This window comes from Strix aluco, chromosome 18, assembly GCF_031877795.1.
Source record: "Strix aluco isolate bStrAlu1 chromosome 18, bStrAlu1.hap1, whole genome shotgun sequence".
Classification (NCBI taxonomy): Eukaryota; Metazoa; Chordata; class Aves; order Strigiformes; family Strigidae; genus Strix; species Strix aluco.
The window spans coordinates 9,696,945-9,818,840 of NC_133948.1; the positions used below are offsets into that span (position 1 = coordinate 9,696,945).

The window sequence follows — 121,896 nt, forward strand, 5'->3', positions numbered from 1 at the left end:
CACATCACATCCTAATTCACTGTAGAGACAGTTTCACAGAAGGATAGAAAACAAGGTCCTGACTTCTAACCCACTGCTGTAGTCCACTTTCTCTTCCCAGTGTTTTGCTCTGACACTTTGGTCCTGATTCACCTCTCAGTTACTGTAGTCCAATAACACTAATTTCACCCAAGGGTGAAAACTACTTTTCAGCTGTGACGAGCATCACTCAGCTTTCAGGGCACTCACCGTAGGATACTGTTATTGCAGTTTGTTTATTTAAACCGAGGTGAGCTTGGCCTGTTACCAGCTTTAAATTCACCATTTTGGGGACTCATTGAAAAATCCCTTCAGCTGTACATGCTGGTGTGAGAAAGAGGAAGGACACAGACTTGCACCATCCCAGGGGACCACTGAGACTGTTCCTCCCCCACGCACACGCTTCCTGCTCTTCTCTGCTCACTTCCCCCCTACGGGTTTCCATCAGCAGGTCCCTAAAGAGAGAGGAGTTTATTTAATTCCCTACTGATGTCAGATCCTGTTGGTGCCAGAGTGATTGATGGGCAAGCCCCATGACTGACAGGAAGATGCGCTTTCAATTAGCTGTGTGGGCTGTTTCCCTCTCTCTGCCCTCACTCCCCACAGTCCCTCTGGGGCAGTGCCCTCATTGCAGGGTTTCTCTTTGTACCAGCGTTCTGTATTCCCTACCCTCTCTTGTATCAGCAGCACCATTTTAAACAAACATGGCTTATTTTAAACTAGGCAAAGCTGAACATGGAACTCTCTGTCTTGGGCATAAAACAACCCCAAACCCCATCAACCCTGAGCCACCAGAGGAGGCATTTCTCCCAAGGTTCACAGCATTTGATTCAAAATCCTCCTGAAACCCACAGTCTGTGGCACCTGGCAGATCAAAGCTCCAGGGAGCCACAGAATCAGGAGAAAAAGCATAATCCTTACACGGTTTTGACTCCTATTTTGCAATAACCACTCTAAGACTGGACTACACACACAAACTGGGATTACTCCTAAGAAACACTACCAAGTGTGAAGGAGATGAAAATTCATCCTTTTTGGTTTCTTGTTTCTGCAGAACATGTAATATCTTAGCTCTTGTTCTCATTCCTGTGTAGCAAATCCAACCCCTGGCACAGCCACTTGTGCAAACAGGGTGGCATGAGAACATCAAAAGAGCATTTTCATTACCTCCCCTTGGAATTAACTTGAGCCTGCCAAACTAAAACACCTAAACCAAAAAACTTTTGTAACTGTAATAAAATCAAGACAACCTTCAGCATTTAAAATGATGATGGTTAAACAAAAGCATCCTCTGACTTCTCTACGTGGTCTTGCGTTAAACTGTGATTTAAATAATTCACTCACAGAATCCCGATGTAGAGTGTTAAACCATGTATTGCTGAATCCATGAAGTCTCTTCCACAGCAAGTGTCCAAAGGGCAATCTGCTTTGACAGCATCATGCCGTGGGAAGGATTTACCTTGTAAAAGGCACTTTCTATAACAGAATCCAACTCGCACTTAGGAGTGAAACACATTTTTCACAAAGGTAATATACTAGTGTTTCTTTCCAGGTTGCACTAGAAGTAATACAGTTTCCTGGAAATATTTTCCATGAAGAAGGAATGGTACAATCTAAACATTGACTCCAGCCCAGAGGACTGAAACCACTTTCCTGTGTCAGAGTTTCAGCAATAGCCAGATGTGGATGAACAGCAGGTGCCAACAGAAAACATCAGCTCTGAGCTCACATGCTCTTCACCGGCCAAATCCAAAGCATGAAGCTAGGTTATTATTTAACTTTCCACAGTTCAGGCAGTCTAGTCAGTGACAACTGTATGGAGATGAAAGAAATCAGGGCAGTAATGAAGAACTGTACTATTCTGGGACAATCGACTCCAGAAACAAAACCAGCAAGCTAAGAGTTGAAAAGAGGTATAGACAGACTTTGCTGGTGAGGTACTGAAGATATGAATATGTAAGATCTGTTATCTTGATCAAAAAAAGCTGTTTTGAGGAACTTATATGAAATTAAATCATGGCCAGAGAAACTTACCTTAACCTAAGTCACCTGTGATTGGTTTCCTGTGCCCTGTCCCTCCATCCGCAAACACATTCCTGGTTTGATCCAGATCCAGTAGATCTATACAGACCACATTACAAAGCTCAATACTCCCAACCCACTGGCTCTATATATTTCCAGAAGCACTATTGTCTTCTGGAGTTACAGAAGCATCTCTAATTCAATTCTGGAAAAGCACATCTAGAGATGCCCAGCACTGATATATAATCAACAAATTTGAGATAAACCCTTCTGTACTGGCTGGTACAAAGATTCCTTACTTACACAAATTATTAGTGTGCCAGTATCAATAGAGGTTAAATACAGTTACAAATTCATCTGTCATTTCCAACACTGAGCCAAATCTTCCTTGTTTTAGTCAGCCAGCATAACTCAAAGTCAGTTACATTATGCTTGTACGGTTTGAGGAAGAGCACTCCAGAAGACTGGAAAGAAATAGCCTCTAATAGAGAACCTTTCCCACATTTCCATGTGGAAAAAGAAACCTTGAAGGAATGGCTCTATTGTAGCCTTCCAGCCTCTGTTGCTTTTTTAGTTCAAGCTAGAAAATGCCACAGAATGTAAAAATGAACGAAAAAGAAATCAAGCACCTGACAGATTTGGTTTGGGATTTAGGTGACATGTATGAGCAGATGCGTGAGACTTTCCTCTATGACTCATTGCTCATCCTTGATCAACTACAATTAGGAAAGCAACAGATGGAATTAAAATGGGACAGAAAACCACGAAGGAACAAAAGCTGAGACATCAGTCAGCCTGACCCTAACCTCAGTTATAGCACGTGAACCTGGAATAAGTCTGCTAAAATCAGTGCCATTCTTCCAGACTTACATACATGAAACAGAGATTAGAAGGTAGTTCTGACAATAAATCAGAAGGCGTGCAATATCATCACTAGTTTCACTGCAGCTGGTGTACTGAAACACATGCCTCTCTGACAGGGAGATGCTATAAACAACTGAAGCCTGACAGTCAGAACTGGTTTGGACTCCAAAGGTTGGACTGCTTCATTTGGATTATGCACTGAAGGGTGGCAAGGTTGTCTACACATTGCCTGCTGAACAGGTTGAAATGAAAAGGGAATCTGGCTTCACTCTCCACTGTTCGTCTTGAAGTGAGAAATCGCACGTCAGTCTGTTGAGAAAATAATTTGCATTTAAAAAAAAATTATTTCATTTTAGCTTTCTATTAGCTTCCCCTGCAGTAACATGTTTTAGATCTAGTGCAAAGAAGGGACCAGGGAAAAGGGAAATAGGGTTGTCTTTGCAGAAGCAGCTTAATTATGTGTAATGTGGGGCCAGATCCTACATTTAAAAAAGGCCATGCAACAAGGAGTTCAGCAGGCCATGAGGTAAGTAAGAATTTGAGATGTAACAAAACCAAGGAAAAACTAATGTCTTTTTAGATACCATATGCTTTTAAAACCAGGGCAAGAGGGCTATAAGGAATGTCATTAGTGCCAGTCAGTGCAGCATGTCTGGCTTCAAAGCTGCCCTTGCAGCACTGCATGTGTTTTTTCATTTGTGTCTGTAGAAAAGAACAGTAAATAGCTCTAGCAGAGCTGTGATGGTCAGATTTGGGATGGAGTTTGAAAAAGCCAAGTGAAGTTTAAGTAGGAAGTGCTCATACAGCCAGTGCTCTTAAATTGCCTGTTTCTTAATCTAACGGAAATTCACCCAGGGAAATACAGAAGAGCTGCACCCTGATCCAGGGATGTGTTCCCTGAAAGATGTCTCCAGACCACCTGAAGCAAAGGGAAGGCAGAAGGATCTGATCCAGTCACTGACCCTGTCAACAACATTTGCTTCAGCCACGGGCAGCAGAGATGAGTGGGGCACAGTTATGTCTGTGTGTATGAGCCCTGTGGGCAGGCGATGGGATTCAGAGAATCCTTTTGTGGGAACAGCCCCTGGAGCCATTCCTTCAGACTGGCTGGCTGGAGTGAGCAACCGGAGGGAAGATCCAGCTGGGACAGGTTTCTATCCAAGTGGCAGAGAAATCTGCCCCAGAGCCCTTTTCCCTCGCCTGCCCGCCAGTGGAAGTAGCAGAACAAGTGCATCCCAAGGACTCTCTCCAGGTTACTGGTGCCCTCTGCCGACCAGCGGGAGGAGGATTAGCCTGATAGGAGCAGCAAGAGGGAGAAACTCTGTGTCGGAATGCCTCAAACACAATGTACAGACCATCCGTTGGCGTAGAAAACTCCTTCCCTCTCCCCAATCTGAGCGGGTTCCCCACGCAGCCACACATCTGCAAAGGGACGATGAGTCGCCATAAAGTCATGCACATGGGATGACTGGGAGTGCTATTCTGAACCTCAGCATCTCTGTCACTCCCAGCCACTCTCCAGTCAGCAAGGGCAGGGCTGAGCCAAAGGTATTTAAAAAATCACCAGCATCCACGGGTTTGTCTTCAGTGAATAACCCCCTCGGCACGTACTGAAGTGTATCAGCCCCTATATTCCTGCACTACAATGGGGCAGGGGAAGAGCAGTGCAGCCCAGGAGCACTCTGTTTGTTCAGAGTGAAAGAGGGGATTATCTGACTGGGGCTAACAAGTGCCCTGAAAGTTCAAGCGATGTCCAGAGACAGATGAAAACAAGCTATACTGCGGCCACTCTGATGGCGTAAGATAAAGGGGCTGATGGCTTAAAGAAAAGGGCTCATTGCACAGGAGAAATGGAGGGTAAATGGCTCTCTTTATTTCCTGCTCATGTCAACTGGTGATGAATTAGGAACACGGATCTCTGCTGAAGAGCTCCCACAAGCTGACCAGCAGCCTGAGAATTTGGGAGGTTCAGCTCCGCAGAGACCCATCGGGCTGCCTTGTCCAGCAGCATCCTGCTGCAGCTGCCTGGGGGCTTGGGTTTTCACTGCAGGTTGGGTGAAGAATCAGGAGCTGCCTGGGGACTGCTGTTGTGACTGGCAGGGCAGCTACCTCACAAGGCTGATGGAGGGGATGAGGAGAGAGGAAGAGAGGCTCTTTGCTAAAGGTGTGCCAGCCTTTGAACTCTGAACTTTTCCTCTGAGGTAGGGAAAGGACCAGTGCAGCAATATGCCAAGATGAATATGCTCTGCTCGCTCTGGCCTGGCTGATCTCAACATTTCTTTTCACCATTCGGACAAAATCTAAGTTACAAAATTGGTTCTCATTTCCAGCAAGGCCTCTTTCTAAAGGGGCTCCTCCAAAAGGCAGTGTAAAGTAGTTTAAAACAAACAAGCAAACAAGACACAACTTTATCACAGGGCTGTAGCACAAATACCACTAGGGCCCAAAGGACACGGGGCACTTGGGGGATGTGCTTTCCTTCAGGACAGGGCTTCCTGAAGCAAAGGGGATTTGATCTACAGTGCTCAGTACCAAGCTTGTGCAAGACAAAGTAAGTAATCCCCAAACTCTCTGGCCTCTGAGGCCCAGAAATGAGATCACACATCCTACAGACGGAAAAGCTTACTGAGATTGTACTCAGACTGTAAGAAGGGTTCATGCATCCAAAGCTTTTCTGCTTTTCCTGGCTGTATCAGTTTATCTGAAAAAGGATATTGCCTCTCTCTAGAAACCCAGCCTTCCTTGCCAAGCTTCAGGATAGCATTATGTGAAAGGAGAGAGGTGGGCTAGGTGATCCCTTTTAGTAACATTGGGATGCAAAGACATGGGGATATTCATCATTCAACAAGCTCACCTTCTTTTGATTTCCATACCTGCAGCACATAGCTGGTCCGTCTCATTCAGTTGGAATTTACTGAACCACCCGTCCAAGGAGTGACTGGGTGCTAGGAATGCAACACGGTACCTGCTCCACACAAGCCTGGGAAGGGAAGGAAGCCTTGCAGTTTATCTGACAGCATCTTTATTCTCTTTGCCCTCCCTGGCACAAACCAGGCTAAAAAGGCCTCCCCAGAGCAAAGAAGGGTCTCCCTGTAAAGGGTGCAGTGGCTGCACAGTACTATTTTATGATACACACAGGCTATAAATAACTGAAAGGAAAGAGAGTGGCGTATGTGTTTGTGACAGAGCCAGCCTAACAAGAAATTTTGCTGTAACTTTGCCCCTGGCCTATCAGGGGTTTTTACAGGATAGAAACGCTGCTCTCTTAGCACAGCTTCAGTGGGGACAGCACACAGATTTCATGCCCCACAGCTCAGAAGAACAAGCAGAGATGCTGGCATCCCTTCAGCTCCAGACTGTCCCCATACCCAACAGCTCAGGAGCAGCCAGAGCAGGCTCAGAGCACCTGCACTAGGGAGCTGTGCAAAACCCCACAGTCACAATACTGTTTCCCACACAGAAAAGGGTGAACCGGCCTCTCCAGATCGATGTGCCACCCTCCAGTCTACAACAGGCTTAGCCATTGGCCACCCACAGTGATATTATTTCCTCTTTGTTTTTTAGTGTGGCACTGGGCTGAAGAAGCCCTTTCCCAGACCTTTCTTGGAGCCAGCTGTCCTGGGTAAGAGTCCTGCTTCCCTGCCTGCCTCAATGCACACACTCTGCATGTAAATATGCATCATTCGCTGCATCCCACACTTTAAATGCCAAAGAGGAGAGCTGGCCTTGGCATCTGCTCTGCAGGCCCAGGGGGTGTGCACTGAAAGGCAACTGCTTTCAGGCTATGGGAACAACCCTATCAGGCCTCCATTAGAGAAGGCGATGACAGTCGCACTTATACAGGTGACTAGGTTTCACCCATAAAAGACAGGCAGGAGGATGCTTTAATGAAGGGCACACCAAGAAAAAGCAACTTCTCTTGGCTAACCTCTGCCCCTCTGGTCCTTGCCACCCACAGTGAGCTAAGAATGTTCCCTGAGCCAGAACAACCTGTTCTGGTGGCAAGAGCTTGGCTTGTCACAGAGCAAGGGCCAGAGCTTGCAACAAATTGTGCTTTATAAAAGCACTTTCCCGCCTGTTTTCCCTTTGGTGGCACTGCAGCACCTCCCCTTCCCAGGTGCCCTCTCCTGGACTAGACCTCAATTAACTCACAGCCTCAGGCTATAAATCAAGTCAATAAAAGGGGCTGTAAAATAAACACGAACAGGTCTTCCCCTTTCCATTCAAATGTACTGAAGTGGCAAAGCCTTTTTCCAAGCGGAGCTTAGACACCCTGTACTTCACCGGCCTCACAAGAGGGAATCCAATGTGCTCAGATATTAATACAGGTGACCTGGTCACTGGGATGCAGGTAACATTAAGAAGTGCCCCATGGCTTGGAGGTCAGCCTCAGGTCACTTCTCCAGAGTTTCCATGGAGTGGACTGGTATAATTTACAGCTCACAAGAGCTGGAAAAGAAGATTTAGAGATGGAGGTTAAATAAGCAATGTTTTCTTATTATAAGGCCTGGCCTACCAGAACATAAAAGTATACATTTCATCCAGCAGACCTACCTGACACCTCAAATAAGGAAGAAAAGTAGATCTTCAGCCTCTGAGCCAAAATCTGCTCCAAGGGATGTCCATGGGGTCAGCAAAGTTGGCTGCATGACACTATCAACAGAAAGGACTAAATTCTGCTGTCAAAGCAGCAGCTATGAGAACTGTGACTTTTTCTAAAAAATTGTAGAGGAAGAGAACAGAGGGTCTATAAACCGTTGTTATATGTAGTGCTCCAGTGTCTAAAGCTTCCAGCTGAAAACAGGACACCAGCATGCCAGGTGCTGTAAGCCGAAGTGAGAGAAACACCCTCCTCTGAAGTAGTGAAATCCCTGTAGGCAAGAGGGGGAAAGAAGATAAAGCAGGAAGAGCAGGGCTTTAGCCATGGCCACAGGACACATGGCCCTGTGTTCTCTCACTGGGTGATGGAGCAGGATACCCCTTCCAAAGGCTGTCAGAAACAGTCTTTCAAAGTAAGATGACCCAATTTATGGAAAGTTCTGCCTCCACCCCTGCAGAGTCCAACCAACTCTTCACGCTGCACAGCAGCACAGCAGCCTCACTCACCTGGTCTACAGAAAAGAAACCAACTTTACTACTCCAAATCACTGCCAGTTCCCTCCATGTTCCAGAGCCCACATCAAACTTTTTTATAGCCTTCAGAGCCATATGGATCCTTGAAATATATTATCTACCCTCCTGGGTCAGTAACACCAAAATACCAGTAACTCCCCAAATCTTTGCACTACCACACCCTTTGGAAATCTTCCATCTCCCTTGTAGCTCATAATCCAGCCCCAAGGAGTGTCTAACTCATAAGCAGACTGTTTGCTAGGAGCTAAATCCTCAGCATATTATCATGAAGGAGTGGATGAGGCAACTGCAGCCCATTTTCATTTGCAGAGGGTCCAAAGCCTGTTCAGAAGAACCGAACTGCTCCTTGCACTACAGAATGAGTGAGCACACGCGCACACATCTGTAGTGGAACAGTAAGGGTTAAAATCCTTGGGTCTGTCTTTTTGTGGTCCCTCCTTCTGTGTTGATTGTAGGTTTGCAAGTAAGTGCTCATTCAGAGAAGCAGGTGAGACATCTTTAGAGTCATGAGATGGATCAGAAGATATAGAAAAAAAAGAGTTCAAGAGAGGAAGAAAAAAAGCTGAAGGGAACTGAAATCTTCCTTCAAGTCTTTGTCCCTCTGTAAATGGGGAGCTATGACAATGCTCCTGTAGTTTGTCCAGTTAATTATAGAACAATACGAGGAGGAGGGCTGTGATGGATTGGTGATTTACAAGATAGGGGTGTGAGAGCCAGAGAATGGTAATTACACGAGTGCTTCCACGCTGCCTATACAACTGACTGTTTGACTAACGAAAAGAATCTCTCCGTATCTGCCTTCCCCTTGCTGATAAGAGCCGAATGCCACCCAGGCCCAGGTAAACAGCACAGTTTGGCTTCACTCAATCTCGAGGGGATGCCCGTTGTCCTTCCCCCACCCTGGTCCTGGAGAGGCACCTAGAGAGAAGGTGCAACACTGGCAACTGGCTCACCTTCGTCGCTGCAGGGAGTAGATGCCCAGGGCAGAGATAAGAGTCATTGAAGCAGGGCCACAGGCAAGGGGACAATGGCCAGGCTTGGGCCACAAAGTCATCCATCACATGGGAAACAAAGCTGTTGTCAGCAGGGACGGCCGCATCCTCCAGGCATGTCAGTTGTCGAGTGAGTTGGATGACAGGCCCGTCAAGGACTGATGAGGCCTCCAGGGAGATGGCAAAAGGAAAAGAAAGGCCATACAGCAACGACTGTCCCAATCCCACACTGGTGCCAGGAAAGGGTTCGCAGATTCCTTCCAGGTGAAGAAAGCATAAATCTCTTGATATCAGGGTTGATTTTTCTTAATTGAAAGATTTCTCCAGTAGCTGAGGATGCAGGACTTTTCCTTGGCACAAGGGAGTATTGCAAGTGCACAAATTAAAGCCATTTACATATTCTGACCAAAAAATCCAGGCTCAAAATATTCGGGGATTTTTTTTCCTCTTTTCTCAATGGTGTGAGCCTGTCCCCGGTTAGAGTGCTGTAAGACTGAGCATACATAGAAGAAACCCCATCTGCCTTACAGCCTGTACACTCCAGCAATGTGACCAGCAGCTAAGTGATACAAGCTTTGCTCCAGTTACTCCATTACAAAATGGAGGGACATAGCAGGGCACTAACTGCTCAACAGAAGGGTTGCAAGGGAAGGGAGCTATAAGGTGGTACATGTCAGTCTTCACTCTCCTTCACCTTTTATGCACATCCCACACCATAGGGCTTGCCTCAGGTATAGCTTTTTTGATGAGCCCCCTCAGTGGATATTCTTATTTCAGGCTAACATAGTAGCTCAGTTTGACTTCCCGACCCACTCGAGCCTAATCACCCCATGTAGACAAGCCCTTGCATGAGTAGCTTCTTATATATGTAGTTCTACCAAATCATCCACCTTGAGGGAACATGCACATTTCCATCAGGTCTGGCTTCCACATGAAAGTAATAGAAGAACAGACTTTCTGAGTTCAGTACTGGCCAGAAAACAAGAATGAAACACATGTTTCTGATCATTTCGGAAGCTCCAAAAGGAGTTTAATTCAGAGAATGGGCAAGAGTTCGAAGGGGAAGAGGGGAAACACGTGTCCTGTTTGAAGTGTAAGGTCTCATTTTTTTATTAAGCCATCTAGCCACTCTTAACACATGCATGTGAAGTGTCAGCCCAGGGCAATGCGTAGAGTAGTTCATGTTGCAGATAATAGAAGTTAAGACATCCCAGAGCTTGGAAAATGCTGAATCCAGCAACGTGGTCTGAACTCATTATAAAGAATGGTTAAAGTGGAGATGAGGGTCTGAATTCAGACTCACAAATACCAAGGCTTACAGTGGGGTACATCTTGAATTATAAGCTGCTCTGTCTCCTTCCTTTCTTCTCAGTGTAGCTCCTGGGACTTTCCTTCTCTGTGTCATGTTTGGTGACTTTTTGCTTATTTTTCTGCAGTCGGGAGAGATGCCACAAACCTGGAGCTGGGCCCTTCCACCCATTAATCAAAAGCTACAAGTGCTCTGCAGGGAGACAAAACCTCTGTGTGTTTTCTCTGATATTTCTGGAGCACGGCGTGGAGGGCGGGGGGCCTGGGCCAAGGACCCCTAGTTAGATTAACATTTTATTCAGAGACCTATTAATCAAAGTCAGAAGTGGCGTGAAGCGGCACCAAGGGAGAAAAATAGCTGGACAATCAAGGCCCTTTCAAAAAAAAAAAAAACCCAACCAAAATCCCGTCTCAGCTTGTCCTGATTTACTGCAACTCACTCACAGTACTAGATGGGAGAGGGGGGATTTGTAGCCTCTATCCAAACAGGAGTGGACCATACAGGTAAATTCTGGCTTTTTTCACATTAAGCAAACAACTCTCTGTATCCTGCCCCCAGCACCAGTCAAAAAAGTCCCTATCTTTCTTTCTCCAGAGCATAACATGCTTTCATGCAAGCTTATACTTTTTAATTATTATTTTTGGAAGACAGCACAATTAGACTTCTTTTTCTTACAAGGAAAGACAGGCTCAGTTAACGGGAACAGGTCTGGCCAGCGTTCTGCTTGATTAGGGCCTTTTGGAAGGGAGCATTTTGCCCCACAGAGGAGGAGATAAATGGCCTTATACAGCATGATACCGATGGGAGTCAGGCACGTATGTGTCAGGAGACTGAACAACCCAGCGTTTGTTCCCTCCGGCACCAGCACTAACCCATCACAAGACGAAGCACAGTGACGCAGGTGGTACGACCCTGAAAACACACAGATGCACAGGGCACAGTGCAAAAAGGGGTATTTTGCTTTAAGATAAAGATCAGCCAGGAAAGAATTCAACACCCATCTCTACAGTTTGCCCAAAGAACTCAGCCACTGGAGCCCAGCACATTTCAGTGAGAGTCCAGTTTGAAACCTCAAGGCACAGAAGGGAATTGGGCCCCATGGCCCAATTAAGTACATTATTCTGCATTAAGAACATTATTCTGCAGGGGTTCAACCAGTAGTGCCACATAAATTAAACAGAGCCCAGAGGAAAACCTTGTGCTTTCCTCTGAAAGTGGGGCAAGCCTGCTGGAAGAGAGGACAAGGGGTAAGCTGGAGAGCAACATTATGACCAGTCATGCCAAGCACTTCCTAGGAAACTATGGCAGATGCCTTATACAAGGATACCTCTGCTGCAAGGAAGGAGATTTGGCTTTTTCTCAGAGGAGGTGGGGAAAACTGCATTTGTGCATCCTCCACCCAGGAAGAGCCAAGGCATCTCCAACAGCTTTGGACTGGTTTTCTCCCATGGCGAGTTCCTGGCAGTTGTTGACAGCAGGGAGACTTGGGGAACTGGATCCCTTCTCTCTTCCCTAGGTTTCTGCCCCCTCCAATCCCAAAACACAAGTATATGGAGGAAGAAACAGATTTTTCCTGTACAGATACACGAGACGCCAGGCAAAGAGAGGCTTGTGGAATGCACAGCCCAATGGATCTAGTTTCCCAGAAAGACTGGCCTGGCCTTAGCAGAAGGTTAATTAACTCTGGCAGCTCAGGGCTGGAAAATGTCCACTTCATGCACTGGAGTGCCTGTCCACGGGTGAAGAGAGGGCCAGGCAAACCATAGGGGCAAAGGTCCATCCGCAGACACGTATGAAAAGCTTGGCTGGGCTTGTGCCTGGGTCCTGCGGGAGGAACACAAGAAAGATTTAGCCAATTGCTATAGCCAGCGCAGGATCTTGTGGGTGCAAGGGGAGAACAATAAAACCACAAAAGAGCTAGAAAAACACAGCCATGCCAGGCGTAGGTGGAGACACATTATCTTATGGGGCAGGCATGCACTCTTCCCTCCCTTCTCTGAGCATCACAAGTGCCTTTGTATCTCAGCCTCCAGAAAAAACAGCTGAGGGCTTGAAGGGGCTTGAAGACCCTCAGTGGGTGTTGTGGTTCACAAGTAGGGGAGCTGAGCACATGACTGTGGCATAGCAGAGAGAAACGAAGTTACTCTGAGGCCACGCAGACCTGATGAAAGCAGGATTTGGCTTCCCTTGCACACTGAAAGAGGACACTGTCCCACATCTCTGTGCACACTTGAGTGAAGTGTGTTTGGGACTGGAGACCTCTGTTCCCACTGCTGGTTCTGCACCTTGCCAGATTGCACGATACATTTCATGCTCAACAAGACCAAAGTTAGAGAGATCTCTTCCCAGTGCAGCAGCTCCCAGCTGCACCACACATCAAAAAATGTCCTTGTTCCCTGTCATTCCTGTAACACACAGGATTTGAATATTTTGAGAAGACTCATGGCAGCATTTTATGAGACTTCTGTGAGGTGGCAGCAGCTGTTCATCTAAGCACAGGGCCTGGAGACAGACAGTGTCCTCAAGACCCTGGTGTCAGCCTGTAACACCAACTCTTCCAGCCTCAGATTCACTGAAACCTAGAGGGAACTCGATGATTAACTTAACCATGAAGAACAAGGGAACATGGTCCCTCTTCTGCAGTGTGCAAATTATTAAGAAGAAAGTGATGAAGAGCTACCTGCAAGACAACCACCTTGGGCTACGCATCCTTCCCTCCCGCTTCCCAGGAAGCTGATGCGAGATGCAGGGGTGTTCAATCCCAGCCGTGCTGCTGATGTGCTCTGTGAGAGCAGGCATATCCCAAAACTTTCCCTTCTTCAGTTTCTTCACCTTTGCAATAGGTGTAGTAACTGGTGTCCAGCTTGGCAAAGCCCTCTGAGATCTGTTGATGAGAAGTGTCTATGAGACAGATGTTTCCCACACTTCCCAAAACATCAGGTTCATCACAAGATAGGTAAAAGGATGAACAGTGCTTGGAGATATTTGAAAGTGTCCCACTGTCCAAAAGGTAACAGACCAAATCCTCTACGCTGTGTTAAAACAGAATAAGCAGCAGCTGGGGAGCTTACAAATGCTTGGGGAAGCCTCTGTGCAGCAAAAGGAGGGCAAGACATTAACACAGAATTTCTCTGATTCCTTGGCTTGCTACTCAACATAAGTATCATAGCCTTAAATATTTGAGGGAAATACTAAACCTAAACAAAGTAAAGTAAGGTTCAAACTGAATTGTTTGCAAAGAATAGGGAAGGAAAAGAGAAGGAATAGATGCCAGGAGGCACTGGACAAGCCAAGGAAAACATTTTGAGAACGCCATGCCACTTAGTGCAGTCAAATGTATTTCAAAAGCAAAGAAATAGTGTTTCAGAAGTTATTGCATAGCCAAGCTGTAGGCAGGAGGTATATCCTTGCCCCTGCTTTGAACCACAGATACATCCTCTCCTTCTGCCCAGCATTTTTCACTCACAACTCTCAAAGCACTTACAGATGTTCAAACTTAGCATACTTCCGAGATTAACTTTCTAGATTAAGTTTCTTGATAACTCTACTCAATAAAACAGACTTCAGTTTTTTCCTTCTGTTCACAAAGTCCCTGCAAAAGCTGCTTTGGTGTGACACTACAGGGTGCTTCATGGCACCCCACAAGTTCTATTGCTGTTCTCTTCATTGCAAGCTTAAGTGCAGCAGCTCCAATATATGTTACGTGGGGGGGGGGTTAAGTACAATTTGGCATACACTGACTTGGATGCAGAGACTCCAACAGAAGAGCCTCCCTTTCCGGCCATGCTGGACTCTGAACCAGAGCTGGATTAGCCAGAAAGGTAGGAAGGCAGGGCAGGAGGAGCAGAAAGCCAGCGCCAAGACAGGCAAGGAAATCCTGACATTCCTCTCTGAGCCTGTAACCAGATCCTCCCTCCTCTGTTATTCTTGCCATTCATTCTCCATCTGTAGGAATTGCTGAGGATACAACTAGGCCAGCTCAGTAGGCAACAACGGCTTCAGCATTTGTAAATACTCAGTAATCAGCCCAGATCAAGCTCCTTGTTGCCAGGAAACTGCCCATCAGGTCTAGCCCTTTTTTCAGCTTACTCCTGGTCGTTTGCCTGCTTGTGTGCACAGACTTCATCCTGAGGGCTGTTTGCTGTCAGCTTGCTTTGAGCATCGGTAGCACTGATGCTAAACTCTGCAGTGAGGTTCTTCCTCCCTAACTGAGCAATGAAGCCTCTTCCAGGCAGCTCACAAGAGCAAATAAACAGCCAGCAGTGAATTCTCCCACATGTCTGCCAGTGACCTCTTCGTCTTTGCAGCACTCAGCTCAGACCTTCCTTGCTCAGGGAAGCCGAGGGGAAAGCCCTCTGAGGATGGGTTAGTGTTGGGCACCCTGGGCAGCCAGTGAGGATGCCCCAGCCAAGATACCCTCAGCAACCCTCGTGAGCTCCCTGTGGCATCAGTCCAACCCTGCAACTGCCAGGTGGGGAACAACCCGTCTTGTTCGATACAGGGAACACTGGCAAATCCACTCATGGTCCAAGGATTCAGGTGAAGTGCTCCAGAGAAGGGTACAAGATGGTGCCCCATACTGTAGTAAGTTATCTCTTCTAATGGGTAGTCATTAGAACCATGGCACAGTTTACACAAGGCTCCTGCTGGCTCTAACAGCAGGAAGGAGAGCAGTTCCGCACAACCTCTCAGCTTTACATGCTTTTTGTCCTGGGCACAATGTCCATCTCTGAACCAGCCTACTTCAGCACTGAGTTACCTTATGCCCCGCTGGTGCCAATGCAAAGGGATGCAGGGACCCGGCAGGGTGCAGCTTGCTAACTGTGCTCAGCATTGCATCCCACCCACTTCCCCACCAGCCACCACAGCACAGCCCAAGGAGATGTCACCCCAGCATCTCTGGGGCTGCAGCCTGCCCGCAGTGGGCAGGGAGCCCAAGGCCCTTGACTACACTAATGCCAGGTCATCCCTGTGCTGGATCAGCTGTCGGGATCCCCGCCTGCTCCTTTACCTTCCACACAAGAGGCTGCCTCCTGCTCTGCCCTCCCACCCCAGCTAAAGCTCCTGTTTGATATGCACTCCAGCTGCTTCCCAACAGAGATGTTCCCTCTCTGACTGACATTTCCTTTGAAATAAGAGAAACGCAGCAGGCGCTAGACTCCCAGTGTGTCAACATGTGCAGCTCAGCACCTCCAGGGGTCCTGGGAGTCCTTCCAAGACCTGCTGGATTGCTGTGGTTAATAAACTTTCAATCTCTGAGCAACAGAAGTCTTCTGCTTTCCAGGGGAGAAACCCCAAATGCTCTCAGTCCTGCACTGCTTCCATCAGGTGGATCCACATTCACAGCAAAGCAAAAATAAAGCTGTAACTTAGGCAGGATCCAGCCTCTTGCAGGAAGATTTATGCCACAGAGGCTTGGCTCCAGATGGAACCATAAGCCACCTCTCCTCAACAGCAGCAGCCCACTAGGCCACGAGGTTACTGGTAGTCCTACTAACAAAGATAATTTACCCCACCCTTCTCTTTCTGTTCCTCTGCTGTCTTGCCACATGCAATGAAAGACACTTCAGCAGACAGACCCTCTTCACTGTGCAAGATACAAAGCTGGTGGAAACCATTCAGTGAACTATTATTTTAATATGAAACACTCATCAAGACCAAGGAACAGTTGGTATAAGTATTTTTCAAACATGGATTAAAAAAATATATAAATTAGTGGACTTGTTTAGATGTCTGATTTCCAGTTCACAAATACTGAAGCTCTGATTTTTGGATTAGAGTAATTTTTCATTTAAAAATTCAAGTGGGTTGCTAGTAGGCAGGAAGGTGAGCATGAAGATGAATCCACCAGTTATATGTCCTGGGTTTCAGCTGAATCATTTCCAAGATAGACTCTTTCTCCCCCATCTGAGATGGGAAACATCTGAGATTATGTTCCCAGGGATGGGAAATTGTGAAATCCATGTGGGATGGGAAATTGAGTGCCTAGCACATGGGGCCCCGCAGACATCTACAGATAAATGCAAGGGAAGGTAGGAATGCTGGAAACTCGCAGACAAACAGGGATTGGAATTACATGCTAATTTTTCCACAGCTAATTAACTACTGGAACAAGTTTAGGGGATACAGTGCCCAAATTTCATCCCATTTTCCTCTCATTTTGACAGGACTCAGATGTTTTTGGTGGTTTTAGAAATACTTGCCTTACTGTACATAGCTAACATTACACTACCAAGACATGCACAATCAAGTGCCCTCGTCCCACAGCCGTGCCTTCCTGCATTGGATCTCATTAAATAAGAGATTCATCTTGGCAGTTTGTGTGCACAGCCTAGCACACACTCCAAAGGTTCCTTCAGTGAACCCTGGCTTTATTGAAGTCAGTCACAGAACAGAGCAGGGCTAGGATGTCACTCCCCGTTTCCACTGCCTTAAGTTACACACGTTTCCAGCAGTTGCATCTCCACATCATGTTTTTTTCTCCACATGTCTAGAACAGAAACTAGAGCACTGGTTTATTGCAACACACAGTGACTTACCCAAAGCGTGACTTCTCCCAGAATGTGAACACCACCACATATTTCAAACCACACTGCGCTTAATGTGAAGCCTTCTCTCAGATCCACACATGAAAATATATCTCATGATACATTTTCAAATTACACACCATGCAATTCCCTCTCTCTCCACCCTTACCTTACGTAAGCACATCTCTTTTCCTCCTCTCTGTGTGCCTCACTCACTCGACACAGAAATAGAAAACATTACAGTCCATTTTTTTGCTCAGACCGAGATCCAGCAATGGACAGATATAAACCACTCTACCTGAAGCACTGTGGGAAACTGCAGGGGAATTTGCACACTGAAATTCAGATACAGCACTGGGAGGGAGTTTCCCTTCATTTAGGGGTAGGCAACACAGAAATTACAATGTTGCTTCTTGCACTTTTTGCAAGTCTCAGGCAAAGAGGAAAAGTAGCAAAGGGCTCATTAAAAGCCATTGACGGATAGTGGCAGAGGGGAGGAGAGGAGAGGAAGTGATCAACACCAATGCCTTGCTTTTAAAGTCTTCTGCACTGGATCATCAAATTAATCAGTTTGATGGTTTTGGTGCAGCTCAGCCAGCAAAGGGCTGGGAAAGCAGCAAGCTATATTTTATGTACAACTTGAGAAATGCTGACAGCACAGGGAAGGGTGGGGAAGAGCAGGTACCAACAGAATAGGCAGCAGCTCACAGCAGAGCTGATGATGAAGCAAGAAGGATGACGCCAACTTTGGTTTGAAGTGAACAGCCAGCCCAGGGTGGAGGCTTTGGACTGGACCCGGAGAGAAGCATTACAAGGCAGAAAAACATGTACAGCTGCGCAGGGAAACCACCCTCTGCTTCATAGGTTTTAATGTGGACAACCTCGCTGCAGCACATGAGGATTTATGGAAACCAAGTAAGACGCCCAAGTCCCACTGACTGTCATTTTGTCTTGTGTCCCCACGGAACAAAGATTTCATGCTTTATCTCCCTTCTCTCACTGCAGGAATCCAGGCAGCTGATCGAATATGAAGATTTACCTGAGAAAGGTACAAAACAGCCTGGGGAAAAGCCTTCATTTCACCAGCAGGTTCATTCACAGAGATCATGACACAGCACATAAGGAGGCCATTGTTTCTGGAATAAAATCTCCATTTGAGCTCTCTTCTTTGGCCATGATCAATGGGAGGGAATTAAAGTCTCATCCTGGGAAAAAAATTAGCTTGCTAACACTGTGTTGAAAGATTGGGTAATGGAGATGCAGAGCAAGTGTGGGCATCCACATCATCTCTTGGTGAGCTTGAGAAAGCCAAAGGTTAAAGCCCCTGGTGGAAAAAGCTCCCCAAAGACAGGCACAGCCTCTATCTTATCCTATGAGACAACCAAGCTAAGGGCTATGATTCGTAACAGGAGATGTCGGTGTTTCACGGTACTTCAGCTCCCCACAGCTCCTCCCAGTGCAGGGGCATTTAAATTCCCTGGGAGTTTACATGTTTGCCTGTTCAGCCTCTGCATTCTCTGTCCCACGGATGCACAACCCAATAACTTTGAGCTGTTCTGCACCTCCATCCTCTCTAGCCCTGGGGTATTCTCAGCGCACCTACCTCCCACCCATCCTGCAGGCACCTTCCCATCTCCAACAGGCACACCAGCAGAAAGCCACAGTTCTCACCACTCAGTGGTGATGGGCACGGTTTTCCCCCCTCCACCTGCCAAGGGGTGGATTTCAGCCCTCCAAAGCTCATCAAACTAAACACCCCACAGACAATCAACACTATTTCCATCACAGCCATAGCAACACGATGCTCACCTTCCTCCCCTCTCAGTTTCAGTCTGATATTTTGGAATGCTAATAAAAAAAGGACTGCTTAAACTAGTAGTTACAGGCTCAAAAAGCAATGTCTGCTGCTTGGGCAACTCTGGAGCATCACTGCCAGTCTCTTTGGGCAGACACACATCACACCTGCCTTCATCCTCTCCCAGGCCCCCATCTCACGTTGGTTTCACTAGTAAAAGCAAACAGATTAAAAGCTATTTGCTGCCCTCTTCTGAGCAACCCCAAATTACATGTCAGTATGGGTGATGGCTCTGGAGATGGTCTTTCATTCAATGTGCAGAGCCCTGTTTCCATGCAAAATGAATGACACTGAAATGGCATCAAAGAGCTGTGACAGGGCAGGTTAGAAGTGATCATCAGCTATTACAGACGAGGGCGGCAGATCAGTGCTACACAGCCTAAACCATTAGGTATCCACAGAGGGCATTCTTGGCATTTTGGTTTTATAACTCTCAGGTTAATCCTCCAATGTGGAAATGGAAAGAAATACCTCCCAGCATATTCTGTTCTCAGTAAAAACAAACGTTTCAGAGCAGAAGCAGACCACGAGACATGTAAAGAAATAGGAAAAAAATTACTTGTAGATTTAAGAAGGTGATTTAGTGTTTTTTGGACTAAAACCACTTAAATCTTTTATGTCCTCCAGCAGTGCTCTATCCTGTCCTTCCAGGGAACATATACCTTTATCTAAGTATACAGTACATGCACACATACTATCTTCAGAACAAATCTTAACACTGCGACCTGCTGCTTTCAAGGCATTTATCCAAGATAACTAATAATTCACAGGTTAAATTAGACCATGTGCTCTCCATTAAAGCCCTCTAAGATCTGGTTTATGAGCCTGAGGGAGCCTCAGTTTTCATATGCAAGACACCAAAAAAAAGTAAAAGCCATTTCTAAAATAGTTCTTCTCCCATGTACCCTAGGACAGACAAGATGTCCCATGATGTGGAATCAACACTGCTTTTCTTGGCACTCTCTCTGGGACGCCCTGCATACTCAGTCCTGAAGGGAAATGAGGAGTTTGAAGAAGATCAGGTAGCCTCATCTTAATGACCATGAAAAAATGTCCTTTTCAATATGTTAGCAATGCAACAAATCCCAGATCAGACTGCCACAAGGCATCTATTGAATGTTCTCACTTGGGCAGATGCACAACATACAGCTGTGACTAGGTGAGACTGGGATATGTCCTGCTTCTCCAGGATTTTCTTCCATATGATCTCCAAACACTGCTTAATCTCCAGCTGTTGCACAGAATTGGTCTGTCTCAGTGACCAAGCCCTGCAGTGGATGATAGCAAGTTGTTCTTTAGGTGTACAAATATGATACTTTCATCCCACATACAGGGTGCAGGAACTATGAGTCTATTTAAAACAACAGGGGTACGTTCCCAGTGTCCAGTGAACTCGGACAATCTGTAAACAAGCACCTGCAGCAATCTTGAAGCAAAACATAACCACTATCACTATAAGGTACAGGGACTGAAAAACTGGTTCTCTGTGGGATTTTGGGCTAAAAGTCTCAGCTCCAAAATCAGCTTGCTTTGCTTTCAAGACTTACTTTACTCTGCAAAGCATGCACAAGTCACTGTGCAGATATCTGAAAAACAGGGCATTTGAAAGAAGGAAGAGCCAGTGTGCCCTCCCCAATGTCATCTACCAACCATTTGGACCTTCACTTAGGAAGTGCTCACCTGGTTTTTAGACACCTCAGGTTTGGAGCTCTGCATCATGGAGGCTGCAAACACACTTTGGTTTGGTTTCCCAGGGTTTTTTATCCCGGTATCTTTCAGGGAAAGGAGCTGCTTGGAAACACCCTGAACCTTTGCCAACGCAGCCTGTCCAGCAGGCCTCGCAGCCCAATCCTGCATGCCCAGGTGTTGGTTCAGCCTTGATACTAGGAAATTATTTGCAAAGCACCTTAATAGCTTGCATTTATTTTTGCCATATTTCACCACTGCTTCCCCTTTGAAGCCACTGTGCAGCCTTGGACAGTCCCTCCCTTCAGAAAGAAAGCCAGTTCTCCCTTCAGCAGCAGCACAGCAGATCCTCCACAGGCCAGCAGAGGAAGAAAGCATCTGTGACGTGCAGCTTTCTGAGCCAGGCTCTAGATTTATGGATTAGACATGCTGCCATGGCATACAAATCACTCTGCGCTCAGTGCAATTCATTATCACATTGCTATGGCTGGTCACATACTTCACAGGTGCAAATGATGCCAAAAAGGCTTTTTACCTTTCATGTGCCAAGACTTAATGAGGCAGAGTCAGGACCCCTCCTGCCTCCCCAGGGAAGGGAAACCAAAGTCAGCAGTTCTGTCTTTGTGGGCACACTGAGTCCTGAAGGTTTTCCAGCACGCCGTGGCAGTGCTGACAGGCAGGCAGCTAAGCAGTCACAGGGCTGGGATTGTGCCTGCTCCCAGTCCAGCTTCTCCCAGCAACTGAGCCTGTGCCTGTAGCACCGTCATACCTGCCCACATGCACTAGCAATATCCTCTAACCCAGGTAAATTCAGCTAAACATCTGTAGGCAAAACCAGGGATTCATTCTGCCACACTAGCACACTTTGCAATAGCACTGGGAAAGCAAAGAGCCTTTTACATCCCTTGCATGTATCAGTAAAGGGACTTGGACCAACAAGCATAAAACAGCTAAGATAACAATATACTTGACCTAAAGAAACAAGAAGGAAGGGGTGAAAGGAAGACAATGGGTTGTGCTACTTCCTTGCACATCTGCATCTTAATTTTGGGAAAAGGACACTGGGGAAGAACAAGCCAGAAAACAAGCTTTCTATTCCTATGGAAAGCTGTTCCTCGGGGGGGTGGGTGTTATAATACCACAGAACTTAAAAATCAGAGATTTGAGAGTGTCAGGGCGGGCCTCATGGAGCATCAGTTTGGGCATCTCCACAGAGTAGACTCCTCAGTGGAGCTGTGTCCCTCCCTGGAGGCCATGGTCACTGGTGGCGTTGCAGGGGCTATCACAGTCCCTAGCAAAGAGGTGCATTGGCTACGAAGTCCAGTGAGTTCCAATCCCCAGAAGAAAAAACAAATCTCATCTGGAACTCCATTTCTTTGGGTGCAACATCCAGTCAGGCTACTGTCACAGAGGGTTGGTGTTGGAGGGACATGGGGCAAAGTGAGAAAAAGGAGGACAGAGGGCCCCTGAGGTAGAGCCGTGTCTCACTTACCTCATGTCAGGCTGGCCCAGGTGCACACAGCATGGTGAACGTCCTTCTCAGCCTTCGAAACCATCCACCCCACTGCATGCCAGCCCTCCCTTGGCATGGCGAGGGGCACTCACTGCACACAGGACTCCATCTTCCCGCCTCAGCCTCCACCCAAGCACCAGTAGCTTATTCCACTGCAATTCTTCATAATTTTTTTGGCTAGCACAGACCCCTGAGAGGAGCTGAGCCGATGTGAAGCGAACTGATGCAGAGAATCCCCAGGACCCTCCTTTTCTCCTCAGGCAGCTGTCCCGAGCGCCCAGACCAGCTCCTTCCTCCTCCTCCTTCTCCCCCTCACAGGTTTCCCTCAGCAGCCTCGTGCCTGAAGCTGTGGAGAGGCTCCGCGTGAGGGCGGGCAGGGACAGTCAGGACCGTTAGGGGGCGTTCGGCGGCCATTAGCGACTGTTGGCGGCCACCAGCCACAGCTGGAGGCCATCAGCCACCGTTGGCGCCGGTGTGAGGCACCGTGGCCTCCCGGCTGTCCCGTCACCTGCTGCCGGCCCTCTGCCACCCACCGCTGCTGGCCGTCACCAGGCCAGGGGTCCTTCTCGTGGCTGAGCTCCATTTCGATGTGAGCTGAGGGCCTTGGAGGAGAACCGGAACCCCGTGAGCTGGGGTTGGGGACTGAGGGCACATTGGGCCATCCCCCTGCAGGTGTGCTTGCACCAGGAAACACTCTTCCCTTTTTTCCAGCCCACATCATAAAAACATAAGCAGCAACTTAGTGGAACTAGAAGAAACTCCACAGTTAGACTGGCCCTTTGTGGAAAGCCAGTAGGTGCCAAAGTTTAACCCTATGGTGCACTTCTGGTAACGCCTCCACCTGCCTTCGGTCTTTGTTTTGCTTAGCACAAAGTTTGAGTGTAAGGGAGGGTGTGAAACTGCCAGGGAGCATGAAAGACTGCAAGATACCTAGTGTGGAATAGAAAAATAAGTCATTTACATTATTATGCATGATTATTTTATTTCAATTTTGCTTCTTTCCAAAAATAATTAAGGGACATCATAACCAGCAGTAGACACATGAGGGGTTTTGAAGTTTGAGGCTCCAAAGAAAACTGGATCTCTTGTGGCAGATGCCTTACAAGCAAAGTCAGAAAGAGCCTCTAGTCTTGACAACTCTTGGCTTCAGGGTGAATTCCTCATAAACGTTCAGGGCCCCAGTCTGACTCAGTACATGTTGAAGTCAGTATTAAAACTATAAGTAGATTAAAAGGAATGAAGATAGGGTAAAATGAGTAGGCTTTTAAACATTCCCTCCCTCCCCACCCCCAGAACAACACTGGAAAAGTTGCATCAGGCAAGAAGCATCCTTTCCCTTTTACTGATGGGAAACTGAGGCAGGAGAAGACTAAGTCACTTGTCCAAAGTTACTAAGGCAACTTGTGGTAGCACCAAGGAAACTCTATTTCTCCATTGTCCTAGTTTAGTACCTTTCCTGTTCACTGTTCACCTCTGTCTTCACCTGACCCAATGCAACCAGAAGCATCATGAAAAGCATGGCTGAAATACTCTAGCGTAGGATGGATCGAGCACCACAGTCCCTAGGAGCTTATGAGCAGTTTGAGTCAGTTCTGGTTGCTGTAGTTTATGATTTCCCTAGTCTACCAAAGCTCAGCAAAGCAATCAAGATCATGCTAAAGATTTTAAAGCATTAAAAACCACAAGATCAGGTCTTTGGAAATACAGCAAGTGTCTGATCAGTTCAAGTCCTGCTTTGGACTGCAGTCACGATCAGACGCTGCACTGAATTGTCCCCCCTGCATATCACAAACCACATGACCTTGGCACAGCATCACCCAAGGGGGAGGAGGGTCTTCAGTCTTGTGATGTTAATCACTGTTGTAGGGGTTTCTTGAGGAAGATACCCAAGTGTCTACATGCTGGTGTACATCTTAGGTGGTGCTTCGGGCTTCAGCGGTCATTCTCCGAAATTTCTGCAGGTAAACAATGATGAAGATAACCAAGATACCCTGGAGGAAAAGGAAGATGAAGAGACAGAGCTGAGAGAGGAGAGCCAGGCTGCAGTACCAGTGTTGGCATGTGGAGATGATCTCGTCTTCTGTCAGATAGGCAATGATCCGGTCCTGCAGGTGAGCTGGGGAGGCACATCTCACATCCCTGTATAAGGTCCGGTTCTGCTGCCACTGGAGCCAGGAGCGCAAGTAGAGGATGTCACAGTTGCATTCCCAAGGGTTGCCCTGCAGGTAGACTACCTGGAGGCTCTTTAGGTTGTCAAAGAGCCCACTGGGAATAGAAGTGAGCCTGTTGTAACCAAGGTGGATAATTTCAGCCGAAGGGCGGAAAGCAACTGGTAGTTTTTCTACAGTTAGGTCTTTTGATGTGCAGTCGATAATGTTGGTGGCACACTTGCATGGCACAGGGCATGTCGGTATCACAAGTGGGAGGAAGCCAAGGAGGGACAAGAAGAGAATTCCACCGTTCATTTTCACCTGCAAACACTCCCCTGGTGAGACTGGATGAGGTGGAGACCAGGCAAGTAGACAGCACACACTCTAGGACTGACACCACAGTCCAGGTATTTCGTTGGTTTGTTCTGAGGATGAGTCTCTAAAGTTGAGTGAATTTGGTGTCCTTCACAGGAGATGTGAGAGCTGTGAAAAGAAGAGTTTTAAAAGAGGTGTTGTGCAAATTCTTGGTTTCTCATTATGGGAGAGGGAATGTTCCTAGTCTTCCAACCCTGGATTTGAGGTGGGATATGAACAGATGGCTACTGGGAGGCTTAGCTGCAGCCATCAAATTCATCTTCACTAGTCCTCAGAAGCGTAAAAGAGCTGCTTGTATTTTCAGCATTACTGGAGGCGCATTACTAGGGTGGCCACGAAAATTTATCTCAAGGAATCAAAAATTAGAATATGAAACTGCTCATGCCTTATCATAGCTCTGAATTACATCTGTAACCAGAGCTTTGTTCATGCAAACTGTAAGAGGAGATTCAGAAATAAATTTACTGTTACAAGTGAAAAATAGCCTTTCCTGTTTTGAAAAGAAGTGATAAACAGTCCTTGGCCAGCAGACAGGTGCTGACCACTGAGGGTGGGGGTCAGTGGAGTTTTCCATACTAGAACATTGCTCCAGCAGGTGAATAATCTCCTTCTGGAGCTGTGACTGTGCTGGAAGACATGGGTCAATGAGCTCTCTTTGTATTGCAGTCTCATGCCACCGCTGAACACATGAGCTGCCACAACTTCTTTCGGAACACATACCTGCAAGAAGGCAGTGCTTTTCTGTGTAATCTGTCAACCAAATGAAAAGAAAAAAAAAAAAAGAGCAGAAAGTAGCTTTGTTGACTTACCAGAGTAGTTCAATCCTTGCTTTCTTGCTGGCTTTACAACACAAGAGGAAGGTCTTAAGGCAGACCAGCCAGTGCAAGAGTGTTTGCAGCTGCATAGCTGAGCTCCCAGATAATCCCTTTGCAGCTGGCTGGCAAGATAAGGGTCAGGCTCATCCTGGGGACACCTCCCACACAAGTTTGCTGCATGTCACCGGAAGCTGAGGCTTCACTGAGCAAGTCTTCCAAGAAATGGGAGCTGACACTGCTCACAAGAACATGATTCTGGGCCCACATGCTCAGTCCAACAGAAACATCGCAAAGTCTCAATTGCAAAGTAGTAATTCAAAACATTTCAACCTGCAAGGTGATGTTACTGGTTTGTACCACACTGCCCGAGCACTGTGACCTTTGGTTTCCCATCTCATCAGGAAGACTATATTTGGCAGAGTAGTGAGACCTAGCACTTAGCAGTGTGCTGACCCTGAAGTTTCCCTTGAAGCAGTGACACAAATCTACTCCTAAGTAGCAGTGGAAGATCTGCTGAAAGAAATGGACTTCCAGTGACCACACTGGTGTCAACAGTTGAGCCAAGGAGAAAGATCCTCCAGATACTTGCATCCTCTCATGATTTTTACAGGGCTAAAATAAAACTCCTGGCATTTCACTGTCTACATCAAAATAAACTAGTTAGATTCACAGGAAGGATGACAGACTGGGAAAGATAGTGCTCCAAGGGACTGCTCTTTTGACAACCAAGTGAGTCGGCAGCTCTCAACTGACCACATCCTTTATTCAGAAGTTGCATTACACAAAGACTTGAACAGGAAAGTCCAAGGATCAAAACTATACTTAGGTAGAATCTTTTCTTCTCAAAGCCATTGCACCTTCACAGGCATTTTTCTGCCATCAGCCTGACTCCAGGCATTGGCTATGCTCCTTAGGATAAGGCCACCAGAATTACACTGTGAAACTGTTGCCCCACCGGGGCCAACTCTTCATTACCTTGTACTGTGCACATTGTACAGAGCACAAATGATGAATGCCCTGAATGTGCTGATGTTAAGAGAATTTAGGGTGTGAAGAACAGCAGAATTTGGCCCTAACTAAGGGAAAATCTCTGATGCTCTAAACAAAACAATTAAGCTTTAAATTTCTAGAAAGTTGGAGCAGATCCTTCCAGTTGTTTCACTGTGGCAGGCAGACAGAGTGGGAAAGAGACCTTAGGCCAACAAACGAACCCAGTTTTTCCTGCAGGACCTGCCTTCCACTTGGGAGCAGCTTGACTACTGCAGGGTAAGTTTGCTCAGCAAACTTACCTCGTCTCATGCATTTGGCGCTACTATTATTCACAGCTAGGTGTTCAGGCCAGGTGTGGCATGGAGCTGATCTACAGCCAGGCCCATTCTGGCTCTGCAAGCAGCATAGACTCAGCAATGCTCCTCTGGCTACTTACAAAATGGATTTCCTGGGACTGGATCCTGCCCAGCTGCCCACTGCTGATTTACACAACTCTCCTAGGGGAAGCTAAAAGATAGAAGAACCTCAAGATCACCACGTCTAGCTTCTGACATGAACAGGCCAGAAATCCCATGCTGGAACCCCTGCCTGGAGCCTGCTCTGACAGAAATAGATAAAAGGAGAAACAGTGTCAGTTTTGATCTCTCCTGCCCATAATGTATCACCAATGCTGTTCAAGGGAACTGAAAATTAAACAGAAAGAGGTTGCTTTTTTGAATGTATTTATTTCACTGATCAATTCAGGTAGTAAACATTAATAATAATAATAACAATAATCATTTAATAAAATGGATATGTTTTAAAAGGTTTCATTTTTCTTTGTTCACAATGACAAAATGTTCCAACAGAAATTTACAAAAAAAAAAAAATTATAATAACCCAACAGATGGACAGGAAACAAAGAGCTAGGAATGGAGCAGGGGATGAGGAAGTCGCATGGCAGGAGCAAGCCAGTGTTAAAGCACAGCGGAGTTTGTGAGGAGGAGCAGGGAACGCCATCGCAGAGCACGAAGAGTGGGACCCGTCCTTCTCTGGGGGGAGGCATGCAGGGTGGCAGCGAGGACTGCACAGGCAGGACCAGCACAGCAGCGGCACATAAGGAGTTCATGCCACAGCTCCATCCCCAGTCAGGCACAAGGTCCAAGATGTATCAACAGCCCCAGCTGCAGCCTGGGAGAGCTCTGAGGAGCGGGACACCACCCCTGCATCGACTCACTCAGCAGGGAAAAGCTTGGCAGAGGCGTGGGAATGTGCCTGGGGGTGCAGGGGTCTGGTATGAGGCTGTGGAGGGTTTTGTGAGGGGAGGTGTTAAATTACTTTTCTATCCACACTTCTCACTGCCAGAGCCAAATGGCCAAGCTACATTTGTTCAGGCGTCTCTTCTCCGCCTACTGTGCAGCTCAATGCAGCAGTACAAAACACTCCTCCTTTAATAAACAGATGCCACCTTCCAGGCCAGAGTCTAAATCCCTGGTACTCCCCAAAGTCAGTCTCTAATCCCTTTCCAGGCAGCCCCCAAACTCTGGTGCTCTGGGCAGGGAACCTCCTACATGGAGACGTGATTGCAGCAGCACCACAGCCCCTCTGTAGAAGCTGTCTCTCTGGTGCCTCACTCCTGTGCATTTTTTAATAAGTGCAACTTGAACCATCTTTGCCAGCTGGTAGCCAAAGGCTTCAGCTCTCTGTAGTTGTCAGACTTGTGACTATTGACTTGATGTAGGCGCCATGTACACTGAGCTGATGGAATCTTCCTCACCCGGAGGGACAGGGGCCAAATCACCCTCAGCAATGCTGCCTGTACCCTGTGCTCTCACCAGCACACAGCACTTCCACACACAGCCCAGGATAGAAGCTGTCAGCTCCTCTACATCCATGCTAAAGGGTAAAGGTCTCCTTTATCTTCTAGGAATTAATCTGTTCAAAAGAGGAACATCTCCAGCTAGACAGGGCTCATTTGCAACAGAACATCCTCCTCATAGACAAGACCAGTGTAAGAAAAGAAGGGGACAGGTACTGCAAAGTGTTTCCCATTATGCTAGCATGGATAAAGCTGAGAACTCAGCAGTCCTCCTGCTTTGGACAGCAGCAAACCAGCTCCAGAAAACCTGGAAGAAGCTCCTGTTTCAGGCTACTCCACTGCTCAAGTAAGCACATCGCACAAAGAAAGGTTTATTTCCTCCTTAAGCACCTTGGTCCTGCATGTTAATGAAGACAAGCTGAACCCTTCCCCTCTCCTAGGCTGGCACTGCCACTGTCACTTATGAGCCCAATATAGGGGAGAATGAAAGAAAAAACCCAACATTGTTATACACTGCTCTTGCTCAGCTTGCACATTTCTGCCAAGGGGCTTCCACCCTCACTTTGTCTTTCCACACTGTGCCAGGGTCTCTCACCTGCCCCTACAGCCCATGTTCTGGCTAAGCAGAGGCTCTGTACTGTGAATAACTGGAACCAGCCAACCTACTCACCACCTGGACAAGCCCTTGTAAGGACTCTAAAGCCCCATGGGGGAATCAGACAAACACAGCACCTAATAACAGAATTTAGGGCCTGGCTATTCCTGGCCAACACTATGCTTCCTACCCAGGGAGATCTACTGGGGAGAGCCAGAGATGGAGGAGCAGATACAAAAGGGAAAGGGGACAGAGGAATCGGGCTGGGAGCCAGAGAAGCGAAGGGCCCAGCCCATGGCAGCACTCCCTGGAGGCAAAGGGAAAAGCCAAGTGTCCTCCCTCCAACAGCCCTGATTCCCTGTGAGCACAGCAGTGTTGCTGGTGAAGCCTGCCCTGTCAGGCACATCACGCTCTGGGGCTCTGCTCTGGCTGTACTAAAGTTAAAAATACTGCAGGAAGCAAGAACAGGATAGAAGTTGCTGCCCAAAGACTGCTCTTATCTCTGCCCAGCAGATCCACCAGCCTTCCCAGCAGGAAGAGCCTCAGAGCGGGGAGGTGGAGAAGAGCCTTCTCAGGGGAAGGGCAGGGGAGCAAGTGACAAGTCTGCTGGGCTGGACTCAGCCCCATGCAGTGACACTCCTGCACCTGCCATGCTGACCCAAGCCCCGCCTGGACAGGCGGCTTGCAGATCTCTGGTACAAGCCTACAAAAACTGTCCCTTTCCCCAGGAGAAGCTCAGAGCCAGAGAAGTGCTTGTGGGACTGCAAAGCCTTGGGGGTAGGGCACAGCTCTGCATTTGGGTTGGATTGCAGCCCTAGGGTTTCTATCCCCTCCAAAGCAGTCCCGCCCAAGCACTCTGGCTGCCACTGATCTTTTCAGAGCAGACGCTGGAGACACACTGCAGCTGGATGACCAGAGCTAAACCCTGAGATACCCTCACCCAGCTACTGCAGGGCCCTGGGGTTCCTCTACCAGCACCACCAGCCTGCTGTGGGAGGAAGCCATGGCTGGGAAGGGGCTCACTCCCATCATCTCCTCCTTGCAGGCAACAGTCAACAACTCATCCTCTCTGCCAGAAAGACATAACTGAGAGCAGTAGAAGACATTTTCTTCTAACTGACCTCAAGAGACTCAATCCCTTGCTGCTCAGTGCAAAGATCCTGGAGTTTCTTGATAGGAAAAACAAAACCAACCAACCAAACAAAAAACCCAGAAAAACCCAGGCAGAAAACCAGGCAACCATCAGGACCCCTGAGCAGGTCAGTGCACAGAGAAACTCTCAGCCCCAGCTCTCTGGGCCAGAGCTGGCCCCAGGCTGAGGAGCCTGATCAGCGCAGGTCAAACTCACAGGAGGGTACGGCTGCCTTTACAATGCTTGTGCTGGCCCCAGACAAGGGGAATGGGGAGGGGGGCACAGCACCTCGGTTGGGAGTAAACATTTACGTGCATTGACACAGATAGTCTTCAAGTTCGTACACCAGAGAAACCAGGACTTTAAATATCAGAGCATTCCCAAACAAGAGATTAGTACATGGGAAAGGGAGATCTTTTTCTTTTCTTTTTTTCTTTTTTAGGATGCCTTAGGGTCTTCCCAGGCTATTTTCTTTAAAAAAAAAAAAAAAGAAAAAAAGAAAAGAAAAGAAAGAATAATTATTAAAAAAGAAATACACATCAGTAAACTGTTAAGTGAACAGCCTCCTCCACGATCCAGCTGACCACAAAGCCAGCACTGCTGCTAATAAATTAGAGGGTGCGGGTGCAGCTCTTGCCCACAAGTCTCTATACAACAGGAAACCTTTTCTAAACATCCACAGCTCTTGCCAGGCCTCAGATGGTCACTGGGGGATTCCCTCTGCCCTCTGAGTACCTGTTTCTCACTGATCCTGCATCTGCTGCTGCATCTTCTGCAGCATCTCTTGCATCCGCCGTAACTGCATGAGACAGAGAAGAAATAGTCAAAAAGGGATCTGCTGTGGCCAGGAGCTGGTGATCTGCACTGGGATCAGTCCCTGAGAGCTGACAAAGGGATCCCTCAGAGAGCATTAACTACTGCCTGAGCACAGAGGCATCTGTATCTGGGGTGGAATGGACCCACGTTTCCCTGACAGAGGAAGCCGCAGCTTTCACACCCTGTCCTCTGCACCAGGAGCCCATGATGGTGGGGGGCAGGAGTAGGAAGCCCCAGGACAGCCTCTATAGGGCAATCCTGGAGAAACTCCTCAGATTCCAGCTCCAACGCCAAGGAGGCCTAGGCAGAAATAGGTCTCACCTCCTCATCCTTCATTTTGATCAGCTTCTCTGTCTCAGTGTCCGGTGTTGGGAGAGGCAGGATAGGAATCGGGCTTTCTATCCTGTTGTCCTGAGTCAGCTTGCTAGAGAGATGGAGAGAGGGGAGAAGCGGAGTCAGTCGTGGTTCAGGCTGGCTGACTTTGGTGGCTGTCACTCACAATGGCAGACCCGCCAGCAACACGGCAGCATGACCCAGCTGGGTGGAAGGGATGTGGGGCAATCTAGCCTGGAGGTGTGGGATGCACTTAGATGCAGAATGAGACCAAAGTCAATAAAAGTTTTCAAAATAGAAGCTTGTGGGTAGCTAATAGAGAAAGTCCAAGTCAGGCTTACACTGAGAGCAAACACAGAAAGGGCTGATGTTTCTGACCATCTTTTGTAACTGCATTGGCAAGCTTAGCAGAGACATTTACAGACAATTTATCTGGTCTCCTTTGTCTCATCTGTGCACATGCCTACACATATACATGGCACCAACACAAACAATCAGCATCCCTAAGTCACCACATACTCACCATGGTCCTTTTTTTTCCAGGAAGATAAAACCAGGGGAGCAGTTTAATAACTGCAAGTCTGATAACAAAGCCTGTCATATTCAGGAGGTGGGAGATATGAGACACAACAGGCACAGCACAGCAGCACTGTGATGAGCGCTGGGGCTGCACATGAGTGCAGGCAGGGGACAGAGGAAGGAGGTAATTTTCTTCCAAAACTCAGAGGAGCTCTCAGCAGGTAAGGAGGAGGTGGTGGTGGCCAAAGACACCCAGGCTGAAACTGGAAATTCAAGATGCCACTTGCAGGCATTCACCACTTGGAGTCATCGTTGGCTCATTATTGAGTCAATTCCAGCCTTGGAGCTTGGGATCTCCTCCCAAAACATCTCTAGAGAAGGACCCTTAACCCACTGCTAGAAACGGCCACGCTCACTAGACTTGTTCACTGGCAGGGAACTAGCCATGGCGTGAGAAACGGTACCAAACTTAAGCTTTCCCTAAGCTGAGCAACTGCTTTTTCATCATGCTTTTCTTTTAATAGATACATAGCCTACCTAAATAGCAGCTGTGACACTTCTCACAGATCTCTAGCATTTAACATAGTTATTTTGGGACTCCATAATCTCACTGTTGAAAAAGACTGGCTCGTCTGCTATGCAAAAATACTGAGATACACTGTGTGTGAACAGAATGTACCAACCTGCACGTTTGCACACATGCACGACTGTTCCTTGGTGAAGTGCAGCCATTTCTGCTCTGCAACGTGGCAGCACAGAGCTACTCCACCAGTTCAGGCAGGAAGTGAAGGGGATGGTTTACAACAGATGAGCCAAGACCTACTTAAGCCTAAAATATGTCACCAGTATTTCAGTCATGGAAGGGAGAAGGAAAAAAAGGTTTCAAATGAGAAGCCCATGAGTGTTCTCTCTTCTATTTTCTGATCATTGTGACTAAAACCATAGAAAATCAAATGCAATGGGAAGACAACGGAGAAATATCTTTGGGGATATGTTGAGTCTTGCTAATTGCCTGGGCTCTGTTGTCTAAGAAACAGCAGCATCCCAAGGGTCATGCTGTCATTTGGACAGAACTGCAGACTGCCTTCCTCTTTGGCAATACACACAGCCATCACCCACCAGAGAGATGGTTTATCCCCTGTTTCATTGGGCTGGATGTATTTCACCCAGTTCTAGGAACAGCTCTTCAAAAGAATCCCCAGGCCTATTTCCCAAGATCTGCATGGGGAATCCTCAGACAGGAACATGGATTCTCAGAAGCATCCCCACCATGGGTTCAGGCTATGGGAGACATGTCTGGATTTGCTATTTTACTTCTCAGTACCATTCCCCAGGCTGCAGCCCAGCATGTCCTCAGCAGACCCACAGCCTCCTGACCGACGAGCCGTTCTGAGAGCAACCCCAGCTCTGTAGAGAGTGAGACATCCCTGCCACCTCCAACAGAAGAGATGAGGACCCACCTGGTCATCTGCTGGATGCACTGAGCTCTGTAGTTCTCATAGTGGACATCGCAAGTGACATCCTTCAGGTCGTGCATGTGTGTCCGGATCAGCATGTTCCGCAGCTTCACAAAGTCGCAGTGTGCCTGGTTTTCCACTGTGAAAGCAACAACAGGAGAGTGCTTGGATGTCACACCTCACCAGCCCTCTCCAGGGAGCCCCTTCTCACCTCCCAAAACCCAGGCTGGGTTAAAACCTCCCCCCGGCTCCTTCCTCATCCTCCCCAGCCACTGCCTGGGGCTCTCCTGGCCCTGGCACAGTCCTTGATGATGCTCTGCGCTTCTCAACGCTGAGGCCAGGCTGCTGAAGTCACTGTGTTCCCAGGAATTTTTCTGGGTAAAAGGATTAATTAAGCACATATAGCAGAGCCCTGAAAGAGGATGCCATTCCCAGGTACATGGGATGTCACTGTTATAACCACAGTGAACAGTCAGTGCTGGAGGCAAACTGCTTGTCTCCTCAGAATTTAGGACTGATCAAAAAATGTCACGGTAGGCATAATCAGCCCCTGAGGGGCAAAACCATGAGCAGGCAATGGTCTGGAGAGCTGAAAGAGCTGCTGTTACCACAGGGAGCCAGGCTCCAGGCAGTGCTGCGGGACTCTGCAGGGAAGCATTGTGCCTGCTGTGGCCATTTCCATTTACCTCTCTGCGGGACTGAGGGAAGCCGGCTATGTCAGGCCCAGGGTTTCACAAAGTTGATCCCACTGCCAAAATGCCACCCTGACAGGCACAGCCTCCTCTGGAGCCAGCGAGAGATCAGAGCCAGCAGCTGGGCAGCCCAAGCAGCCAGCACCAACCCACAAGTGCACACACAAGCTTTTGGGATCTAAAGCTGCAAGACCTTAAAGCAATGCACCAGCACAGGGGAGTGAGCAACAGCAGCAAAAGTCATTCCAGGGTTATTCTGCCTACGGGCTTTATGAAATTTCTCCCTTTAGAAAGGAAGAAAGTTAAGAGAGAAACACATTATGTATCAGCATAGCCTCCAGCCCAACTCCAGCACATACAGGAGCGGCAGCAGATGAGGGAGTGCAGGAGAGTTTATGATTCAGTTTGGCTGAGGGCAATGGCTTCTCCCCACAAACTAAACTGGCAATGCCCAGTCTCCCCCTTAATAAGAAGCCACAGACGGTCCCAGTGCCTCCGTCTCTACCCTACCTTGTCCCCTGCCACGTGCGAGGGGCAGTCAGTCACGGCTGTGCAGAGGTGAGCTCTCCCTGCTGTCCCTCTTCCAAGTGCCTGCCTGTCCCTCCGCCGTCCCTGCCTGCCCCTCGCTCACAGTGCTGGTTCCCAGGCACCATGCTTACCTTCCACAATGCCCCAGGGGTAGAGCCGTCCACGGACTCGCTGGCCTTTCGCCTCCACCACAGTGTTACTGCCAATGACGGCAAAGGGAGCGCTCTCCTGGAATGAGAGGCATCGCTGAGCCCAGCTCAGCACGGGGCTGCCCACGGATCCCTCCTCCAAGGGCCAAGCTCAGGTGGAGTGGAACAGGAGGAGGAAGGTGCTGGTAGGAAAGGCACAGGGACATCCACATGTGCCACACAGCACAGAACACCACAACCCAGTTGCAGAGAAAAGCCTAAGGCACTGGGATCTGCAGACAGCCTAATTCCCAGCCTGACCTTCTCAGTTGTCCTGAGGGAAGCTGTGTCTCTGTAGGTGCCTGCACCCCTTCTTTGAGGGGAAGCTCTACAAGGAAGCCAGAGCAGAGAGGCTGGGACACCAAGCAAGTGGGACAATGTAGGCCAAGAGCTTGTCCAGGCAGGGATGTACAGGCTGTGCTCCTTTCTGCTCAGAAGGGAGTCAAAGCCCATTGTACCTCTCTGACAGGAGAAACGAGGCCATACTGCATGCACACACAGGGCTGGCTCAGCTTGGGACAGGGTCAGGCCTGGGCTGCTGGGGCCTCCAGACAGGCCTGTATGATCATGTTGTCTCCCCCCATGCAGCTAAATGTGTCACAGTGGTGCCTTATCACTCACAAATCACTCCTCCTTGCTGATGGCATCACTCAAATAGGTGCTTACAAATGCTGTACAACCCAGCCTTTGTCTTAAACATACAGGCTGGGGTAGACCAAGGAAAGATTGACACTGCCTGGTGGGAGAGCAGAAGTGCCATGTCTTCATGCCACACTTGACTTCACGGCATCAGCAAGGACATCAGCACTTTCTCCAGGCCACCTACCATGTGACCCAGTGCAGGCTGTCCCCTGGGTATCAGTAGCACAGGCCTTTGGCACACATAGGGCAGCTCTGGCTCCTTCTGGAGCAACTGACACACCCATGAGCCTGACTTCCAAGTCCCCTGCTGAGCAGGTTCCTTACCTTCAGCTCTCTGTCTTGCTGCTTGAATTCCTCATCTTCATCAGAGTCACACTCAGGAAACTGGTACACTTTAATGCCAAATTTGTCAATCTCTTCACGGATCTGTGTCCATGCAAGACAAAATCAAAAGGATGCAACACTGAACAATACAGAAATGCTGGGTTTATTCCCTGTTTGTGCTACCATGGGTTTGCTATAGCCTACAGATGGCGAAAGGATTTGATGTTTCTTCTAGAGCTGGCCCCTCTGCAAACACCACTTCCCTTCTCACAGCAGAGCACTGCTGCAATTAGATTTGCAGGTACTCTGTGTGTGTATATATATATATATACAGACCACATACATATATCTATATATATATATCTCCCCTCCCTCCTCAGCCCACTCCTGTCATCACATCAGGTAAAGAAAGAGCATCTTACCCTCTCTTTTAGTTTCCGGATCTCAGAGGGGATCAGGCAGTCGGCTTTGGCAATCAGAGGCACGATGTTGACCTTCTCATGCAGAGCCTTCATGAACTCAACATCCACAGGCCTCAGCCTGCAGCAGGGATGAGGAGGGACATGGTTAGCAAGGACACACTGGGCAGCTCTCCCTCCACGAAAAGGACAGCACCACCATAAGAACCTGCGACAGCACTGGGACAGCCCTCAGCCAGGGCTGTATTTTCAGGAAAACTGTCTCAGATTTTAGCTGCTTAATGTCTCACAGACACAAGCTGGGTATTTTCTCCCTTGCAGGCCAAACACTGCCCAGGCTACAGCCCGGGGCCTCCCTCCAGCTGTCCTCTGCTGCAGGCAGCCAACACAGCTCCTCTGGCTGCTTCAGGCTAGGCTGGCACACGAGCCAGCAAGGGGCAGGGACTGAAGGCAGCTTAAAACTCCCCTTCCTACCCACCGGTCAGGCTTAGCTAGATAGGAAGATACAATGTGTGGCATTATTTCTCCTGATTTCCAAAAGAGTCTGTAAGGCCTGAGGGAGATCTACTCTGCCTGAGCACAGGCAGTCTGTTGTGCCAGCGAGGGAGGTGGTGTGATGCTCAGCCGAGGGAGAGCATCCAGACAGCTCTTCTCCTGTGCCAACAGCCCTGCCAATGTACAAGCTGCTATAAGGCAATCCTGGGGCACAAGGGTCTTCCCTCGAGACTGAGTCACACCCCAGCCCTGGAGTGGGGGCTCTCACCCGTGCCCGAAGGGCGAGATGAAGTAGAGGCAGCAATGCACTCGGTTGTCCTGGATGTTCTTCCGGTTCAGGCCGCTCTCATCACGGAAATACTGTTCAAACTGCTGGTCGATGTAGTCAGTGATGGGCTTCCAGCTGGGAAGGGCAATTCAATCAAAACAAAATCATGTGTTTAACAGAACAGTGTCTCCTAGGGACTATGAGGCAGCATCATCCCCTTCCTGCTGCCAGACCCCCTTCCTGTGAAGCACCACAGAAAACAGGCATGGCCAAGGACTAGGAGGAAGGCAGCGGTGGCCTGCTCACCACTCAGTGTTGTTAACAGCATCTCCAAAGCCTGGTGTGTCCACTATGGTCAGCTTGAGCTTGACACCCTTCTCCTCAATGTCCACCGTGTGCTTGACGATCTCCACTGTCTGGTTGATTCTCTCTTTGAACAGGAATACATGAGTTAAAGCCACGCAGTAACACTGGGGATCCCCACTCACACCCACGACAAGCTGGCTCTCTCCTTATCACTGAGCACAGGGAGTAACATGGGTTTGAAAAAACCCTAATCATCCACTAAGGAGCCTCAGGGGAGTGGTACTGTGGGAGGCCAGCAGCAGGCAGGCAGACTCTGAGAAGATACACAAACCTCTGAAGTGCTCATAGCCCAGCTGTTCCGAACATTTTGTCCAGTCACTTGGGAAGGGGAATCCCTACCACATCCAGCACCCAAGAACAAATGACAAATTTCAACATTTCAAAGGGCTAGTGCTGCTCTGCAGCCTCATCTTCCCTTTGTAGGACAGAGGAGCCCTACAGCCAAACCCTTTTTGCTCAAATACTAGTGCCTCTGCAGCCAGCAAAGGAGAGCAGAGCAACAAACAACAGGGCTGGGATCCAGCCAAGCCTGTAGCTGCTGCTGAAGCAAGGAACCAAAGCACTAGCCCTTAGGACAGTCTAGATCTGTGGGCACAAGAACCGTTCACCCCGCTTTGTCCCCAACTTACCCTCTGCATTGAGGAGCTTTCTGTCTTTGTAGAGATCTGTCAGGAACAGGCTATTCACCAGCGTGGATTTGCCCAGACCCGACTCTCCTAATTGACAGAGCGCAAAGGGGAGGAGGGAAAAGCAAGTAACATGACCCACTAATTGACTTACAAATGAAACTCTGAACAAGGCTTTGAATCCTGAGCCAGAGGAAGTGAGAGAGACGAGCTGTCAGAAGCTGTTTATTGGCATTACATTTTTTCCATCAGTGGGAGGACTTTTGCTGCAAGATGTCTCAATCCTTGTACAAATGTGATCTTCCCAGCTCCTCCATCCTCCCTCTCCTTCCTTTCCCTCAGTCCCTGGCTGGCCCTGCCTTCACCACCCAGACCAGCCACAAGTTGGAGAAGCTTGTTCCAGTGGGTTACGAGTAGTCAGGAGGGGCCCAGTCCTCCTCAGGGAACTGTCTGACTGCAACACAGGCTGGGGAGCAAAGCAAGGTCTGAGACAAGGACCAGAACAGAGCGAGGGGAGGATCCAGGCACTGAGGGAGTACCTAAGGGAAGTGAGGACAGCTGGTCCCCTTCACACACCCACCATGTGGCCCAGCCACCTCCATCCATGGGCAGTCTCACCTGCGACCATCAGGGTGAAGTCGAAACCTTTCTTCACGGATTTCCGGTGGACCTGGTTCGGCAGAGTGGCAAAGCCCACGTACTGCTTCTCATGGTCCTGCAGGGCAGAGGTGGATGGGAGCAGGTCAGGGTGTGCCACCTCTCCTGCTTGAGCCTTACACAGCAACAGAGGTAGACTCAAAAAGCCCCTGAGGCAGAGCCAAGGGTCAGAAGAGAGGTCAGTCCCTGCCCTGGCAGTGGTGTTAGGCAGGGCACGCACCTCCTCTAGGCTCAGGGATTCCTGCCCTTCCTGCAGGTGGGCACGGAGGCCACCTCCTCCCAGCCACAGCTCGGCTGCTCTCACCAGCCAACACGGCAGTTGACAGCAGCCTCCCAGCATGGAGAGCACAAGGGAAAGGGCACATCATGCCATTCCCACCAGAGAGCACATCTGGGGCTGCTATGACACACAACCTTCCTAACTTTGATTTTCCTGCACAGTCACAGGCTCCCTTCACAGCAGGGTCACCAAATGTCACCTTTCCCCAGGTCTTTCAGAGTAATTTCTACATGTCTCCCTTCAGAGGCGCATGTGGTACATGATGGAGAGCTCTCTGTAATTAGCACCCCAGGGCTTGTGGTATCCAGAGCCATGTCTAGAGGAAGGTGCGGTGGCTTGGCTTCTGCTTGACCTGAGAGGGGATTATTTCTTGCTGTGTCACAGCCACCCCTGGCTGAGTAAGGAAATCCTGAGCAATCTCTACTGTTATTTCTGAAGAGATGACAGTTCAAGGAGCGTGGGAAGATGCAGAATATTGATAACACAGGTGAGATGCTTTTGGTGAGGGTATTACATATAGTATTACCAGAGTGTTACCTACTGCCTAAGCACCCCCCAGACGCAGCCCCCCCCATCACTGAGCACTCTCGTACAGGATGAAAGCTGCGTCACCCCACAAGCATGGCACACGGTCCGTACAAGCACACTAAGTGCACACAAGGAGTGACATGACCAGTGGTGTGTTTCACAAGCACACAGTGTGCCTCCCGCAGTCAGGAGCAAACACATAGCCTGCGCTGCACCCCAGGGCCACACACCCTGCTCGTGCAGGGTACGTCCCAAAAGGTGAACACGGCTCATCTACAGGATTCAGAGACCTGCTCCAGGTACTGCCCCTAGGCTGGGCTCAGCACATGGTCTGGTGCTCACAGCTCAGGCAGCTGTGGGTAACTGTGGACTACACAGCCCGGCCACTCCATCCATTCAGCCTCCACCTGAGCACCACTGCTCTTCCACAGCCCACATCCCCACAGCAGTGCATTCCCAGGCCCCACTGCAGAGGGAGGGTGTGCACGGACCCTGGCAAACACCTCCCTTCTCACATACTTTCCAAGCTAGACCCAAGGGGAAGCAGCCGTTCACAAATGCCTGAGCTAGAGACATCATAGATTCCGCTTTTCAACATCACTTAAAATAAACATACCCCTGGGATTCACACCACAGGCAAATCCACGGAGCCAGGAGTTCCTCAAAGCAAGCCCCAGATCCCACCCAGCCATGGATGCTTTCAGGCATACGGCTGTCCTCACCCCACGGCTCTCTGGCACTGGTTCTCCAGGCACAGCAGGGACAACCTCTGTTCCTAAATTTAACTATCTCCATTCCTGGGGCACACATTCAAAGAAACACAAATTACAATCCAGTGTGTTGAGCTTAGGGCAATGCTGACTCGCACCTATTTCCATACTGCAAGTGGGCAATGCAGTCCTCTACAGCCTCTGGCTGCATGCCCACACGTGTGAGCATCCTCGGGCATCATCAGCCCTTGGGCATCCCCTGGTATGGACATGCAGCAGGGAGGACACAGAGTCTTCTCCTCCCAGTTTATGGCTGTTCTGGAGCTGCCCACTCAGATGGGACAGACGTGGCTGACGGCCATCGTGGCCCGAGGACTCTGTTCTTTAGCACGGTCACTGCCTTATAGAAATTTAGGTTTGGTTTGGGTCTCAGACTTGGTCACTTAAGCCTTAAAAGACAGAGTGACTGTGCGCTCTGGTCTCCCTCACCTCACCCCCTTGCTAACATGGCTGAAGTAATGCCGTTTCACCACCCCACAGTCCAGAAAGGCAAGAAAGGACAGAACAAATGAAATTAGAGAAGTGGGGAGAATTAGAGTGCCCAAAGCACTCCACTGGCAGCTCTAATGGCTGAGCTAAAAGGCAGTGGGATCCCAAAGCAGCCGTGCAGCAGTGAGACGCCAGGGTGAAAAGTGATGGCTCTGATGAGCTGCACGTGGCAAAGCAATGCCTGCCTGGGAACACTGCGAACTGTCACCCAAAAGGCTCAGGAAAGGGTAAACACAAGGTGTGCAAAACAGCGTTCGAAATGTGATAATGGCAAGATCAAGAAAACAAGAAAAGAAAGGCTGTTTCCAGCCTGTGTCCCTCAGTGCCAGGGCTGCCTCCCAGCCGCTTTGCTTCCCAGTAAAACACATCCATGAACACAACCAAAGTGCACATGTAACAGCCCGTACAAGGACCAGTGTTGCTCAGCGAGCAGCACAAATATACAACATCCTTCCCCTTGCACTCCTCATACAGCCAAGCTTTGGGTTGGAGCAGGAAGAGACCTGCCCCAGTCTTTACCAGACTTTGGAAAGACAATGATCACCTGCTCTCTCTAATGACCTGATATGTTAAATAGTACTAGTAACATGCTAATAAAAACTGTAGCTGAGGCTTGGGGTGTGTTTCTCATATTTTCTTTGGTTTTTAACATAGATGACTACAGGCTGACAATGGAGACACAGGGGAGATGAGCTCTGGTGCAACTCCACTCAGCCAAGTGTAACAGGCTGAACCTGATCTCTTGTTTCTGTTGTGTCCAACCAAGAATGTGTGGATTTACTGTATCTTCAGTTACTTCCCCATAGCTCAGTGGAATCACGACATTTGAAATGAGCAAATCCTGGCTGATGCAGGACATGACTCATGTGGTCATTTCCCTCGCAGTAAGGAAGGTCAGTGCTGAGGGCAATACCAAGAGAAGAGCTTCCCTTGCAGTGGGAGGCAGCCAGAGTCACAAGGGGAAAGGGCCCGTCCCCAGCCATGCCTCCCTCTGACCAGCCATGGACACACTGCAGAGCCCTGCCAGGAGCCAGTGGCCAGCAAGTCTGCCAAGGGTGAAGGCAAGAGATGCAGAGGAAAAGTGTGGGGAGGGATCCCTTTCTTCTAACAGCCTTCTCTCAGGAGCAACAGCATGGTCCCTGCACCACAGCCAGCCTAGACCCACAGTTCCTCATCTTGGCTTTGAGACACCCCAGCCATGTTCAGGCACCTTGAGAGGCCTGTGCCACCATCTCTGCCAGTGTGCCAACATCAACACCGCACTTAAGGAGCCCAAGTAGCCTCCTGAGCCTGCTGCTGCCTTGCTCAAAGCTCTACACCACTCACCATCTTTGTTAGGACCCAACACGGACGCTATCTGCAGAGCAACTACGCACGGGACGGAGAGTGCTGAAAGGGGCAAAGAGGGCTGGGAGGGCTACCGAAGGAGGCAGGTAGCTTTCTGGGTTGTGAAAAGCTAAAATCCATTAATTAGATGAGAGACTTGGACTGGGTGAGTTCCTCAAGGCATCACAGCCCCCTCCGCATGCTCCTGAGCCTTGTGAGCCAGCTCCCATCAAGCTGACACAAGCCAGGACAACCGGCTGCTGCACTGCGCTTCCTCGCCAGCCCCAGCTGTTGGGGAAGGGCCCCAGCCAGCTGGGCCAGTGGCACTCTGGCACGAGGAGCCCCTCTCCCCACTGCCTCCTCCACGTGCTGCCTTTGTTCCTGCTGGCGTGCCGGTCCCACACACCTGGGAACGTGCCCAACACACCGCAGCAGAGGCCACCAAGAGATGTGGCCAACCTTTGGGGCCCTGTTACAAACCAAAGCACCCCAGGCCAAGCAAGACACATCTGTACCCTCCCTCAGCACACACTCGCTGGTTCACCAGACATCACTGCAACACACCATGTCAGGGGTAGAAACATTCTGAATCTGTTGCACAGAAGAGAAGTCATCCCCAGCACCAATGTGTCTGCAGGGCTGCTGGTACCTCCAAGGCAGGGTACACAGCACAGCCTCCATCAGTCCTGTCCTTCCTGATTCCCTCCTCACCTCTTTGGTGGATGTGCTGTTTAAATCAATCCAGATCTCATGTGACTTCACCATTCAGCCTGGGGATAAATGGGGCCTTGCTGGGTACATTCAAAAGGGCTAAAATAAACATGGTGGGACCACAGAAAATTTGAAGAATAGCCCTTAACCCAGGTCTGGAGCAAACCCCAGAAACGTCAGAGTTTGTGCTGGGATCCTAATGCCCCTGCCTCCACTTCTTCAGGGGGGGCCCTCCTGGTGTTACAGCCTACAGCACAAGGCACCAGCTCCCTCCCGGGCAGCCCTTCCTCCAGCCATTCCCGTCTGGCCGCCACATCTGCGTCTGCAGGAACCAGCACAGCACAGCCCCAGAGAGGAGGCCGACCCTTCGCTTTCTTTCATTGCCAGAAAGCTGCATAAATTCATAACACAAACAGTCCCCAGGGCATCTCCCTTGTACATCTGCTGCCCTGGGCCTGGGGCTGAGCACAGGAGTATCAGCAAAAGCACTCGCCCACCAGCATTTGCTACAGCAGAAGGAAAACCAGCTCGCAAAGCACAGCATTAACATGATAACACAAACCAGACTGTGTTTGGGCACACACGCAGCGCTAACTCCTGCCCTGAGCCCCGCCAAGCACACACACGCCATTCAGACAGGGAATCACTGCATCAAATAACCACACAAAAATATGTCACGCATCTCCCAGCTGTCCAACACACCCCTCGGCCCTGCGCCTGCAGGGGCTGCTCCCCTCCTTTCTGTCCCCGCCATCTCTCCCCTACCAGCGTCTTTCCGCTCCTCTGCTCCTCAGAGGTCTCATCTTGTGCTGCACACATCTTCTCGGGCACCATCCTCCCCCCTCCTGTCCCTGCTGCTCCCTGGCTCACACAGTGCTATAAATACATCCCCGTACCTTCAGCTTGGCCGGGTGGCTTCGCTGTGCCTGCGTCCGGGGAGAAAGCAGCCGCTCCACTAACCGCTCCTGAATAATGATTGAATCCATAACCGCGGCCGGCAGGACGGACAAGCCACCGTGGGCCAAGAAAAAAAAACCCAACCCATGTGTTCCCTCCCAGCCTTCGCTAAATCCATGCGGCAGCCCCCCCGCCTACGCATGCACACACACGCAGGGCTGGCTCAGCTTGCCTCAGCGTGGCGGCCCGGCGAGGCAAGGCGAGGAGGAGAGGCGAGGAGAGGCGAGGAGAAGTGAGGAGAAGTGAGGAGAAGCGAGGAGGCTCCCATGGCAGCTGCCCGGGATTTCCTGCCTCCGCCTGTACTGCGGGAGGAGCCTGCCAGCAAGGACAAAAGCCACCGTGGCCGCTGACCAGAGCCAATGTCTCTTGCTCTGCCAGTGTCCCATAGAGAGTTTCCGCACATACTGGATGCTGTCCCAGCCATGAGTCTGACTCCTTCTGTCAGATGGAGGATTTCTTAGATACCCTGACTGATGCAGCCGAGACAAAGGTTCGCTGCAAGGAAACCTGCTCTCAGCAAAAATGTGCTGCTTCTGGCTGTGTGTGTGAAGGTCTAAAACATCCAGAAAGCTCCCAAAAAGCAGGGTCCAAACTTAGCCCCCAGATCCTAGTCCTGGTTGACGTGGATCTGCCTCCACATGGTGCAGGTCCATCTGCTGTCTAGTCAGGGCTCTATTGCAGCCTCATCTCTGAATCCAATTGGAATAGCAGCTGATGTATTCTGGAACCTTATAGCAACCATTTACGCTATGGTTGCTATAACATTTCAAAATAAAGAAGTATCTGTGTATTTGTTAAGCATAAAAACCCAGCCCAGCAACAGCCTAGCATGCAGAGAAAAGTCATTCAGACCTCAAGTTTGGGTTCTGAACCTACATACTGGACCTGCTTCACAGCTCTTCTAATGCAGCCATAGAAACTGAACGGAAATTTATTTGAAACGGATAAAAGGTGATAATTTCATATTATCACATGATTCCAGAAACTGGAAGGTTAATATCACAGCATGTATAATAAAGTCACACAAGATGGCAACACTGGTGGTGCTGGAGGAACCTGCCACTTGCCACGCGGGTTCCTAGGCAGCTTTCTGCTCGCAAATGGGGAAGGACACAGACTGCAGCCATGCTCCTGCCTTGCTCCCAGTCAGAGCTCCTGTTGCTTCTCTGGGAACTGCAGGTCTCCAGCAGTGGCTCCACAGAGCACCTGACCAGCAGGGCCTCTGCTGGTCACCCTTGGGCCACAACCCAGGGCCTCCATCACACATGCCAAGTGTGGCTGACACCAGGTTCTGCTATAAGGTGCCAAGTTACTGCCAGGTCTCCAGTGACCTGAAGTCTGGGGGCAGCTGTGAGAGTGGAAAGGTCTTAGAAACACATCACATGCTGAAAAAAATAGAAGGAAAATGAGGAACAGTGTTTTACCTATGCTGCCATCCTGCAAGCTCAGGGAAGGCAACCTCAGAAGTTGCAGGCACGAGGTCCTAAAGGCTGAGAAAAATAAATGGAGGAGAACTGGGAAACACTCCCAGAGCAGGAAAATTCCCACCATACAGTGCTGTCATACCGCATGCACAAAGACCTTTTCCAAACCACCCACTCTGCCAGCAGCATCCTTAAATTACACCCACTGGGTTTTGTTCCCTATTGTTTCTGCACGTAACAGTCAAGCGGAAGGCTTGGACTGTGATCCAGGTGTGGCAGGAATTGTCACCTCTGAGAACACATCCCCATTCTGCCTCTGCTTTGCAGCACTGCTCCATTCCTCAGGGAGCCAATAAGCCTACAACGGCCTCCCAGCCCAGTGGTAGGCCAGGCCATGCTCATGACACTTTTTTTTTCCCTCCTAGATTCACAATACCTAACCCTTGCTTTCCTGACCGGAGGACTCCACCACCAGGGTCTGCAGCTTGTGCATGACTGAGGAGCAATGAAGGTACCACACTGTCTGCACTGGGCAGCAAGAACAATGGCTTGCGGCACACCAAAGATGTATCCAAACTTACTTTACATAACACAGAGGTTTCACCAGTCCTTCCACACCATGAACCACAATAGCTGCAAGCAAACCCTCTCCAACCCCCACTAATTCTCATGGCTTGGTAAACCCTTGTCTGAGAACCACAGGCCACATGGCCACCAACCACAAGCGTCTTCCCAAGGCGCACGGAGACATGTTGTGTCCCCACGAGCCCACTGCACCAAATCAGAGCATTCTTCTGAGCTGGGATCACAGATGAAGTCAACCATGATTTGGTTGCAACAAAACCACAGTGTTGTTGATGGCCCCAGGAGCCATGCTGACAGTGCAGAGAGGAACAAGGAGCTACTGTCTCCTGAGTGCCTTGAGCTCTCAAACATCACACATGCTCTCAAGACTGGCAGCCAGGGAGGAATTCCAGCCAGAAGGCCATGCCTGGGAACACAAAAAGCAGATTAAGAAAAGACACCCAGAAGGGTAGGTCTTGGCTACAGAGAACATCTTAAGGCTGAGTGCCCATGGCTTTCAACATGTTGAAGGAGGGTCGACTGGTCCCAGACTCAGCCTCCTCCGCCTCTCCTAGAGATGCTCATCTTTGTTCCTCTCCTGCCCAGAGTCACCAAACCAGAAATGATGGGCCAAGAAAGGACACATTTGTGTCCCTCCGATGTACTGCATGACACACCCAGAGCTGCTGGCTCAGGTTGGTCTGTGTGTAAACTTCCCAAAGACAGCCAAGCCAATCTTATTTTGCTCCTGGCCTTTGTGACTGCACCCCTCTCTTTTCACACAGCCCCTGGAAATGCCCAGTGTAAACCCTGGCCTGCTCCTCCAACAAGAAATCTGATGTACAACATCCTTAAGAGAGGAAAAATAGCACACAGGACATCTCACATGCGGTGTGCAGCAGAGCTCAGCAGGGAAACACACTTCTTTGCCCTTTCAATATCTAGAGCAAAACCAAAGTGTTTTCTTCCACTGGCTTGTGGGCCACATGCACCTCTAACCTCCCCTCCAGGCAGGTGCTAGCAGCAGCAGCAGCTCAGGGTGAAGCTGACAGCAGAATCCAGGTTTCTGACTGTCAGAGCAGAGCTCTGCCTGGTCCCAACCTGCCAAACACTCAGCAAGGGAGACACAGGCTTGAGGTGCACCAAGTCCATCCCACCTCATGGACCAGCTTTTCTTTGTCAAACTGTGACAACAAAAGAGAAAGCCAGAAAAATCATCAGTGAGCCTGGCACCTTCGCGTTGCTGCTGTGTTGACCATTTGCTCACTAATAACAGGGCCTTGGCAGAGCCAAATCACGTGCCCACCCTTCTACAACATCTCCTTTGGCTCGCTGAAGCCAGCTTGGGGCCAGCGTAGCCTCAAGGGCTGCTCTGGGTGGGGGACGCAGCACGTGTGGGTAGTGCCCTAGCAGCGACAGAGCAAAATTTTACTTTTCCCTTTGTTAGAGGGGATTTCTAGCCTGCAGTGCTGAAGATGGGCTCTGAAAAGAGGAGAGAAAACACATTATCTCATGTTTTTACATGTAAACTCACAGACGGCAAAATTCCCCACCAGGCAGCTGGCTGGAGAGTAGAAATGCTCCCTGAGAGCAGCGGATCAGCCTCACAAGGGCAGGCGGGGGCAAACTCCCACGCTGTGCTGCACTCCACACCACCAGCCGGGGGAACAAAGAACTAGGAGCCATGCTTCACCCACAGCGCTAATTGAAGGCAGACACAGGGCTGTGCTATCGTACAGTCATCAGAGCTGGAAGCAATACACCCATTTAAGAAAACCACCCAGCACTCAGGACCTGGCAGCAGCGACAGGCAGAGACCAGCCACACAGAGCTCAGCATGGTGGGTACAGGCGGCTGCAAATGCAACAAGCGAGGAGCAGAAAAGATGCGAGGTTGAGTGAGGAGACACCAGCACAGATGAGAGATGGGGATGCGGGCAGGGAGAGGAAATTCTGTCCTCAGCTAAACTAACACCATTCTGGCCAGGTTCCAGCCACAACAACCACAGCACCACTCACCTTCCTCCCGGCAGCCCCCAGCTCCCCTCAAAGCAGGGCTTCCACCTCAGCAGCCTCCACACTCAGCCCTTTGCATGCTCTTAGCTGTGAGGCTCAGGCCTCCTGGACTGCCCAGAGGGATGCAGACTGGGGGGTCACCACCCTGATGCAGCTGTGACATCTGTCAGACAGGGGCACGGACACATCTTTTGACCTCTCAGCAATACACTGTCAGTACTGACGGTGACGTGATCTCACTGTAAGCCCAAGTCTTTTGGCTCCTCTGCTCTGCTGCTACGAGTAGCAAAGATAATATGAATGGGAGCTCGATCCAGAGGTCCAGGTGTGGAGAGCTCTTCCCTCACATCAACCAGAGCATCCAGGGGAGGGAGCACAGTGCAGGGAGGCAGGACCCCAGCCAGCTCAGAGGAGAGGTCCCCCACCTGTGGGGGAGCTGGTTTCTGGCAGAGATGCTATGGCCTAAGGACCATAGTGTTCAGGCTCCAACCTTGGTGAGCAGCCAGAAGCATGTCATGGAAGGAAAATCTTCAGCCTGGTCCAGACAGATGCTCTTCAGCAGCACAGAGCCAGGCAATAGGATCCCATCAGGGATGTACTCAGCCAGCCTGGCCTGCTCAGAGAGCTGGTGAAGCTGTGTATCCATGGCTTGGCAGGCTCAGAACAGTCATGTCGTAACAGCATTTATGTTTTTTCCTCTGAAGCAGACAAAGCTATTTTCAGAATTTCCCACAGAAGGGAAATTTGTTTTCTGGCTGTTTTCTACCAGGATGGGAAGGGCAGTTCCAGAGGAGCCATTTGCTCAAGTCAAACAGGAGCAGCAGCAGGCACCACACCCATCCCCACCTTGAACCAGGGCAATGGAGGCTGAGGAGGCAGGTGCCTTCCCTGAAGGTGCACAGCTGGGAACCTCCACGGCTCAGTTCTCACCTTCTCCTCCTGCTGCCTCCTCTCCCACTACGTGGAAAGTCAGTGCTGACTTCAGACAGATAAATCTCATGGGTATCACAAGGTTTGGACTCTGCTGCTTCATCACCAGCAGAGCTGCACACTCATCCTGAGGTTCCAGCCGACCTGACCCAAGAGAAAATGCCTTGCTGATCTAAACTCTGATGATTAATTTAACCTTGAACTTGCAAGCAAGGCTCTATGTAAGTGGTTACTGGGAGCATCAGAGCCCTGTCACTTCAACCAGGCTTCATCCTTTGATGCTCATGGAAAAGAAAGGTACCAGACCAGAAATGCAGAAATTCCAAAGCACAGGATTAATCTCCTGTACGTACAAGTCCCACAAGAACAATCAACACAGCAATCAGATCTCCTGTCTTTTACCTACCCCACGGGTCAAGCTTTAATTTCCGCTCAAGGATCACTGCTACTTTGTCCACATAATCCCTCCAGAAATCTATCAAATTCCATTTTAAAGGTATCTGTGCTCCCTGCTTCCACTTGAAGTACCTCACGATTCCCAAGAGGCACTGTGTGACTCACACGATGCCTCCAATCCAAGCTCTAAAAAAGGACCAAGGACCATAAATTGCCTCCTGCTTGTTTACACTCGTGATTCCCTCTGCAGCAAACTCCCGGTTCTTGTCACACCCAGCTCCTCTGCTCATCATTTAGGATAATCTGCAAAATGTAACACACTGGGCAGATGTGGAGCTGGCTGGAATTCTTCCGCAGCAGCACAGGAGGAGCCACTTCCACCCAGATCTTCCCTGCTGCGGTACCGACATGTTCCACGCGAGGGAGATGCTGGCCCGCAGACGAGCGGGTCCCGCGTGGGGACGGGGCTGCGCCCGGTGTCGCAACAGGGAGCTCCCACGGCGGCTTCCCCTTACCAGGGCCCGACAGAAATCAATTTGCTGATCAAAGCTGCAACCCTCGTTGCTTCCGCCTCACGCAGGGTCGCAGGCACTGGCACCTCCAATTGCGAACGCATTCAAAACTTCAGCAAAGGACAAGGGCTTCCAAATTTAGCCTGTTCAGACAGGAGGTGAAACCAGGCGGCACAGGAAGGTCTGCAGCAGTCTCTCAGCACTACTTGCTGCTCATCTTTCCCTCTGCTTCATCCTCCAGCTCTGCAGCACAAACCAGGCTTAAATAGATTCCCTGCCTCTCAGCTCAAAGCCACAGCTGGGAAAACCAGAGAAAGGCAGAGCAGAGCCCTGCCAGCCCTGGGAAGCTGGGAACAGGAACACTTGGGAGACAAACAGGTACACACTGCTCCATGGCACGGAAGCTGGCTGGGCTGGGAGCTGCTTGGTGGAAGAGGGTGGAAAATTATGGTGATTCATCCTCCAAAATGGAAGGGCACTGCTTCTCCAGCTCTCAGGTTCTCCATCCAAATGACAAGAGCATCAGCGGTTTTGGAAGCTCTTGATGCACATTAACATACATGAACAGAAAAAGGTTGGGGACAGGATCCTACAGAAGGTCCACTTTAAAGTTATAGGTAGTGGTCCCAATCCTGCGATCCTTACTCACCGAGTAGTCCCTTTGAAATAGAGACGACTGCTCACGTGAGTAAGGGATGCAGGATCAGGCCTGTCTACCAAAGAGGCTGAATCCTGAGCTGGAGAGGACATCACGGCCTCTGAGCATCGCGAGACACTCACGCCTGGTCCAGCAGGGGCTAGTCCAAGGACATCGCCGGGGAAGACAGTCCAGGCTGGGGCACCACACCTGCAAACAGTGCACCGAGCACAGACCATGGAGAGCAAGGCAGTGGACAAAGGAGGCTCGAAAAGGGATGCTCCACCCAAGCAGGGATGCTCCTGGTTCATCCCCAGTATGTCCGTCTCACAGATACTCCCAGCTTTGCAAGGAGGTCCTTCTTAACCCTGCTGTCCTCCCAGCAGGCTCCTGAAAACAATACTGCGAGAATGAAAGCCAACTGTCTTGGGACAGCTCCCAACCTGTCTGGGTCTCCCAGCTACAATTAACATAACTTTAGGAGTAGCTGATGCCCACAAGAGAGGAGAATAAGCCCACTCCTAGCTCACCAGATCATTTTTAATTCCATTAGTTAAGGGGAAAAAGACAACTCTCTACAGAAACCTTCAGTCCTAGTAGGCACCCAAGGAGAGGAAAGCCAGTCAGCCTGTGTGAGGAACAACCCCAAAAAGTGCTGCAGACTGCACCCTTCAAGGCCAGACAGACTGCTGCTTTCCATGACAAGCAGGTAGAGGCACCTCCTCCTTCCTAGGGGGTCTGCTGCAGGTCTCCATCCAGTGCTCAGCCCCCCAGGCTCTAGTCTCCCAGCCTCCCTCCCGGCTGTCAGCTGCCCCCATGCAGTCACACTGCGGTAACACAAAGCACAGTCCTTGTGCACACTCATGGAGATGGCAGAGGCGCACGGGGACCTCCATCTTCCTTCTCTCGCCCTTGGGCTTGCACCACCAGCCCACTTGATCAGGACGAGCTTGCTGAGAGAGTGCCAGGCATTTACCCTCCTCCCTTTGCACCTGCACAGCTCTGCCTACTCTCCACCGACACATGACACAGCCGTAGCCGGCTGCAAAGTGCTGTCCCTTGGAGCCTAGCACAGAGCAGTGTCCCCAGCGAACGCAGCTATGTGGCTTACAGTCTCACCCGGCTCCCTGCAATGAGCACTCAACCATCTGCCATCCCAGAAGGGAGCCCCGGGAGCCTTTTTCCCAGCCCCACCATATGACCAGACTGTGCAAACCTCACTGCCCACATCAGTCTGCCCAGGGCTGGGGCCTGCATCGGGACTAGTGTCTGTCTTTGCAGATGGATAATTAGATTCCCTTTCCATTTCCTTTTTCCTCCTGATGGTTTCTCAGGCTGGCAGTTCCCCCGCAGCCCTGCACAATCCAGCAGCATTAGTCAGAGGGAAATTCTGCTCCCTTCCTCTCCTGGATGTTGCTCTTAGTTCAATATAAACAGCAGAATGAACTGCGCAACATTTGAGCACTTCATTGCAGAAGCATTTGTCCTTTTCAGCCTGGCAAACACGGCTTTCCCTCCCATACCTGCACCCTGCCCCTTCTCCACAAGTGACACCAAAAATGCATGTGATTAAAATGAGTGTGATGTTGGCAACTGGAAGCAATTAGCTGATCAGCAGGAATAAGCAATCAGCTACAGTGGGGTTGCAGCACACCTCAATTTATGAGCCATGGTGTAAAACACTCCTTTTGGTTAAGGCCTAAAAAAAGCACACCTGATTATTAGCAATGGTGTGAGATGCTCTCAGAAAAAGATCATAACACTCTCCTGCAGGAAACCTGAGGAAGAGATGGAGCAACAATGAAAATGGGGTAAATCAACACAGAGCTGTCTCTCAGATCTCCCAGAAAAGGGAAGGAGTGTGTGCCCAGGCAAAGCATCCAGAGATCCTCACTGAGCATACGAGATGTCTGTCCTTCTCCCCTGCCACTAAGCAGTGGCTTCCTGGGAAGCAGTACTTGTACCTGAAGTCCTAATGGTTGCAAAAGCATCCCCAGGACCTGCAGAGATGCACAGCCACATCATCTCCACCTGACAGACGACAGCAGAGGAGTTATCCTGCTGGGATTTACAGCTCTCCCACAGATCACCCCTCACAGGAGATGTACAGACTGAGGTTTTCAGAGATGATCTGTCAGTTCTGACCTCTTATACCCTGTAACATCATGTGTTCTCCACAGGCAATGTCCTGAGCCCATGCAGAACACTGCAGGTCTCACAACCCTCCAGCGCAAACCATCAAGAGACTTCCAGCAGCTCCGCATCACTGCCTGGGCTGGGTAGTTTCTGCTCTCCACCTGGCTGCAAAAACCAAACTATCACCTGCCCACGGAGGAGGCTTTGAAAAGACTTTCAGAAGATTTCAGGAGTTTGCTGCTGACTCTCTCCCCCCAGATCCATGCCAGCCCATTGCTGGCTGCCCACCAAGCACTGGATGGAGTGTTACCCAGCTGTGCTGCTGGCAGGCTCGCCGGCCACAAGGACCGAGACACTGCAGCCGTTGAGCAGTCAGTGCCTCTTCCACCATTTGCAGCCTGGACGGGCTTCCCAGGGCCTGGCACACCGCGCACACCAGTGACTGCACCGGATCAGTGCTGCTGCTGCACAGCGGCAGCGCAGCGCGGTGCTCCCGAAGGGAATCACAGCCCCAGCTGACCCGGAGAGGTCCCCAGCACAGCCGTGTTGTGGGCCACCAACACAGCTGTGGGACTGGCCAGGCAGATACAAAGCCTGGCAGCTTGCTGTATGAAAGAAGAGAAAAGGTAAGGGCTGCAAGGCAGCAAATGGCTGTGCTTGTCCCACACTTCAAAGACTGTTAAAATTTTTTACAGCCCAAGGTTTGTGCAGCTCAGGCCAGTGAAGAGAGGCTGGGGACCAGGACTGTTCCCCAGTTCCCTGTGGCTGTGCAGCCATCCAGTGTTCACATTGGCTCCTTGTACCCTGCCAGCGCAGACACCAAGGCTGTGGCTGGGAGGATGCTGTCAGAATAATCAAAGAGGGAAACAAGAGATGCTCTCCAACACCTTTTTCTCCCCTTCTCCCCCACCTACTTGCTTCAGCAAACACCAAGCCTGGTTACACCTCTGCTGCACAACTCACCTCTTCTCCATGCCCTGCAGCATGACTGGAGTTTCACATTTTGTTAAATGCTGTCATGATGGGAGAAAACTTCAAGTCAGTGAATATCTAAATCAAATTGTGCTGTCAAAGGGAATTTAAACACAGTTTCTTCCAAGCTTAAGGGTAATAGTAACTGCTGAGTGTTGTTTCTCCTTATCAGAGATGCTGACGAGTAGAGAAAAAATTAGAATAGTTAGTCTGAGTTTGTAGTGAAATAAAGCAAAATACCTTCTTGGATAGAGAAGTATCTGGCTCAGAGTCTTAGCAGAGACTGTGCTGGATACCAGAGCGCTACCCATGCCCTTCCATAGTGCAGGTGTGATATGCAAGGTCTGGAACTCACAGTAAGGGTGACCATACGGATTATTTACCAAGACTGATGGATGCTGACAGGTCCCAATGGCTCTGTGGTACCCAAAGGAACACCCTCTCTCTGAGGCTGCTACAGGAAACACCACAGCTCGCAGGTCTGGGAGGTCAGCTCAGCAATTGCAGTGCTCTTGCAACAGAGGCAATAACAGGCACCCTGGCACAGAGCCGTGAGCCAGCATGCCCTGTCAGCGCAGCAGCCTCGGTCTGCTTCGGTCCAGCCCCAAACTTCATTAGCAGTTTTGCAGCAGTGAGAGATTCCTGCTAACCGCTGAGATGACGCCATCTGTTTCCACTTACGTGCTGGCTCACAGGAATGGCTATAGAGCAAAGGACTCCAGAGAGACTTTGCTCTCCTGAGCACACGGGGACTGAACAGCCAGCCAGTTGGGACAGACACAGTCTGAATTCACCCTCGCCAAAGCGACCTAGTACCTCCCTTCTGTGCAAAGTACACACCTGGGGGGCACGGCAGCCCTCCCACTTTGGTTCTGCTATCAAGCTCTGTCATACACCCACCCACAGGCCACTTCCCTGCAGGCACAGAGAACCTGCTCCCAGCAGACAGCACAACTGCACTGACTTAGCAGAGGAGGAGGGATTGACAAAGCTGTTCCCACATCTCTTGGTCTGCCCTCTACAAAGCCAAACGCAATCTGCCACTGATAAGCTACAATCCCAAAGTTAACAGCTACCAGGCCGTCCTTCTATATCAGGGCTCTGCAGAGATCACACTGTGCAGAGAAATCTTTGCCTAGACACCTTTTTCATGTATTCATGTTAATGTATGCACTGCTTGGGGCAACCATGTACCTACCTGCCCCAAAAAGGGGCAAGACGTGCCAGCAGTGCCTGTGCAGCCCTAGACAGCACAAAAGCATAGAGCAGACAGTGGAGATAAAAAATGGCAGCGTGTAGTATGGGAGTGTCTGGGCGTCTTCTGAAAACGGTATCGGGAGGAGGAAAAGGATAAAAATGGGGGACACCCTGTGTGGGCAGGGCTAAGGAAGTATTGGCCCTGTCTGTCAGCTGAACTGCAGGAGGAGGACTCTGCTGCCTCGTTTTACCGGTCACACCTGCCTCGGGAGGGAAAATAGTCCTCTTGCTCAACAGGAGGTTTCATGCTTTGAAGCAGATTGCTTAATTCTTGGCAATTTGAGTTCGGCAACTACCCTCTTCCTGTAGTTACTGCTTCCTCTCTGAGCACACACTGTTTTTCAGAGTCAGAAGAAACATCATGCTCCTCTCAGCCTTCCCCCTGGCCCTGCAATTCCCCTCAGTGATTCCTCCTTTTGGAAGAACTGGTGCCTGTGGTGTGAAAGGGAATGAAAGGGCTCAAACAAATGAATTTCTAACAATTATTAAGACTAAACTGTGATGTGATGTATGAAAGCTTTGCTTGTGCCTTGCTTCATTTGTTTCAAAGCTTTGCTTGTGTTTTGCTTCATTTGATTCTCAAGGACTCCTGACTTCTCAACTGTTTCCTGAGGTCCCTTTGTCTGTTTAGGTAAGATTGAAACGCTCATTAGGCTCCCTACGTAAATCACTGATAGCAGACTCAAGGCCTTCAGTGGACACTTGGGCAACTCCTAGAATGAGATAAGGGGGGCTCTAACAAAGAGACATGGAGACCCTATTATAGGGAAACTGATTTTGCTGACTCAGGAGGGAGACACCTGGACTTTACTTCACAGCGCACGCTCCGGAACGAGGGTCAACTAGCGAACACTGTGAAGAAGACTACTTACTTCCTCCCTCGACCACCAAAGACCCTCACCCTATTTTCACTACACATGCCCGGACTATGTAAATGAATTCTGGGAGCTCATTATCATAAGACATCCCTTTCTAGGAAATCTAATGAATATGTATGATTTGTGTGTATGTATACTGATGTCCCTTGCTAATTCTTGAGAGCCCTTATGGCAGAGAATCCCCACGGTGACCCCAGCGCTGCCAATAAAAGAATACCTGCTTAACAGTTATACTGGATTCTGACTGTTAATTTCTTTGTTTCAGGTGGATTCACAACCACGGCAGAGAGTGACAGAACGTGCACTAAGTTCTCCTTTCATTCCCAGTCTTGCTTCCCCGAGTTTTCTGGAGCACAGTGCTTTCCGGTGAGAAAGGATGAAACACCAGGACATACCATGAACAAAATGCAGCAGCAGTAGCACACTGGGATACTGTAGTAGTGGCAACCAGCTGGACAAAACTGCCACAAAATCAAAAGCCTAGAGCATCTACACAGCTTCACAGAGCGGATCCTTCCCAACATGATCTTGTCCTGTTACCCCATTCCCATCACCAGCTTCTCAGCCCACCTGTGGTTTTGCAGACCCCACCACCACTGTGGAGTGGCAGCTCTGAATCTCCTGGCAGGCAGCTCCTGCAGGCACAGCCACGCTCAGCACTGCACCAGTGCGGCACCGATGCTGAGACCTGAGACGGGAGAGCGGCCAGACCTCGAGTCCATTCTCAATAGCCAGAAAAGTCAGCTTTCTCTGAAGCATATCCTCCTGTAACAAGTGTATCCAGTGTAACAGCCCAAGCATAGGAGCTTCCCTCACTTCTCCAATCTGACTTAGCTTTGCTGTCACATACTGTCAAGCAGTTCCATTCAGCCCTGCTCTGCTGAACTCTTCCCAAGGCATACTTCTCCTCAAAGCCCCAGATATAGTGACATTGCCATCCCTGGTCCATTACAGCCCTGTCCCAGTTACCCTGAGGCCACTTCTGGGGACTTTATGCATTGCAGGGAACACACACAGCCTGTACACACACAGCTTCAGGCCACACACATGGCACAGAGCAGGCAGGCTGCTGAACACTGGGACCTGAGAGGCCAGGAGAGTCCTGCCTCCTGCAGCTACTCAGCCCACCGGGCAAAGCCGTGCTCAGGCAAGCAGGACCTGCTGCAAAGACCTCCCACAGCGAAGGAAGAACCAGCGACCCTGCCACCAGGCTGCCGGTTAGCCCTGAACCGGGGGAGGTCTGGAGCAGCGCAGCAGGGCTGGGCACAAAGCCCCACATTAGCATCCCAGCTCCAGAGCTGACAAACCTCCCGCTGAAGGCAGTGCCTGGTACAAAGGCTCATTTGTTCCCGACACACGAGCCCATTCCAGGCTGTCGCTCGGACACCTCTTCTTTACTGTGCCCTCCTGACTCCAGCAACAGGCAGGGCTTGGGGCTCAATGGGCCCTTTCTGGGATGCTGCTGGGGTTCACACACAGGAGGCCACAGATGGCCGTGGACTGCCAAGGTCCTGAGCCCTGCCAAGCGGCAAGCACTGGCACTGCGTGTCCTTCACCACTGACAGCAGCACAACCCTTCCTTGGGGCTCTGCTGACCCAAACCCTTTTTCACAGAGATGGCAGAGCTCCTCTTGTCACCCAGCCAGCCACAGTCACCTGCCACTGCACTCCAGTGTCATGGGCACAGTTGTGGGATGATGAGAAAAGGAGACATTTTTGTGCAAAATCCCTGCTTGTCCATGCACTTTCAGATTGTTCCATCACATACAGGCATGGAGACAACTCTGAAACAGGAAGGAGGAAAATGGGACTGTAAACTCTTGTCCTCACCATAACACAGTATGATGGGATATGTTTCCAGTCCCTGCTCTCAGTGCAACAGGGAAGAGGGGCAGGAGGGCTGGGGGAAGTCTCTTGCCAGATCCCACGGATGGTTAAACTCTCTCTATTTAGCAGTGGTGAGAGGGGATTTATCTCCAAGCAAGAGTCTTGATACCACCTGGGATGAGGCCAAGAGAAAAGCAAATTCCTCCAGTGAACTTATCCCCCTCCTATACTGCCTACTCAGCTACAGGGAGTTTCCTCTGCAGCCACACAGCCACAGGGACATGAGAAAAGACTGCTTTTATTTTCCCACCCATAGACCGCCACAGCCCAGCATCTCTTCAGCTTGAGCTCTAGCCAGAAGACAACTAGGCTCAAGGGGAAGTGGCTGGACTCTCCCACATGGCTGTGAGACAGCACTTGGAAGCTGTCCTTACTGGAGCACACAGTCACTTACTAAAGTCCAGAGCTGCGCCTGGCAGACCAGCTCCAGCAGCCGGGGTAGAGCTGGGCTTGCTGGACATCAGCAGAGTCCAAAGACTCCAGGCTCCAACTGTGTAAGAGAAAATCTTGGCCATCTCAGAGTAGCAGACATCAAGGCAGGAGGAAGAAGGGCCCTTTGCCATGTCAGGAAGAAGAATTCTCTGGTAATTTCTGCAAGCAGCGTCTGCCTGTGGTCTCCCAAGCTCCCCGCCACTGCCTGGGACCTGGGGCTGACACCCCAGTCAGCTCCCACCCCACGCTCCAGATCCTCAGTGCTCCCACTGACATCTCCGCTCTTAGAAAGCAAAGCCTCTGGGAGGGCTCTGATCCTCTTTTCCACTGATCCAGTAGGCCCTTGGATACAAAGATCCCAGCAGAGGCTCCCCCCTCCATGCACACACCTCCAGCACCTTCCTGCACCAACACACGACTGCACTGAGCACGTCCTCCAGCCGGGCACAGCTCAGCACCCTGCAGGACAGGCCTGAACTTTTCATCAGGAAACTGCTCCAATATGTGCCACTTCCAGAAAGGTCTCTTGTCCAGCTGTGTTTTTTAGACTCTGCTCTGTCTTATTCTCCTTCTACTTCCCCCCTACACCAACATATAGAAAAATCAGAACAGAGAGATAAAAAACCCCACAGCCATCCCCACTTCCCGCCCCACTTGCACAGCCGTACTGCCTGGCAGCGGGGCCCTGCCCCTCAGCCGTGGGGCTGGGGAGCACCGTGCTACAGCCCAGCACCCAGGTACACCCCTTTCCTCAAGCAGACGCACAGGGCTGGTTCCCAACACTGGTGCTGCTCCTCCACGGGGCCATTCCCTCCACCAGTACAAAAGGGGACACATCACCCCCCCTGCCCCTCCTGGCAGGGGTCACAACCATTAGAGAGAGCAGCACAACAGCTCGGACATCGCCGAGCAGCCTTAAATCCTGGTAACTGAGGCGACATGCCAGGACCTCGCAGGGCTGGAGCTACATCTTACCAACACCCCACTCAGGGGGCTGGCTGGCAGACTGCAGGAGGCCTTGGAACGAGATCCTACCCCGTACATGCCCAGAGCACTCTGCTGAGTAGGAAGCACAGTGCCCTCCCCAGAGCTGCAGCCCCTCGCCTGTGTCATTCAAAGACCGGTGTAAGCTGTGGCCATGGCTCCAAATGCTGCTCCACCTCAGAGCTGGAGACGGATGAGGTCACCTCCAGTCTGAAATCACTTCCGTTCTCAAGCTGCTCTCATGACTGTGCCACATTAAAAAGAGCGGGATGGGTGGGGAGGGACACCCAAATCAGTGGAGCATGTTCCCTATTAAGAGCTCAACACCTCATTAATCTCTGCCTGCCAGGCGACTGCCATCCAAACCCTCCACCCTCCCTCCTTCCCCTACAAGAACAAACCCAGCAGGAACTGCTTTGAGTTAATAGCACAAGCTGCAGGGGACTACACTTGACCCCCAGCTCCCCAAATTCAACCCAAGCAGAGCAGCGGGGAGAAATCGCAGCTTGGTGCTGTCAGACTAGCTCAGCCACACTGCTCCACCTTGTGCCCAGATCCATCTGCTGGTCCTCAAATGCCTGCACTGCAGCAGCCCAACTCTTTCTCCCCACGCACATCATGTTGGAAATGGTTTGTACTGGCAACTGATCCTATCCACACAGCACTGAGCACCAACACCACAGCCCCAGGGGCCTCTCCAGCACAGCCCCATTCTCTACTGTCCAGCTGGCCACACTGGCCAAGGTGGCAGCAAGATTCTCCCACCGGGATCAGGCAGTACTTAATCCAATGCCTGAGGAACCAGGCTGAGCAAGGAGGATGGAAATTCAGGTCACCAGCATAGGGGTGTCCTAAGGAAAAGAGCCTTGCAATGGTCACACTTGGCCAGGAGAAACCAGACTGACAGTTTAGTGGCATCATTTTAAACACATATTGACCACAGATGAATCAGTGTCTCATTCTTGAAAGCACTAAACTGACCACAGTACCCAACAGTGCCTCAAGCAGTAATGGCCAAGGTACATCACTGTCACACAGTTCCCTCCTACACTGTCATGGTTTTTTCCCCTCACCCCAGATTTTGCTCTACACAGGAAGGCACTGAGATTCTGGGGGTCTCTTCCAGAATTCCCGGTCCCATTGCAATGGCAGCCATTGGATGGGGCCATTTTTTCAGCAAATACTGCTCCTGCAATCCATACACTGTTTGGACCCACCCAAGTGCAGCCCATGCACGTGGCCTTGGCCTCATGTGTGCCACAGCGGTGACTGGCCAAAGCAACGCTGGGCATGACATCGTCTCAGTACCGTGGGGTGACGGGAGCTATTGCAAATGCAATGGATAGAGAAACACGGGACAGAGTATGCTTGAGTGCGCAGCTACAGATCACATGCTGCATATTTCTAGGACTTCCTTCAAGCAGATGGAAGACTGGAACTCAGGACTACGTGTGCTGCCAATCCTGTGCTAGGTTCTCTGGATCACGCGACACCCCTGGGGCTGAACAGCAGGAGAAGTACAACGTGACCACTTCTTCGGGAGGGCACTTTGCTCCTCAGCCTCTTTCCAGAGGCCAGCCCTGGATACCAACAGCCAAAACTACAATGAAAGCAAGAGCTTTCTTCCTCGTGGGCTTCAGCCCTATAAGAAGCAGTGGGCACCAGAGAAAGGAACCTGTCTTAAATCCTGGCACTAGGCACAGACCTGGACTGTACAGGTGGTTCCTCTTCAGCACAGACTAGGAATAAATAGGCTGCAGGACTGACACATTTCAGTAGAGGAAGCAACAGGCTGTTCCCACCTGGCTGCATTCCCACTAGCTTCTTTCTTCCAGTTCTGGCTTTCACACCTGTAACTTGGTAAGATGCCAGCAGAAGTGATCACCATGGTGAGGAGCTGGTGGGGAAGCAACATTCAACAGCCAGGTTGCCTTGGTGGGGAGATGAGGAGCCACAGACCTCCTCCTGAGCAGCATCTGCTCGCTCCCAACAGAAGAGCTCTGACAGCAATGAGCTGAGCAGGGCGTGCTTCACACCCCACCGCCCTGAGAAACACCAACCACTACATGGAAGGAACAGGTCTGAAGTTGAACATTTGGGCTAAGGTGATTCCTGAGGCTCAAACACCTCCGGAAAGCTTCAGTTGTGGTGTGATTGACTCACAGAGGAGCAGACACTCACTCACTCAAAGTAGCTGCTGTGTATCCCTAAAAATCATGGCCTCCAGACAGAAGTGCCTCTAGACAGAGGTGTTACGTCCTGGGCTTCAGTTCTGTCACCTCCAAAACAGCAGTGGGGAGAACTTCACTATGAACACCCACACCTGCACTGGCTGGCCCAGTGATGCCTGCCGAGCCCTCGAGGATCCTGGGGTGGAAGGCATTCAGGAAGGGTTGTGCTGTTCACCCTGAACCCAGACACTTTGGAGAGCTGAGCCACATTCTCTGTCTCAAAAAACCCACATCAACACTGTTTGTAGAAGACTCCTGCTTGCTATAAGCTTCATGCTTTTCCAGTACTCAGGTACTCCTTGTGTGCAGGAATGGACAGCCGTTTGGTCTGCCAACAACTGTACATGAATAATCCTGCAAGAACAGGCATGCACTAACACTCCCACAAGAGTTTTCCTGTGTGATGTTGTTTTTCTGGTTTTGTTTGGGGGTTTTTTTTAATTTTTATTTTTAAATTGCTCAATATACAGGTAAAAGCCATTCAGACTGAAAGCAAAGGCTTCACTCAGGGCAGCTTAATAAGAATCAGACTGTGCTGTATTTGAGGAACTCACCGGTAAGATACACATAAACATACAAAACCACACCCTATATTTTCCAAAACTAGAAGCTGGAAAGATCCTCTGAGGGGCTGTTAAATAGTCTGGATGGCCAGATCTGAGGATATGGAGGAGACGCTCTGAAATCATTAGTATATTAAGAGCAACAGAAAGTAATATAATTCAAGAAAAAAAAAATCTCTTCCCAGGCAAACCAGGCTTCCTCTGTGCAAAGGAATTCCACGGACGTGAGGACATCGGTGCCCTGGTGGAGTTCGAGATGATGAAGGTTGTATTTTCCTTTTCCAGTAATACTTAGATTTAACTATATAAACTGTTCCTCTGGGAGCAGATCCTATTTCACTGTTTACGCAAGAGTCTTAGAGTTGGATTTTAAAGCACCCACTCCCAAACTGCAGGGAGCCCAGTCAATACAGATGTTCTTGCTATAGCAAACAGCTGCTTTGTTGCACTTCTCTTGAATTCTTTGCCATGCCACCCTCTCTGTCATTGGCACAGCCAGAAAGTGCAGGGCACAGGAGGAGTTCAACCAGACAAGAATAGCCTCGATTATCAACGCTGCAAAAGGTAAGAAGAGATCTGCAATAGTGAAGCCTACATGAGTTTTTCATGCTGTGATGAGTCCAGGTGAAGCAGAGACAGACACATGGGATGCAGAAGCATCCAGCCTCAGGGCAAAGCACTGCCTAGCTCTTCAGCCCGGCATTTGGCATCCAGGGAGTGGACCGCGATCAGCTACACACTCTCAGAGAGCACATCCCCATGTGCAGGGTGCTCAACCAGAGCACGAAGGCAATCCCAGCCCCAAAGGGCTTGCCATTGGAAGCATACAAGAAAACTAACAGGCACACAGATCAGTCAAAAAGCAGCACAGCTAGTGTGATAAACAGTGCCTACCCACTAGCCAGCTGCTGCCAAGTACACACAGGAGGGGTTTAAGGAAGAGTTTGGAGGAGGATAAAGAGGACAATTTTCAAAAGAAACAAGGTAGGATGTTAAGAACACTAATCCACAATGGAGCATCTCTGCCAAAATTCCAAAAAAAGAAGCAGCATTGTAAAAGTTTCAGTTCCAAGAAACCAAAATGTTAGATGGGTTAATCACTCCTGAGCACGGCTGTGATCCTTCCAAAGCCATTTTCACAGAGCTACGTCTCTTACTGATTTTTTTGAGACAAAGATGAAAGGGCCATTCAGAACAGCCTGGAACCTACCTCCTGCCATATTTTCCCAGTTATTTTCCTTTGCCAACCCCTTTCCTGGACCTAATCCGTGGACCACAGCACATAAAAGGCAACTCTAAGTCTGGCACTAGGTGTGTAAATTCCTCTGCAGCACCCTGCTCATGGAAGGTGGCAAGATCTCTGGCTACACAGCAGCTTATATCAGCTAGAGTGATGGCGTGGGGAGAACACTGGCAAGGTTGCTCACCAGAGCCAAATTTATAAAAATATAGAAGGTGCCTAGCTCCTCTCGGTTTCAAAGGACTTGGGCACTTTCATCCATATTTAAAGAAAGCTGGCCCTTGCTTTGTACTGTTGCAAACTGTCTAAAAAATTTGCCTTTAAAATAACTATATTGTACAATGTCCTTTGTGGAAAAGCTGATGTTTCTTCCTGTTGTCTTTCATCTCCACACCACCAACCCAGACCAGAGCAACGTGTCAGCTCCTTGGTTAATCCAGAACATGCTGACAATCTCAGAGGCACTGCAAGCAGGATTGCTTAACTTGGGGCAGGCACAGCCTGCAGTTCTGGGCTGGCAGAATGCAAAACTGCAGGGCTGTGGCCCAGGAGAGGGCTTCACAGATACCATCACCACGCAAACACCCAATAACTCTGCCATAGTGCCACGAGGCACCACTGAGCTTTGCACCAGGAACAAGAACATCAGAGCTGCTGTTATGATCTTCCTAAGAAGGTATGGGGGTTTACAACCCAACTCTGCCATTTTGGCAAATTTCACCAGTGATAATTCAGTATAAATTACTGTGGCCAGACCAGGCAACTCAGTTTGACCAGGACAGACCTGGAATACTGGTACTGTCCTGACTAAGTCTCAGGGATGGTATTTTCTACCAGATTTGAGAGAGGCATTTTTCCACTCTCCTCACCAAAAATCACAGCCTTAGGAACAAACCTTAGCATCCAGCTGGATTGCCAGAGACAAGAGAACGAAACCCCAAATCTTGCAGAGGGTCACTAAAGGACACGCATTCTCAATTATATTGTCCCTCTCCTCCTAGAATCCTGTCCACCTTAAGATAACTGTTTCTCTCCTGAAAAACTGAGTGAGAAAGCAATCACAAAAGGTTAGTGTGCCAAGCTGAATAACCAATGTCACTGGATGAGAGACACAGCCCACTCACACTGAACAAACTGGGTTCTTGATAACATCTGTTCTTTGCAGATAACATTGCTGTGACACTGGTCTTGCTGCTATTTCAGTCTTGATTTCCAGTATAAAGTTTATCCAATCAGTCTCATCAATATAATCTCTACTTGCCCTGTAGCAAAACTGTTAACAGCGACTCATTAACACAGTCCTGATCTGAACTGTAAACGCCTCACTCTTGTGGATTTTTAGTGGTATTGCTGATTTCATGGATTTCTTTCTGGGCTCCACGTGAAAATAACAAAAATAGCGAAGTGCACGAGATATAAGATGGGAGATCTTAACGCAGCAAGCACTGGAAGAGCAGAGTTCATGAAAATGTCACCTTTGAAATGATTATAATGGATTTCTGGAAGTCAGAGCCATGAAACTGGACGAAAGAAGGTATGAGACAAGACAGAAAGTCATCTGACTGTAAACTCTGTGGTTGTTGGACACACAAGGTGCAGCAATATTCAATGTTAGCAAGAACTTGGAAGCAATGGAGTGGAAAAATTGCATTTGCTAGACTGTGTGTTTCTACAAGGCAACCCAAAGGAAATGGAAACAGCCACACAGGTAAAACATAAGAGTGAGGCAGGATGAGGAACACTCAGCTCAGTCAATAGGTTTGTGGAGAGCCAGCACCCCCATTCAATGTCAGCTCAAGTGACAGCCACAGCCAGCCAAGAGTAACTTGTCACTCACAGCCCTTTAACAAGAACGGGGTACAAAATCAGATTAGATACCCATGAATAGCTCTTGGAACTTGCAGCACAGCATAAGTCAAACCTTTGTATTTTTTCAGAATCCAAGGATAACCATCTCCAAGCAAATCCCAGAACCAATGTCACATGCAGAACAGGGAGGGATTTTCTTGGGCTCCCATCCTGGGCTCTGACTTGCCAGGCCAAACAGCAATCTCTTGGGATTTATTTTCTGGGATTTACTCTCTAGTCACATTTTGCTGTAGAATCTCACACCACTGCCCCTCGCAGGCCTGTCAGAAACATGCCATCCCCTCACAGACATCCTAAATGTCACACCATACTATCCAGATTCGGCAGACTCTGAGCCCCCAACCCCAAAAAAACCCGCTTAACTCAGAGATGTGGTTCTGCCCTTGACGTGGCTGTTCCTGCAGCTCACTGTAGCCTCACATGCCCTCAGACTACACAAAGTCAGGTTCTTGCCTTCTTATCTCCAGCCTCAAGGGGGCAAGAAGGGAGAGAAAAATCTGTAACATGAGGATTTCTAACCTCCAGTGGCAAGGGACAGGGCAAGGACGGAGGAGGTCTGGTTTTATGTGCACAAAGGAAACATGCTCCCTCACCCGCACACCTCTGGAACAGACTATTCCCACTGTACATGATCAAATCAGTGTCAGGCCAAATTCATGGTCCATCTTTAAGAAATCATTTTTTCTTTTCAGGCTTATTTATAAACCGTTGCCTTACAAATATGAAGCAAGACCTGCTTCCTCCGCTGGAGAAAACAAATGCTGGCCTATTACTGCAGGATGAGAGCCAAGAGGTGGGTAGATGCCCTAATTATTTTATTTTTTGAAAAATGTAAAAGAAAAATAGTTATTTGTCATGAAGGAAAAGCCCTAAACCTCTAAGGGACAAGCTCTAGGTGCCTAATACACACAGATTCACTAGAGCCACAAATTAGCTGAGCCTGCAGGCACATGCAGGGTGTCTCATCCAGTGAGAGCTGAGGTCTCATCCAGTCATTTTCTGGACATCCACTGTCATTATTGCCATGACAGATGGGATCCGAGTCCTCCAAAATGCCCATGTCTGGGCTATGAGCTCTGCCTCACAGGGACTGTTTTGCTGATTAAGGATACCAATTAAACTTGGACACCAGAGTGAAAAGAGTAAGAGTATTTTACTGGTGATAACTAAATAATGTAACAGAGTAATACAGAAAACATGTAGTAAGAAAAGGCAGAACAATGCACTTAAAGCAAACAAATAGGAAACTACAGGGTAATGCATCAAATCATTACTACATGAGAGAGAGAATAGTGATTAAGAAACACACATCACCACTTGCATACGTTACCATCATCCAGACCCGCAGGCGCTGGGCAGCCCCGGTTACAGCGAGGATTTGGAGAGCCTTTCCCTGCAAGTGGGAAGTCCTACACGATGCGTCCATCCGTAGGTGAGGCATCCAAAGTCGCTATAAGAGAGTCCAGCCTTATATACTAAAAATCAGCAAGCCAGAATAACTGGCACCTTTGTTTTGAGCGGAACATACCTGGTTTCATTCTCCTGTTGGATTCCACCCAAAGCCTGGCCAGGGCTTGGGGAAGAAAACCAAGGGAGTTTCTAACAAGGCCGAATACTTGGATTCTCAGCCTTGAACGAGGCTAAAAAAGGAAAGTTGGATACATTCTTTTAGCATTTCATCCTCACTACTGTCTATCCTCACTTCTGTCTAAGCTGCATCTTTCACTAGTGAGCTTACATACTTCGTTAATGACTACATGCTAAGTTAGCAGCTTCAGCTCGGGGCCTGTTGTTCAGGCTTCAGTACTTCAACACTTCAGCACTTTTTACATCAGCATAGGTGGTTTGTTATAATCTAGTACAATACCGACTAGCACAATGGTTATCAGTTATAAAATATACAGGATTCATCTACAGGTCAACTCTGGCTTGGGCCTGTTGTCCAAGCCTCAGCACTTCAGGGACACACTTCAGTACCAAACACGCCCGAGTACAAGGCGCAGCACAGGAACAGCACACGTGAAGAAGCATCCACACACTTTGCAAAGAAACATAACATGGTTCATTAAGCTTTCAGAGAAATAAGCCCCATGATAACCCTCGTTAGCAACCCCATGCACACACCGCGTTGCTGCTACATGCAGGGCAGCTCCAATAACACCATCACTTGTTTACCAAGAGAACAATTCTGCTATTGACTGACACCTGCCCATGACAGGGCACCCATGGGAGAAGCAGGGAGATGTTCAGATGACATTGGCCATTCAAACTAGACAGCAAAACGCCTGGCACTGCCTGGAACCTCCGAGCAGCTGCTGAGGACCAGCCCTACCACCTCAAACAGAAAGGCTTTCACTGACATTAATGAGAGCTGCTGAAAATAATGCCATCACACAGCTATGAGATGGCATGCAGCCTTTCTGTTCGAGGACCAGGAGTCTGAACAGAGCAGGCACTGAGGAAGAGGAACACTGGGCTCCTTCCAGTCGCTTCTGGTTTATTTAAACTGCTTTGAAGTCAAATGCCATGAACCTGGTGTCAGCTGAGTGTGGTGGGGCAGGGCAGATGAGGTTTAGCCAAGTGACAAGAGGACACACTCCTGCTGCACAGTGATGGTTAGGAGGATCCCAAGCAGATCAGTGTGACAGTAGTGGAGCGTACACAGAAAACACGGCTCTAACTTGCTCACCTCTGTGGGCCTGCTCCGAGTTTCTGAAGCGTCAGCCCCAGGGCTGCCAGCAGACCAGGGCAGATCCAGAGTGGTCAGCTGCTCAGTGGACCTGGAGTCCTTCCCAAGCATGTGCCTGAATTAACTGCCTGGTAAAAGCACCAGGTCCTGTTAAATAACTGTCCTCTCTGATATCCACTTCCCTCATAAATACACACTCTGCCAAGGGCTCATTTCAAGGGGAGGAGAGCTCTTTAAAGTAAGCAGACGAACAGCAAAGGTAATAATCTCGGGAGTGAGACACAAGCAGTTTCCCTTCTGCGTGCTCCAGCTAAGGGCTCCAGAGCACTGCTCCAGCTGTGTCGCAGAAACCATCTACGCAGAGTGAGGACTGTAAGCGCAGGCACCGGGAGATGAGAGATCATCTCAGACAGTATCTCTCTTGCTGTCCTGATGACACACTCTTGCTCATCTCAGCACTGTGCAATCACAGCAGCAAGGCTTTGCTGCAGGCCAGCTGCATCACTTGAAGTTTAACCCCTGCTGCCTTGATTCAGCCCACTGCCTACAAAACAAGGTAAATACCAACTCCTGAAGGCTGTGATGCTTCTTCCATTAGTCTGATCCCAGCTGGCACCAGCTCCTCTGAGCAGCAGGAACCTCTGAGAATCTATAGGATCCTAAAAGCCATAAACCTCCTTGACATTTTTTATGGCAGGCCTTGGGCAGACGGAAATTACTATTGGTCCAGATGGGCATATCCTATACTGCTTATCTACATTTCCAGGACTTCATATCACTTAATACCCAATGCAGAGACTCAGGAGAGCTTTAAACCAAAAAGAAAGCACAGCCAAGGAGACCATGTACATAGGGCAGGGAGATAGCAGATGCCTTTGTGACTCATATTTCACCTGAATATATAATTAATGTAGTATGTAATTTATTTGAAAATAAAAGTGGATGTAAGACTGCAGGATCTAAAGAGATTTCATGTGTATACATATCACAGCAAGAATGAGCTCAGTGCAGCAGCAGGATTAGAATAGTTCCCACACTAAGGAAATAGCCAGGAGACATTACAAGAGGCCGAAAATGAAGTGACTTGCCTGAGAAGTGATCTTAAAAATAATTGCAATACAAACTAAAGCAGTAAAAGGCCTGGCCTGCGCTCTCAATGTGTGTTTACACAGCTCCAAGCACCGGGGGTCTGCGATGAAAAATGAAACATAGTCACTGGAGCCCAGACCACATCTGTATCACCATGGGCTTTGCCTCACAGAAAGCAGAAGGAAGACGATAAGCCCTTAGAACCCCTTTTCCCAGAAGTTAACCAAGTGGATCTTTTTATCCCCTCGCTTGCTTCTGCACTGAGAATGTCCAGAGGTCACTGGGACGGGCTCTCTCCCCATGGTCAGTCTCCAGGAGCTAGCACTTAAAATCCTGTGGTTTATTTGCTCAGCCTGCGCTCCCAGCTCCCCATTCCCCCTGCCAGGAGTCATCCTGGGAGAACGGCACCAGCTGCCCCAGGCGGGGTCAGGCAGAGACAGGCCATCCCAGCTCCATACACACACCCTGAACACACTTGATAACAAGCTTCAAAACAAACAGGGCACTCCCAAAGTTCCCAGGAAGAGCAATAAGCTGAGCTGAACAAAGCCGGCAAGTGAAAGACCTCAGCTCTTCTGCTCCCTGGCTCTGAGCAGCGGCGCAGTACAGCCACCAGAACGGCACACGGGGATGTGTCAGCCACCGCGCTGCTCCTCTCTCCCCATGAGCTAACTTCAGGGTGAGCACTTCGGTCCTGGCACCAGCTGTTACTGCTGTCACCTAGTGCCACAGTGCAGAAAAACAGCTCAAATTTAAGAGACAAGTGAAAAAACAGAGTTAACTTCTATTAATAGCTTCCCTCTTCTGACTGACTTACAACTACACGGCTCACACCCCACGGAGTCCCAAGCTAGCATGAACCACAGCCCGTGATCCTGCAGCATGCTGCGCTTCTGAGCATTAGCCCTGAGCCTCCCTCAGCCCTCGCTGCCATGGATGGCACCAGGCTGGTGCAATCTGAAGGCCGCGCAGCTGTATCCAGAGAGGTTTCTGCCATCTTGAGCACCCCTGCACTGTGCTGTCCTGCACAGCATAGCTACGTCCCTCTTCTAGAGCTGAACTTCAGCCTCAACTTCCCTTTTTTCTTCCCTGCCCCCTCCCAACTTCAGGAGTGGGCAGTTGTACTGAAGCCAGAAACTAAACCACCTTCCTCCTTGGCATTACACTCTTGCGGATGCTTGTGCAGGGTTTCACTTCCTCCTCAGCTCTTGGCCAACACTTAGCCAAGCTTTGCTCACCAGCTAGCCAGCCCCTGCAGCCCTCCAGCACACTCTTCTCCCAGCCACCTCCAGCACGTGGCTGCTGTGACGCTGCTGGGGGTACCAGCCACATGGGTGGGGCTGGGAGGGACAGACCAAGGGAAGGCACAGCAGCCTAGAGCTGAATGTTAGTAGGCCATAAGAGATTTCAATTAATGCATGGAAATACACAAAAGAGAAGGAATTAAGAATATTAACCCATTCAGCCCTCCAAACAGAAAGGACTCTTCCTTGAGTCTGGAGCAAGAGAAGACCTCTTTGACCTTCTGCAGCCCAGCCCCTACGGGTAGCATCGCACGTGCAAACCCTTCCTCTCGGCACACTTGGTGCCACCTTTCACTATTATTTTTAAAGAGTGTTCCTGGGATACCAAGTCATGGATGAACAGCAGCATGCCTACTGATGAGGAGCACATGTTCAGGGATCTGATCCCAGCTTTTCTGATGCACCACACACAAATCCAGCTCCCAAACACCCCTGTGGGAACAAGATGACTGCAAACCTCTTCACAGCTCCAGGGACAATTCTCTGGGAGAAAAGGAATGTGTAACGGCAGACATTTTTTCCTGCACTTCGAGGCTAACCACACTGTAGACATACACATGCACACACACACACAGACAAAATCCAGCCCATATGGGAATTATTCCAGTATGCTATGAAAGAACTTGCATACACTTCACAAAAATCTGAAGTCATACAATGTATATGAAAGAAGCCACATGTTTCTTCCATGAGTATTAGAGGATTGTTCTGTGTGGTTTCACTGTCTTGGGAAAATCTCTGCTTTGGGGAAGAAGGGGACAAAGTCTTAGTGTTGGTCAGGCAAGAAAACTCTTCAGGTGAGCAAAGAAGCTGCCCTCCAGTTCATGTTCTGCTATCCAGGAGAAAAGTAACACAGAAGCCACTTGAACTGAAAGAGAAACAACAGGAGAGGAACCCTCCTGGCTTAGCCAAGAGGTATCTCAGCAAGAAGTGCCTGAAGTATTAAAGATGGAACAGAGCTCTCCAGGCTTGGTTTCAGCACATATGAGCAGTAGCTGCAGCATGGTGATAGGAGTCACCATCGTGGGCAGTGGGGTGTCCCAAAACTGCTAGGGAAACCCCTTGGACTGAACATTTAAAAGCAATTTGGCAAAACTGTAAAGATACACAGCAGGGACCCAACCTGGCCTGGCACAGTAAGCAATCAGCTGGCTGAAGGTGGAGCCTCCCCTGGATTACCAACATGTCCATCTGAGCAAGTGTCACAAGTATCTCTTGTTAAATGAAGGTTGCTCTTACTTCATTAGCATCAGCAAGGAACATCTATCACACTTAAATATTTGGCTAACGTGCCCAAAACAGCCCTGCACGACTGACACAAGGGCAGCAGAATTTTGGACTTGCGCACAAGTAGCTGAGGAGTTCATGGAAATTCAAGGGACAAAAATCCCTGTGCAGGAAATACTTACTACTTCTTTTCATAAACTGCAGATTGCTACTTGCACTGAGAGGGCTGAACCTCTCCCCTGCCCTGCACTAACGACCATTTATCCATTTGGAGCATAAATAATTGAAGAGAGACATCAGCAGCAGGCAGCGGCAGATTCTGTGCCCAGCTCTCCAGCAGTTCTGCTTCACCACGCAGTCCATGTGCTGACCTCTTTTTACAGTCCTTTTCCAAGAAGCCAAGCAGACAAAGAAGGCGGGGGGGGGGGGGGGGGGGGGGGGGGGAAGTCAAATTGCCCAGGATGGACTTCCCTCCCCAGCCCAGCCCAGAACCCAGAATAGTCCATCTGTGCGACACAGGGGCCTCCTGCAGCAGGACTGTTTAGACAGATGCACAGCAGAAAGACAGGCAGGGCCGAACCTCCTGACCTGCTGTAGTCCCACCCAGCTCCCAACACACTGAGCACTGAGCCTTTGCTCAGTTTGGAGGGCAAGGGACCAACGTTGTCTTTTGAAATGGGCCAAAAAAAATTCATGAACCACATAAGGCTTTTTACAGAGAAGTAAAAGCTTCCACTCCTATGCTACGTCTGGCCAAGATACACTGGGACATCAGAAAAACAAGCAGAGAGGTGCTGCTTTAAGAGTGTTTCCAGTATTTACCTCCAGATTCTGTGACTAATTTGCTACTCCCTTTCTGGCAGGCGCCTCTTGGTAGCCAGGATGCAAGACCAGGGTTGGAAAACACAGAGGTTGGAAGAGACATTAACATGGGGAGTCAAAGAGAAACAGCCTCACCCAGGGCGATCTATGACACAGTGAGAGACTATCCAGCTGTGGTGAAATATCCCACACGCCAGCTGCAAACATAATTTTGCTTTCTCTGAGCAAAAAAACCCTCACCACAACCACCCTGTCTGAATTGATACAGAGCATGACAGACAGCCCAGGAACACAGAACCGTATTGCCACTCCCAATGACTCAAAGAATCACAACTATAAAATAATTGGTTTAACTCTGAGAAAATTAAAAAAGTCAGTGGTACTCTGTTCACCTTCCAGGTTCCATACTTTTCTGCACAAGCAAGAACTTTCCACTAGATGCAAGATTACAAAGAACTGTTATTGTAAGGAAAACACTGAGGTGAAAGATGGCAATGCCCCAAACATATAATGCAGATACAAATCCTCCAAGCTGCTCGAGCACAGACTTTGAGAGGATTCTGTAAAGACCAAGATCGGCTTCTGGTCTTTGTTGTACAATTGCTGTGCAGGGGAACCTACCACTCACATGGTATTTTTCATCACATATTTCACAACACTCAGCTAATCAATTTTCACCACATAGGTACCTACACAGAAACTGAGGGTCACATTAAGGTCATCCTCAACCAGCTCAAGACACAGGAATCTCCACTCTTCCCTCCTCTTAATCTGCCCTTTGTCATCAGCAGCTGCCTGTGCTGGAGTTGTCCTCAGTGTGTCAAGAGCAGTATCTACAAGTATCTTGGGTACCTCTGCCCTGTGCAGAGCATAGCTTTTTCAGGGGCTACACTTTCTTGTAAGCCCATCTGAGCTTATCTCTCCATAAGCACAGTAGAGAAAAGGAGAAGGTGGTCCAGCACACACTAACGGGGAACTGGGGGTTTCCATCAGCCAATGTTCTCTGGTAGGCAAGGCTGGGGTTGAAGGTTGACCTTAAAGTGATGTTCTATGTTGGCATGGCTGCTATTTTAAATGGAAGACATCTCTGCTGTTGTAATATCTACTGCTCCAGGAGCGATAGAAATCTCTGTTTCTTTCTTTTTTTCTAAGAAAAAAAAAGCAAAGGAGTTTGAATATAATTTTTTAAGATATAAACCCCAGATTCACAAAAACTGAAACACAAAGGCAATGAATTCAGGAGTTCTCCATGCCTCGCAATGACTTTGCACAGCATCTTCTCTATACACAGTACCCTCCCCCATATATATTTTTACTGACAAGCAGACCACTTCAAAATATGCTGAAGTAGAAAAAAGGACCAAGCTGAATGCAAAAGGCACAGCCTGTAATTTCAAATCCACTGAAAGAACTGGATCCACCAGATAGTCTCTGCTCCCACACCCAAACAACTCTGCAAGTTGATGGGGTGGGGAGAGATCAACTTGGGAAGGAGAGGTTCCCATCCTCCTGACTTAAAAAGAAACAATGACTTCAAAGAACATTAGAGACACGGGCCTGAGTGAGCAGGAGCCAGGTTCAGAAACACGGCACGGTAACACCCCAAACAAACACACGCCAACAACACGAGCTAGGAGGCATGTTCTGCAGGAGTGTGCCAGGAGACTCCAGTTTAACTAGGTATTTGGGAGGTTTCACCTGTACTCCTCCCACAGCAACACCTCAGGCTTTGGCAGAGCATCCGTCCGCTGCACTTGCCCCATTTGGTTCTCAAGTCAATACTCTTTCGACAAATTGCTAGGTCTTCCTTACACTGGGCCTACTCTTCTGCACATGAGACATGAGTCACTGCTTCATTGGCCTACCCAGCTTCACCACGAGAATCCCTCTTCGCACTCTAGTGGTATACAAATTGCCAGGAGAGAAATCATCTCACTTTGAGAGCTGTTGAACCAAGGTATAATGAGACTGAGGAGCTTCGTCTCACCAGGCAACCTGCTGTAGAGGTTCAGGCCAGAAACTGGTTCCCCCGTCCACATTCTTAAACCACAACCCTTCCCCTTGAAAAGCTGGATGCTCTGCACATGGGAGACCTGTATCAAACCTCCTCTGACTTCAGTGGCACGTGAGTTCAGTGCCAAATACACTAAATAAGAGGTCATTCCTTCGAAATCAGAGAGGTGGAGAATCTACTGTTATTTTTTCTTCATAAATGGTAGCAATTAGGAGTGCAACCTGCAAATGAGAGTCCCCTGGGCCCAGACAATGCATTAGCCCTGACTATGCCATGAGGGAAGATGAAGACACATTCTTTGACAGCATGCTGTTCCATTTTTTGGACTCGGTAAGACATCAATATTACTAAGATTTTACTGAAGACTACCCCACTTACATGTAATCTATTGTACTGCCTTCTCAGAATCTCACTTCATTTCCCAACTATTTATAAAAAATAGCTTTTATAATAAATTTTGAAAAATTGGTTCAAGCAAGAATCACAGCTTTAACAAACCTTTTAAATTGTTACCTGTTGCCAGATGCAAGTGGATTGGAACAAGGTGTCATGGGAAGAAAATTCCTGCTCTGAAAGGATGCTAAATAAAGATAATTTGTGTTTTCATATGTTCATTTTAATTTTAACAGATTGCTTTGTATTCACAGCTTGGTTTCCCTCCACCATCCACAAGTAACATGGCTGGCACAAATTCATAATGAACCGTGCTCTGCCACGCAAGACCCACTCTACGCTCTCAGCATAAGCTACATGGATACACACGCACACACCATGCATTTGAGGTAAGACCTCCTTTGCCCCAGCAGAACACTACACTCTCCTGCAGACACGAAGTCTTTGGGGTACAGACTCCAGCCCACTCTCAACTATGCAGTGTGACAAGGGCCTTCAGGGATTACGATAATATCTATAACTGACTACTCTGATCTCTACCTCACTTCTTCCCCTGGGGAATGAGCAGAAAGGAGCCTTATACATAACCTGTTTCCCTCTTTATTTAAAAAACAAATGAACTAAAGAACAGGACGTTTGGGGAGGGTCACAAACCTCCTCTCCGGTTCACAGCTTACACCAAATTTTCCACAATTTCAGAACATGTTCTTGACTGCTTCCCCCCCAGAAATAAACCAAGAATTAACAGCAATACCAGCAAATAACTGCAAAACTCGAAGCAGCTTGGGGAAAATACACCTGACAAAACCCCATTATCCTATTACCCCTGGATTTACTTTGTTCCTCTCATCACTACAATCATAAGCTCACAAAAACGCATGGCACCTTTTCACAGCACCCAAGTCTGCATTATATAGGGAAACACCATCTCCTGCAGTGGCCTGGTGAATGCCCAAGCTGCTACAGCACTAGTTTGCTTTAATGTGGTCCAGAAAGGCTGTGCAATGCCACTGACTCGGCGGGTAAGGTGTTTGCTGCAATATGGAATTAGAGCCTCAGAGAAAGCCTGGACCCAAAGGCAACTGCAAGCCAGGCTGGGAATGGGCAGACTTCTTCCCATCGCAGGGACCCATCGCACTGCCCTGCTGTGTTAACCATCGCCTCCATCCCCACCTTTGTGAGACAAAAAGCTCTTCCATATACAGCAGACATTACCTGTATCATGGTGATGGGTGCTAAGGAACACATGGAACTCTGCTGATAATCCCTTACCTAGATGTTCAAGCTCAGGAGAGGAGGATTCCTCTCCCTGTCAAACACCCTAAATCCCTCCAAATACCAAACAGCGAACAAAAAAAACCTGTCGATGTCACCCGATTGCGTCACACACACACACCCCCCTCTCCTTCAGGACTCAAAAGCCCTGTCTCCAAATAGCCCTTTGCTCTGCAAAGCAAAACAGATGTTCCCTAACGCCCAAATCCCGGCCGCCTGCGAGGTGGTGATCTGCTACGCCAACAAGGAGTGGCGAGGGGCGAGCGGGGCTGTGCCTGCGCATCTGTGCCGCGGGGGGAAGCGCGCGGTGGGCAGACGTGCGCCTAATACCCAAATGCCTCCGCCAGCCCCTGCGCTGCCCGTCTCCATCCGGAGCTACGCGACACGCCCAAAGGCACCGAAAAAAAAAAAGACCCCACCCAACCCAACACCCAGGGAGACGAGGCAAAACGCCTATTTCCCGGGTGAAGCCAGCTAAAGGGGGCCAGCACGCCAAGCCCCGGGCTGGAACGCCGCCGAGCCCAGGTAGCAGGACACCCCCCACCGCCCCAGCACCGCGGGAGCGCCCGCCCGAGCCGGGCCGGGGCCGCGCTGCCCTGCGCTGGGGCCGGGCCGGCGGGGGAGCCCACCTACCTGCTTCTCCTCTGCGGGGCGGGTCGGCGAGGGCGGGATGCCCGCGGCAGGAGCCGGCGGCGGGGAGAGAAAAGAAGAGAGAGTGAGGCGTGAGGGCTGCGCCGGGCCGCGGGGCGCAGCGGCCGCGCGTCCCCGCCGCCTCACCTGGGTTGACCAGCTTGCTCTTGTAGCGCATGCCGGTGCTCATGGTGCCGGCGGCGGCCCTGCCCGCCCGGGAGCCGCAGCAGCGCCCGCGGCGGGTGTCAGCGAGCGTGTGAGGGAGCCGTGTGAGGGAGCCAGGGGCCGTGCGCGCCGCCCCGGCGCCGCCAATCGCGGCCGCCCGACCCGCCCCGGCCCCGCCCACCCCCGCCCGCCGCCTGACAGCCGGGCCCGGCCGCGACCCCCGCCCCGGCGCAGCGGCCCACCGCGGGAGCCCGGGCACAGCCCGCGGGAGCCGCACACGCCCCGGGGGAAGCGCTCGCTCCCCCTCTCGAGCACAAACCCAACAGCCGGGAGGAGGAACACACCATTTCAAAAAAAACAAACACAAACGGAATAAATAGGAAATGGGTTTCCAGATTTAGCACCTCAAAATACAGTGGGAAGGCCTGAATCATACTGTAAGCGTACTGTGCTCTGCTTCCATTCAAACATTTTAAAGAGGTGTATGGAAGTCATTTTAGGTAAAAGCTAAAGGTATTTTTGCTATAGCTTTTAAAGGAAAGGCAGGAGAGGACTCAAATGAATTTTAAACGCTCCAAAAGCAGTAGCAGCACATGATTTATGAACAGCTCGTAGGAACCTCAACTTGACAGCAGAGGAGCAAGGGAGGGGGATGCAAAGCCCCAGGACACCCCCATCCTTCCCCCGACTTCCACAGCTGCAGGGAGGGGCCCTGTCTTCCACATTTCAAGGACAGGTAAATAATCAGACTTGAATCTCTTCTGAATACAGAAGCTTGGCATAGTGATGGCTGCAGAAGTGCAAGGGCACTCCCCAGCCTTGGAACAAAACTGACACTGATGCCACAGTACTAACTTTTCACATCCTTGTAGTCATCAGAGCATTTATCTTGCCATTTCTTTCACCTTCTCATTCAAAACCTCCCTCATATCAAAACAAGGAGATATTTCCAAGACCAGAGATTGGTAATCCCAGGCACATATGTTTTAAAACCCCATTAGCTCATCCGAGTTCACTGTTAGCCATTGATTCCATGCATCAGAAAAAAATAAATCAGGTAATTGTCAGCATATTTGCTTGTTTTTAAATGCTAGAGAGCCACAGACCATTAGAGACTCTTCACCACAATTAAAGGCACCAACAAGTCCATCAGCCTTTCATGAGTTGTTTTATCGTCTGCCACAGTGTTTTAGATTTAATGAAGACCGAAAGGGCTGCAGTCAACTGCTCCTTGATCCTGCTGAACAGTCATTACAGTAGTTATATGTGGGCATTTTTGGCGCTGGAAAGCGCCAGCCTGGAGAAGGCCTCTGGGCTGGAATTCAGAGAAAGGGACTTGTCTTCCATGGCCCTGGTACTGCCAACACCGACGGGAGTGGAAATGCAAGGTCAGAAACTAGGGTCCCCTATCCAGAGATCTTCACAGTAGCAAACTATACATTCCTCCATCAAGCTGTGAAATATTTTAACAAAACCAAGTTCAAATGTAACTGAAGATTAACATCAGACAACATCAAAGAAGTGGTAGAAGACATAAAAATTAAGCCTACGTTGAATGAAAAGCACTCGCGTATGGTATCAGCAGTACTGCAAGCCCTTCTTGGACAATTATTAAAACAGATCTTAGGTTTTGAGCCAAAATGCTCCAGCTGGAATCCACAAGCCCAAAGAAGGCAGAGACTATCAACTGATAATCAGTATCTGCTAGTAAAAATCTGCTCACTGAGGCTTCCCACACAAGAATCGTGACAGTGACTTTAGGTGCCTTGCCTTGAAAAGAGGAGGGAAAAAAAAAAGCTCTGTTTTTAATAAAATTAAAGGCTAGGTGCTTTTGAAAGCCTGCTTCCCCATTGTCCTAGTTTGCTTTGAAAGATGAACCTTTCATGTTACCTTTGTTCAGAGAGCTAATCCAGTATGTAACTAATGTTAACCGAAGTCTTGGTTTCTTAGGACAGGTGTGGCTGTCCTGACTTTCACAAGAACAAATGGACAGCACATGATTTTAAGAAGGTTGCAGAATATGATGCAAAATTCTGGAAGAAAAACAAGAAAGGTGCACATAACGGCACACAATTCATGAGAAAATATTTGCTGTTAAATCTCTCACCTTGGCCCTCTCAACATACATGCTTACAATTCAAATCTTCATAAAACCTAAAGAGACTTTGCATGAACACAAACCTGTCACTCCATTTCTTCTTTCAACTTCATTATAGCAGCCACTGAGACAACAATGTAATGTCCATTTTATGCAGTTCAACTCCAAACACAAGCCAAATATCCAGCCCTGTGATGCAAATCATTTGTTAATCCTATCCTGATTAAACACTCATTGGTAGACAGCAAAATTAGGGCTAATCATTACATGAAAGACACCCCAATTTAGTACAGAAGATTAAGTGTCTCAATCCTATATTTGCAAAATAATTTATGCTTATGCATATATAATACACACAAGACTACAAAAGCATGCAGAAGAGAGCTATACACTTGGTAATGACAAAGGAAACAGCAACATTAACTTATAGTCTAAGGTGTGCAATCAGATTTTCCGAGGTATTTAGCCACCTAAAAGATGTCAGTAGGTGCCTAGTGAACTTTGAAAAAAAAGTGGATGCAACGTCTTGCTACCTTTCAGTTAAAACACTTTTAAAGTTATTTTCAAAATTAAATCAAAGCAGTTTGTATGCAGACAAATTCTAGAAAAACACCTTCATTCCCCAGGGTACATATCACTGACTATTCCTTTGAATATGCACTGTGCATGACACCATTACAACATTTCATAGATTAGCTTAAAAAAGCCCAAACCCAAAATACAACCCAAAATTCAGTATTTTCCACATTCGTACAATTTATTACAAACCTTCAATGAAAATTAGTGTTATGGTATATAAAAAATTCAGTACATGCCATTGCTCAAGCTGACAGATAAAAAATGCCTGTGACAAATTCTTGCAATCAATACTTGAGACAAATCTTCAGAGGCATCCACAGAAGCTGTTGGCATGCGTAGTGTTTATGGTATGTTAAGGCACGATGATTTAGAAAAGTCAGCTTCTTTGCATCACTGGTGAATCATCAGTGTTTTGTACATTTTCTCATACATCACACAAATATAAGTCACCAGAGATGAAGCTTCAAAAGTAACCAAAGCACAGAGAAAGTTATGAAAAACTGATACGATACACAATGACTTAAAATGGCAAGTGAAAGTTATGATACTGTGCAAACACACATACGTTTACTGTAAACAGGCCACAAAGTCTTCTAGTATTAATCACAAAACTGTTCAGAATAACCTAGCAGATACATGATTAACTCCTTAAACCCATCACAATGACTAGTCCAAACAGAGTACTCTATCAGTTTCTGTATAAAAAGGTATAGGAAGGATAATAAAACCACATTTATAAGTATGAAGGCAGTGTTACCAAAAGAATCAAAAAAGATACAATATAACTTGATTAACATCGAATATATAAAATAAGCCGGTTTACAACACGATCTTCAGACTTCGTGTTTAACGCAGTTCTTGATCTGCAGCATCCAGCTTTTGCATTCAAACGTTACCATTGGGTCAAAGAAAACAGAGCACCCATCCACTTAGAGAACTGTATCCTGCTGCGAATAAAAGTGGAAAACAAAGAGCATTAGAAAGGACAAACTCTCAGCACTGTCAGAGTGTCTGGGGCAGTCTGAGCCCCTCTGAGCAAAGCAGCGTAATCCCGGGAACAGGGCATTTCAGCTACTGCATCACAGGGACCTGCATTAGAACTAAATCAGCTGAGTCAGATGAAGTTTGGCCCCAAATATTTATCACAAATGTCTAATAAGACCACATCAATGAGAATTTATTTTTGGTTACATGCTTTAAGCACACACACACACCCCCCCCCCGCCATCTGCAAGCATACAAGGACTGCATTACAGCTCATCTCAGTAGTAATGCACCCAAGAAACCAACCTCAGCCTGTTACGTGAAGCATCACTCCTGCTGAGAAAAACGAAAACCACTTAGCTAAACAGGGCTAAAAGTAAGCAGCAAGTTTGATGTCATGCACACACACTCTTATGACACTGCTTCGGTAAAACAGGAAAGCAAAAAGATTTTTCCAAGCATTCATACAGCAGTATTGATACAGCTGAAAGGAAGGATACCAGTCTGTAACTTCAAAAATAAATACCAGTTTTGGAGATCTCTAACTACTTGTCAATAGAAAAGGCTGCTACATAGAAAGCAGAATTCCAGCTTTCTCTGAAAACTGGGCTCTGCTTAAAAAGCTGTGTCAGGTTTGGAACTCATGAGACGCTTCAAATTCTCCAGTCCCAAAACCACTCATTCCCAACAGGAAAAAATAGCTTAATCTAAACATTCATCTGGATAGAAACAAAGAAATATGCTAGAAAACATTGCTGTGTTAACTCACTTGTAAAGTACAGTGCAACACTCATCCAGACTACACTTGCTGACCACAGCTGGGACAAGGAGGAAGGAAAGCTGACAACAGGGTCCTTTGCTCTTTGCCATTCTCAGTGGGAATTCTGTTCAATACACAATTACTTAATGTTTTAAGGAGGCCATCACTTCCCATAACAACCAGAACAAGCAAGCCAGCATTAAGGCTTTAAAGCCAGAGTCCATAGGTTGTTAGCCAAATTCAATATTCAAATTCAAAATTAACCCGTTGTGCTACACTGCTGCTTCAAGCTTGAAAGGGAAACTAAATTTCTGCCATTGCCTGCCTAACTCTAATCTGTTACAAAAGATACCTCAAGAGAAAACCATAACTGATGTTTTAGACTCACAAAAAGACTGGAATTTCCAATAAACATGAAGGCTCAGGTTATAGGCACAGCTGTGCACTGATGTGACCAGCATTAGCCACACAATACCCACATTTTATGCACACATAGAACATACTTGGTCAAAGCATGTTTGTGCATTTTCAGTGTGGATTCATTTCACTGTTCTTCCTTCCTAATCTTCTTATGAGACAATATTTTATGATACATTGGGTTGATACCGTTCTTTACAAATTCAATCTCCAGTTTTATTAGACTAACCTTACACTCCCCCATACTCCTTTCACCAATACATAGCTTTAACAAATGCCTCCATCTGCACTGTGAATTCATACCATCAGTTTAAGAAAGACGATACGTTTCTCCAGAATGTCATTAAAACAAAACTTTCTCAGTAAGTAGCGTAACTAGCACCACATACATCTGCACCCCCAATGCTCATGGTCAGAGTGCTCAGCATCCTATATTTGTAAAAGTTTCAAAAGCCTTAGGAAGAAATGGGTTTGCCTCCCCCTCAGCTGCTTCCAAGAACACCACTTCGATGCAGGGCAACTTGACATCTCTCCATGTACACTTCTGAATTCCCAATGAGAGAAATTTGCCTTATAAGTAGTTACATTTTCTCACTGACCTAAATTCTTTTTCTTCAAATAGCACCCATTTTATGTTGTAGCTACAGCCCTTTGAGTATCCAATCATTAGCAAGAACTTTCAGAAATGGCATCTTTCCAAAAGGAATAAGAGTATTGGATGACGCCAATGTCTCACTATTAGCTAGTTTTGACTTATTTTGTCACTGACACCCCTAATATTTTGGGTTTCTGATATTTCTGTCACCCTCTGCTGACTTTGCTGCTTCAAGTTCATTCCTTTTCCTTTTGCTAGACTGTAGCAACACCTTATACTTTCCCACAGCAAATGTCATCAGCCAAGTATATACTAAATTACAAAACTGGCCTCTGAACTGCTTTCTAATGTTTATCAGTTAATTTAATATGCTAATAGGGTTAATATCCACTGAGTCACACATACATACCAGGCTCCAAGCTCCAGAATGATAAGAAACATTCCTTTGGAAAAGTTTATTTAGCAAAAGGTGGCCTGAGGCATTTTCAGGTCCCCGTGATACTATGTCAAGCTTTGGCATGGACCTGGTAGGTCTGTTTACTCCACTCCTCAAGTCTGCTAACATCTAAGAAATTCTGGCAGCAAGCACCTCCCCTCACCCTGCATCCCACACATCCAACCGCTGTATTGGACACAACAGTGTGTCCCCAAGATACAGACAGGGGTGGAATATGTCATTTGTAACATTCCTGGGTAACCAAGACTCTCAAAAGCAGAATGCAAGGTGCCACTGCATGTATTCACAAGAACTGAGAATGCCACTGTAGCCACTGCACTGTGGACTTCATCTTTCCCAAGGCATCAACACATTACTGAAAAGCAAATAAATATATTTCCACTCAAATAAATATATTTCCACTCACCCCTGACACTTCCCCACAAAACGGGATTTCTGCAGTGACCCATTAGGAATTTTATATTCTCTCTATTTCACATTCTCTGGGATGACTTGTCAAAAATGGAACCATTTTACATTAATCCATTTACTGACAAAGTTTACTGAGATATAGTTTGGGTAGTTATGTGAAAATATCAGAAAAACTTGCTATTGGGTGTTTCAATCTTTTTCATTTTATGTTTTGCAAACATTGTGTCATTCCTTAGAAAGTCTGCAAAGCAGAGTGTTTTGGTTTTGGGGAGGTGGGGGGACCATTTCACTCTCCTCTGTAAGCATAGCAGTTCTGGAAATTGATCTCAGCGGGAATGTGCTGTTCAAGATGTATAAATCCTACAGTGTTAGAAATGATACACCGCTACTTCTAGGAGAGAAATTTCCTTATAGAACTAGGTCCTAACAAACTCCTGGAAGTTTTGCATGCAGAAAATGCAGACAGATAAATATCCAAGCAAGATTCTTTAAGAGCCAGAAGAAAGACAATATTTAGGTAAGGAGGTTTACAGACCAAATACTTCAGATTTACATATCATATTACAAATACTTTTTCTGTACAATGTTTTGAAGACTACAACTTTAACAAAGTGCTACCTTTTTCCTATTGGGAAGAGTTGCACAGATTATTTTCTGTCAAAGGCCACAGACAGAGGTGCCATGGAACAGCCAAGGTCACAATCCAAGTACATCATCGTCTTTTATTATGTTGTACTTAGAACCCAGGAACATGACTGTTTCACCAACTGAGAGCAGTATGGACTAACAGGGAGATGTGAAATATTTTTAGATGAACAAGCTCAAATGAAGGTGTTATTGTTCTATACAGCAAGGAATAAAAGTCATAACATGACTCTTATCTGAGGTCTGCCTAGCTCTCTGCACATTACATACAAGGGCAGGTGGGCACCAGTTACAAGGTGGTTCCTGAGGACCATGCTAAGATCTTTCTATACAAGTTAACTTCAAGGACCTATGGAGTCACACAAGTTCAGCATTTCAGTTGTACAGTAACAGAGGAAAAGTCACAATTTTTGTCAGAAGTCTACTCTCTAAGGGCAATGAAGACTTGTGCTAGCCCATCAATGCAGGGTTTGATGAACAACTCCACAGTCAGAAGAGCTGAAAAGAGTTGGAGAATGATGGCGCTCTTCTAGTCCAGTTTCTAGCCAGAGAAACATCCACTAGCAGCATCAGGCAGTTGTTCCAAATACTACAAATTTGTCCAATCTTCACATTCTCTAGGCTCTCAATTTCAGCTGCCAAAAACTACAACATGATCTTTACTGCCTCAAATGACATTTCTCACCAGATCAATTCAGCATTCAGCAGCATCGTTTTAGAAGGCTGGTTGCTATGACAATGCTTTGTGTTGTTCTGTTAAAAGATGTCAATTCATTGGCAGAAAGAACTAGCTGTTTGGTGCCTTTGGTACTGCTCTTATCAAGAATCAGAACAGTGTTAGTGAGCTCAGGAGGCTTTAAAATACTTGTGGAAATCATGAGCTATACTAAAAGAATTTTCAACATCCTACAGATATTTTAAGTGCAAGATGCTTGGGTTTTTTTCTGAACACATTTCCCTAACCATAACTACATTTCCAGCTGGCTATATTTGTTTTCCATAGCCTTGCTTCTGTTACTGGTTTGTCCCAGTATGATCTTGAAGCTGAGTGGAAGACAGACAATCCAGATTTGTAAGAATAACAAGAGAAAAACAGATTGCAAAGAGATACACTTCCAGAAACAGAGAAGAAAAGGGAAGGAACACCTATCAATAACCATTTTATTTGAAAAAAATAACCCCAGCTTTTTGTAATAATTGCTCATCCGAAATGGACAAGTTCAGAAACAAATATGCTGTTCGAATTACTGCAGGCTTATTTCAAAAGCATTTTGAATCAAATAAAACTAAACCCATTTTAGTTTTTGGTAGCTTATTCCACCCCTCCATCTCCTTCCTCTTCAATCCTTCATTTGAACTGTCAAACATAAGAAGCAATAAGCTCCTACACTTTACAGCAGTGTCTTACACTTCAGCAGCAAAAAAATCTGAAAAAAAAAAAAAAATCAAGCTTGTCTTGAAGTCTTTACCATGCTTCACAAGGACTTGTAAGATTAGTATATCAAAAGTTAGAGTAAAAAGATTGTTCCTGCATATTCCAAGAGTATTCTGGTGTCTAGCTGTGCTCTCACTGCCTTCTACAAACACCTCCACATGCACTGTTTGTACACAGAAGCTATGAAATCTTTAGGGGAAACAGACAAAAGTGTAGATCAACACACCTTTGTTAGGGCTGCTCTCAAAAGCTTTTAATCACCACCATCTTGTAGAGTATGTCTGTACTCACAGGCTTTTGTCAAGAACTGCAGCTGGCACACTCATCACTACTGTTCCCAAAATCATCTTCCTTTCCTACCTCTAACCCAGTCTCCACTAGTGCTCTTCATTCCTCTTCAGGTTTCTACTTCTCCACAGCAAGAAATCTGTGCATCCTCTTTGGAAACATTGAACATACTCCCTGCATATAATCTTCGCCTTTGTCACTCCTCTTCTGCTTCTCTTACTCTAGACTTGAAAGTAAAGGAAACTGCTTGAAGTAAATTCTCCCTTTGCGCTTTTCATAAAACCTTTAAAGATGTCCCTGTTCAAAAGGGATCAGGCAAACCAGACCTTCCAGTCATCCCATCTGTGTAGCACTTTATGATAATACAGACTCGTCAGTCTTTTTGGCAAGGATTTGAGTTGAGCACTTCTTAATCATTATGCAATGCCAGACTCTTTCCAGAAAACCCCAAAGCACTCAGCAATCTTCTCCCCACCCTGAAACACATCTGAAACCAGAAGTGGGTATTTCACATATTTGGATATTACCACATTTCATTATCCTACTGTTTACTCTCCAACTTTTATCTATGAAGGTATTTATATCATACTTCTCTTTTCCCAAAATATCTGAAACCATCTTTATATCTGTGCTTTATGAAGAGGAAAATATTTTTAAGGTACTTCTGACGAAAATCAATATATATGTATTTATCCAAAGTAAAAGAGTGGAACTATTTATTTTTACATAAATTATCTAGAAAGTTACCTATTTCTCTCAGCACAAAGATAAGTAAGGGTGCAAAAGAGCAACAGGAGGAGAGACTGTGCTTTCAGTAGCAGGGCTGATCCTTTAAAGTTCTTGTAAAACTAGAAACAGAGATGCTCAAGATAAGCTTTGATAGAACAAAAAGATTGATATCAAGTATATTTAAATTTGTTGGCAGTTTGGTTCTGTTAACTACTGTGTTAATTACAAGTTTCCTGGTTTCTCTGGAGATAGTGAGTTCAATAAAATACAGCAAATAAATCTGATGGGAATGCTGGAGGTTGAAATTGTCATTCCTCTTAAACTGCAGTCAGTTAACATGCATGAAAGAAACTTCCCTAAGGCTAAATTCTAGGTGAGGATTCACTTCAACCTACTGACAGAATCACACAGCAACACTAGTTTAGCAGGACTGCAATTGCAGTTCCGACTGTGCATATTAGCCAACAAATTATGCTAAAAGTCTATCTATCAATATCTCAAGGGTAACAAAAAGTAAGTTCAAAAGTCTTTCCTGAAAGCAATCTGTCAAACAATGTGATTTCCACAGCAGCCACAGAAATGTAGCTTAGCAGATTCCAAAGAAGCAGCAGGACCTCCACATATGAAGATCTCATTCAAATCCTTCACAAATTTGTTCACATTCAATATTTCAGACCAACTAACTTTCTTAAGATTTAGTTCAAACTACATCACGAGATCAAGCGGACACTTAGTTAAACCTGCAAAGCTCTCCTGCTCAATACATTTAGTGATCCAACATGTAGTCCAGATTAGCAAAGTCTCTACAAAATAACATTTCACTTGGACACACGTGAGCATGCTCAGAACTCTGTTTACTTATGTATCCATGGCTGCACATTCAGCCTGGGACAAACCATGCTCCAATTTATTTTTATGAATACCATATCCAGTATTGCCAGAAACTGTGAAACACTGGGAATCTGGTGCTATTACTGGCTAAACATTAGTGGGAATACTGCATCCTATTAGCCCTCAGATACTGATTTCACAGCAAATCCAGTATCTAGGAACCAAAGAAAGAACTCTGAATATTTGCCATCCTGTGCTCTGCAAGCAACAACTATGGACAAGCCTATTAGATTTAGGGTGGTTTTTTTTTCTTACCCAGTGTCAGTGTAAAGGATACCATGTGATCAAATGTGACTGGTAAGCTGCACAAAGAATTGAACTCCTTTGCAAAAAACAGTAATAATAATTTACACTACATAAGGTTTCCTGCATCAAACAGCCATTTTCAAAAGCAGTCAGAGCTTGGCCGTATGATAACAAAGTCACCATGAAAACTTGGTACCTTCAGTTCAGACTACAATATTTAACAGGCTGCATAATTACCAGCTCCTGCCTGAGGAAGTGAGAGCTTTGAGAGACACTGCTATCACATACACATGGTCAGCCATGAAATTATCCTCAGTGCTTAGATTTCCATCTCTGGGAAAAATATATCTTAGGATGGCAGTTGGAAGCGATGACGTGAAGATTCCTCTATCTGAAAGGCTTGGAATTGTGACAGTAAGAAACCTGAATATGAATTAGTTTTTTCCCCTTAACTACTTCACTCAAAGATCACAGTGCACATACCAGTAAAACCATCAACTTCTGCTTAAGTAGGAATCCAGTGAATAAGTTTATTCCTTAGGAGACTTTTTTTCTTCTTCTTCTGTTTGGTTTCTTTTCTGGTGTTTTTTTCTTTTTTTAATATAAACAGGAAGACTGAAGGTTCAAATAAAGGCAACAAAAAATCTCCTTATTTTAGGCTTGGAATGTTGGCAGCTGCCACAAGGTCATAAGGGATAACATAATCCATTTTATTCAAGCTTTACATTCCAGAAGACCAGCAATCACAACTGGAGTATTAAACTGAAGTATTAAGCAACAAGACTCCTCATATCCTTCTATTTTTTATTCTTGCATTTAAAAGAAAAATTATACCAGAAGAGCTGCATTCTGACAAAAACATGAATATTTCCTACAAGAATTTTTTTCTTCACTCGCTCTGATCCCACCTAATATATATAACATCAAGGGAGTCTGTATTCAGTACACGTAACCAGTTTGTCTAAAATTTCATTTGGTTCTTTGAAAAAACTGCTATAAAATTCAACAGCCTACATACCCTAAAATACCCTAACTTTTGTTTATATATAGTCAAATTAATTTTCTGAGCAGCTTGTGCTAAAAGAAACAAAGCCAGATGATCCAAAAATAAGACACCGAAGATAAGCATTTACAGGTCTTAAAAACAGCTGGAAAGGTAATATTTGCATAGATCTTTTCTTCTAGTCTACCCAGAACATCACTCAATTTTTTCTATAAGTACTGCAAAAGCAAGTCTAAAGTGCAAAATTAACAATAATCATTGTGAAAATCTTATGTAAGAAGAGTAAACAAGTCAGAAAAGTAATACCTGATGCATCCAGATGTTAAGCATCTTAATCATCACCAGGCTTCATCCTCATTTGGGCTTGCATCTGTGCAATCATCTCCTGCATGCGGCGCAGCTGTAAGAGAAAAACACCCACATGTTTAAGACAATTTCATGAGGAGTCCAAAAAGCAGGAAACTGTAAATCTTTGTTTCATGGTAGAACACCTACTGGCCTCTTTATAAATTGGAAACATTCTATTAATTCACATAACTGAATACTTTTGTTTTTCCCATCTCAGATTCTTTAATGCCTTACAAATCTTTTGTGAAAGTTAGATGTAAGACTATTTATAATGAAAATTAAGCAACAAATCCAAATCTTTTGAAGATAGCTATGTTTGCAAAGCTGTGAATCAACATTTAATCTGCAATAAAGAAAACATGGCCCTTAGGTGTGTACAGAGATACAGTGCTTGAGTTACCCGAAGCAGCTTTGTTCCGATACAAGTGCTCAAAGCATAATATCATGTATGAATATTCATTCTGTGGCTAACCAGAGAACTCTGCAAATTTTTAGCAACAGTAACAGCTGAACATGAAGACAGAATTTTAAAACTACTTAAAAAAAAACCCCAGAAAGATGTTTACAAAAGTTGGAAAGAGACTAAACATATTAAGCAACAATATTTTTACATCTAAACAATGACTCTTCCTGGAAATAACTGTTTTCTTAAGGCATTTTCTTATGACACTTGTAAGTTAATTTCCATCTCACAAAAGGCCAGTTATATATAATCCAATTTTTTTTTCCCCCAAAACACAACATTAATTTAAATAAATGTTCCTAAGAAAGAATAAGAAACACTAATACAGATTTTCAAAATGTATAGGCAAATACCTCATAGGCAAAAACCTAATTTGGTTTACAAATGACTAGGTATTTCCTTCCAGATGCAGGTGGGGAAGCTCACATATACAATTGCAAGTGCCCTGTCTTACAAACTGGAAAAGAAATAGGCTGCAATTTCCATGCACACTGTATAAAACACGAGTCCATCTCAAACTGGAAATCATGTAATAATCTGAGGCTTGTATAGCAAGTTTTCATTATTATAATTGTGCAGTTTTAATATATCCAGCTTTTTTCCCTTTAGAAAAAAGTAATTAGGGAATTGATTGGAGGAGGGAACCACTTCAACTCAAAAAGCACTATTTAAACAATTACACTGTATTTCCATCCAGTCAACCACATTAGCTACTGTGATAGCAGTTACTCCATCAGATTCAATACAAAAGAATCTGTGAAATTCTTGACTACAGGTATGTAGTGTTGAGCTATTAGGGTTTTTTTTGCTTCTTTGTTTTGTTTTAGGCATTTTTTGCTTTATTTTTTAACAGAAAGAAACATCCCAGAACAGGGAAAAATTAACTGCAGATGCCTATATCACTTTTTCTTGCCTGGCCTCAGATACAGATTTGGGAAAGAGTAAGAAACTGAGAAGTAACTCAGAGTAACTAAAGAGTAAAAAACCGAGATTGCAGCATAGCCAGAGGTAACAGAGCTTGCCTAAAACTAGCTGGTTTATATACTGGTACTTTTCTTCTTGCAGCACAGGGTTCAGTAGAAACTAATTCAGGTTCCTGTGACTGCAGCACAGATGCACTCTGACAAAAGGAGACTCACACAGGATCAGCATGAAATACAGCCAAGTCTGTAATAATAATTATTATGTACCCATCTACATCTTTCTGCTAAACACTTAAAACAAAAAGCTTCTGATCAAAAAGATAGCATAATGCAGCAGGAAGGAGGAAAAAAAGCAGAAAGTCTCAGAAATTAGAGTTGCATTGATTCCATGGTCCAAGAAAAGAGAAAAGTTTCAAAGATTAACTTGTAAAAATGTAAGGCACCTGGTCTTTTGAACTGCCTCTCTGCAGATTTACCATCAGAATAGAACTAGCTTTTTGGAAGCTCGCCTACTTGAGCTTTCCCAAGAGCACTCCAAGCTGAGCCATGAAACATTCCCAAAATAGAAACCATTCAGTAATCACAGGGGAAGATACTGCTGCACATGTATTATGGTGATTGCTCAAACGCAGAATTCTGCTAATAGCCAACATCATATTTTAAGACTTAAATACAGCATTGAGTCTTGCATTTTCTTAACCTTAATTGATAAAAATATGCCCACACCACAAAAGAAATCAGATGTTGTATATGACTCAAATGTAAGGCAGGGCAAAAGCACTAGGAGACCTACTCTGCTCTAACATTAAGATTGTAAGAAGACTTTCCTTTTCCATTTTCATGTGGTGTTTGAGATCTACTGGTGAAGTGTTGGTATCATCCATTAGCTAAATAACACCAAGTTTCTGAAGCTATTTTAGCATAATTTGGTAGAAAAAAACCCTTTCAGGCACAAAGCCTGTTAAAAAAAACTAGGCACATTGTTGTCTCCTATGGACATTAGTATGTAAGAAGTCACTGAAATTTCCTTTTCATAAGAAAAGTTGGCCAAAAAAAAAGGAAAATAAAAAAGGTACTCAAGCACACCTATCTTTTCCACTGCATTCTGGGCTATATCAGCATTTTGGTTTGGTTTTTGTTGAGCATTTGATACGCAAACAATCCAGAATGGTTGCTTTCTGCTGTAAAACTGTGGCTTCTCAAGAGCTCTAATCAAACTCACAACTATTGGTTTCATAACAGTATTCTTAGCCGACAGCCTATGAGCAAGGATAGATACCACAGACTAAAACCTGGCTACATAACTACAGGGCTAAAGTCAGAGGTAATAGCTGAACTTAGGGAGAATGCACACAAATATACTGGAGAGGAAATGGTTTGCACAGTAGGAATCCTGCTAGCTCGAGTGTAAAATTAAAATAAAAAAAGAAGAATCAAGCCGTATTGTACTTAAAGTGGTAACCGTATCAGTCTCTTCCACAGTTCCTCTTCCAAGTAGAGGATGGGACACAAGGACCATTCCTACACATTACAAGGTAAAAACTACTCGTGTGTCTTCACCTTAACTAGACAACTGCACAGGCAGAAACAAGCTTTGCTGTTAATAGAGGTGAATGTAAAAGATCACACAAAAGACTGAAACTGATGCCATATCAACATCTGTGTTCCCTTCACTGTTGAGGATTGCAAGCATCAACAAGGGCATAAAATCTTGCTCAGCAGCAAACCCTCTCACTTGTAAGAGCAGCATTAATATATTCTGCAGGGAACTTGTGTTCATCCCCTAAAGAAAGGATACTATAACATGATAGCATAGGGTTGATGCACACGATGAAAAGGAAGCTAGGAAACAATGATTGGAAATCTGTTAAATAATTCCTGTGAATTCCCAGATAACAAAAGTTAAAAGAGTGAGCTTAACCTTGGTATAAACTCCACCTAGTTTACTTAGGTCAGGACTAAAATTTAGTTCAAACTATCATGTAACTACTGGGTAGTGAGTACATACAACTACTGTAGCAACACAAAGGAAACAAACTTTTTAAAATGAGCGTTAAGGTTACAGAGTTAAAAGTGAACCATACAGCTTCTTAATAGCTTCCATGCCATTAACAGAAGCCACAGATACACAGTTCTGCTTTACCTACAAGATTTCATCTGTTGTATGTTTGCCCCAGAATAACAAAAGTACCACTCCTATCTGAACAAGGTGAATGGCTTTTCAGCGACAACTGTACAGATATCACAGGAAAAGAAATGTTAAAAACTGAACAATATCTACTTCCCACTGACATGCTTCCCCTTCCCACACCAAGTATGATTATTTCTGCCCATGTCTCTCCATAAGAAAGTTCATAAAGGAAGAAGCTGCAAGAATAAGGCAAGATGGAAAACTGTAGACCATGGATTTTCTAGTACACCACGATGTTCCCATGACAGTTGCTGTTGGTTAAAAATACTTCCAATACCACAGAGTACAACTAATCTTGTTAACTGAAGACAAGAAAAATACTCCTGACAAAGTTACTATACTGGAAAAGGGGCTACCATTGAGATGTCTTTCACAGGACACACTGACATTATAAATAGCAGAAGTCACTACGGCCATAGCACTAAGTGGGCAGCAAGCATTGCTCCTTCAAAGAACTCAAAAGGACCAAAAAAACCCAATTACTTAAAAAAAAAAAAAAAAAAAAGGTTTTTCTTCATTCCAGCTCCCAAGGGATTCCCATTGCTAATTGCTTACTAAGGGTTTTCTTCTCATGATTTCTCCCAGGACTGAGACTACATCACTTCACAGAGAAAAGCTAAAGTATTCTGCGTAAAGAAGGCATGCCTCCCTCTCCCTGCACTAGGCAATAGCATTCCACAACACAACTTAAACCTTAGAGCTGTTTTTATTTCCCTCAGGTCTGCAGGCCTTCATCAGCAGTCATGCTGTCTCTCACATAGAAGTCTTCACCGTATCTTTCAAGAAAACACTTACACAGATACCTGCAATACCAGGCAGTTACCCACACACGTAAGCATTCATCACATCCTCACCTACCCACAGGGCTGCTGCTAGACTCTGGCCTGGCAGCCACACCACTGCAGGCTGACCCCCACTGACTCCCATACTAAACCAGGGTTCTACATCTCGTCTGATAAGGGGTTAAACACATTCAGAAAGTTGAAGGATAGAGAGAAAACAATTTCAACATTGCAATTAATTCTACTATATTCAGCCTACTGCTGATCAACTCCACTGAAGACAGTGGACCAAAGGGATTTGCCCAAAGCCTAAGGGTAGCTCACTGGAAGGGGGGGGGGGGGGGAGGAATATCAAGAGGAAGTTTGCTCCTTTATGTTTTCATGTAATCAAGGCCTTAACATTTTTCTGGAAGTATTGCCTCTCAAAACTTCGTAAGGTTTTTATTATAAGATATTTGCAGAGTGGGAAGAGTATGACACAACACTACAAACTCTGTTCAGTTTGTGCCCACAACATCAAAATAATCTGAACTGCAGCATATTTACTGTAAGGATACCTTTATTCTTATATTCACTTCCCAGCTCAGAAAAACAGGTCATCACTTGCAAATGAGCAAAAATCACAACCAGACTGAGCAATAAATCCAAAATGACAGATTAGCAATTCCAAATTGCTGATCTGGGGACCACATCCTTTGGCATAATAAAAGATCATTTAGCAAAAGTGATGCCTTGATAAAGATGATCCTGGCACTAGCCCAAGCATTCATTCCTTCCAAGGTTATATAAACCTCACAAAACTGTAAATAGAACTTCAAGCACCGTTACTGATGGGAATGGAAAACAGGAGGGGAAATGGATATTTGTTTTCTCTGCGAAGGCCATGGAATGCAAGCCCATTTCCTCTGTGCCTCTTCCCCAGATTTTTCCCAGTCTGAACCTTAGGGATGATATGGAGATGAAGGGACTTCATACCAGCTTATCTGCAGAAGATTCTGCAAAGCCTCTTGATCCCTTTGGCACAATAGAACCCAGAAGTTAAAAATCTATTTGTTTTTTCAAGTTCTAACCTAATCCTCTGCAACTTCAGCAGCAGTTATTCAGAGATGATTAGCCCCAGAGGAAACTTTCAAAGACTGTCCTCCAAAAAAATTAAGACTTTATCCGTTTAGCCATATTATATAAAAAACCCCATTACATACATATATATACACACTATACATACATTGACACAGAGTGGTCAGAATGGACCACATACAATAACGTGCCTGCCATATCAACAGTTTCCAGGGGAAGTGGTTATGGGAGAATTTGTTCAGACAGCCTTAAGACAAATAGTTCTACAAGGATCCCCAAGTTTCTACTTAACTACTAGACATGTACAATTTTATAGTTCAAATAACAGGAGAAACAGTTATGACAAATTCTCTAAGTCTACTTCCTGGATCTTGGAAGCATTAAGGAAAAAAAAGAAAAAAACAACTTCACAAAACATTTTCAAAAAACGCTCTTGACATTTCTGGCTATCAGCTGACAGTCTACTGCTGTTTTGCACACACATCAGTAAATGTGAGGTAGTTAATTTGTGTACAGAACACTTGCAGACGTTCCACTCTCGTAAGTGCACGGCCATCAGTGCGCTTATGTTGCTGAAATGAAGTTATACAGTGACAGATGCAGCTCATTTAATCTCCAGTACTTCATGTTATTAACTACTAGTTATGGTGATAATCAGCTGCTTTTACATTTCCCTTTAGGAAAATTTTTTGTTATTTATGTCAACATGCCAGTGTTAGCCAATAGCTAACCCTGGTTGGCTATTTTTAAATATGGATGCTATAAATGAAAAAGCAAATGTACAGACCGAAGTAACTATATTTCAAAAATGTCCATGTATGGGAGTCTGAATCTTTCACCTCAGAAACGCACAAAACTGCTTGTAGTTTTTTTATTTCTTACTCCAAATCAGTGCATATACACATTGATCTTCTAAATCATGCCTTCCTGCATTTATGGACTTGGATCCAAGCTGAATTGGATAAAAGAAGGATAAACAGAAAAAACACTATCTTCCAATTGGCAGCAAGTCTTACGTTTTCACAATGCAAGCAGTCATAAGCATTGGCAATGTACTACTTGAATTTAAATACTAGCGTAAAAATCTCTGAACCTTTAGAACTTTAGCATAAAAATGTTAAGTTGAAAGGCCTAGTAATAACTTGAAACCAGAGTAAGAAATCAGAGACCAAAACCACCAAATCCATAAATTGACTGGTACAACAGAAATACTGTAAATTTTGCTGCGAGTCAAGATTAAAAAACATACACATTAATTACATCATGGGATTTTTAAGACTCAACAACCTTTTTCTACTCCATAGCCACAAGACATATGAAGAAATTAACTGGTAACATGCTTGTAGTAAGCCATGCACATCTGAAATGACATTAGACTATCAGTTTACCCCAACATACTATGTTTAAAGCAGCATATGTAGCTGACAAACATAAATTGATTTCAATACTTAAAAAACAGCGACTATCCTTATGAAAAATTATCATACAAACTGAAGTGATAAATACCCTGCCTACAACCAAGAGTCCACATGCTACCTGCCGTGCACAGTATGCAAGTGACTATAAACAAAACACTGTCTTTGGGAAACTTGTATGTTCAGATTAGGTCTGTCATTTTTCACAACTCCAATCTTGCACTCCATAGGCAGTACCTGACCTAGAATACTGAAACTGTAACATAGCATGTTATATTAAAGAGCAACAGTTTTAGAAGTTCCCTCTTACCTCAGCTTCTTTCTGCTGGAGGATTCTATCCTTGTCTACTACTTCTTCTTCAACAGGTCTATTGAACAAAAAAAAAACCAAACCCACATTCGTGGTATAAGACACAGAAGATCTCCAAGAACAAATTGAATTTCAGCTAATATAACAACAAAAAAGCCTACATGCTTCCACCCAGGGGAAATTAGGACATTATGCCCATGCTTTCCTTTTGTAAAATGCCATCTTTACCTCATAGACTCGTTATTCACTCTCCGTTTCTTAAAATTTGATTTCTTAACTGTTGTGGGGATTTTTTTGCCATTTACTGTAATCAAGAGATTTCCTCCTCTATCTATTTGGTATGAAAATCAACCATTAAAAAGCTGTGTAGCCTATTTCCTTTCTTCCTTAAGATCAAAATGCTTGGCTGAATACTTAAAGAACAAGTGGAAACAAGAATAAGTTGCTGTCAAAGATGCAGCACAGGTAGATGTGGATTTTTTGCATGAAGTTGCCAAGGACAGAAACCTCACCAAGAAAAAACAAACAACAAAAAAACCCCAAAACATGCACACACACACACCCCCCAAACCACACATATTACCAAAAAAGATCATTTGGTCTAAACTTCTCTCTCCAGCTATATGTGCAGGAGCATGAGAATAGCCACCAAGGCAGCCCTGCAATAACTGGAGAAGCAACATCCTATCTAACCAAATAGGCTTGGGCCTATTTAAATATGCCCACTAGAGTTTAGACATCATTTAAAAGAGAAAAAAACAAAACAATCTATCTTGCTTGCAGCTCACCTCTTCATGCACATTCCAATTAAAAGCATAGAGAAAAGGGAATGGGTACAAAACCAAGAACATCTGTCTCTAAGCACAGCCCTTCACTAGATACTACTCTTCCTCAGGAAGAGAGTTTCATACAAGTTTCAGTAACTCCATAGATTGAAATCTCATGAGAAATAATTAGTTACAGCTTGGTTAGGAGGAAGAGCAAGTCCAATGTCACAGGGGAAAAAGAAGAGACTCACAAGCAGCAGAGCCCAAAGGTACACACATACTTACTTGCCAGTTCGTTTTAGCCTCTCGGAACGGAAGTTCTCGTAGTGCAAGTCTTGGGTCACCTCCTGCAGGTCCTGCATGTGTGTTCTAGAACATGCAAAGGGCTATTGAGCACTTTGTCCTTCTTGTCAAAGGGAAGAAAAACATCCTTTTATCTTCTATTTTTGTTTTATATAATGATGTATTCACTGGAAAATAAACCTTACAGACAAAGCCTGCCACAAAAGCTAGCCAGAACTCTGCTTTCACGTTTACTGGTCTTTAATTCATGCTTAAGTGCACTCTCACCAATATTCTTCAAAGACCCAAAGTATGCTGTCCTCCTCTTGTTCACTAACTACTTCACAGGAGTTGTTTATACCATTCTTTGCAGTGCTAAGAAACTTGTGAAGACAGTTATTCAGAAAGATACTTTAATTCCTAAAGTATTTTTTGACTTTTAAGTGCTATTAAGTATAATTTGTAACTGAGAACTAGGTGGAGCTACTTGGCTCACATAACAGCTGACATTGCCTAACATTTTCCAATTGTCCAAAAAAAAAAAAAAAGGGAAAAAAATGCCTGTTACCAATGACCAGCAGAGGGCAATCCCTGCCCAGTAGAGACTGAAATCGGAAATGCACAACAGAATTCCAACAATAGCAAGACATCATTAAAAAAAAAAAATCGCTTAAAACCATCTACACAGGCAGAACATCCGTATCAGCTAAAATCATAAAGGGGCGGGGTACTGTATTTAACATAGGCCTTCCTATACTGCCAAAAAACCTGAGCTTTACCTCGTCACAGTTTAATCAATCCCTTTGAGTAACATTTTAAAAGCCTCTGACCCACCCACTGCACTATAAGAAAACTTCAATTTTATATGTAAAGCTGTCAAATCAGTTCACATAAGGCGTAAGAAGTGTCACATATATCTGGCAATGTAAAATATAGAAAATATTTTCTGAAGTCAGAGATCTGAGGATTTCAGCAGCAAAACAAGCTGCAAGGGGGTAAAAAGTCATTATACCCTGCTATCAGAGCTACTGTTGAATTAAGGAGTTCATGTTCGTATAACTTTCTAGTCTTTGTATCAATTGTATTACCACAGGAGATGGGATAATTTTACCACTACTCACACCAGCATTGTGCGCAGTTTAAGGAAATCATTGTGCTCTGGATTTTCAACTTCAACAACTCCCCAGGGATACAGACGGCCTCTGATTTTTTTCCCTTTCACCTCAATAAGTTGATTGGATCCAATAACAGCAAAGGGAATGCTAGCCTAGTTGAGACAGAGCAGAACAAGATACTGTTTTGATTTTTGAGCGGTTCTTTTTTTATGTGTTTTGTTTTTCCTTTTAAAGAAAGCACAAAGACTTTTAAGTAACAGACGGGAGAGGGGGAAGAAGAAATGCTGACAAATGCACTCTACTAAAATCCTTCCACATCAGAAAACCAATAAATCCTACTCTACACAATGAAATCTCCCATTATTAACACCTGTAGTTTTGTTAGGATCAGTTTGTCTTAACAGAGGCACAAAAGGAAATGACGCTTTGCTTTAGGAACACTTGACTGTTGTTGAAGTACAGTTTGGGCATAATGTGTCATCTGATATAACATCATGCATGGAAAACGGCCAACAGAAACATACTTCAGATACAGATTAAAGTAGCTAGAGAGAGCATTTCAGATACTTTCAAAGGTGCTTGAAGAGTGTATCATAGCAGAAAGAGGAAGTGACCAGTAAAACCTTAATTATCTGCTCTAACAAGAGGAAAGTTGTTAATTAGTATAGCAACCATAACATGCGCACATTCTCTTTGCTTGCATGTTAAAAGGTTTGAGTCAGAAAACAGACTGCAAATCAAAGTTCTTCATGAAGAGTTGCTTACATTTAAAAGAGAAAAGAAAGTCACTACACACTACATTTGGAATTCTGATGAAGCAGAGACTGGAATAAAAATTATTATAATTCAGACCCAACATTCAAAAAAGTTTGAATTTTCAACATGTTATAAAGGAATAAAGTACCTTTAAGCACACTGTAGGTTTGAAGAACTACTGCAGCAAAATAAATTAGGAGTGAAACTTGCCTTTAAAACTCTGGTTTGTTCTTTAAACTCCTCATCTTCATCAGAATCTGCATCAGGGAGCTGATAAATCCTAATGCCATGTTCAGAAATCTCATCCAGAACCTTAAGTTTACAAAAAAAAATAATTCTTATTTCATTGAAGAGATATTAAGTTAAAAATATATACAATTGATTTACTAGCCTGCACATCTAGAAAACTCAGGATGTTTTTCTGCTTTAAGTAGTTAACAATGCTTAGAAAAAAATCATTAGCAGAAATTGCCACTACTTATGCTTTGAGTTTATGTACTGCTGAATTAGTTTATGTCCTAGAGACTATCTTACATGGCATTCATTTCATTCTGTCTATGAAGAAAAAAACCCCAGTATTTCTCAGTTTTTCTTCATTCAACAGAGACTTGAACCTCAAATCCATAAATATCCTGGAAAGAACAATACAAGGTATAAAAGCACTCAGCAAGCAACCTACATGTTTTGAGATATAAGAAAGGAATACTAAGTGGGAAATCAATCACATCCTTAAATTGAAGGAAGGAAGCCTACACTAGACCTGATCGGATTTTAAAGATTTTATTTTACTATTGCAAAAAAAGTACTTTAAAAACATCGCTGAGATTTGCTAACTACAGAGGTTCTTTTCTAAGAGCTACTAACAGGCATTTTAAAGAGTCAAAACATTTGCTGAGATTACCTCTGAATTAAACTGTTTGTAATCTATGATACAATCTGCAAAATCAGAAATGGCTAAACACGAACAGCAGCTCAACTGTCTGTCCACTCAGAGAAACAGACTCACTGACTAAACACATTTTGTGACATTCCTAATGTACATTTCTTTGCATATGCCCTTAACTAGCATATTTTTGTGCAGTGATACAGAAATAAAAATTTAAAATAAACATATCAAGATGCAATCAAGGCCTCCAATCTGTAGCTGTACTTGGGGAATAATCATCAGAATTAGAACACTATTTGCTACGAATGTTAGCTGCATGACTAATAAAATATTTGCAATACAATGTACTCTTGCAGAACTTTTTGAAGACTAACAAATATACACCTGACCAAAGTGCCAAATAACACAGGCTTAAAGATTTTTTAAAAGGCACAAAAGATAAAAGCATTTTTAGAAAACATCGCTAGTAAATTGTTAAAAAAAGCACAACAGAATATTTACATAGAGCATAATACAGAAGCAGACAAAACCCAAGTGAAGTTAATATGAAAAAATAAGTAAAAGCAATGAATTTGGATAAGGGATTAATTAGTTACAGCATCAAAACCATGCCAAAGTATATTTTCATGTATTTACAAAAACCTTAAGACAGTCTCTATTGTCTTTTGAATCAAAAAGACAAAAGCTTATTATCCCCTTAAACTGGAGACAGTTATTCAAAACTAAGAGAAAAACCATCCATAAACAGGTTATTTTTACTGTCACTAACATCTGAGATTAACATAAAAAATAGACTATCTATATTCCTGTATACATTCTTTTCCTAATGAAATCACTGCAGGGGTAAGCAGCTAGCATAATTCCAGACCTTTGGCAGTTTCAAAAGGTGGTACAAGTCAATCCTTTCTCCAAAACTGAAGAAAATACTTCTACTGCCATACTATTCAAAATATTTAAGTCAGAAATCCCATCAAATGCACCGGCAAGATTTTATTTCACTAAAGAAAGTGTGGTGGTAGGAGGAGAGAATGCAGAATGCTGAGATTCCATAATAACTCTCTTTAAAGGGATCTTGGATGTCTCAGCATAAAAAGGTTAACTGTGCAAGCTTCCCTAGTGTTAGTATTCCCTAACAAGTTGCAACTGTAACCCCACAACCGACACCTGAACCAAGCAGCAGTTCTACTGCAGTACTGAACTCTTCTAGTAGACAAGGTTTGGGTAAAATCAGTGGTGGGGGATGGGGGGTGTGAGGTACTCATAAAAGCATTCAGAAAAGCCTAGGTATAGACTTGTGTTGTCATTGCTACATATATAACTGGACATTAACAATACAAATACAACCAGACTTCAAATAGACAAGAAGTCTTAATGAGCCTTCTCATAGTATTGTTGGGTTCCTCAATCCTCTGTTGTGATGGCAACCAATAGCTACGGTATAAATAAAACTTGGCCAACCAGAGCTTGATTATCAAACAGCTGTTTAAAATAAAACAATCCTTCAGACCATTAGAAGAAGAACGACCATGTAGGAACCACAACTATTCCCATGACAGTGTTTTCCTGCCAGGTATACAAACATCCCCCCACACACACACGCGCGCACACTGAACATTATGAGCCCCCACCTACACAGAGAGCAATATTTTTAAATGAAAAAAGGAATTTGGGAGTAAGTGTTGACAATAAGCAATTAACAGTTACAATCACACAATTACATTTATATCAATGCATGTTGTTACTGTTTTGCAAAATAGAAGATAACTAAACTGTCACCAAATGATAATAAAAGATACACAGCTGGGATAGCGGGACAGTGCTGCAGTGCGATGCCTTTAAGTAGCTGCATAAAACAAGAAAGCATGTTTAACCTGGCTGAGATCTTGAAGATAAAATGCAAGTGAAACAATAACGGGAAAGTCGACAACAAGGGGTGCTAGAATAATATATTACAGCTGTTAAACCTAGTGCTTTCCTGAAAGGAAAAAGAATTGCAATAAAAACAAACTGTATTTTATAGTCCTAACAATGAAGCAGCATTTTGCTTCTTCGAACCTGAATTTTATTGGCCTCAGAGGATTCTGTGTTCCTAAAGATTAGCCTTCCCATGGGAAATTAAAAAAAAAAGTCAAAATATTAGTTCCCCTCTCATGAAGTCATTCTTTTGAGCAGGTTTCCTTAGCAGCCTTGCATGGCACAGCTTGTGAAACTACCCTGCATTTCTTCCCACTCAAGAGTTTTTAAAAAAACTAACTTTGAATTCCAGAAAGACCAAACAGGAATTACTCCAAGCTGGGTTTCCTTTTCAAGCACCACAAACTGATCTTGCTGCTTAGTCCAAAGCGGCAAAACAAAAACATTTTACTTTAGATTGATGGCCAAATGGCAGAAACATCTAAAAAAAATAAGACTTCAAGCTGCGTCATCAAAGCAGGATTTTGATTCTTATTCTTGATTAGAGATTCTGTTAGCCAAGATGCTTTGAGTTAGAACAATATACAGTAGCTAGACTTTCAAAGCTTTGGAATCACATTATACATTTGACTTAGTATAAACTCAGTTTGTAGAGTGACCTTTGCCAGCAGTACAAAAATAATTGAAGACTTGTTTACCTGTTTCCTAACCATTCCCTCAGACTACAGCATAAACACCATTCATCTTGTTATATTTGGCCAATGCGTAAATGTGGTGTCCATATATGTAAGTCAAGATTGTTTTAAAGACTAGCTAGTTAAAAGCAACTTTGCTCTAACTAGAAAAAAATAGACATGGATTAGCACTGAATATGGTCGAGAGGTTGCCTTTAAATTAATCTGTTCATTAAACTGGGATTCATCTACATCTTTCACAATAAACGTACATCATAAACCCTCAATCTAACATCACTTACAGAATTGTACTGAAAAAAAAGTGACTCCAAAGCCACACTGGGAAACACGTTTGCTTGCACTACTGCCATGTTTCAGCTACAATCCAGTGTTAACAATACACAGAAGCGAATGTCAAACAGCATGTGCACTATGCTATGCTTGACCCTAAGAGAGGCCAGCAAACAGCAGATAAAAGGAGCACAGAAGAGTCCCAAAACAATTACAGCAAGCACTAAAACCTGGTAAGAGTATGTTCCTCTTCATTACACCTTAGAACTGCTTTTGTGAAAGATGACTATAGCTAGAACCTATTTTATATTAGTTTATTTTATGTATTTGAACTAACAAAGAACATTCTGATTCCCAGTGAATTATACTGTAAGTTAATTAACATTCCACTTAAATCATATAATGGTTTGGGCTGGAAGGGACCTTAAAGATCATCTAGTTCTAATCCCCCGCCATGGGCAGGGACACCTTCCACTAGCCCACGTTGCCCAAAGCCCTGTCCAACCTGGCTTTGAACACTGCCAGGGAGGGGGCAGCCACAGTCTCTCTGGGCAACCTGTGCCAGTGTCTCACCACCCTCACAGGAAAGAATTTCTTCCTTACATCTAGTCTAAATCTGTCCTCTTTCAGTTTAAAACCATTATCCCTCATCCTACCCCTACACCTCCCTATCTTTCCTGTAGCCCCTTTAAGTCCTAGAAGGCCACTAGAAGGTCTCCCCAGAGCCTTCTCTTCTCCAGGCTGAACACCCCCAACTCTCTCCGTCTGTCCTCACAGGGGAGCTGCTCCAGTCTCCAGTCATCTCTGTTGCCTCCTGGGGACCTGCTCGAGCAGGTCCATGTCCTTCTGATGTTGGTGCCCCCAGAGCTGGACACAGGACTCCAGGTGGGGTCTCATGAGAGTGGAGTAGAGGGGGAGAATCCCCTCCCTTGACCTGCTGGCCACACTTCTCTTGATGCAGCCCAGGACACGGTTGGCTTTCTGGGCTTGCGAGTGCACATTGCTGGCTCATAGGCAGTTTTCCACCCACCAATACCCCCAAGTCCTTCTCTGCAGGGCTGCTCTCCATCCACTCCTCGCCCAGCCTGTGTTTGTGCTTGGGATTGCCCTGACCCATGGGCAGGACCTTGTACTTGGCCTTGTTGAACTTCATGAGGTTGGCACGGTCCCACCTCTCCAGCCTGTCCAGGTCCCTCTGGATGGCACATCCCTTCCCTCCAGCGTTGTCGACTGCACCACACAGCTCGGTGTCATCAGCAAACTTGCTGAGGGTGCACTCAAGTCCCACTGTCTGTGTCACCAACAAAGATGTTAAACAGCACCAGTTCCAACACCAACCCCTGAGGACGCCACTCGTCACTGCTCTCCAGCTGGACATCGAGCCACTGACCACAACTCTTTCAGTGTGACCATCCAGCCAATTCCTGATCCACCAAGTGGTCCATCCGTCACATCCATGTCTCTACAATTTAGAGACAAGGATGTCATGTGGGACAGTGTCAGAAGCTTTGCACGAGTCCAGGTAGATGACGTCAGTTGCTCTTCCCTCATCCACCAACGCTGTAACCCTCTCATAGAAGGCCACCACATTTGTCAGGCACAATTTCCCCTTAGGGAAGCCATGTTGGCTGTCACCAATCACTTCCTTATTTTTCATGTACCCCAGCACAGTTTCCAGGAGGATCCACTCCACGATCTTGCCGGGCACAGAGGTGAAACTTGTTGGCCTGTAGTTCCCTGGATCTTCCTTTTTTCCCTTTTTAAGAGTGGGGGTTATGTTTCCCTTTTTCATTCAGCAGAGACTTTACCGAACTGCCACAACTTCTCAAACATGATGGATAGTGGCTTAGTTACTTCATCGACCAGTTCCCCCAGGACCTGTGGATGCATCTCATCAGGTCCCATGGACTTGTGTACCTTCAGGTTCCTTAGATGGTCTTAAACCTGATCTTCTCCTACAGTGGACACTTTCTCGTTCTCCCAGTCCCTGCCTTTACTTTCTGTTTCAAATCTTTCAACATCATTCTGCTACCAAATGCTGAACCAAAAAATAAGAACCTAAGCAAAATGAGCCTGAAGTACACTGCTGAAAGATTAAATACAGTTGCTTTTTATAAAGTAGCAGCTCCACAAACAATATTACTATCAGATAAAAATCCTTCACCAAGTCAGTACAGCCACAGAAAAAGAAAAACGATTAAACCAGCATAAGCAGCCACTCTGGCTTTGTTATTTCCCTGTGAGTTCTTTCAATTTGCCCACAGTACCTGTCATCTCCTCATAGCAGTTGTGGAAGAACAAAATAAAATCTCAAGGGCCTGGACAGAATTTCTCCCAGCAAGACCCAGCAGATCCTTTTTAACTCAATGAAGGAACATTTTTTTTTCTTCTCCCTTTCACCTAGTTCATCATAAAGCTGGTTACTTTTGTATAAATCCCTCTCCCCACCTTCAGTGAATGTTTATCTACATTGCAGACAAGGTTCAGACAGTCACAACTGTCCCCACTTTAAACTTCCTCAGATGCAGAGGATTTATTCCATTTCTTGGGTAAGTTTTCTTATATCGCTGAGCTTTATACAAACACAACAGTAATGCCAGCAGTACCTCACCTTGCTAAACTGTAGTTGCTAACATGCCTAGACCATGGTCACACCTTTGATTGTGGCACTGGTTCACCCAAAAAAACCCCAAACAAATCCTCTGAATTCAGGTGAAGTTCAGCTAATGTAAGCATGATTTTAACTACACTATTTTCCCAGTTAAATAAAGCTGTACTCCCTCTTCAAGAAAACAGAAAAACACCCCATACAAAAGCCCTTGGAATAAAGATCCAGTGACCATTCTAAAGGACTACTAGAAGCCAGAGGATCACAATCAAAACATTTATCACATCCTCCATGAAAATCATAAAGTGGTAGTACAAAATGACATTAAGACATAATATAAAAGATCAAGATATAATCTTACCATGAAAAAAAGCTTGCATACTCTGGTGCAAAGCATAGACTGCATTTTAGAAGTACTAACTATCTCTATACCACTCAAGTCATAAGTTATTAAACTTGTAAAAATTCACATGCTTTATAGGGTTCAAATCTGTTATGCTTTACAAGCGAATGTACTGGGTTTGAGTCAATATAACCTGAAAAAAGCTTGTGATCTCAATAAATTTTACTGAGCCACCTCTCAGCATAATACAATCGCACCACCTACCCATTCCTCTCTTTAACAAGGTACATGAAGCCATTCTGAATCAAAGAGGATAAACTAGGGAAAATTAAATACGTACAGATTATTCTATGATGAGATAAAAGGGAAATTAGATTTAAGGTGAAAGACTTGTACAACCACAAATATTTATTCCTGTAGAATTCACTACAATGTCCTAGTTGGCAGAGGCTAGGAAAAGGTTTGGCAGAAAAAAAAAATTCAAGTAGATGTTCCAATGCAAAAAGATTTATTTTAGTACCACTGTCTGAAGGACTTTCTCTGTGCAATCCTGAGTATGTCCTGGTATTTTACATGAACAGATAGCCTAGTAGGAAAAACATGTAAAAGACAACATACATTTTTCGATAACAACTGAGCTACAAAAAGCATCCTGCTAATATATCAGCCCAACTGCCCTGCCTCTACATTATGGTTTTAGTTTGTATCATGGGTGCACTTATTAAGAAAGTTTCCAATCACCTCAACTTAATCACATTCTGCTGTAAACCACACAGCACAGAGTAGGGAAACCAAGTTTCTTTTGGATGAAACTAAACTTAAAGATACACTCTCAGATCATATCTAATGTGCTCCCACCAATGGGCATTCAGTCCACTGGACTAAATGAGACCTAGTCTGAAACATCTACACTACGTGCATTTCAGGATGATTCGAGTCCTCGTTACAAACCGTTTTCCTCAGAACTGGCTCTGTCGGGGTGCACTGCTTGTCAAGATACATGAAGCCAACAATGGCCAGATTCTCAGCAAGTGTAATTGGTAAAGCACATCAGACTTCAGTGAAAATCTCCCACCTCGCACTTTCTGAAGATTAGGTCCTTAGTCAATATCATTCACCCCTCTTCAGTTTGAATTTACTTGATATTTGGCTTTAACACTGTATGGTTGTATGGTTCTCACGATCAAGTGTTAGACCTACTCTTCTCTTCAGCCTTTCTCTCTCCTTCAGCGTCAGTGTGTCAGCCTTGGCAATCACAGGGACAATGTTGACTTTTCCATGAAGAGCCTTCATGAATTCTACATCTAATGGTTTCAGCCTGCCAACAAGTAGAAAAAAGTAGGGGAAAAAAAGGGGTGGGTTTTTTAATGCTGTTTTTGTTTGGTTTTGGTTTTTTAACAGATCAAATGTATTAAAAATTATTTATTTCAAATATCTACATAAATAGTATTTCCAGAATAAATTAAGTCAGAGCAATTGCTTATCAGCTTGGTTGTGTAAAGGCTGAATTGCAATTAAAATTGTCACTATAAGATAAACTAGATAAGCTCTTATGTTTCTGGGTGATAAACATTGTAATACTGATTGCTTCAAAACAATATTAAATGCCAAAAAGGAGACAAAGCAGAGAAGAGCATTAATCCCCAAGGACCATCTTAATCGCATTGGCTAACTGACAGTGTGGGAAGTAACTCAATTAACTTTAATGTTAAGTTTCCAGTTTAAGTAATGAACAGACTTATGAACAAGACATAATGCCCTAAAATACAAGAGCTCAAGAGCTTTTTCTTACCCATGCCCAAAGGGAGAGATGAAGTAAAAACAGCAATGGACTCTGTTGTCTATAATGTGGCGCCTGTTTAGACCGCTCTCATCATGAAGGTATCTTTCAAACTGGTTGTCAATGTACTGGATAATTGTTTTGAAGCTGGGGGGGTGGGGGGGGGAGAAGAAAGAGAGGCATCTTAGATCAGCTTTAAAAATAATAAAAAAATAATTATGAAAATATAAGAACAGGAGGAGAATTGCACTTTCATTAAGAACATTTCTCCTACAAAAATTCAACTTCCTAGCATTGTAGCTACTACTAAGGAAAAGTATTTTGATATCACAAAAAGATATTTTCCCAGCAACCACCAAGTGTCTATGCCTAGAGCTACTTTCAAGTGTTATACTGTACACTGAATCAAGTTCAAGTGCAAGCTCAGGAAAAAAGCACTCAGTGCTGAGACAACACAGACAGGAACAGAAGATTGAGGATTTTTCTCCTTTTTTTCTGGGGGTAGGGGGTAAGGATTTGTTTTTAAACCAGCTGACAAATGACATATCCCGGATATCCTCTTGATTCACAACCCTGACCCTACAGCTAGGCTTCTACAGTTACCTATGAAAATTCTGGTATTCTAGTCTATTTGAATTAAGTACAAATACATCTGCAAGCATCACATGACTTATTAAGCTATTTTTGTTAACTTACAGAATCATTTTCTATTGGAAAAGAAAAATAATTCCTACTTAGTTCAAGGCAATTTAAAATATGCCCTACAAAAAAAGTAAAGGAACGCAAAGTTTGATCACATAGATTAATCAGATACAAATAGCAGTGACTAGAGAGAGAAAAGAAAACACAATGCATTACTAAGAAGATTGTTTTAAGATATTCCAGAGCATGTAGACACCTGCAAACAACATTAATATAAAAGGACACTTTATATTAAGTACTTCAGGGGAAGGGAAATGAACACACTGATGAAGATAAGATTAGGCAGACGATTGTGTGTCATGAACATATCTTAAACTACTTGGGGAAAAACTGAGCAGAAAGCTTAACTTGAAAAACAGTATTTCTGTGGTTGAGAAAGTGCAAATTTGACTAGAGAAATTTAAGGAAGAAACAGACAAAAAAAACACAAAAAAAGAATTAGTAATCAGGAAAAAATGAACACACAGAAGCTCAACCCCTGGGCTGCATGGCTGTAATGAAGATAAGGAAAGAAAGTGACAAGAATGATGTAAGATATCCTGGAGGGAAATTTGATTTTCCAAAGTTGAGTAAGCTTTTGGATCTAGGAGAAATAAATCTATAATAGAATATAAATACACATTTATATCTTTGCAAGATTTGTACCATTCTAAATCATAGTACAGAAGATGACACAGCAAGACATAGAATTTATTGGGTTTTGACCTTAGTGCTGCTCAAGTCTTTAAGAATTAGCATCTTAATACCTAAACATGTTGAAAAAGGAGAACATGGTTTACGTTTCTGTTGATCTTAGGTACTCTCCTCTTAGCTGGTGAAAGGTAACGAGTCTGAAGACATAGAAATATTAGGACAGAAACCAAGCACAAACAATGGGAAAGCAACTATCACACATTTCCCTGGCAATGTATTTAGTTTACGTGCAGTTTTCTAGCTGTAACTGCTATAATTTTCCTTATAAATATGGTGTTAGTGTCCTGTACCTTCTGACTTCCGGGAAACACCTGGCTTATACCACTGTGCTATCATTACTTAGGAGATAGCACATCCTGTATTATAACAGCAAACAACACAACCGTTGTATTTAAGCCCACTGGGGGAAAATGAACAATATTACCAAGCTGCCAAAAACACACAAAATACAACTTAACATAAGCCAGTAGAAAAAGAAAGTTAGCAGCAGCCAGAAAGCAGTTATCAAAGAATGACCTGCAACACTGCAACCAAGATGAAATGAGGCATATGATGAGCAATATCTAACAAGTTAACCTGCAGACTGTTTGTGTCAAGTATCCTTTTGATGACAGATTTGATCCCAGATCTATGCATGAAGCAACTTTTTTTCCCCTCCCCTCCTTGGACCCTTTCTCTTCTGTCTGATGAAATAGGTTACCTTAAGGACGTACTTCTCTCACAATCCCAATGTCCTTCCATGCATGGAAGAGCCATTCTATGCTTCCAACCTCCCACCATAAAGAATTTTGCTATTCTCCAAACACATGCCTAAGCTGATGTCAAGAGCATTCCTAAGTGTAGTTTAATTCTAGAATACAGATCTCCAGTTAGCACTAAAGCTTCACACAGAATCTAAAAAATTATCACTATGGTTAACTGTGGTTAGCATCCTCCTTTTCTCACAGTCTGTTTTAAGTACAACAGTATTTGGAAAACAAAAAATAATCAACTTTATACAACACATTCTCTAATAACTCATTTCCCAATCCAACATTGTTATTCTTCCAATGCAGGAGACCCACTGGACAAACTCCTGACAATTAATCCTTACTAGCACTTCTTCCGTGATAGAAAATACATAACATTGACTCCAGCTTCCATCTCTAAAATAAAGCCCTTTCACCAATGCAAAGACAGAAACCAAAAGCCATCAGGAAACCTACTCAGGAGAAAGATATTTGAAACAGGATCAGAGATTGCTGCCTCCTAGAGACATTGTGCCAGTTTGATTTACTTCTGTTCAAAAATAACCTTAGTAAAATTCATCACCCTGAAGAACAGGTAGTCTGCACAAATTGCAGCTTTCCCAAAAAAAGTGCTTTATAAAACTTGGATCAAGATCAGCACCATCTACCGGTTAACCATAATTGCAGTAAATACTGCTGAACACAAACATAAGTTCAAGAACACGAACTTGCTGCTTCCTCTGAACTAACACGGAAGGAAGGTAGTTGCACTGGGTTAGTCTTGACTACAGTTTGAAACAAAGAGTCTATCCATCCAAGTCCCTATGACATCCTGTAAAGACTAACAGACTTAGTCAAAATGACATTTACCATGGCTCAAAGACTTCTTATATGACATTAAAAAAAAAAATGGGACTAGAAAGAGACAATTAAAATTAACTGCATCTTTTAATTTTGTAGTATCTAAGTACTATTTGTTCCCATAATGTATTTTGATGATGAAGATTTGTCACAGAAAACTAAGTATAAACCAGTAAATTGTTCTACTGGGTCTGAATCATCATGGACTGACTCTATTTAGCAAGTCTCCAAAAAGAAAGGGGAAAAATGTGAACACGTAGGTCTCTAAGAAACATCTTAACAGAATAAACAAAGGGCATTAGAACACAATCAACAGGAAGAGCTCTATGTAACACAATACACAGGCTGCAGAGCTCTTAGCTACAGCGGAAGGAAGCTCTAGTCAACAGTGCACAAAATAAGCAAGACCGTGCTGCAGTCCAGAAAGATGCCTTAGTGTTATTCTGAAAGTTCAATTATTTTTAACTTAATAAAGTACAAAAAGTGGGAGGTAAGTAAAAAAATCCCACTACTGCTTCACTTTCAAACTTTCATTTACTGTATTATATAACTTCACTGCCTTCACTTTTGCTGTTTTTCTACAGTACATCATAGAAAAAAGAAAAAACCATGTCTGATAACAATGTTCTTCAGAATACTCCAGACAACACAGCATTCTATCAAGATTACAAAACATTCCATTAGCATTATAGATGTTTACCTTATCAGCTATTTGTCTCCCTCCTGACCTTCAACTTATACTGAAGAACTCAAATCAACCAGTATTACCTTTATGCTCCCCTTCCCTGCACTGTGACACTTTGTTTGCCTTCAGATTACCACCACCATAAAAAAGTGTCAACAAAAAATAATGGCCAAGCAAAACAAATACTTAGCACTTCTTAAAAGACAACCACATGGAAATTCAAAGTTTAGCTTCTAGTTGCACTGGAATAATTCAGGCATCCTAGTAAGCACATTAATATATCTCATCTTTATTTGAAAAAAAGTTATCACAAGATCAGTTTTCCACAGCTGAAGAGCATGACAACAATGATTTGGAAATTACATCTATGAACAAACTTATTAATTCTAATTTTGTTACAAACTGCCCAGTTCCTTCATAGCTATTTTACCATTTTCTTTCTTCATGATCTTTATGCTAATGCAATTATGTATGTTGTCCAGTGTATCTGCAGACAATTATTTCAGACATTAAAGATTATCAGTGATATTTAAGCCAGAGAGCGCCAAGTAGTAACTCCATCAAAAAGATGCAGTTCTATCGAAATTGATAGTAGTATACATAGAGTTCAGGGAATAAAAAGTACTGTCTTAAAAATAATGGAAACTGGATGGGTCAGAGACACAAAAGACGACCAAAAAAAATTCCCAAGCCAGAATTCTGCCCTATCAGAACACCTATGGAGACAAAAAGTTGACTACAGTTGTCACAGAGAACCTTACTGGAGGAAAGGCCATTAATTTTGAGGGAGAATCACAGACAGCCTAGAGAACACTAGCCAAACCTTTCAGAAACATAAAAAAGTGGTTATAAAATTGAAGCAGAAAGTTGTACAAATTAATAAAGTTTTACTAGAGATGTGTACTTTAGGCAACAAAAATAAGAGAAAGTTGATTTGAAAGCTCACACAAACTAAACAATCATGTCACTCACAATATGAAGATGAGCACTAAGAATGCAGAAGTGCTTAGAAAATTGTGCTATAACTGCAAGGACTCAGAAGAAAACCTCTACCATGAATAACCCTCCATTAATGTTAAGAATAATGAATCTATTGCTTCCTTTTAGTACATCAAAGTTATCCAAAGATCACCAGCTGAATCACTTAAGTTCAGAGAGACAGAGACACTAGTGTAGTGTTTGTGTAAGATACAAACTCTATCAAGCAAAGCAGTATTTACACACATACCAGTCCTGGCTGTTAATGGCATCTCCATATCCTGGTGTGTCAACTACTGTTAAACGCAGTTTCACCCCTCGCTCCTCTATCTCTACTGTAGATGCTTCGATTTGAACTGTTCTCTCTATTTTCTCTAAAATAAAGGAACATTTTGATTGTTATTATGCCTATCAATTGCTGCAGAAACCCCTGCAGGAGAGAGCAACAAAGGAGGAATTCCAATCTGAAGTGTATTGTAACCTACATGATATGATATATTTAAAAAAAACCCAAACAGCTAGCTAGCAAAAATTTAACACATTTTTGTAAATAAACAAGAAGCAGCGAAGTAAAAAAAGGCAATTTACTCGTGACAATATGCAAAAATAAAATTATAATACTCAGAAGCATGCTAGATTATTTGTCAAAAAGTATCCACACCTCTAACCAGGATTTAAGGCATTACAGGCAAAAAAACATTAGAGGAAATGGGGATTAGAGCAAAACCACATTTAGGTATATGGACACCTAAAAGGTTTGGGAGGTTGGATTTTTAATAACAATTGATGAAGAAACAACAAAAGCTGAGTCTTTGAAAGGAAATATAAATAAGAAAATGACAGCTCAAAAAAATATAATTTGGAGGATTAAAATACATTTAGACAGCATGAAGAAAGGGTCTCATGGGTGAAGTTATCATCAGAATGAAGCAATGTTAACTGAAAGAACATGACATTTCATAGGGTATGTGCTGGAGGAACTGCAAAACCACATTTACCTGCAGCTCCAGGAATATAACGTTCTGGATAAAGATCAGTCAGGAACAAACTGTTAATTAAAGTGGATTTTCCCAAGCCAGACTCACCTACAATCAAAATAATTCAGGTTATTAAGCATATAAAGCTTTTACTCCAGGCTTTTTAAAGCATGTCCTCTTTCCCCAAGCCCACATTATGGAGGAAAAATAATTTGTTCATCAGGATCCACCCTAGTTTTTGAGATAAAAACATCAAAGGTTCAGCTAAGCACTTTAAAAAACACAGGAAAAGCAAGCCTCTAGAGTTTTTATAAGTGTTACATGAAAATGCGAAGTTCACTATAATAGATTTCATAATAAAACCTGAAAGGTCATACAGCACTTTGACTATAGATCTAGAGATAGTTAGGTTACTTCAGGGAAATAAAAGCACTTTTTAAACTTAAACTTACAAAATTAGGAGCTGGAACTCTCCTGTTGAAAATTTCTGACAGCTTTAAGGTTTTCCTAAGCTAAAAATGGAACCTGGAACACTCTTAGTAGGGAGAATTAATAAAGCAATCCCAGACTAACAGTTGAGCTTTGCACCTTTATACTTAGGATACATACATCCTTTGAAACATGAAATAAAATCATAAGAAAATTATTCAAAATCCACCTAAGAAGTTCCATAATTCTAGAACTTCATGTCATACTAATTTTGTCCTATATCAGAGTTAAACCTGTAATTGCAATTATTAATTCTGAATTTCAAAAAGTCACTTTTTTTTCCTAACCCAGAAAATCAAAGGAGTCAGCATTTAGGACAACTGGCCATGTTATTTTAGATGCTACTAACCTAATCTTAGAGATGGAGAAGTTATCTGTATTTATCACCACAAGCTACATGAAATAAAAAAAGACCTCGACGCTTATCATGAATTGGCTATTTATTTTACAGACATTGCTGGACACTCTGTCACCAAATAATTTCAAATGGTACTACAGAGCACAGACAAGAAGGAAGCGTTACACATCTCATTTTCTTTTTTCAATAACATTAGTTCTGAGATAACTACTACAAAAAAGTGATAATACTGTGGACTCCCTTTGCACTTGTATAACATTAAACTGGTTCAATGCAAGTATAATTCAACATGTCACTTAAAACAGCTTCGTGCCTAAAGGACTTTCCATCAAAGACTCCTACAGGTGCATATTCACAAAACAGGCAAATTAAAAGTTTAGTTATAATACCAGAGTGAGTCAGTGTGGAACAGCAGAAAACACAAGAATAGCATCACCATTTCAACAGCAAGACATTCACCATGTGCATTCATGCCTTCAGCTGGGGAAACAGGAGTCAAAGAAAGATTAAGCAACTATCCCCACCATCTGATGATGAGTCAGGAATACAAGAATGTCCTGTTGGCTCAAAGTCATCATCTTTAATCACTAAAAATACTCCCTCCTACCAAACATGACAAAATAGCAAGACATTTAATTACAGAATATATAGATGTTCAAAGTTTTTCTTCTGTATAGCAGTCAATTGCTAAGTAGGAAGATAAACATGTCTATGTGAAAGAAACGTTCTTCTTGTTACCAGTCAAAAATACTTAAACAAGTCACTTACCAACCACCATCAGTGTGAATTCAAAGCCCTTCTTCACAGATTTCCTGTGAACCTGGTTGGGCAGATTAGCAAATCCCACATAGCCTGCTGAGTCGGAAAACTGACAAGAAAACAAAAGTGGAATATAAGTGAGATCCCCTTCCCCCTAAAAAGTTGAAACAGAGTTCAGTTGATTCTAGACAATAAAGCGCAGAGGTATATAAAGCATGCGGAAAAACAGAGAATAAAACAATTTTTTGCTGCTATAGCAAGGCAGATATTGAAACAGGCCCATTTACCAAGCAGTCTGATATAAACAGAAATCTGGTAAGTACCTTGAGCTACACACAAACAAAAGTCTCTCCTTGAATAAAAAAAAAAATCTGCAAGCTTGCAAGAACACACTATTATTAATCTTAAAATGTAGCTAGAAGTCCCAAAGATTTTAGAGTTCAAAAATATCTGTTCAAATTTCATATCTGCTGCTACTACCTTCTACGAAAATAAATAATGCATACTCTCATATGTAGAAAAACAAGAACATTGTATAGTAATGCAGAGATTACCAAGATACAATCACACAGAGATCTATTTTCTGCTTGTTAAGCTGTTCACCTATCTTCACAATGTTTAGCTTCTAACACAAAAGCAGGAAAAAGAAATGTGCCTGAAAAACTTATCAAAGAGATTTGGGCTATAAAAAGGGCAGTCTGCTTCACCATCTGTTATCAATTGACTGAAAACCGAATAGGAGCCTGAACAAGAACTGCAGCCACTTGATTTAGGGACCTATGAGCTAGCTGGAACCAAATGTTTTCTGCACAGATGAGATCAGTTTTTATAAAATGCCATACTTCCAGTGGGGCAGAGGGGATACAGGGGAAATCACTTGAAAGGCTATTAGTTATTTGCTAACAATCCTTTTAAAACTCACCCAGATGGGCAAAAACATTAGAAATGAAGGTCTGTCAAATGAAATTTCCTTAGCTAAAGGCACCATTCTAAATGTGTAAGCAAACCCTGAATGTCTGGCAGACATCTGAAAGCCTATTACTAGAATCACGTGCAAGCACCATTTCTACTAAACAGTTCCTTTTACAAAACACATCTGAAGCAATAAGGTATCATTTATTCACTATTTTACCACTTCAGTAAAACCACAAGTATTTTCAGAAGTTGAATAGCTTCTAAACAAAAATTTTGGCTATGCAGCCATCTCTTTACCTTTACTTTTTCACCTGACTGAGACATGTTTCGTCACTCCAAGTTTCAGACACTGGAAAATAAAATCCATAGCGCATGTTAGCTGACTTGAAGATTACATTCGCTTTTATTTTGAACTGATCAACCGCATATAATAATCACATTTTATTCTCATAGAATGAAATGTCACATACTCAAAAGATTACCAGAATAAACAAGCCATAATCAAAATGGCTGCTTCTGAGAAGCTATTCACCAGAAAGAAATTACACAGGATTATCAAACCCAACATACTTCATTTAAATACTCAGAAGTTTTAAACCAGAAAGATTCCTTTAAAATTCAAAAGACTAAAATTCAGTATCCTTAAAGATCTTTCATCCATCCTGTCTTTAAAGAAAGAAAAACATCTACTGAAAGTTAATGCTGAGTATGCACAGTACTCCTGATGTAATTTTTCTTTTAAGTTCTCTGATATAAAACCTGAAATTCATATTCTCTGTTCCCAATCCCCTATACAGAATAACATAAGGAAGTCCTTTCCCTTCTATTTTTACCCTTTCCACTTATGAGTTATATATATATATATATGTTTCTTAAAGATGGTTTACAAATAGGTGAATGCAATCTAACCACTGTCCAGAAAATTATACTTGAGAATTATGACCACATACAAAAATTCTCCTGAGAACAGGACACCTATGGGATTTCCAGGTAAACTTTGTAACATTATTTTCAGTCACTTCCAAGTACTATCACTGAATGTGAACACCACACCAAACACTGCAGAACCTTGGCACTTGGCTAACCCACACTGGACATGAAAATTCACCCTGATCTGAAGGTCTATCAAAAAGATTTGTTCTTTAGTTTCAGACACCCAGAACAGCTGGGTTTTGGCAAGGCCTTATCTTTTTACTCAAGGATGTTAGTTGTGCTATAGATTAGTTATCACAGCAATAGCAAGGCCCTTTTATTTGGAGCAGCCACAAAGCACTGACAGGAAACGCCGAAGTGGCAGGAGCACTTCACAGCTTGGTTTGTTGACGACGCAGCTCTTGGCCTGGGAAAGCAGGGAAGTGACCTATGCAGGCACCTGTGTGTTCAGACAGAAATGCTTTCCTGTTGGGTAGCGGGAGTTGTTCTAGCAGGATACAGTCCAGTTTCTGACACTGGCAGTTTGACAGTCAGATCCTAGCAGAGACATACTAAGCTTTGGACTAAAGGAAAAGTTGAAGTTAGCATAACTGCAGCTTGGAGTCTTAAAGAAAACATGTCTTCAGTTCACACGGCATTTCATTTGCCTGGAAGCACGCATTTCAAATCCTGGCAGCTGTGCAGACACCAGCCACCCCGTAAGCAAGGAAAGTTTTTCTTTCTCCTCCAACTACTTTTCCCCCCCATCCCCAGTTCATTTGCTTGCTAATGAAACCCCAATACATCCATCGCCTGGAAAATAGGGAGGTCCTGTTCCTAATCATCTTCTGACTGCCTCTAATTGGGCATTCCTCAAAACAGCCTGGGAAACTTCCCTTAAGAATGGTTTTGAAAAAACAGAGCTTATTTTTCTTTGAAAAATATGCAAGGGCTCATTCCAGCTTCCAGCCAACCAGTGTTACAATCCTTAAAGACAGTCACAGCCTCACCTACAGGTGTAACTCAATGCTCTGTCCAAATCTTGTTTCTATGTTTGCAAACCTCTGTTGTCATCTTGTCTATAAAATCAGTAACATAATTCAAGAGTTTAGAAAAGTTCATAAATAGCCACTGAGTGCTAATGTAGATAGACCTTCTCGCCCATTTCTCACAGTAATCACAGATAAGAAGTCACCCACAGCAGCTGCCTATAGTTAAAAGGGAGAAAGGGGAACAATTCAGATTTAAATATGTACAGCAAATTCTCTAATTATTTCTGCTTTAAACTGACAATATAGTCCCATTCATTGCAGCATTACCCAAGCTACTTGATTAAAAAGCAGAAGAGTCAAAATTGTTGCCAACTGATTATGACACAACCAGCTTCAAAATTAGTCTGTCATCTCATATAAAGCTAAATTTACAATAAGTTATTCCACAAATATAACTTACAAAGCCTGCTTCCTATTGGGCAAACCACATTCACCTTGTGTCTTACTCTGACCAAAAAGTTGCTGTCACCAAAGCTGCAGGACAGCTGCTCTCTGACTGCAGCGCATGCTTAAATGCCTCTGTACAACAAGCATCCAGTCAGTTATTTCCCACTGTATTTTGTTAGAATAGAAATATTCTAAGTTAGTTGAACCAAAAAAAAATATGACACTGCTGTTTCATAACACCTAAATGAGGCACTGAGGTCCAAATGAATCCTCAGCTACTCAGCCTCAACTCATTTCACAACTCATAATACTGTCCTCATGAGGTTTCGTAGAAGATTATTCAACCAACCAACTACCCAGATGACCATGAGCCATCTTCCTGAAGCTTTACCAATCATTACAAATCAAAATCTTAGAAGTAGCAGAACACTGTGTGTTACATCTTCTTACAACACCAAATAACTCCAGCACTTAGAGCATTGCTTACAAGTGATAACTCGTCAGTGGACCAGACTACACTACACTATCCATCAATGACTGCTGAAATCCTGAAGTCTGTCTGCATACAACCGAGTCAAACATTAAAATAATGTGAGGTTGAGTGTCTGACAACACTCTGCATAGTCCCACATCTAAAAATTGTAATGTTTCGTTTTTAACTTTATAATGGAAAATTGATGAAAGAGCTATAGCTGTTCTGTTTTCTTTTGATTTTCAAAATACTATTTCAATCATTATGAGATAAACAAAGCAGCACACACAAAATATTTCAAAGAGAAAGGAATAGATAAGATACAATTGCATTAACTTGCAAAAAGCAGTGAAACTTTATTTGTAGATAATTGTAGGCCCCATTTAGCAAGTCTAGCAGAAAAAAGGGACACTATGCTACAGTATAGGAATGTCCAAAGCACTTTTTGAAAAGTGGATAATATAACAAAGTTTTATTTCGGATCCCAACAAATTCCTATCCCAAACAATGTGCTGTTCGGCAACCAAAGGGAGCAGATTACCACTAAATTCAGTTACAGTTGCTGTCCCCACAAATACAGAGGCCTGGAACACGCCATCCTACCATCTTCTGCTAAGAACAGTATTCCAGGGAGAGAGAAAGAGAGAGGGGAAGGAAAATGGGTCATTTCCTTTGTTCCTGTCAGGATGCAAGAAGTAAACTGTTAGGAACAGGCAGACTGGGAGCTTCTTAATAGAAACTAGCACAAAGAAAACGCTGTAAAAAAAAACGTACAAAGAGTGTTTCCATATAAGGACATTAAACAACTTTTTAAAATAATCACTTTAGAGTGACCTTAACAACCATCTCTACAAGCAGAATAGCCCTCCTGATTTATCAAATGAGGCCTCTTCCTTTCCATCTGAGACCATATAACTCTGATACTTTAAAAAAACTATTTAATAGCCTAATAAGGAACACAGAAAGCAGTAAAGACTTAAGTAGGTTTCCAAGTGTTGGAAATGGTCTCAACATTAGCATTTTTAAGTGACATTTTCAGACTTAAAGCAGACAGAGAAACACCAAGAATATGTCAGTGAAGTACCAGTATTTGTGTTTTCTCACAAAAAGAACTACAAAAACTCACAAAAATGTCAGTTAAGTACTGAAGCACATAAATAAATAAAAACATATAAAAATAAATTTATAACTTTTCCAAGTATCTTGCATACAGAGAAAAAAGGAAGTTATGTGAAAATTTAATATTTCCTCACTGCATTCCAAACTGGATATAGGGGTATTCAAATACAAAGCAATCAATTTTTTTTTGGTAGCTTATGCTATCAAAGTGGTATGAATCACCCAATTCTATGAAACAACAGAGGGTGCAGCAGAGCCTGTTCTCTGTATCATGCTTTGTTCCGAGCACGTCTTCACCTTTGTGGTTGGAAGCCCCCTCTCAGCCCTCCCAGAAGCTCTCAGGGAAAAGCGTCACTCCCACTGTCAACAGTCCCAGATGATTCCATTTTCCTCATTAGGAACAGGTGTTGCCAATTGAAGGAATCCTCTTTTACACAGTAACAATTGAATACATTTCTGCATTACTCATATTCAGGAAAATGACTGTATCCCTTCCAGCAAATACAGAATTTAACAGCAAATGCAACAACCCAGCTATAGCACTTGCAGGTAGGCCAAGCTAAGTGTACACCACTGTTTGTCTTTGAATTAGCATTCCATGTTCTTTTTGTTTTAATAATGTATTTGAACCAATGACACACTGTATAGATTACTAGTGGGAATGCATTGCTGTTCATCAAAACTTGTAACATTTCTTTGACTTAACAGCACACATACGCACAGCAAAGGGAGACAAGGACTAAGTACAAGAGCACCATGTCCAAGCACGGTTCTTGAGCAGAAAAGATCTAGGAAAAGCAATGCATGAATCTAGAGCTCTAATCCTAAATATTTTATTTAAAGTTCCATTTCAATATTAACGTATTACTCTAGACAACTTCCTTTCTTACTGTTATTTCAATAAATAGTCACTTAAAAAGTACAAAGGAGGCAATGATACTGTTCACATTAATGATCAGTTTTAGTGCTTATGTTCTTCCTACGCAAGCTGCTTTTGACAGTATTTTCCCAGAGTTACTGCATCAGAGAAAAATACTGTAAAACAGACCTGTATATGTGAAAAGGAGGGGTTTTTTTTTTAAATTAAAAAGCTAAATATATTAGCCACGATCACTCATCACGAAATAGGTAGCTCTGCCTCACATCCACAAATCTTAACTCTAATTGTGTACATACTGGCAATGCACAGCGAACAGTGATAAGTTAGTGTTTTAAATCACTTCCAAATCATGCTCAAGACCCATGATGCTATGAAGCCTCTAACCTGCATGTGACCAGTAATTTAAGACCAAAAAAACCACCCCAAGAACAAACGGTAAAGCACTTGTTCCGTCTGTTGCCACATCAGGTACAGGTCTTTCTGTGTAGGGGTGGGCTCCGCATGTCCCTGCAGCACCCCCTGGTTCCCAGCAGCCGGCCACGCTTGGTGTTGCAATTTAAAAAGCATCCGAGGAATGCCCAGCAGAGACACAACTTCCTGGTCCGTCCTCGCCCCGCACCTCCAGCGACATTATGCTGGGCAGGGCACAGAGGCCTTGTCCACATCTCAAAAGTAAGGCATGCCTTGCTTTAAAAACAAACAGTGTGTGTAAAACGGCCCACGACCCGACCGCCGGGTTTCGTGGCTTCTGCCCCGATACGCTTCTCGCCTCCTCGTACATCGGCTTCAAAAACCTCGCCCCGGGCAGAGGAGGGATGCCGGAGCCAGGCCGCTAGGCCCGTGCACGGAGCACACGCCGCCACGGGCGAGCTTCAGGGGCCGAGCCCCTACCGCCTCACCGGCGGCTGCAGGCCGAGCAGGGCTGGGCCCGGCCGCGGGGCGCGGCCACTGGCCAGGCGGAGCGGCGAGCGGGGCGGAGGCGCCCACCCGCCGGCCGGAAGACGCGGCCCGGACCCCGGCGCTTACCTGAGCCTGGGGTCGCTGACGCCGGTGCCCGGCTGACAGGCCGCGATCTGACACCTCCGCCCGCGGAGCCCTCCCGCATCCCACACGCCACCGCGGCCGAGCGCCTACCTACCTTCCGCACGACTCTATGGTCTAAGCCACTTCCCCGAATAGCAACGAGGCGCGGCTCCGAGACTAGCGAGAGGAGGGATAGAGCGTCTCCCCCGCCCCGCCCCGCCCCGCCCGGTTGCCTGAGTGGCAGCGGGGGGGAGCCGGCCCGTGCCGCGCGGGTGGGCGGCGGGGTGTTGCTATGGCGACACCCCCCCCCGCCGCAGGGGCCGGTATCCTGGTCGGGATGGCGGGACACGGTGTGGCAGCCGTGACCACACGCGCGGGTCCGGCACTGGCCAGTCGGGAGGGGGAACGGCTCAGCGCCGGGGGCTTTTCTCCCGGGCCGTCCCGCGGTGGGTTACTGACAGCTAGCGCTGTCCCGCCGTGCCGGGATGGGCGAGCGCCTCCCCCTTCCCGGGGTTCGCGGGTCCCACGCAGCCGCTCCGCGGTTTCCTAAAACGCTTCACACTCGCCGGCTCCTCATTCATTCCCTCCGGGGACAGCCGTGCCACCGCACCGCAGCCCGCGGCCGGCCCCGGGGATGCTGCACTCAGCCCCGCAGCTGGTCCTCTCCTGCTGCGGCCCCCAGTGCCCTGCTCCAGAACACGGAGCACCCACCTCCTGATCCTGCTGGCTTCCCAAACTAAAAAACGTGGCTCATCGGACAGAGCCGCGCCTCACGGGGGTCACTGAGCTCCGGCTGCACGACACGGTAGCCAGTGCTGCCAGCAGTAACGACTGTGACATGGTACAAGCCTGTCTTACTACCCCTCCCGCCAGCAGCACACTTGTACAAACAGTCTCGGTCTGGGGCTACGCACACAAATTAACCTTCAAGAATTAAACACAGTCAGAGCCCATTCTGCTTAAAATACCCCCTTCTCAAATTAGTTGACTCCTATTTCCTACCCAAGCACCGCTGAGCTTTGAGATTGCCTCCACGTACAGCAGGTTGTAGCGATACTCCTCACAGTGGAAAATCTTTCAGTATGATAGCCAGGGGGAAATCTAGCTTAAACGTTGTGCTGTTTGGCTGTAATGCAGTATGTAATATAAGCCTGTTTGGTTTTCAGCTGTCCACATGCACAGCAAATTTCTCTTCCAAGCATTGTGCAAAAACCCCAATGTACTCGTTTTACCTACACTATTGCTATCTTCTCTTTCTCTGGTTCAGTAAGAGCCGTTCTGCCTTGGTCGGTATCATTGCAGAAGGGGTGAATGGGATTCTTGCCAGCACGTTCTTGAGGTATCAGGGACTCCAGCGGACATAAACCTAGAGCGAAAGCGATACCTGCAGTCAGATTACAGAAGCTGATCACGTTCTCATGGTGAAACAGTGTTACATAGCTCAAACACTCGATACAACACCGACAAGATTAAAACAGAGTATCAGCAGAAGTTCAGGGAAGGTTTTTTCCAACCTGAAAGAACTGGGTTCAGCAAAGCTCCCGGTAATCCATTTTGCAGAGGGCAGTTTGTATGTGTGATCTAGCAGCAAATCTTTTGACTTACAATTCTGAGTACCAAGAAGCACATTTCTGTTTTGTCTGTATTTCCATCCATTAAGCAAACATGGTTGCAGCTCACAACAGGAAAATGTGGAAGTGAAACAAATGCTGCTGAAGGCAGACTGGCATTATTTGCTAATTC

The 121,896-nt window shown here is 45.6% G+C and overlaps 3 protein-coding genes across 7 annotated transcripts; all 3 read right to left on the bottom strand.

Annotated features, from left to right (window-relative positions):
- Positions 1-22,875: 22,875 nt before the first annotated feature.
- On the bottom strand, positions 22,876-26,814 carry GP1BB (glycoprotein Ib platelet subunit beta). The gene is made up of 2 exons (XM_074843830.1): positions 25,254-26,814; positions 22,876-24,552 (listed from the first exon to the last, which is right to left on the bottom strand). The coding sequence occupies exon 2, from the start codon at positions 24,382-24,384 to the stop codon at positions 23,833-23,835; it is 552 nt and encodes a 183-aa protein (XP_074699931.1). The 5' UTR covers positions 24,385-24,552; positions 25,254-26,814; the 3' UTR covers positions 22,876-23,832.
- Positions 26,815-26,954: 140 nt separating this feature from the next.
- On the bottom strand, positions 26,955-87,631 carry SEPTIN5 (septin 5). 3 transcript variants are annotated; one of them, XM_074843824.1, is made up of 11 exons: positions 87,545-87,631; positions 38,066-38,162; positions 37,451-37,537; positions 36,762-36,885; positions 36,456-36,590; positions 35,696-35,813; positions 35,274-35,375; positions 34,251-34,347; positions 32,903-33,038; positions 30,912-31,014; positions 26,955-30,573 (listed from the first exon to the last, which is right to left on the bottom strand). In XM_074843824.1, exons 1-11 carry the CDS (start codon positions 87,575-87,577, stop codon positions 30,517-30,519), a joined length of 1,089 nt encoding a protein of 362 aa, XP_074699925.1. In that variant the 5' UTR covers positions 87,578-87,631; the 3' UTR covers positions 26,955-30,516. The 3 variants fall into 3 exon arrangements, with proteins under 3 accessions (XP_074699925.1, XP_074699926.1, XP_074699924.1); XM_074843825.1 differs by lacking the exon at positions 87,545-87,631 and adding an exon at positions 74,846-74,869; XM_074843823.1 differs by lacking the exon at positions 87,545-87,631 and adding an exon at positions 43,105-43,230.
- LOC141931534 (septin-2) lies at positions 78,537-120,413 on the bottom strand. Of its 3 annotated transcripts, none has more exons than XM_074843828.1 (13): positions 120,269-120,413; positions 114,606-114,657; positions 113,403-113,502; positions 111,809-111,895; positions 111,061-111,184; positions 106,176-106,310; positions 105,584-105,701; positions 97,878-97,979; positions 96,918-97,063; positions 95,800-95,883; positions 94,748-94,805; positions 87,545-87,638; positions 78,537-79,324 (listed from the first exon to the last, which is right to left on the bottom strand). In XM_074843828.1, the coding sequence occupies exons 2-12, from the start codon at positions 114,630-114,632 to the stop codon at positions 87,570-87,572; spliced, it is 1,050 nt and encodes a 349-aa protein (XP_074699929.1). In that variant the 5' UTR covers positions 114,633-114,657; positions 120,269-120,413; the 3' UTR covers positions 78,537-79,324; positions 87,545-87,569. The 3 variants fall into 3 exon arrangements, with proteins under 3 accessions (XP_074699929.1, XP_074699930.1, XP_074699928.1); XM_074843829.1 differs by lacking the exon at positions 120,269-120,413 and adding an exon at positions 120,157-120,247 and having other exon boundaries at positions 78,537-79,321; XM_074843827.1 differs by lacking the exon at positions 120,269-120,413 and adding an exon at positions 120,157-120,247.
- Positions 120,414-121,896: the final 1,483 nt, after the last annotated feature.

What these genes read in the sequence shown, in the direction of transcription:
- GP1BB (XM_074843830.1), bottom strand. Translation starts at nt 24,384, where the DNA reads ATGAACGGTGGAATTCTCTTCTTGTCCCTCCTTGGCTTCCTCCCACTT.
- LOC141931534 (XM_074843828.1), bottom strand. Translation starts at nt 114,632, where the DNA reads ATGTCTCAGTCAGGTGAAAAAGTAAAG. An exon ending in ATTCACACTGATGGTGGTTG is followed by an intron (nt 111,896 to 113,402) that starts GTAAGTGACTTG and finishes TTTTGATTGTAG; the next exon opens with GTGAGTCTGGCTTGGGAAAA. An exon ending in ATCTCTCCCTTTGGGCATGG is followed by an intron (nt 105,702 to 106,175) that starts GTAAGAAAAAGC and finishes ACTTGTTGGCAG; the next exon opens with GCTGAAACCATTAGATGTAG.
- SEPTIN5 (XM_074843823.1), bottom strand. Translation starts at nt 43,194, where the DNA reads ATGGATTCAATCATTATTCAGGAGCGGTTAGTGGAGCGGCTGCTTTCT. An exon ending in TCCGGAAACTAAAAGAGAGG is followed by an intron (nt 35,376 to 35,695) that starts GTAAGATGCTCT and finishes GCATGGACACAG; the next exon opens with ATCCGTGAAGAGATTGACAA. An exon ending in TGCATCCAGCAGATGACCAG is followed by an intron (nt 31,015 to 32,902) that starts GTGGGTCCTCAT and finishes CCATCTCTCTAG; the next exon opens with CAAGCTGACTCAGGACAACA.